General features: G+C 37.2%; 4 protein-coding genes across 8 annotated transcripts; 1 reads left to right on the top strand and 3 right to left on the bottom strand.

Annotated features, from left to right (window-relative positions):
• Window positions 1–2,246: 2,246 nt before the first annotated feature.
• On the bottom strand, window positions 2,247–60,662 carry SMIM43 (small integral membrane protein 43). Of its 2 annotated transcripts, XM_057502583.1 has the most exons (8): window positions 60,607–60,662; window positions 12,490–12,604; window positions 11,508–11,590; window positions 8,008–11,147; window positions 6,983–7,138; window positions 5,897–5,967; window positions 4,758–4,908; window positions 2,247–3,950 (listed from the first exon to the last, which is right to left on the bottom strand). In XM_057502583.1, the coding sequence occupies exon 4, from the start codon at window positions 8,325–8,327 to the stop codon at window positions 8,136–8,138; it is 192 nt and encodes a 63-aa protein (XP_057358566.1). In that variant the 5' UTR covers window positions 8,328–11,147; window positions 11,508–11,590; window positions 12,490–12,604; window positions 60,607–60,662; the 3' UTR covers window positions 2,247–3,950; window positions 4,758–4,908; window positions 5,897–5,967; window positions 6,983–7,138; window positions 8,008–8,135. The 2 variants fall into 2 exon arrangements, 1 of the variants encoding a protein (XP_057358566.1); XR_005032233.2 differs by lacking the exon at window positions 8,008–11,147 and having other exon boundaries at window positions 60,607–60,661.
• Window positions 60,663–62,598: 1,936 nt separating this feature from the next.
• Window positions 62,599–75,182, top strand: EXOSC9 (exosome component 9). 2 transcript variants are annotated; one of them, XM_036923000.2, is made up of 12 exons: window positions 62,599–62,821; window positions 63,132–63,226; window positions 63,942–64,061; window positions 64,175–64,277; window positions 65,181–65,318; window positions 67,479–67,561; window positions 68,937–69,069; window positions 70,180–70,268; window positions 70,889–71,035; window positions 71,945–72,129; window positions 74,540–74,618; window positions 75,011–75,182. In XM_036923000.2, exons 1-12 carry the CDS (start codon window positions 62,756–62,758, stop codon window positions 75,093–75,095), a joined length of 1,323 nt encoding a protein of 440 aa, XP_036778895.1. In that variant the 5' UTR covers window positions 62,599–62,755; the 3' UTR covers window positions 75,096–75,182. The 2 variants fall into 2 exon arrangements, with proteins under 2 accessions (XP_036778895.1, XP_036778896.1); XM_036923001.2 differs by lacking the exon at window positions 63,132–63,226 and having other exon boundaries at window positions 62,667–62,821.
• Window positions 75,183–75,210: 28 nt separating this feature from the next.
• Window positions 75,211–81,974, bottom strand: CCNA2 (cyclin A2). 3 transcript variants are annotated; one of them, XM_036922998.2, is made up of 9 exons: window positions 81,133–81,961; window positions 80,087–80,327; window positions 78,692–78,804; window positions 78,277–78,500; window positions 78,015–78,098; window positions 77,394–77,601; window positions 76,843–76,956; window positions 76,267–76,400; window positions 75,211–75,924 (listed from the first exon to the last, which is right to left on the bottom strand). In XM_036922998.2, exons 1-9 carry the CDS (start codon window positions 81,739–81,741, stop codon window positions 75,876–75,878), a joined length of 1,776 nt encoding a protein of 591 aa, XP_036778893.2. In that variant the 5' UTR covers window positions 81,742–81,961; the 3' UTR covers window positions 75,211–75,875. The 3 variants fall into 3 exon arrangements, with proteins under 3 accessions (XP_036778893.2, XP_057358567.1, XP_036778894.2); XM_057502584.1 differs by lacking the exon at window positions 76,267–76,400 and having other exon boundaries at window positions 81,133–81,974; XM_036922999.2 differs by lacking the exon at window positions 78,015–78,098 and having other exon boundaries at window positions 81,133–81,939.
• Window positions 81,975–82,335: 361 nt separating this feature from the next.
• BBS7 (Bardet-Biedl syndrome 7) lies at window positions 82,336–119,964 on the bottom strand. The gene is made up of 19 exons (XM_036923002.2): window positions 119,759–119,964; window positions 118,111–118,176; window positions 113,546–113,608; window positions 111,942–112,117; window positions 109,434–109,620; window positions 107,470–107,542; window positions 106,941–107,057; window positions 105,183–105,313; window positions 102,116–102,200; window positions 101,268–101,370; window positions 98,446–98,638; window positions 97,186–97,260; window positions 94,949–95,014; window positions 90,838–90,977; window positions 88,983–89,147; window positions 85,854–85,963; window positions 85,621–85,724; window positions 85,364–85,487; window positions 82,336–83,598 (listed from the first exon to the last, which is right to left on the bottom strand). Exons 1-19 carry the CDS (start codon window positions 119,792–119,794, stop codon window positions 83,465–83,467), a joined length of 2,148 nt encoding a protein of 715 aa, XP_036778897.2. The 5' UTR covers window positions 119,795–119,964; the 3' UTR covers window positions 82,336–83,464.
• Between the last annotated feature and the right edge of the window lie 3,457 nt (window positions 119,965–123,421).

Genomic DNA, 123,421 nt, shown 5'->3' on the forward strand with positions numbered 1-123,421 from the left:
TCTGATACTTGATCAAGGCAGTTCAATCTGTTACTATACTTACACTGGTAAAAAAGATGGAATTCTAACAACTCATAAGCTTCTGTGTTTTTTTTATTTGCTTTGTATCACTTTAGTTTTCTACTAAAAAGTCCCTTTTAAAAAGTAGTTTGCTCTCAACTGTAATACAAAGAAAAGCTTATTTCTTACTTATCAGGATAGGTAGCTTTATGAGGACATCCTTTTGACCAAGTGCTACCACAGCTCTAGATTCAGATTGTGTGAGGAGATAAAAGCAAAAATAAAGGAAGCAGGGAATCAGGATGGGGTTTTCTTTTTGAATTTAACCATTTTCAGCTGACATTACTCAACCCTCTTTTTGTGTGTAGACTCAGCTTTCAGTAGGGGTTTATTGTAAAAGTTAGATTCAATAACATTTTTCACTGAATACCAAGACTTACTATAAAACTATGGTAATCAAGTCAGTGTGGTAATGGTATAAGGATAACCCTATATAATGGAATAGACAGCCCAGAAATCATCCCACACTTACCAGTCACTTGATTTTCGATGAAAATATCAAAGCAACCCAATGGAGGAAGGAAAGTCTTTTCAACAAATTGGAGAAAAAAATCTGTTCTTATAATATGTGAACAAAAAAAAAGAATCTCAATCCTTACTTAATATTATACACAAAAATTAATTTGAGAAAGATGACAGAATGTAGTAAAAATTAAAACTATAAAGCTTCTAGTCTAGAAGAAGTCACAGGAGAATATTTTTGCGACCAAAAAGATAGTCAAATGTCTTTTAGAAAGGACATAGAAAACAATAAACATAGGAGAAAAAAGTGGATAAATTTAACTTCAAAATTAAAAATACCTCTTTTAAGCTAAATATATCCAAAATACATAAAGAACTCATACAATTCAACATTCACATAATAATAATAATAATAATAATAATAATAATAATAATGCTATTAAAAAATGGGTAGAGGACCTGAATAGATATTTCTCCAAAGACATATAGATAGCAAACAGATACATGAAAAGTTGCTCAACATCACTAATCATTAGAGAAATGCAAATCAAAACCGCAATGGGATATCACCTCACACCAGTCAGAATGGCTAATATCAACAAGATAAGAAATAACAAGTGTTGGCAAGGATGTAGAAAAAAGGGAACCCTTGTACACTGCTGGTTGGATGGCGAATTGGTGCAACCACTGTGGAAAGCAGTACAGAGATTTCTCAAAAAACTAAAAATTGAAATACCATATGACCCAGCAATTCCACTTCTGGGAATTTACCTGAAGAAAACAAAATTATGCACTCTTATGTTTGTTGGAGCATTATTTACAACAGTCAAAATATGGAAACAACCTAAATGTCCATTGATAGATAAATAGATGAAAGAAATATGGTACACATATACAATGGAATATTACTCAGCCATAAAGAATAAAATCTTGACATTTTCAACAACATGAATGGACCTAGAGAGTGTTGTGCTAAGTAAAATAAGTCAGATGGAGAAAGACAAATACCAATGGTTTCACTTATATGTGGAATCTAAAAATCAAAACAAATAAGCAGCAAACAAAACAAAAATAGACTCATAGTCACAGAGAACAGACTGATGGTTGCCATAGGGGAAGGGGTGGGGGATGGGTGAAAAGGGAAGGGGTAAAAAATTAGTGAGAATGTTCTATATCTTGATCTGACAATGGTTACATGAATGTATATACATGTCAAAATTCATCAAGCTCTACACTAAGACTTTTTTATTTCATGTACCTCAATATAAAAAAGAACTTTTAAAAATAAATACCACTTTTAAAGACATTGTTAGGAAAATGAAGAGGCTAGCCAAAAACTGGGAGAAAATTGTTGCAATTATATATCTCATAAAGAATTAGTGTCTAGGATATATCAAGAATTCCTACAACTTAATAAAATACAAACAACCGCAAATGGGCACTTACAGAGAAACAAGATTCAAATGCTGCTCGGTGTAGAAAAACAACCAGACACTTGAGAAAAGAATTAACCCAATACCATGACCACCTTCATATTTTATCCAAACTCTGAATACAGTCAAAGAATCACTTAATATTTTTAAATATAACATTAATTGGCATATAAACATACCCATTAAAAAGGAAGTCTGATATAAAAATGAATACTCCCTTACATCTGTTAATCTCATCATAATTAACTGCTTAAAAAGTACAGGTAATAATTCACACACAGAAAAAGTGAGTTACATATAATTTTTTTTATTTCACAGCCTTTTAAAAAATATAAACCACTACATATTTTGAAAAACATACACAGAATAATCATTTAGCAGCCACAATATTAAAAAAATAAAGTAACTAAGAATGAATTGCACCACAGAACAAAATAATCTCTGCTGACTCATTCTAATTAGAAACACATACTGTTCACTAGGAATGTTAAGTGGACCAACACCACCACTTTTCCATGATCAATTATCACTAAAATCAATCACAAGACCTATTCCCAGGAGACCATTCCATTTTTACAGGAATTTGTGCAATGTATAGATATGAGGTTAATGTGAATTTAGTTTCAAGATGCCATTTTTCCTCTGGGAGACAAGATCAATGGCAAGGGGGAAGGGTAAAGATTATGGAACACCAAGCACATGACTGGCGCAAACCCTTCCCAGCTAGTTTTAAAATACAAGAAAGAAAAAGATGTGCACTGTGCTCTACAATAAAATAGCCACTAGTTACATGTGGCTATTTATATTTAAATTGTTCAAAATTAAATACAATTGAATTTTACTTCCTCATTCATGCTAACCACATCTCAAGTGTTCACTAGCCACCTGTGGCTAGTGGCTACTATATTGGACAGTGCAGATATAGAACATTTCTGTCATCACAGAAAATTCTTTTGGATAGTCCTGGATGTGGGAAGTGTTTCTTCTCCCTTTACTTAGCCAGGATGTAGGCTGTTTAAGGAAGCAGCTTTGAGAAGCAATTCTTCTCTCAGGATATTCCTAGATTGGTGATGAAGTCACAGAGTAAAGTAGTCTTTCTTTACATAGATTACCCTCCCCTGCATAAAAGGTAGGATCAAACACCCAAACAGAACTCTGCCAAAAATCCATCAGGAACATTAGAGAGGAGATAAATGAAGTAGACTGAGAAGCAGAAAGGCAGAACATCCTTTATCCCATCCCAAACCTCTCTCTATAAAGAGATACAGTCACCAAGAAAGGGTACAGGTTCCTAGGGTCCTCTAGAAAGAAGCGGGGCAAGTGTGTTGGTTCAGGGAGAAGGGCAAGTGTTTTATAAGCAACCTAGCATGTCTTTACTCTGCTTACTCTCAGAGCACAGGAGTTTTGCCTGGAGGGTTGCCAGTTGTGAAGGCGCTAAAGTTTGGGTGTATTTCAAACATTATGCTCAGTTACCACTGTATTTTGTAGCCAGGGCACAGACTACTGGTTGCTCACTCAAGATTCACCATCATCTTCTTCTTCATGAAGAAAACTCACACTTTTGTTGAAGGCAGTTATATGTCCAGCTACAAAAACGACATTTCTTAGGTAACCTTGCAGATAGCAGTAGTCAATGACAGTCTGGCCCATGAGGTATAAGCAGAAGTCGTTGGGCTGCTGAGAAAGCTCTTAAAAGGAAATAGACTGAAGAAAGAGCATGCTCTGTTTTCTTTTTGGGCTTCCTTCACCTTTGGGCAGCTGCAGCAACCATCTTGGAACATAGGAAAATCCAAGGGAACCTCAGGGACCACCTTGACCCTGACATCTGGAAGCTAGTGAACCAACTCTAGCAATAGCCTACCTCCAACCTCCTTGTTACATGAGAACAAAACAAAACCCTGCTTTGTGTAAGCCACTGTGCAGTCCAGCAACTTCCTACTCTGTTATCCAGAGAGCAGTCCATCTTGATTCCCAATAAGAAAGCAAAATTTTCATCTGAAAGTCAAAAACATCTTGCTTGAAGAATCTGTACATATTCAATAAGCTCAAGTAACTTTACAGTCATACTAATAAAATAAAAGTTGAGTATAAAAATTTTAACTTTAGCCCACCCACCTATGTCTACACAGCCTAAGAATAGAAGAAATGATTGGGCATATTATGTAAAATAGCTGCTATTAAGGAAAATAAGAGTATTTTTTAGCCTAATCTATCAGGAAATTTTTTCTGAGTGCTTATTATGTTCTGATTACTGTTCTAAACACAGGTCTTCCCTTCTGATTACTCAAATTCCTATATGGTAAGATGCTAACTACTCAGATAATCAACCATATCATTTATTTCATCAATTACTTTATTTTTTATGTAGGCAAAGAAACGGTGAGTTGAGAATTTATTTCACTGATTCAAACCAAAAAATCAACATCGAAGGTCTAATAAATCAATTTTTAAGATGTAGACACCTGACAATGATTTCCTAATGATCCAAAATTTTAATTGTGGATTTAGCTTAAATAAGTGCAACTACCTCAGAGTATCTATAAAAATTAAAACCAAAGTGCTCTACAAATACATTCTATGTACTACATTAGTACCACTAGTACTCTAAAAGTCCCTATATTAGTAGGTATGACTTAGAAAAACAAACATTTCCCACTGTCTTAAATGGTTTAACCATTTACAGTGTTTAAAATTTGGCCATTTAAAAACTTTAACTCTATTGCACTTACCTTGAAACTATAGGCAAAATTGGAAACACAAAATGTCAAGCTAAAAATGGGGTACTGCATTTTTTTTACTCACCTAGTTCCAAGTTTCCACCCCTGCAAGTGAACCAAAAACAAATCCTGGCACCTTGTCATTCCCAGAAAAGCCGGTGCATGGCACACTCTGGGTAAATTTTCTCTCTTCTTCTGTAGAATCTCACCAGATGGCATCAGTCCGGGATCTACAGCTGTGACCCAAAATTGAAGTTCAGACACAGGAATCTACTTTATTAGACATTTTAGATTTTGCAGGTGTAACTGTGATGTCATTCTCATTCAACTTAAAATGGTCATCTTTCCAAGAACTGCAGATTCATTGCACTTATAAGTTTGGAAATCAGTGAAACAATCAAGATTATGCTAATAGGATTTGAAGTCATTTTAAACACTGAAATTTAGAAACAACAATGTAATAAGAACACCTGAGAAAAATTCTAATATTACATAATAATCAAATTATGGCCCATTTCCTTATCATGTAAGAAATTCAACTCAGCTTCAAACATTGCTGAGGAGTCTTAAAAGCCTTTCATTGAAAATAAAACATACGAATTGTCTATAATCATGTTATGCTTATATAATGAGCAGGCACTTAAATGTTCCTGACCTTTCAAGTGTTTTAATATCTAACTCAAATGTACACTGTCCTCAAAAATAGACTTGATATAGTGACGGTCAGGACCAGGCTGTGGTCAGTGGATGGAGCAGTCAACCTGCACAAGCCTGAAACCTAGACAACTGGTCAGAGCATTGGCTCAGGAATGCATACAGGTAGCAAAATAAATGAGTTCAAAGGCATTTCTATTTTGGGACATCAAACTATGCTGGGTTTTGGAAAAACAGCAATTGAATAAATGAATAGGAAAAAGGCAGCTTGTATACACGTGTCAAAAAGCAGCATTTCTAACAAGGCAAGGGCAAAGCAGGAGAGCCACAGCAGCAAGTTCTGAGACCAAATGTGTGAGGAACTTAATTCCCAGAGTTTAGGGATAAATTCCAGGCAGAGATCATTTTTTTGCCTGGGTATATGGGAACTCAGTAACCAAGGAATTAGATTATGAGGAGGTTATAAAATGACACTGGACAAAAGATAGAAAAGTAACCACTCCTTTCATAGGAAACAGCAGAACCAGCAAAGAGATCAGCTTTCTACTGGGATAACATCAAACTACTCACCCTGGATTCTCTATAATTTCCTCTCTGGAAGAGTCAGGGGTAGTTTAAACCTCTGGACACCAGTGGCACAGCTAGGAAGATGAAATAATGACAAAATAAGAAGTCAAGCAAATGGTTAAATTAATCTGCATTCTGGTTATTTATAAAGTATGAAGTGATTGTTTTCTATCCTTATGAACAACTATAATTGCTAATTAACTATTCCCACACTCATCTTCAATGTCCACATTAACCATACAATACATAACTTAAGTACCACTACAGAGGTGTCAACTAGAGAACTATATTTCAAAGTACAATATAGAATCACTGCAGTTGATTCTGATTTCAAACAAGAAATTCAAGTCAAGTCTACAGTAGGTCTGATAAAGACAGGTGTGTGTATGCAGTCTTATATACATATGCGAATTTGTTCATGATACTTTATTTAAAATAAATCACTTACTTTGTTAACAGGTTTATTCTACCAAACTAACATAGAACAGGTGAGAAATTATCTGTATGTCTCAGGCCAAAAGCTTTCCCCCTAATTATTCACCTAAGTGAGACTATTTTTTCCTTTCCCTGAATTATCAAAATAATTGTCTTCCATTTCACTATAGCATTATAAATTTAGGCAAAGCTTAGTGTTTCACCGTTTTTAGCCTCTCTACATGGTCTCTCTTTGTGCCTAAAAGTTATAAATATTTTCAGTATTATAGTCATAATATGGACAGCTTATCTTACCTTAACATTACTGAAACCAAATCTTCCCTTATTGAAGATAAATTATATCTGCATTACATATTCCAACCCCAAGATCCCCTGCACTGTTTTCCAAAAGAGAAGAATGATTATTAGAATTGCAAACATTCCTCACACCCCATTCTAATTTCTATGTTCCTCCACCTTGGCATTGATTCTTCGGGTTCGTAATCAGTTTGGCTAGGTATGCGGTAGAAGCTCACAGGTTCTGAGTGGGAGAGAATCCCTTATTTCACTTCATTCTTTCCCTCCACCTAACCTCTCGGTTTCTTAGGCCGTGGGTCTTCATAAGTTTAGCCATAACCAGGGACAAAGTGAAACTGAGGCTGGTCCCCACTTTACCATTAGCAGAGAACTTCCATTTCCGGGTGTTCCCGTCCTCTCTGCTCAGGGTTCCCGGTTAGCCGGCTCTAAGTGCGGCTGCGGTCCTCCGCGCACCAGCCCAGGGCAGCAGGTCGGCTCCAGAACTTGAGACGACGTAAATCAGTGAGAAAGGATCTGGAACATGAAGTTGTCATTTCCCTAACTAACACTGCCCTTGGAGAGGGTGTTTGTGTGCTTAGGGCACCAGTGAAATGCTTCCTCCTGCCCATCAATCTTCTCTCAAATGCTGTAATCATGTAGCCTAAAATGAGAGTCTTCCCCCTCCTGTCCCTCTTTTTCTTGTCACCCTGCAACGTGTACACCTCTTTTACACCAGCCCTCCAAGACAACGCTACGACATCTCCCAAATAACTCTCACTCTAATGCTCACCATCCCGTTGTTTCAGATTCTAAAACCACCAGGCGCAGCAACATGCAGGCACCAAATGGGGTCTGTGGCTAGAACTGGAGTAGGGATTAAGGGCACGAAGAAATTCCCCATAGCAAATGGGACACTGAATCCACTTACCCTGGCATTGCCAGTTGAACCCCGTTTAGCGTCTACCAAGGCTCAAAAAAAGATACTTAAAGCGATATTTGGAATATTTTGAGTCCTGTTTCCTCCTGCCTTCCATCCCAAAGCTCACACTCTCTCAATAATTTGGATATTTAGGTTAATATTAGATTTTGTTTGGAGGAGGCTGGACTGAATTTTCTTAAAGATTTAGTTTTCCACCGCTTGGGTACAAGCTAAAATGCAGTTAAGACTGGGAAGAACAGCTGGCACGTGCCCAGAGCCATTCGGGCTCCAGAGGCTGAACTTCCCTCTTTTCTCCATCTGTCCCCGTCCCGAAAAAGCTCAGGGCCTGTCCCTAAGAGCCCAGAGCCAGTCCAGACCCCATACACCCGCTGTCCCTGGCACCCGAGAGGGCAGCTAGCACCGAGTCTCTTGCAGGCGCGGAGGAACTCGCCCTTCTGCCTACTCTTTCCACCCCTGAACCAACCTGCCGGCGCTACAGCTGAGCCTGGCACTGGAGCCTGCGCGGCCACGCGGACAGAAAATCGAGACTTGAGACCCAGCCCGGCGCCCGCGCCGCTCGGTACCCTCCCGCCAGTTCCCGCGCCTTGTCAGTCACACCGCCTGCTCGCGGGAGAAGCCCCAAGGCTCCCGGTGCAGCGAGAGGCGCCCGGGCTGCAGCGACCCGGCCGTGCTGGTCACGGAGTTCTTCAGCTGCTTGATGACCACGAAGAGCAGCAGGAAAAGTAAGAAGAGCAGGAAGAAGAAGAGCGCCAGGTAGAGCAGAAAGTTGAGCTCCCACTCCATGCTGCAGGCGTGGTGGTAGTGCGCGCCCGGAGCGGATTGCTTCTGGCAGCGAGGCACACCTCCCAGGCCCCCACCTCTCGGTCTCCTCGCTCCCGCACGAGGGCGCCCCGCCTTGGGCGCCTACTCCCGGGTCCGCGCCAGGCCTTCCCCAGCTCGGAGGAAACGCGCTGAAGAGCTGGTGTAATCCCAGCTCCGACTCTCCCAGCAGGCACAAAAGCCTCCTGCTTCGCAGAGACCCTCTCCTGCGCCCTTGGCAACATGGGTGTATTTCGTTAAGAGCGAACTTCAGCGGGTGGGGACACCAGGAGAAGAGGCCACAGCTCAGCCTCCCAGGGATTTTTGGCAAATGATTTCCACCTCCAGCATCCAGTGGAGTCCCTAACCCTCCCTTCCTAATTAATTTATTTCATTATTTCCCCCTGTCCCTGCTTTCCCAAAGGACAGGCTGCACTGGACCAGAGACCCCCCCCCCCAGATTAAAGGTGATGGTGAGGTGGGGGTCTAAAGGGCTATTGGATAACTGTTTGCTGTGAGCTGACTCCACATCTGTGGAGTGTGACATACACAAATGGAATGTGAGTGAATGCCAGCTCAAGCAACCTTGCTCTTCAGAGTTGCAGATGTACTCAGTATACTGAGTGCACTTTTCTATGGACAACAGGTCATTTAGGCAATCAATAGTAAACTGCACTTCAAAAGTTATTTTGTAAAAGCTTTACAATGTTGACTTGAATTCATTTTGGTGGTGGTGGGGAACAAATACAAAACAAAACAATTTGCTTAAAGTGCTTCTTTAATAGCCCATATGGGTGCAGCTTTTAAAGAAATGTTTATCTATTGCTGTGTAACAAATTATCCCCAAAACTCCTTGACTTCAAACACATAAACATTGTTTATCTCCCTCAATTTCTGTTGATCAAGAATTTGGGGGTACTTCACTGGGTAATTCTGTTTTGCAATTTCTCATGAGGTTACAGTCTCTTGTCAGCCAGGGCCACAGTCATCTGAAAGCTTATCTAGAGCTAGAGGATCCACTTCCAAGGTGGCTCACTTGCATGGCTGTCAAGTAGTCTAGCTGGTTGTTGGTGGGAGGCCTCAGTTCCTTCCCATGTGGGCTTCTCCACAGGGCTGTTTGGGTGTCCTCACAGCACTGTGCTGGCTTCCCTCAGAGAAAGTGACTCAATAGAACAAGGCAGAAGCTGCAATGCCCTTTATGGCTAGCTTCAGAAGTTGTATACCATCACGTCTGCAATATCCTGTTAGTCACACAGTTTAGCCCTATTCAATGTAGGAGTCCAAGAACATAAACACCAGGTGAAGGATCACTGGCGGCCATGCTGGAGTCAGGCTATTAAACTTGCTAACACAGCAGGTTATATCACTGCACATTCTGTGGGCCTCCAACTTTATTTCATTCTTTATTTGTGAAGATAAAAGGAAACCTCCCTGGCTGAATTCAGGTCATCCTGATTACACCTGAATAAATACAACACATCCCGTATTATTTAATGGGCTACCTGTAATAAATGGCTGTTCCAGTGATGGCAGGGGGTTCAAAGAAAGAGGATTGTATGGAAAAAGCTGTGCATTGGGAATTTTAGTCTCCCCTGAACCTGTCAGTGGTCACTTCAGCTCTCTCAATTCCCTCACCTGTAAAACACCCTGCTTAGTTTTTCCTTAGGTTTATGTAAGGATCAGAAACAAGTAAGATGTTGAGTAGGAATGTGTTTTGCTAAGTGCATGTCAGATACCATTCTTATTCTATTACTGTGGGTCCCCAATGTTATAGACTACTGTACAAAATTTCTAAGTCCTAGGTCTCTCCCCTCAGCATGTTACTTACTCTTTCTCTCTCAGTAAACTATTGATCCGTTTCATAGGCAGTGGCATTCTGGAGATGGCTCATAAAATTCTTTTCAAGAATTTTGCAAGCCATTTGTTAAAATATAGCCATTATTAAGAATTATATCATACAAACGTATAATTAAATAAATTATGTTAACAAAGGTAATGCTCAAAACTCATCACTTCCTAATCATTTTACTATATTTCACATTATCTATGCCCTTGAAGTTATCTTCATCTGTTGTAGCTGTATGTCTGAAATATTATAATAGTATGTTACTGCACATCTCTTCCCAACTGTGTTCAAATGCCATGTGAGTAGCTTGAAATCGGCCATCATAGGAGTGTTTGTCCTATAGAAATGTTCAAATGCTACAAATCAAGGCCAGAGAGCCAGTTGTTAAACGTTTACCAGCACACTACTGCTCACGAGGCTACAGAGGAAATTTGAAGTCTTATATAAGTAAAGCAGAGATTTGTGACTGACTACTCAGAGTCCACACACCTCCACTCTAACCACCACATGTTCCTACTGGTATAATTCTCTATTTTGTGTAGTCTTGGTACTAGGACAGATCCCAGTGACTGTTTTCCATTGCCACCTCCTGCTATGGAAACCAAGGGGGTCAGAGACCTTTTTTATCTACTTTTGATACAGTGCAGGGCAGAGGGCAGGAAGAGCAGTCGAGAAACTCAGCCAAATATCCTTGATTCTTGGACTCTGAGGCTTGAGGGCAAATGGTACAGCAGAAAATGTTGGAGGTCCGATGCATCCCAGTGGCAGAGGAGATCTGAGGGCCACACCAATACTGAGTGTAGCTTTTGCTATCTGCCTCCATGGCATCCTTGACTCCTGCCCTTTTCCCAAACTTGGTTCTCCTGCCCTTTTCCATTCTGTGAGCTTCCACTGGTTTTCCAGTAAATCTCCTTATTGCAGCAATCATAATGGTTAATGTCAGCTGGCAGATGAGAATACTGATAGTGAAGGCAGAAAGTACTTACATATTTCACATATGTTAAGCACTTATAATCAAAATGTTTATGGTAGAAAAGACATGTGCCATTTGGCACATTGCCATCCAGCTATCCAGGCAATCAAAGGATGCACACTGAAGCACAGAGAAGTGCTTCAGTGTGATCTGCTCAAGGCCACACAGCTAGCAAATGGCCAACCTGGGCTGTGAACCAGGGAGTTTGGCTCCAGAGTCTGCACTCTCAACCCCATGATACACTGCCTCACAGGGAAAAGTGCCCTTTTGTGTACAATCAGCAAATTAATGACCATACTTTTTTCTGTTGAGTGTCAAATTTAAACCAATTTCAAGTGACACATACCTTCTGCTTAGAACATCTTAGTCCCTTCCTTTGAAATCCTGAAGGTCAAAGCTTCAAATGAACCAGTGTGTGCCTGCAAAATGCTGTGGAAAGAGGCCAAGGGATGTTAGTTTTATGTTGCCAAGTTCAAACCCATTTCAGCCTTCCTACCATAACTATTTAGATTATACATTTATCTGAGCAGCTTAAATAGATTTTAAATATTAACTAACAAATCTTCATATTTACTCTCAAGAAAATTTCTTTTAAAAATAATAATGCTGCCCAAAAAATAACTTATTACATTTATTAGAGATACTTCTAATGCTTTTTAGCCTGTTATATTTATACATTTCATAAGATGGTCTGAATTTCAGTTTATATTGTATAAATGACTATAGGAATAAGACAGTCTTTCTCTGCCTAAATATGCATATTAATGGAAATCCATAGAAAGACAATTCAAGAATTTATAAGGCAGGAAGAACACTCACTATAGATGAAAGGTTGGCTGATCCCAGCATCTAAAAAGAGAGCCCTTGTACACAAACTGGTAAGGTGGAGGGAAGCTGTGTCATTACAATCTCATAGCACTGCCCACGGAGTGGACGCCACATACACTCCCACTTAACACAGCCACTACTCATAAGTCAGTCTTTATGTACCTTTCCACTCCTCACAGATCTCAGAATAATTGGGAGTAGCCCCAGGGCTACTCCAGGGTCTGGCCTATGGACATGTATGGGCAGGTTTATGTCTCTATAGGGTTCCCCATCCCTTGGACTGCTTCGTTCCTCCTCACCCTCAGCTCTGATAGGCAGGAGTCTTTTATCATAACAAGCATCAAAGGGGTTCATGAGAAGTAATTAACAGTAGCAATAGACGAGTTTGTCTAATGAATGTGCTTCCGTGAAGAGTCTAAAGAACTAAGAAGACACCCAAGAAAGGCTATAAAAATCTACTGTCGTGATTCCTGGATGGAATGGAATCTACATGGACTTACCTGTTGGAACACCTGCAGGATGAAAGCAGCTTCCACAAGACAAGGGCTGGATAAGGGTAGGAGACTGGAGGAAAAGAAATTTCCAGGTACCTTTCTAAGGCTGACTTAACTTGGCCTGAAATGAACAAAAAAGAAACGGAAGAAATATGTTGTGCCATGCTCTGGCTTCAAAGTGTGTTGTTGACCATCATTAGTAATAATGAGTTCTTAATTAACTGCATACCTTCTCAGGTGCCATGTACCACAAAAAAAATGGGTTATAGATGGATGATTTCTGTTTCCTTTAAAGCATACATGCATGTGCTGAGGGTGAGGTCCATATCCTGTGCAAGTTTCCAGGCCCTTAGAGGCTCTGTCCTAGCTAGTCAGGGCCTGAGTCAACTTCAGGGCCTGAGTATACCCCAGCCATACCATCCATGTCCTTCTGATACACCATCTATCTTGCTCCTGCCCCATGCACACATATACCACTATATTCATTTCTAGGAGATACAACTGAGCCTCCTTGACATTACCCCTTATTTGCATTCTTTATCACCCATACAACCCTGTACATCAGAATTAGAAAATCTATGACAATGTTCACTGCTGCAGAAGAGCAGAGAGGTGAACTGTTTGACCTCAGGGAGTCACATAAAGTTAATCAACAGTTATTATAACACCTGGACAATAGGATTTGCTCTTAACACTCTCACCTCTTTTCCTAAACCAACCTCAAAAGAATGACTTCAACACTTACGTAATGCTTATGAAGTGAGATACTCTTCAGGAATTAAGTAAAATGTATGACATAGGGTGCAATAGGAGTTACAGTCAGTTGGAAGGAAGGAAGAAAGAAAGTAAAGAAGGAAGGGAAATCTAAGGACAAAATTTGAGAAGTCTGTAGGAAATCATCTTATATAGGTAGCCTTTGAAATACAGAATTCACCACTAAGAATAATTCCATGGAAGAAAACTCTAGACCCTGTCCTTGGTTTAGAATGCCTTAAAATACTGTAGAAGATGCCAAAGTCTGACCAATAATGAAAAAAATATTAAGTGACAGATTGTGGTAATGACCAAACACTATTTAACTTAGACTCTTTCCAGTAAGTTGGCAGAATAAATGGAAAAAGTCAATGTGACTGTAGCTGACTCCAGACTTGATCAATACTATGTCATGTAGCAAAATAAAAAATCTGAGCATTATAGAGCAATATATCCTTTGTTCAGCACAACTTTACTAATGACAGAGGTGAAGCTACCACCACTAATGGAAGGTTTGCAACTTTCTGAGCTGAAAATGGTCAGAGCTGTGGGCTTTCACCATGCGTGTGCATAACACAAGACTAAAATTGAACTGCCCCAAGGGAAAAAGCAATTGGAAAAAAGTAAAATATGTCTATAATCCATACTCCCCTCATGAAATGCCAGCTTGTAAGATCTGGTGACCCCAACCACTAGGGTCTATGTTCCCAGATCTGGGGATCAAGGCTGCCCTCCAGACATATAAAGGCAGACACTGTGGTACAGACTGGCAATGAACTTACTTGGGTCCAAGTCCCAGCCCTATACACTCCACCCTGTACAATACTGTACAGTGCTGTATTTCACATCCTGTGGACTTGAACATGTATCCTGGCTTCCTCTCTTGCTAGCTGCATGACCTCAGACACCTTTGCTTGCCTATCAAGCCCCTCATCCCTCTTTCTTCCTTATTAATGAAATCCTAACTTTAGTCAGGTATCTACCTCTTTCCTACACACTTATGTGACTTAAAAGAAACTGTTCTGGGAAAGTGGGTCACAGCTGGGCTAAAAGTCATTCAGGGATTATAGTGATTTCTTTTGTCTAGGAGGGGGCAAATGATCTCAACTGACCTAATCTAATTGAAGAAAAGTGTTAGCAGTCAGCAACCAAAAAAGAAAACAAAACCACTGCAGTATCTAAAGTAGGAAAATCTAATACTGGGAATTGGTTACAAAGCTGTTGAATGGGTAGAAGGAGCAAAAAGGAGAAGGTGAAGTACCACAAGAGTAGAGCCAATTGGGCTCAAGAAGCAAAAGAGAAAAAGAAATTACACAGAGCCCATGATCACTGTTACCCCAGCATGTGGTCATTGCTACTCAGACCCTCAGATCTATTTACATCTGAGACTTCTGGAAGTTGCAAGCCTTCAACAGATGACAGAGTTCCAAGAGTTATATCAGATTTGCCAGTGTAATTGTTGTCTAAGAGGGAAGACAAATTCCTAGTGAAGATGCACCATCTTCCCAGAATCCTCTGTCTCTTTTTATTTTTAATTGTGGTAAAATACACTTAAGACAAAATTTAACATCTTAATCATTTTTAAGTATACAGTTCAGTAGTATTAAACACATTCATAATGTTGTATAACCATCACCACCATCTATCTCCAGGATTTTTCATCTTGCAAAACTGAAACTCTAATTTCCAATTCAATGATAACTCCCTGTTTCCTCTTCTCTCTGGCACTTGGTGACCACCATTCTCCTCTCTACCTCTATGGATTTGACTATGCTAGGTACCTTATATGACTGGAATCATACAGCATTTGTCCTTTTGCGACTAGCTTATTACATTTATCATAAGGTTCTCAATCCCTACTGTAGCATGTGTCAGAATTTCCTTCCTTTTAAGGCTGAACAGTAATCTGTAATAGTTATTTTCATTTGTCCACTTGACTGGGCCAAGGGTGTCCACACATTTGTTCAAACATTATTTTTGGTGTGCCTGTGAGGGTGTTTCCTCATGAGATTAACATTTGAATCAGTAAACTGGCATAGGGATGAAAGTACAGCATAGAGGATATAGTCAATAACATTGTAATATCTTTGTATATTCACAGATGGTAGCTACACTTACTGGGGTGAGCATTTAATAATGGAGATAACTGTTGAACCACTATGTTGTACACCTGAAACCAATGTAATATTGTATATCAACTACACTTCAATAAAAATAATTTTTAAATTAAAAATAAATCAGTACCTACCATTTGCAACAACATGGATGGAGCTAGAGGGCATTATGCTCACTGAAGTAAGTCAGGCACAGAAAGAAAAATACCAAATGATTTCCCTCACTTGTGGAGTAAAACAATGAAGCAAAACTGAAGGAACAAAATAGCAGCAGACTCACAGACTCCAAGAAGGGACTAGCGGTTACCAAAGGGGAGGGGTGGGAGGGCGGGTGGGAAGGGAGGGAGAAGAGGATTGTGGGGTATCATGATTGGTGCACATGGTGTATGTGGGGTCACAGGGAAGACAGTGTAGCACAGAGAAGACAAGTAGTGACTCTGTGGCATCTTACTACACTGATGGATGGTGACTTCAATGGGGTTTGGGGGGACTTGATAATAGGGGTGAACGTTTTCACATTGGTTTTCTTGTGAAACCTTCATAAGAGTGTATATCAATGATTCCTTAATAAAAATAAATAAATAAATAGATCAGTAGCCCGAGCAAAGCAGATTACCCTCCTTAGTGTGGGTGAGACCTATCCAATAAGTTGAAACTCTGACAAGAGGCTGACTATCCCACACATAAGTGGAAATTCCTCATGCCTGACTACCTTCAAGCTGGGAGGTCGTTTTTCTCCTATTTTTGAGCTTGAACTAACACATTGACTCTTCTTCGTCCTTGAGCTGCCAGTTTACAGACTTGAACTACACCATCAGCTCTTCTGTGTCTCCTGCTTGCTTACTGAGGATCTTGGAAATTTTCAGCCACTGTAATCATATGAGCCAATTCACTATAATCTCTCTCTCTCTCTCTCTCCACACACACACACACACACACACACACAGCTCCTATTGATTCTGTTTCTCTGGAGATCCTTGACTAATATATATTGCATTATATGTATCTATGTGTGTGTGTATATATATGCACACACACATACATATGAATATGCATACACCACTCTTATACTTTTTGAGTAAAGCAGGGGCTTTACCATATGATCTAAAACATTAAAATCACCAACTTTGGCTAAAATATATAGAAAGGCATATACATATCTCTCCTGAAGAACTATTTCCTGTGGAGCTTAAATATGCTTAATGCAGAAAGCTACAGTGTTATTTAATATTTGTGAAAAATATTTTCCCTCAGGGTTTTTGATACTTAGAGAGGCCAATTCCACAGTGGTTAAGGTATAGGTTTGGTATTATTGCCTTGGTAATATGTCATAAGGCCTCTTGTCATAAATACTGGATGGAACATCATCCCTACCACAAACCAGCCAACAAATGACTGCTCACCCAGGTCTCCCTCTGGCTTTTGCATCAGGTGTCTGGAAGCCACTGTGGATACATCCAGGGACCCTTCAAACCCTCCTCACTGAAATCATTACTTCAGACTAGAGGCTGCTATCTTGGGAGAGGCAAAAATCCCTTTATATCACTTCACTCATATGTGCTTTTTTTAGCTTATGAATCTGAGCATCTAAACACCAGATGATTGGCACCATAGAGATAGGAACCTCTAAAATGTTTTTCAAGAATTCAAAAGCTATAGATTATAAATTCAGCAATAAAGAGATTGTCTTATCATTTTCTATGACCTGTGAAACACTGTAAAGAGAGAATGTTTAGGGTGTTTGTGAAGCTAGTGTTAGAATACGAATGCTAACTTAAGGTTTTCTTTTGCCCCATCACAGATACTGTTGGTTGAACTAAAAGTGATGCTATTACAGTGATTACTCAGTAATGAAAATGAAGCTTTGTGACATCTGAAGAAAATGCATATTCTTTGTTGGCTGTTGAACACCTGGCTCTTCTGTGTGGCCCTTCATAATCATGATCTCTTCATGTGTTGTATGGCTGAGCTCGGGGACTGTGATTGTCACTATACACCACCAAGAGTTTTGTTTCTCCACCCATCACAGCTAGTGTTTAAACCATTTCTCACCTACGAGAAGAGACAAACACACAACTCATTATATATACAAAACTCAGCACCTGCTACCTACATATTTTTTAGTTCTTCATGTTTTATTCTATCTTGTCTATTTGTCAGATGAAAAATAAAAAGTCTGCTGCAAGAAGAAAACAACCACATACCAGTTTCATCATTTTGCTGATGCCTTAGCTATATTTACCAGTATGATTTTTCCTCCTTCTCCAAATTTCCTCAGATGTTCTCCTGCTGGAAACTTAAAAGGCCTAGGTTCCAACTATCCCCTGCTAGCATGAGCCACACAACTTGGGCACATCTTCAACTTCTCTATGCTTCTGTTCCCTAAATTAGGGGATTGAATGTAAAGATCTCCATGTCCTTTCTAGTTCCAAAATTCAAATGATTTACCATTTTTACTGCCAAAACCAGGGGTAGTGGACAAGTGAGATTATCTGGGTGAATTGCTCCCAGCTGCTATGATGACAGCATACATTTGGAACCCACAGTGCCTTCTTTCAGGAAAGCAATTTGCACCAGGAAAGGCCTCTGACACATAACCGAAGAGATTAGCTAACTGCTGCTCACCCTCAGCCATGACGTTTTTTCCTTTTACTTTAAGTAAGCAGAGTTATTCTGGTGTAACCTACAAATCAGCTACTCCCAAAAGCAACTACTTTCTCATTATGGGAAAACCATGGAGCAGCACCACATGGGTTCCTGTCTGAAGCACGACTGAACAGCGCAGAATTTACTGAAGGGAGACTTAAAGGAGCATTTAGACACAGGCAAACAAATGTCCATTTCAGAAAATAAACATTTCTGATGTTCCCAAAGGCCCTGACTGGCTGTGTTGGGCAACTTGAGAAGCTATTTCCTTTTAACCCCTCTTCTCCAACAAAGTCATTATTTTCCCTCCTTTGCCTTCTTGGTTATACAGGAAACCTGAGCACCAGTCTGAGTTGGCTTCTACCTAAATAGGTTTACCAAATTCTCTTTTAAATAAAATGGACCCCGTCTACAAGGAACTTTCCTACAAGCTGCCAAGAAGATATTTATCCCCTGAGTATTACACACACACCTTGACCTTCTCTGATAAAGCCCAAATCATTTCCAAGTAAGAGAGAGTGTGAGAAAAAGACTGTTGTGTTAATAAGACCTCCTACGTAAACTGCTGAGGGTAGGACTTCATGTACAATGTAACTGCATGCACTATTTTTATTCTTTCAGAATAAATAAAACTCCATTGTATGGGATTTTAAAGATTATTTAGTACTAAAGCATATTGAGTATCTTTGTTATCAAGCAGTTGACAATCCATTACTTTTTATCTTACTTAACATCACAGTAATTATTTTCCGACAGTATTACAAAGCAAGAGTATTTGGTGTGCTATTAAGTATTCTTGTTTTTCTCACTAGGCTTGCAGTGTTACTCTGCCAAGGAAATAATATGGCATTTGGTCTCAACTTCAACATAAGCAGAATATTAATTTAAAGGACAATTGTTTGCCCATCATTCCATGATAAACTATTAATAATCATGTTTATAAAATAGTTCATGCATAATGGCAGTGTGTTTCTAAAACTATCCTACCCACTGTGATTTTTTTTTAATTCCATGAATTTAAATTGTGAAATAAGCCTTGCAAAGATGTCAAAATTATACTCTCCAGTTAGGGAAATACATAAGGGATAAAATAATCCTATGTGTTTTCCAGTGGACTATTAAAATAAAAAGCAGTCTTTGAAGTTTTCCTAAAAGGAAAGTAATTGCACAAATCATTTAAACTTATCACAGTAGACACAAGTTTATCAAAATTTAATATGTATGTCTCTTATTTTTTAGAAGCACATTGCATTATTTCATAGCAGAGTATGGTGATTAAGTCCCTGGGCTCTGGAGCCAGGCTGCTTGACTTAATAAACCCTGGCTTCTCTCCGAACCAACATGTGACCTCAACTCTCTGTGACTTGACTGCCTCATCTGCAAACTGGAGATAATAAAAATACCCTCAACATTGTATTGTTATTTAGATGAACTGGGTTAATACATATGAAGGGCTTAGAGCCTGGAACATTGTAAAGTGCTCAATAAAAGTTAACTATTATTGTATTTCACAAATCAGGGTCTTAATACCAATGACTGTGCCATCTGTGAGCCCTCTTGTGATCACATTAACCCACTGTATGTTTCAGTGCCCACCTCACTAATCGTATCTACCACTCTCTGGATCCTGTTTTGCTGTTACATTTACAGTTCTTTTCAATTTAAATTTTTGATACATCCGAATTTAAGTTTTGATGAGGTATAAGGAAGAGTTTTATCCTCTTTTTCCTTATGAATACTCTGTGCTCCCAAAACCATTTATTCAATGAATAACCCATCTTTCCTACTACATTTCTCTTGTCTTTTCACTTGTCCATAACCTTGACCAGAGATCTTGAAACTAGGTTTCAGATACACCTGAGGGAATATGAGGACTTTATAAAGGGTCCATGAACATGTTCAGTTTCATGTTATGTCTAGATCATCAACGTCCATGTATGTTTTCCTAAAATCACTTACCTAAGGATATGCCAGTCATCAAGGGTTTCTCTTTCTCTCTTTTTTAAATAAACTTTATTTTTAGAGCAGTTTTATAAACAGCAAAATTGAGTGAAAAGTAGAGTTCCTATACATCTTCTGCCCCTCACAAACAGAGCCTCCCTCACTGTCAACATCCTCCTGCTGCTGCTACATTTGTTACAAGTGATGAACCTATGTTGACACATCATAATCACCCAAAGCCCATAGCTAACATTAGGGGCCACTTTTGGTGGTGTATATTCTATGCATCTGGACAAATGTATAATGACCTGTATGCACCATTACAGTATCATACAAAATAGTTTCACCACTCTAAATATCCTCTGCATTTTGCCTGTTCCTCCCTCCCTCCCTCTAGTCCCTGGCAACCACTGATCATTTTACTGTCTCCACAGGTATGCCTTTTCTGGAATTTCATATAGTTGAAATCATACAATATGCAGCTTTTTTCAGTTTGGCTTCTTTCACTTAGTAATGTATCAAGGGTCTTTTTTCATATTTCTCTTTCCAAATTTCCTCTCACTTTATCAAGAAAGACATATCTGTTACCTATCTCTAGTCATAATATGGTACATTGCCAAATAAATAAATAACCCTTTAAACAATTACTTTAATCAAGGCACCGTAACACATCCTCCCCCATCCACTTCACTAAGAGATATATTTCCAATAAATTTTACTATTTAGGTGACAAGAAACAAACCCTTTGCTGAATGGTTTCAGTGGTTCTCTGTCCCTACCCCAACAGGACGCCTAGCAATGAGCCAGCTCAAATATATGTGATGGGTTTCCAGCTCGTATCAGCTTCGCTAAGCTCCTACTTCATGTCTCCTCTAAGAATGTCATCCCCACCACTCGGAAGCCCCTATTGTTATATAGTCAAATAAGTCTCCCCGTTCCCTCTCAATGCTTTAGGTGGGGTCTTAGACCTAAATACGTCTCACTGAGAAATGAGAGCTTATGAAATCCTGCATGTTTTTTTGCTATCTCTTGAACACAAGACTTCCCAATATGCTTCATGCCTCCTCTGTGTATCATTCGGGGTATCTGTGCCAACTAATTGTCATATAATAATTGTTTATTGATAGAGTTATAATTAATGCTGTTTTAATCAAATGTATATTACTACTATTTATAATGATTAGTCAATCCATAAGAAATTGTTTTACATAAACGGTCATAGGATATATATATTTGATGTGAAGAAGCATGATAAGATTGCCAGTAAAAGACTTTCCACATAAAAGCTTATTACAGTAGATGAAAGTCTGTGGAGAAGTAAAATAGAAAAGGAAGTTGAAAGAGAGAAAGGAACAATGTGAAATTGCAGACTGTTAGAAAGCAACTTATTAATATTTTAAAGGGATGATGATAGGTTCAAATTTCTGTGGTCTTTTTATTTTCACTAAAGAGTGATAAAATAGTTTCATTTTAAGATAAAGATGTTTGAAATATGCCATAAATAACATCATTTGCTACTATTTAAATCTATAAATGAAAATTTTAGACATCGGTTTAAACTGTCTCAGGGGTAATAGTTTTTTTTAAAGTTTTTGGGGGATTGTGATCAAGATTATCAACTACAATTTAAAAAAGGAAAGAAAATAGAAACATCCTAAAAAGGATCCAAGACTGTTTATTTTCTTACATCCCACCATTATCTCTTCCTCTATCTTCACACTTGGTTGGAATTATTCAGGGGCTTCTAGGGGTGTGTTTGTGTGTGTGTTTAGAGGTGCAAAGTATAAAGGTTATGTAATATAAGCCCAACTACCCTAAGTTTCTCATTAATGTTCTTTGCAATCAATTGAATTGAATTGAAAAACAAAATGCTAAAATTTCAAGCAAACTGTATTAACATGTTTATTTTCAAGGGATTGTGCCTGGTAAATTGGACTACTTAATCTGCTTTGACAAACCTGGTGGATTCCTGGGATTCTAACATGTCCCCCTGAAATTGGAAGAAGCCCTCTTATGAACTAGAAGTCACAAGAGCTTTGTAATTGTAATGGGTTGCTTTTTTGTGCCAAGATTGTCCTGTCAGAGAGCCCTGTACTGGTGTTGAAACCTCCTCTGTGGAGTCAGAGTGAGCCCATGAATGAAGCCCATCTTGACTTCACTGGGAGTTTATCACTGAGTGTCAAGTACACAGCCCTCACACATGCCTACCTTACTTCATCTGCAATTTACTTAAAACAGATTGTGACCGCCGCTCCACCACCACACACATAGAAAAGCCACTAACATGTGACACCTCTGAGGGCATATTCTCCAGTGCTATTTCCCACAGCTCCTTGGATATGGGCTTGGTTGTTCCCTTTGCCTCTTTGTTCTCCCCACCCACCCACAGTCATTCTCCCTTGGCAGCTCTGAAGAGCCTGGCACTCCTGACGGAACTACCAACAGTGCTCTGCTTTGCCAAATCAGGTCTGACACCATGCTCAGCTGCCAAGAGCCCTGTCTCGCTCCAGCTGTTCCCCTGTTGCTTCCCAGAAGTGTGATGCCCATGTGACAGGTGGGGGAGAATTCAGCCCCAGCATCCCTGTTTCTCTCCCTAAGCTCTGCTGGGAGTGCTTATGTACCTGAAACAACCATGTGCTACTGAGCACAGGGCTTTTACAGAGCACCATGTGCTTTGTGCTTTGGGACAGAATGAACCTTATTAACTGGTGTCACAAGTTTTCAGCAAAACAGACATCATAGCCTGAGGGGAGAGGCCACAGGGTGAAGCCTCTACTCCTGGTCCACAAGGCTGCTTTCTATGAGTTCAGGCAGATGAGACAGATGTTTGAACTTGCCCCTGGCACAAGTTGCTAGATAGGCCTTGTATTACTCCTTGACTTTTATCTATGGCGCATACAGCCATCTCCACAAAATTAAGGGGGAAAAATCCAACCACTCTAACATATCCACCAGTTTAAGTTTTATATAATTCTCTCCAGTGCTTATTGCTATGGATTTATTTTTACACAAAGTTAATCAACTGGCTTTCAGTTCCTTCAGGATAAAGCTGAAAGTGTTGCCATTTAAAACCATTCCATCAACATATACACTTGATCACCTTCTCTGTGAAAAGCAGACTTTCAAACAGCTTCTCAAAACCTGATTACCAAAATATTGACTAATCTCTTGTAGAAAAATAGAATGCACTGAGCAGCTTGTGAAATACATTTTGGATGCCTAAATATGTTGTGGGGTTTTTTGGATTCTGTAATGTTTCCCAATTCTGAACAAATTTTTTCATGCATCTTAAATCAATAGCCTGGCTCCACGGTACTTGGTGCTTTGCTCACCTCAGCTGACTTTGGTATCCTTCATATTATTGTAGATGATGAAAACACCATCTGCCCTTCTTGAGAAGGCTTTGAAACTATTTTGAATAAAAGAGGGTGGTTTCATTAAAATTTTACATAATTTATATAATGTTGGCAAAGGTTCTAGAAAATAATCTTGTTTAACAGTTTTCTCATTAAAAAAATGTGTGCTTATTAAAATGACATTTTCTACTCTTAAGATTTAATTTTTCTTTGTTGCAGATAACCTAAAGCTCAAACTTGAAGTCTGTCATAATAATGTTAGTGATATGTTTGTAAAAATATGGCCAGTAATCTATCTAGTTAGACATAGTGAACACTTGCAGCTCCCCTACCAAAGAGGAGAAAGCATCAAATTTTAAAATGTCTGACTGTCTTGCCAATGAGTTTCAGCTCTGGGAAAGTTCACTATGGATTCAATGAGACCAAAAAATGACAATAGAACATTCTTGGGGTAAAAGGGTTTCTACCCAACTTTATTTCTATGGTGGCAGGTCAATCACTAGAATCCCGTCCACTCAGAGCCAGTCTGCTTGCAGCAAGCTGGTCTCTGCCTCTGGGCATCTCTGCCCCCGTAGCTGTCTCAGTCTCTGTCCTCAGTGCTGCCACCACTCCAGTCTCTGCTCTCCTGCAACCGTGCTACCGTGTCTCCCACAGCACTGGGTGGAGCTCTTTATATAGAGTCAATAACAATGTATTGCCCACATGTGTGTAGTGAGCTAGCCAACCAGGGCCAGGTGTAAACCACAGAATAGAGATTGGAATTTATCTTAAAAGCAACCTGGCCATTAGAATCTTCACTTTCTCCACACTGACCTTGGCAAGTTACCTTATTTATCTAAGCATTGAAGTCCTCACTCAGGGTTGTTGTAAAAATTATGTGTATGGAAGTTCTCTAAACAGTGCCTGGAACATAGGAATGCAAAGGTGACTGAAGATTACTTTTGCTAGGTAGCACAATATAGGCTTGTGGTTCCAGTAAATATGCTCCCATCTTCGTCCTATTTGTGCCCTTCTCTCATTTATTCAGTACTTTCTAAGTGCCAGCCATATTGCAGACCCAGGCACTGTGGATAGAAAAGTGAATAAAAACAGATTCCCTCATGGAGCTTAGTGAGCAACACAGCCAGGCAAACAGACCACTTTAAATGTATGTGGTAAATGCTCTAGATGCAAGGGGGTTACTCGGCCCAGTCTCAGGTTTCAGGAAACACTTACTGCTTTCTCTGAGCTGAAACATGAAGAATGGTTTGGAGTTGGCTACACAGAAAATGTGGGGAAGGTATTTCAGGCAGAGAGAACCCCAATGCAAATGCCTGGAGATGAGAGATAACTTGGTGACTTTGAGAAATTGAAAGTAATTCAATAAAGCTGAAGATTAAATAAAGAGAATTATTTACAAATGGCACTGGGGAAATAGGCTAAATTATAAAAGGCATTGTAAACCACAGAATAGAGCTTGGAATTTATCTTAAAAGCAACGAGAAGTTATGGAAGGGTTGTAGGCAAAACAGCATGGTTAGATTTGTGTTTTAGAACACACATAATGTGGAAAATGAACTGGAAGAAGGAAGACTAGAGATTGGGAGGCTACACTGGTGGCTGATAACCTCACTTAGGCAAATATGACAGTGCTGAGTTAGGTCATGACGTTGGGATTGGAGAAAACAAATAGATTAGGTGGTTAGTAGGTGGCCTCAACTGGACTTGGTGACTTATGAGAAGGGGTGGGTGTGGTAATAAAGTGTCAAGAATGACACCCTGTTTTAATGGCTACTGGGGTATTGCCATCCACTGGAGGGAATATAATGAAGAACATTTTGGGGAAGAAAGATAGTGAGTGGACACAATAAATCTGAAATGTCCTTAGAACATCTAGAGACATCAGAGTCAGGAAGAGGTCTGGGCTGGTACAGTATGTTTGGAAATAATCAGCTCATGGCTGGTAATTGAAACCATGCAAATGGAAAACCAGGAGAGCGTTTATAGTGAGAATTTCTGGGATGGAATCTTATGTAACACCGACACATAAGGTATGAGTAAGAGGGATCCCCAAAAGGAACCAAAAAGAAATGGCCAAACAGTAGAAAATTGGGAGAATTAGAAGTCATTGAAGTCAAGCAAAGAAACTATTTCAAGGTCATTAAAATCGTGGAGAAAAAGAATCTGAAGAAGACAAATGATACAAAAAAATCAAGTATGATACTCAATTTTTATCGGTGTTAACAAAAAGGAGGTATAGGTCAATCTAAATTCCACAAACACACACAAGATACATGCATATACACATACTCATACATATTTTTAAATCCTCAAATAATAGATCAGTGTTCCTCTAAGGTCCATCAAAGTCTACTTCATATCCCACCCTCTGTTTTCCTTCTCTTACCACCTCCATCCTTTGTAGTTGCACTCAACTCATCCTTGGCCCTCATCAGACCAAACACGGAGGAAAGAAAACAGAGGGTGGGATATGACTTAAGGGTCTGGGATCAAGGCTGTAAATCCATTTCCGTGGTGCCCAGATTCCAGCTGTTGTATGGAAACTTCCCAATGGAAGTTATCTTTTAAAATGTAAATTGTAGAGATGAAATGTTAACTTGATCAACTTAAGTGATGAAGTTTATTTTTTATCTCCTAACAACTCAAGTGATCTTTGAAAAATTTAAGAAGGGAGATCATGGACTATCCAGTTTTTATTTCAAAACTTTTACTACTAGCTTTGCTTTGAACAATACCATCTAAACAGAAAACAAAAGTATGTATCTCTTATTTCCTTGCTATATTTAAATGATCAGAAATTATTTATTAAGGGGGAAATGCAGCTGGAAAGGTTTGCTACAAAGAAAATGACTGACCTACTTTTAAGTCCAAATATAACTCAGAAATTCAAATGAATAAAAGATCTAATTGGTCAAGGGGTTCAATGCATAAAAATTTTACATTTTTTTCACTCCTTTAAACATATGGTTTAGTTAAAAGAAATATGATTTATTTAGACAGAAGAAGAATGTCATATTATATGACTCATATCCTACCTAAATTTTCCTGTTGGAAAATTTCCTCTAACAGATGAGTAATCTTATTTTATGCTGGATCAACCCCACAATTTGATATAGTTATGGGTTTGAAATAGGAATTGCTAGTTGTATGATTCAAATGCTCTACTGGTACATTTATTTAGTCAGTACCCTATTCCTTTAATAAAAAAATAAAATTATATAGAAAACTTGTAATGATCTTCATCACCAATAAGTATATCAGTAATGTAAACCAGACTTTCATCCTGAAGAGAACCAGAAGTTCCCCAAGTTCCAAATATTCAAAGAAGGTAAACCTGTAAATGATGAGCTTGACACTGACTGCAATCAAAATTCTAAAACAGATTCTTAATCAGATGGTCTGTGAGCATTTAGAAATATAAGAGGTGACCATTAGGATCCAACATGATTAGTACAAACAAATTTTGCTAGGTTATCCAATGTCCTATCAAAATAGGGTTATTAGACTAGTGGGTTTGCAAAGCTGAGGTGAAAATAATGGAATTATTCATCCTAACAGAGTATGCAAATATTCTCTCTACTATGATATAATTCACTAACTTTGTATAGACAATCATTCAACAAATATTTATGGAGCAATTCCTTGTGTCTTGCACTGTGCTGAGTGCTTACACACCACCTCTTTTAATACAGATTTACCTATGAGGTAGAAATTGTTATTATCAAGAGGCAGTAGAGTGTATGGCTTAAGCACACAGACTTGAAAGACACAACCTCCATTGAAATTCTGACTGTCACTTAAATTGCTGGGTGACCTTGAGAAAGGCACTGGATCTCTGCCTCATGCTGCTCATCTGTAACATGGGGATGATAATAACAGTCACTATCTTGTAAAGGGGTTGTGAAGATTAAATGAGCTAAAAGATGTAAACATCTTTTAAAAATATCTGGCACATAATGAATGTTATATAAGTGTCAGCTATAATAACTGCATTTTACAGAGGTAAGATGATATGTCCAAAATATCACAGTTTCTCAAGCCAGGATCTCAACCCCAGGCTGTCTGATGTCAAAGCTCATGTCCTGAACCATTACAAAAATTATGTTTTAAAATACATTTGCCATTCTTAGATGCTTTCAAAGTATTCTTGACACCCACTTGCTTATATCTTTGTTTCAACAATGTACGTTATACCTAATGTGTTTGAGAAGCTATTTCTGGGCTCCTGTGCAGAAACTTTCCTAGGGTCCAGGAAAGATATTTAGGAAATTGGGTTTACAAATTTGGAGGTCATAGCCCTCCCTCACATTTTTTAATTCATTTTGTTATCATTAATCTACAATTACATGAAGAACATTTATTTACTAGACTCCCCCTTTCACCAAGTCCCCCCCCATGAACCCCATTACAGTCACTGTCCATCAGCGAAGTAAGATGCTGTAGAATCACTACTTGTCTTCTCTGTATTGCACATCCCTCCCTATGCCCCCCCCCCACATTATACATGCTAATCGTAAGGCCCCCTTTCTTTTTCCCTGCCCTTATCCCTCCCTTCCCACCCATCCTCCCCAGTCCCTTTCCCTTTGGTAACTGTTAGTCCATTCTTGGGTTCTGTGATTCTGCTACTGTTTTGTTCCTTCAGTTTTTCTTTGTTCTTATACTCCACATATGAGTGAAATCATTTGGTACTTGTCTTTCTCCGCTTGGCTTATTTCACTGAGCATAATACCCTCTAGCTCCATCCATGTTGTTGCAAATGGTAGGGTTTGTTTTCTTCTTATGGCTGAATAATATTCCATTGTGTATATGTACCACATCTTCTTTATCCATTCATCTACTGATGGACACTTAGGTTGCTTCCATTTCTTGGCTATTGTAAATAGTGCTGCGATAAACATAGGGGTGCATCTGTCTTTTTCAAACTGCATAGCCCTCACATTTTTAAAGGTACATAATTATACTTCTGGAGAGTGACATGCGTTGACATCATTTAATAAAGACTAAATACTGTAATAGAGGAAGCTTAATAAGAACAATAGTGTCGAGAAAATACAAGTTCCATGGCCAGGATTCTCACTTGACCCTGGACTGCTTGCCCACTGCACACATGCAATGCTAGCAGGTATAGGTTTGCACATGTGTGGGTAGTAAGTTATTATGGACTCTATATAAAGTGCTCTGCCCAGTGCTCTGGGGCTGTGGGCCTGAAGGGCTGTGGGGCTCCAGAGATGCAAGGTGGAGGAGAGGCCTTGAAATAGAGACCAGTTTGCTGCATGCAGACTTGCCCTGAGGTGGACAGGATTCTAGTGCTTAACCTGCCACCATGAGAATAAAGCTGGGTATAAACCCTTTTACCCCAAGAATATTCTATTGTCATTTTTAGTCTCACAGAATAAACTTGCCTGGAGCTGAAAACCCTCAGGTGGGGCATTTAGCATAATTAGACTGAAAAAAAAAATGGACTAAGCTGCTCTCATTGGAGGGATACTTCAGCAGGCTGCCCCTATGATTGGGGAGACACTCAGGTATGCACCAATGGGCATGCAGTCCAAGGTGGCTTGCCTTCTAGAGGAGGGAGTCCCTCCCCCAGGACTGGAAAGAAGTGGAGGTGATGCCTGAGGCAGAGCAGTTGGCCCTCAGCAAAATAGGGAATTCCTTAGAGAAACAGAGTGCCTGCAAGGCAGTGGGAACCTGTGCTAAGAAAGGCCACAAAAGACAAGGATGTACTCCTGCAAGAAGCACAAGAAGAGGCGGCACGAGAACGTGAACTGTGAGGTGCCATAGAGGAGGTAAAAAATTGGTTGATGACTGAGATGGCATAACTACAAGGTGCTGTGGTGATGGTAAAGGATGTAATGGTAGCACAAGAAGAGACAGCGCAAGAACACAGGCTACGAGGTGCTGTGGAAGTGGCAAAAGCCATTAAGGAGAAGGACACACTCCTGCAAGAAGCAAAAGAAGAGGCAGCACAAGAATGCCAGCTGTGAGACATTGAGGTGAAAGTAAGAGAGCTGCGTAAGACTGAGATAGTGTCGCTGCGAGGCACTGCAGGAAAGGTAAAGTGTGTAGCAGAGGAGGCACTCAGGGAAGGGGTGAGAAAGCTGCTGAGAGCCCTAGAAATGGAGGAGCAGCTGGGGTTTGAAGAGTGGGTGGGGGCAAAGAAGGCGCCAATGCCAGAGGCACCAGCCCCACCTCTATTGAAAGCCAACCCAGTTGTAGTCAAGAAAATAAAGACGCAGCACCCGCGGGTTTCTCCTGGAGAGGTGCAGCAACCCCCCAAGTCATGAGGCACTCTATGCTTCTCCCATATATGCAGGCAGAGCTGGTGGATTTGGACCCCCAGTTTCAGCAGAAACGGTCAGAGTCAATATCAGCTTGGCTCCCCGTCTTTGGGACATAGGGGTGAATGGCACCATTCTGTCTGGATCAGAAATGGGAAAGCTGGTTTCCCTGACAGTTCATCTTGCCTTGTGGAAGCAACTATAAAATGCACATCAGACCCCAGAAAATCACTCCCTCTTTATAGGCTTATGGCCACACTTGGTGCTGTATGGCCCGATCAGGGTGATTTACCATTTTACCCTGCTAGAGGGCAGGCATATGCCAAACTCCAAGTGTTATAGGGGTTAGGCATGAAAAATGCCATTTATAATCTGGAGAATTTGGCCCAGATGAGAAGCCTTTTATTGCAGAGATGATGAATGTGCTGTTTCAAATGGCTCCTCTGTTCCTCCTTTGGCCCCTAATGGCCATTTTTGCCCCTCATTTAGGGCAGCCCATAAGTGAGGTCACCTGTATGGTAGCAGATCTGGGAGAGGCTAAAGCAATTAGAGTACAGAAGGGAATATGGCCCACTATTCAGAGTAAGAGTTTAAAGGACTCCATGAAGGTTATGACGACCCAGATGTGGGTTGATTTGATAAAGGCAGGATCAGACAGAGAAAAATTGGATGAAAACTCAAATAAAATCTCACTGGAACTGTGGCAACAATTAAAGCAGAAGCAGCAGTCTTGGTAGTTAGCTAAAGGAAGGACAAAGAAGTGGAATCTGGAGACAAAGATACAAGCCCGGCCTGTGTGCCTGCGGAACTTTCTGCTGGAGAGTAAGCCAAGCCCATCTGGATCCTCACAGGAAGACAATTGGGATATATGGTTTGACTATACAGTTGAAGGGTCAAGGCACTTGCTTTAGGGGACTGGGTGGGGCCCAGAGGCCACATGTTGAAATATCAATTCATTGGTTCCCAGTGAATATACAACATGTCCTGGCTCTGGTGGACACAGGAGCTGAGTCCTTACTGATTTATTGTTTCCTGGGACCCCCGCTGTTACAGAGGGGTACAAGTCTATCATGAAACAAGTCCAAATCCCATTGGGAATAGGGCATCCACCCCAAAAGGAATATATTGTGTGTATGTCTCCCATCCCTGAATATATTTTGGGGGTAGATATCCTGCAGGGCCTATAGTTGCAGACCACTGCAGGTGAGTTCAGACTGAGGATACACGTGGTTAAGGCAGTTCTGAGGGGACATGCTAAGCACCTGACCATAGCTTTTCTTGTGCCTCAGTGGGTGACTAATACCAAACAATACAAATTGCCTGGAGGATATAAAGAAATTGAAGAAACCCTCCAGGAACTAGACAAGGTGGGTATTATAAATTCCACCCATAGTACTTTTAATTCTCTGGTATTGCCAGTGAAAAAGCCAGGTGGCTCCTGGCATATGACTGTGGACTACAGAGAACTGAATAAAGTCATACCCCCTCTGCATGCTATCCCCTCTATTATAGCCCTTATGGACACCCTTAGTCATGAACTAGGGACATATCTTTATTAAGTAGTAATATTATAGACATATTAAGTAGTAGATCTTGCTAATTCCTTGTTTTTCATTGACATAGAGCAGAAAAGTCAGGGACAGTTTGCCTTCATGTGGAAGGATGGCAATGGACTTTCACTGTCCTCTCACAGGGGTACCTCCACAGCCCCACCATCTGTCATGGATTTATAGGCCAGAACTTGGCAGCATGAGAGACAATGTCAACAGTGCAGCTGTACCATTATACTGATGATACCATGCTTATATTGGATTCCCTTCCAGACCTAAAAGGTGCAGCACCTAGATTGCTGCAACATCTACAGGAGAAAGGATGGGCTGTGAACAGCACCAAGGTTCAGGAACGTGGTTTGTCAGTCAAATTCTTGGGGTTGTCTGGTTGGGTAAGACTAAAGTTATTCCAGAAGCAGTCATAGATAAAGTTCAGGCCTTCCCTATCCCTACAACTATGGCATTATTACAAGAGTTTTTTGGTCTTTAAGGTTACTGGAAAGTGTTTATCCTACACTTGGCACAAATTATGAAACCCTTACATCATACGGTATGAAAGGGTGTCAGGTAGGACACCCTCAGTCATGAACTAGGGACATGTGCATCTGCTTTTACTGCTGCAAAATGGGCAGTCAAGGCTGCACAGGCCTTGACTGTGATAGATAGGCCTTGAGTGTCAAGGCCCTGTGAGCAGAATGTTCATGCAACCAAAGATGGTTATGGCTGGGGTCTCTGGCAATGGCTTGAATCAACTTGCCAACTTACTGGATTCTGGTCACAACTCTGGAAAGGAGCATAGGTACGATACACCTTAATAGAGAAACAACTGGCTGCCATATACACCTTGCTGACTATGGAGTCCATCACTGGAACAGCCCCAATACAGGTTAGAACCACCTGTCCCATCACAGTGTGGGTAAAAGATTGGACCCAAAAACCACAGAGTGGTGTGGCACAGATGCCTACACTGGCCAAGTGGGGTGCGTACCTACAGCAGTGTAGTGCCCTCTCTAGTAGCCCCTTGAGTGAAGAACTCCAATGCTTATTAGGGACAGTGACATATACCAGTAAAAGGCAGGAAGAATTTGCTTTAGAGCAAATTAGTAGTGGACAGCCCTTATCAGGAGGGAAGAGCCCCTATACCCAAAGAAGCATGGTACACAGATGGCTCCAGCCTTGGGCAGCCTCTGAAATGGAGGGCTCTGGCTTTCCATCCTAAGACTGAGACAATATAGATGGAAGACGGTGAGGGGAAGAGGAGTCAATGGGAAGAGTTGTGGGCAGTATGGCTCATGATTACACAAGAGCCTTCCCCAATAGCTATCTGCATGGACAGCTGGGCCATCTATCAAGGCTTGACTCTGTGGCTACCAACATAGTACCATGCCAAATGGATGGTTGGTCACTGATCCCTTGGGAGGCAAGCGCTGTGGCAAGACTTATGTGCCTCTAGTCAGACTAAAACAGTTACAGTATATCATGTGACAGGCCATTTGCTGCTGGCATCCCCAGGAAATGATGAAGCAAATGAATTGGCCCAGGCGTGCTGGCTAGAAGGAAAGCCTGCCTCTGATGTGGCCCAATGGTTACATCAAAGTTTGTTGCATGAAGAGCAAAAGACAACATGGGTTGTAGCCTGTTGGTGGGGCCTGTCTTTAACCTTTGAAGAAGTTATCAGAGCCCAGCAGGAATGCACAGTATGCTCTAAAAGGGACTTACACTGAGTCCCGCAGCAACATGGGACAATGGCTAAGGGCCCATGCCCCTCATCAGGTGACAGATAGACTATTGGGCCTCTGCCTGCATTAAAGGGTACTGATATGCCATGACTTGTGTGGACACAGCTACTGGACTTCTGGTTGCTTTTCCAGCAAGTTGCACAGACCAGCAAATGACCAAAAGAGGCCTGGAGTGTCTCTTTGCAGCTTATAGCTGACCACAGGTCATTAACACTGATCAAGGCACCCATTTTACTGAAAATGCTCTACAGGAATAGGTGCAACAATTAGGGACAAAGTGGAAGATTCACATACCATATAATCCTCCTGGGGAGGGCATAATAGAGAGGTACAGTGTTTTGTTAAAATATGGCCTTTACATCTTACTACACTGATGGACAGTTACTTACTTCAATGGGGTATGGGGCTTGATAATATGGGTGATTGTAGTAATCACATTATTTTTCATGTGAAATCTTCATAAGAGTATATATCAATGATACCTTAATAAAAAAAATATGGCCTTTAGTCAGACACTAATAGTCTATGGGGCTGGTCAGTCCGTTTAGGGACAGTGCTATAGTGTTTAAATGAAAAGCCCTGGTGGGGGGCACTGAGTCCTGCAGACATGCTAACACACATTGCTTCCTTCCCTACACAATTGCAAATACAAATTAAGGAGATATCATTTAAAGCTGGAGTTTGCCACCAGAATAATCTTACTACCAGCACCAACTGCAATAAACCCCAGAGACTCCATTCAGTGGACGTGGCCTTGGACCTTTTGACACATGAATGAGTAGTGGATGGCCCTCCTGGAAACCCTAGGGGCAAGGCCTGGAGGATGGCCTCCTAGGTATTCCTGGAGTAATGGAAGAAATGCCCCAAAGGTCATGGCAGTGTACCCTAACAGGCTGGAAGGTAAGACCATTTTACTGGGGACTTTTGTTTTATCATTATAGCCTTTGCTTGCACCTCCAGTAGCAATATATATAGACCCCCTCAATAACCCCCACAGGGAGAGGAGTGAAGGTATGGTTATTAGACCTAGATGAGATCCCATTCCTGCCACAGTCCTATCATCCTCTTACATGCATCCTACCTGATGGACAAGATTTGCATATGTTGGTGTCACTAAAACATGAGTCTTATCACCCTTAAGGTTAATTTCTTCTAATGTCTGTGTGGATTGGGTACACACCCTAGCAAAAATTGTTGCTTGGTAGGTGTGCACGGGAAGTGTGAATTGTGAATTGGGACTGGTTTGAATATACCTGGAATGACCACTTGGTGTCAATTGATCTCCTCAGGTTTGAGGATTATCATAATTTCTGTTGTTACCTGTATCATAATCTTTGTTGTTGTTTTGTAGCTTCTATTGTTATTGTGGAATTTGGTTAAAATGTTCCATCCTTCTTGCACAGGGACCATTGTGGGAGATTGAGGGTGTGTAGAATTGTGAGGTGAGAATCCTGGAGGAGTGGAGTGTAGAGAAAATCGAAGTTCCATGCCCAGGATTCTCACCTGACCCTGGTCTGCTTGCCCACTGTGCACATGCAATGCTCACAGGTGCAGGCTTGCACATGTGTGGGCGATAAGTTACTATGGACTCTATATAAAGCGCTCTGTCCAGGGCTGTGGGGCTGCAGGGCTGCAGGCTATGGGGTAGAGGAGAGGCCCAGAGGCAGAGATCAGCTGGCTGCATGCAGACTTGCCCTGAGGTGGACAAGATTCTAGCGCTTGACCTGCCACCACAAGAATAAAGCTGGGTATAAACCCTTTTACCCCAAGAATGACTTGTTGTCATTTTTCAGTCTCACCAAATCAGAAGTGAACTTGTCCGAGGCTGAAACCCTCAGGCGGGACAAGTAGTTAATGTTTACTATTGCTAAATGTGGGCCATGGCCTTTTCTAAGTGCTTTTCACATAATATTTAATACCTATGACCACTTTATGAGGGTACTATTATGTGGATAAAGTGAAGGTTTCTATGGCCAGGATTCTCGCCTGGCCCTGGTCAGCTAGCTCACTCCACAGATGTGGGCAATGTCTTGCTATTGACTCTCTATATATAAAGAGCTCCACCCAGTGCTGTGGAAGACACGGTGGCATGGCTGCAGTGCTGCAGGAGAGCAGAGACGAGACTGGAGTGGTGGTGTCTTGTCAATGGGTTTCAACCCTGGGCAAGTTTGCTATGGATTCAATGTGACCAAAGAAAATGACAGCAAAACATTCTTGGGGTAAAAGGGTTATACCCAACTTTATTTCCAGGTGGCAGGTCAGTCACTAAAATCCTGTTCACTCAGAGCGAGTCTGCAGGCAGCAAGCCGCCGGTCTCTGCCTCTGGGCCCCTCTGTCCACACAGCTGTCCTCTGGGCCTCTGTCCTTGGTGCTGCCACCACTCCAACCTCTGCTCTGCTCTCCTGCAGCCTTGCATCCGTGCCACCATGTCATGCCCAGAGCACTGGGTGGAGCTCTTTATATAGAGTCAACAGCCATGTATTGCCCACAGGTGTGCAGTGAGCTAGTCAACCAGGTGAGAATCCTGGCTACAGGAACTCTCATTTTATCCATAGGTGGCAGTGCTGCAGACAGAGACTGAAACAGCTGCAGGGGCAGAGAGGCCCAGAGGCAGAGACCAGCTTGCTGCATGCAGACTTGCTCTGAGTGGACGGGATTCTAGTGATTGACCTGCCACCATGGAAATAAAGCTGGGTAGAAACCCTTTCACCCCAAGAACATTCCATTGTCATTTTTCAGTCTCACTGAATCCATAGTTGTGGATAAAATGAGAGCTCTTATGGCCAGGATTCTCACCTGGTTGACTAGCTCACTGCACACCTGGAAATAAAGTTGGGTATAACCTTTTCACCCCAAAGAGCATTCTACTGTCAATTTTCTTTGGTCACACTGAATCCGTAGCGAACTTGCCCAGGGCTAAAACCCATTGGAAAGTCATATTATTAGCTGAACTTACTTTAAGAGAGGTTTGCAACTTGCCCAGGGTCACCCCACTGTTAATTTGCAGAGTTGGAACTGAAACCAGGCAGCTGGCTCTGGAGCCCCAGCTCTTAATTCATTAAACTCCCTCTCATGAAACTACAGCCAGGTGCACTAAGTACTTGCCAAAGAACCTCAAAGAAGTCACCCTATTTGTTTCCAGCAACCTTCCTCACAAGCATTTGGTCATTTTGAATACCAAAGCCCACTTAATCATTCCTTGCCTACATTTCCAGGTTTCTTTAAATGCCTCATCAGAGAGGCTTCCTTCCTCTGTAGAGATTATGCTATCTCTACACAGTAACCTCCTGACCACTCTCTCACCCACACCTGGCTTTATTTTTTCTTTATATCACTTGTGATTGCCAGATATTCATTTGCTTCTTTGTTGATTATTTTACTGTCCACCTGTATCTATAATATGCTTTAAGGGACTTTTGTCCATTTTGTTTATTGCATTATCCCAGGGGTTAGAATGGAGCCTGCATATAGCATGTTCACAAAAATATTTATATAAATGACTAAATTCCTACAGGTTTTTACTTGTTACACAATCTAATTCTTATCAGTAATATCAGAAACAAAACTTCAAGAAATTTCCACCATCATTTTTAATAAATAATTTCTATTAATTTCAGTCCTCCCTTCCAGTCTGTTTATAAGCAGATACTGATATTTCTTTTTACAGGTATGTGCTCACAGAAATTACAATGTGCATTCTGCCTTTTCAGATAGCATAATTAAATCAGATAAAAAATCCATTGCTGAAAGACTTTCAACAAACTACACTTTCAGGCTGAGTTTTTTTTTTTAAGTAAAAGCAAGTAGGTCAAGGCTTTCCATTTGTACTTTAGAAGTCATTTTTCCCTGTATTTTATATGGCCAGAGATAGAAACTAAAGTTCTAGTCCAGTAGTGCTTAACTATAACAAAGTCCTTGAGATACAAACCATGCTTTCCTTTCAGGCAACCTCTTAGAGCTATCATTAAAAAATTTCCTGGTCACTAAATCTGTTGCATTCCTACACACTAATGATGAACTAGTAGAAAGAGAAATCAGAAAAATAATTCCACTCACAATTGCATCTAAAAGAATAAAATACCTAGGAATAAACCTAACCAAGGAAGTGAAAGACCTATACTCTGAAAACTACAAGACACTCTGGAGAGAAATTAAAGAGGTCACTAACAAATGGAAACTCATCCCATGCTCCTGGCTAGGAAGAATTAATATTGTCAAAATGGCCATCCTGTATAAAGCAATCTACAGATTCAATGCAATCCCTATCAAAATACCGATAGCATTCTTCAATGAACTGGAACAAATAGTTCTAAAATTCATATGGAACCGCAAAAGACCCTGAATCGAAAAAGCAATCTTGAGAAGGAAGAATAAAGTAGGGGGGATTATGCTCCCCAACTTTAAGCTCTACTATAAAGCCACAGTAATCAAGACAATTTGATACTGGCACAAGAACAGAACCATAGATCAATGGAATAGAATAGAGAGATCAGATATAAACCAACACATATATGACCACTTAATATATGATAAAGGAGTCATGGATATACAATGGAGAAATGACAGCCTCTTCAATAGCTGGTGTTGGCAAAACTGGAGAGCTACATTAAGAGAATGAAACTGGATTACTGTCTAACTCCATATACAAAAGTAAACTCAAAATGGAGCAAAGACCTGAACGTAAGTCATGAAACCATAAAAATCTAAGAAGACAACATAGGCAAAATCTCTTGAATATAAACATGAGCAATTTTTCCTGAAGCATGTCCTTGGGCAAGGGAAATAAAATAAAAAATGAATAGATGGGACTACATCATGCTAAAAAGCTTCTGTACAGCAAAGGACACCATCAGCAGAAGAGAAAGGCATCCTACAGTATGGGAGAATATATTTGTAAATGACATATCTGACAAGGGGTTAACATCCAAAATATATAAAGAACTTACATGCCTCAACACCCAAAAAGCAAATACCCCAGTTAAAAAATGGGCGGAGGATATGAACAGACACTCCTCCAAAGAAATTCAGATGGCCAACAGGCAGATGAAAAGATGCTCTACATTGCTCATTATCAGGGAAATGCAAATTAAAACCACAATGAGATCACCTCACACCAGTTAGGATGGTCAACATAGAAAAGAGTAGGAACAACAAATGCTGGCAAGGATGAGGAGGAAGGGGAACCCTCCTACACTGCTGGTGGGAATGTAAACTAGTTGTGGGAAGCAGTATGGACGTTCCTCAAAAAACTAAAAACAGGAATACCATTTGACCCAGGAGTTTCACTCCTAGGAATTTACTGTAAGAATGCAGGATCCCAGTTTCAAAATGATACATGCACCCCTATGTTTATTGCAGCACTATTTACAATAGCCAAAAAATGGAAGCAAGCTAAGTGTTCATTAGTAGATGAATGGATAAAAAAGATGTGGTACATATCACAATGGAATATTATTCAGCTATAAGAAGAAAACAAATCCTACAATTTGCAACAATATGGATGGAACTAGAAGGTATTATGCTCAGTGAAATAAGCCAGGTGGAGAAAGACAAGTACCAAATGATTTCACTCATCTGTGGAGCATAAGGACAAAGGAAAAACTGAAGGAACAAAACAGCAGCAGACTCACAGAACCCAAGAATGGACTAACAATTGCCAAAGGGAAAGGGACTTGAGAGGGTGAGGGGTAAGGGAGGAAGAAGGGGAATAAGGGGCATTACAATTAGCACACATAGGCGGGGCCACGGGGAAGGCAGTATAGCACAGAGAAGACAAGTAGTGACTCTATAACATCTTACTACGTTGATGGACAGTGACTGTAATGGGGTATGTGGTGGGGATTTGATAATGGGGAATCTAGTAACCACAATGTTGTTTATGTGATTATATATTAATGATACCAAAATTAAAACAAAAATGTAAAAAAAAAAATTTCCTGGTCACTAAAGAAAGCACATTTCAGTGATGTGGAATTAGCATTTTATATGCTATAAATTCCTTCACAAAGTATTTTTAACAGTATTTTGATGAACTCAGAAGTTGAAAAAAATTTCAAATGGAGATTTTCTTTGCACTGTCATCAACGAGATGAGAATAGGCCAGTGAAATATAAAATCCAAAAGTAATGCTTAATTGAGAAGAGTTTGTGCTAGAAATTGCATTCATTGTCTATTGCTTCTTAGCAGCTTAAACAACACAGATTTATTATCTCACAGTTTCTGTGAGTTGGGAACCCAGGCACAGCTCAGTTTGGTCTGCATAATGGACTATTTTAAGGCTGAAATGAAGATGTCAGCCAGGACTGGGGTCTCATCTGAAAGCTCAACTTTGGATCTGTTTCCAAGCTCAGTTATGTGACTGTTGACAGTATTCAATTTCATCTGGGCTCTGGACTGTGGGCCTCAATATGTACATGGCTGTAGGCTGGAGGACACCCTAGTTCCTTGCCATGTGGCCCCTCAAGATAGAAACTGTCTTCATCAAAGCCAGCATGGGAGAGTATCTGTTAGCAAGATGGAAGTTACATTCTCTTGTTAGCACAGAAGTGCCATCCCCTCAATGTTAAGGTATTATATTCTTAGAGGCAAGTCAATCAAAGGGAGAGGATTATAAAGGCCCTGAATACTAGGAGGTTGGGATCACTTGGGGTCATCCTAGAGACTGTCTACCACCAAGGTGTTACCTCAGAATAATACTATATTGCTTGTTAAAGAGACATGCCCACATGAACACCTTCTGATCTTGGCTGTCCACTGTTACTTCACTGGAGTCAGCACCATCTGATATTCTCCCACTTCTGCTGAAGCTGCTACTAAACAACCTAAGCCTTCTTTCCTAACAACTTTAGGAAGAGGAAAACAAGAAGTAAAGTAGAAACATTTCCTCTTAAATCATTAATTTGAATAAAGACTTGATCAATGATATAGATGCAGCATCCCTGGGCTTTAGGGCTAAGGGAGAAGGCTAAAGGTGTACATATGATATATTCTGTAAGAGTTTCTCAACTAAGAATCAACACAGCTTTTGCACGTACAACTTCTCCTGTTGCTTGCTAATAAAAGCTCAATTCCAATCTCATTCTTGCCTGTATTCAAGCTTTGGGAGTACAATTAGATCTAGTAATGTCTCTTTGCATTAATGAGCCTTACTTCATGGTTATACTTCAAATATGTGTCCAGTCTAAGCATAAGAAAGTGAGCTTGCAGTCAAACAAGAGGATATAACCATTCTAAATATATATGCACCCAACACAGGAGCACCAGCATATGTGAAACAAATACTAACAGAACTAAAGGGGGATATAGACTGCAATGCATTCATTCTAGGAGACTTCAACACACCACTCACCCAAAAGGATAGATCCACTGGGCAGAAAATAAGTAAGGACACAGAGGCACTGAACAACACACTAGAACAGATGGACCTAATAGACATCTACAGAACTCTACATCCAAAAGCAACAGGATATACATTCTTCTCAAGTGCACATGGAACATTCTCCAGAATAGACCACATACTGGGCCACAAAAAGAGCCTCAGAAAATTCCAAAAGATTGAAATCCTACCAACCAACTTTTCAGACCACAAAGGCATAAAACTAGAAATAAACTGTACAAAGAAAGCAAAGAGGCTCACAAACACATGGAGGCTTAACAACACGCTCCTAAATAATCAATGGATCAATGACCAAATCAAAATGGAGATCCAGCAATATATGGAAACAAATGACAACAACAACACTAAGCCCCAACTTCTGTGGGACACAGCAAAAGCAGTCTTAAGAGGAAAGTATATAGCAATCCAAGCATATTTAAAAAAGGAAGAGCAATCCCAAATGAATGGTCTAATGTCACAATTATCGAAACTGGAAAAAGAAGAACAGATGAGGCCTAAGGTCAGCAGAAGGAGGGACATAATAAAGATCAGAGAAGAAATAAATAAAATTGAGAAGAATAAAACAATAGCAAAAATCAATGAAACCAAGAGCTGGTTCTTCGAGAAAATAAACAAAATAGATAAGCCTCTAGCCAGACTTATTAAGAAGAAAAGAGAGTCAACACACATCAACAGTATCAGAAACGAGAAAGGAAAAATCACGACGGACCCCACGGAAATGCAAAGAATTATTGGAGAATACTATGAAAACCTATATGCTAACAAGCTGGGAAACCTAGGAGAAATGGACAACTTCCTAGAAAAATACAACCTTCCAAGACTGACCCAGGAAGAAACAGAAAATCTAAACAGACCAATTACCAGCAACAAAATTGAAGCGGTAATCAAAAAACTACCAAAGAACAAAACCCCGGGGCCACATGGATTTACCTCGGAATTTTATCAGACATACAGGGAAGACATAATATCCATTCTCCTTAAAGTTTTCCAAAAAATAGAGGAGGAGGGGATACTCCCAAACTCATTCTATGAAGCTAACATCACCCTAATACCAAAACCAGGCAAAGACCCCACCAAAAAAGAAAACTACAGACCAATATCCCTGATGAACGTAGACGCAAAAATACTCAACAAAATTTTAGCAAACCGAATTCAAAAATACATCAAAAGGATCATACACCATGACCAAGTGGGATTCATCCCAGGGATGCAAGGATGGTACAACATTCGAAAGTCCATCGACATCATCCACCACATCAACAAAAAGAAAGACAAAAACCACATGATCATCTCCAAAGATGCTGAAAAAGCATTTGACAAAGTTCAACATCCATTCATGTTAAAAACTCTCAGCAAAATGGGAATAGAGGGCAAGTACCTCAACATAATAAAGGCCATCTATGATAAACCCACAGCCAACATTATATTGAACAGCGAGAAGCTGAAAGCATTTCCTCTGAGATCGGGAACTAGACAGGGATGCCCACTCTCTCCACTGTTATTTAACATAGTACTGGAGGTCCTAGCCACGGCAATCAGACAAAATAAAGAAATACAAGAAATCCAGATTGGTAAAGAAGAAGTTAAACTGTCACTATTTGCAGATGACATGATACTGTACATAAAAAACCCTAAAGACTCCACTCCAAAACTACTAGAACTGATATCGGAATACAGCAAAGTTGCAGGATACAAAATCAACACACAGAAATCTGTGGCTTTCCTATATACTAACAATGAACCAACAGAAAGAGAAATCAGGAAAACAACTCCATTCACAATTGCATCAAAAAAAATAAAATACCTAGGAATAAACCTAACCAAAGAAGTGAAAGACTTATACTCTGAAAACTACAAGTCACTCTTAAGAGAAATTAAAGGGGACACTAACAGATGGAAACTCATCCCATGCTCGTGGCTAGGAAGAATTAATATCGTCAAAATGGCCATCCTGCCCAAAGCAATATACAGATTTGATGCAATCCCTATGAAACTACCAGCAACATTCTTCAATGAACTGGCACAAATAATTCAAAAATTCATATGGAAACACCAAAGACCCCGAATAGCCAAAGCAATCCTGAGAAAGAAGAATAAAGTAGGGGGGATCTCACTCCCCAACTTCAAGCTCTACTATAAAGCCATAGTAATCAAGACAATTTGGTACTGGCACAAGAGCAGAGCCACAGACCAGTGGAACAGACTAGAGAATCCAGACATTAACCCAGACATATATGGTGAATTAATATTTGATAAAGGAGCCATGGACATACAATGGCAAAATGACAGTCTCTTCAACAGGTGGCGCTGGCAAAACTGGACAGCTACATGTAGGAGAATGAAACTGGACCATTGTCTAACCCCACATACAAAAGTAAACTCAAAGTGGATCAAAGACCTGAATATAAGTCATGAAACCATTAAACTCTTGGAAGAAAACATAGGCAAAAACCTCTTAGACATAAACATGAGTGACCTCTTCTTGAACATATCTCCCCGGGCAAGGAAAACAACAGCAAAAATGAGTAAGTGGGACTATATTAAGCTGAAAAGCTTCTGTACAGCAAAAGACACCATCAATAGAACAAAAAGGATCCCTACAGTATGGGAGAATATATTTGAAAATGACACATCCGATAAAGGCTTGACATCCAGAATATATAAAGAGCTCACACGCCTCAACAAACAAAAAACAAATAACCCAATTAAAAAATGGGCAGAGGAACTGAACAGACAGTTCTCCAAAAAAGAAATACAGATGGCCAACAGACACATGAAAAGATGCTCCACATTGCTAATTATCAGAGAAATGCAAATTAAAACTACAATGAGGTATCACCTCACACCAGTAAGGATGGCTGCCATCCAGAAGACAAACAACAACAAATGTTGGCGAGGCTGTGGAGAAAGGGGAACCCTCCTACACTGCTGGTGGGAATGTAAGTTAGTTCAACCATTGTGGAAAGCAGTATGGAGGTACATCAAAATGCTCAAAACAGACTTACCATTTGACCCAGGAATTCCACTCCTAGGAATTTACCCTAAAAACACAGCAATCAAGTTTGAGAAAGACAGATGCACCCCTATGTTTATCGCAGCACTATTTACAATAGCCAAGAATTGGAAGCAACCTAAATGTCCATCGATAGATGAATGGATAAAGAAGATGTGGTACACATACACAATGGAATACTACTCAGCCATAAGAAAAGGGCAAATCCAATCATTTGCAGCAACATGGATGGAGCTGGAGGGTATTATGCTCAGTGAATCAAGCCAAGCGGAGAAAGAGAAATACCAAATGATTTCACTTATCTGTGGAATATAAGAACAAAGGAAAAACTGAAGGAACAAAACAGCAGCAGAATCACAGAACTCAAGAATGGACTAACAGGTACCAAAGGGAAAGGGACTGGGGAGGATGGGTGGGTAGGGAGGGATAAGGGGGGGGAGAAGTAGGGGGGTATTAAGATTAACATACATGGGGGGGTAGGGGAAAAGGGAGGGCTGTACAACACAGAGAAGTCAAGTAGTGATTCTACAACATTTTGTTATGCTGATGGACAGTGACTGTAAAGGGGTTTATAGGGGAGACCTGGTATAGGGGAGAGCCTAGTAAACATAATATTCATCATGTAAGTGTAGATTAGTGATACCAAAAAAAAAAAAAGGGGGGGGCAGTTCCTGTGTGGTAACCTCCAATGAGTTCTACACAAGGGTATAAAGGGCATATAAAAGTGTAGGCAAAGGGTCTGTTTGTGTTTATACAGAGGATCAAAGCCTAATTGGGCTACCCCAAAAATGAACTAAGATACGATATGAAAGAGAACTTCCAACATCAGCACTCTCTGGAAGACTCATGCCAGAAGATGATCATCAAAAAACCCCAACAATGATCTACGCACTGCTACAGCTGTAGATGCACTCATCCCACCAGCTCCTGGACTTGCCATGGGAATGAGGAAGGAGATATCTAAGCTGGCCTGTGCATACAGTAAAACAACAAATTTGACTGGATCTATACTGTTGGAACTCAACCAAGAATTAGAAGTGCAAACTGTAGCGCTCCAAAATCTTACAACTACAGACTATTTACTGTTAAAAGAACATAAGGGATGTGAACATTCCCCAGGAATGGGTTGTTTTAATTTGTCTGATTTCTCTCAGACTGTTCAAGTTCAGTTGGACAATATCCACCATATCATAGATAAGTTTTCACAAATGCCTAAGGTGCCTAACTGGTTTTCTTGGTTTCACTGGAGATGGCTGGTAATTACAGGTATGCTTTGGTTATGTAACTATACTCCTATTATGTTAATGTGTGTGCGCAATTTAATTAGTAGTTTAAAACCTATACATGCTGAAGTTACTCTACAAGAAGATATGTCAAAGAAATAATCAATCTTCCCATGTTTTCTTCTGCCTGCTACTTCTATAGCTTTTCTTCTTCCTTCCTAATTACAACCCTTAAATAGAATTCGTGCCTCATATCAAATTTACCGAGTATCATAATTCTTTCAAGTGGTAAAGACACCTCAAGACAAATGCTGGGCATAGAAGCCACAGGGCATAAATATGCAAAGAAGTAAAAAGCTAACCTTGTCAAACAATAAGGCTTCTCTCTCACTTACCAACTTTACATTTCCCTGTATGGCCCCGGAAGATGACTGGTTAGCCAGAGACGGGTAAGATTCCTCAAGGGTGAAACAACCTAAGACAGGCACAGTCGCAGAGGGGCCATCAGGTGAGAAATTGGGGATCAACAGAGGTGAGGCTTAGAACCTCACCCCCCCTGTTCTGAGAGAAATCTTCTGCATCCGTGGATATTTTATTGCCCTTGTCTAGCTTGGATTAACACATAGTCTACAGGCACACACCTGATCATCTACATTTGCTCTCTTACAACACTAAACTATGTTTTCTACCTTTATGTTGTATCTACCTACCACTTCAGCATTTTATTAAAAATAATAAAGAGAGAAATGTGGTATCCACATATAAATCAAGTATAAAAATCAAATGTGTATTCATATTTGAACTGACTGTTTATAGTTCATAATGCATGAGCAAAACCAAAAGTTTCTGTGATGACTGCCCTGGTACTGTTCACCATGTAACTTATTCACTATGTAAGAATTTGTTCTCCATGTAAGAACTTGTTCGTTATGCTTCAGAAGATTGGAGACTGACGAAAATTAGGCTTGGGGTGGATTAATGATTGTGCATTGAGCAATGACTCCCCTATACAGAATTTTATTGTTGTTAACAACCATTTGATCAATAAATATGAGAGACGCCCTAACAACAACAACCAAAAAAAAAGTACACACTTCCAATTGTAAAATAAATAAGTAACCGGGATGTAATGTATAGCATAAGGAATATAGTCAAAATATTGTAACAACTTGGTATGGTGATAGCTGGTACCTAGAATTATCATGTATATAAATGTTGAATCACTGTGTTGTACACCTGAAACTAATGTAATGTAATACTGTGTGTCAACTACCCTTCAATAAAAAATAATTATCTAAAAAAAAAAAAATCAAATGAGTATTCATATTTGAACTGACTGTTTATAGTTCATAATGCATGAGCAAAACCGAAAGTTTCTGTGATGACTGTCCTTGTACTGTTCACCATGTAACTTATTCACTATGTAAGAATTTGTTCTCCAAGTAAGAACTTGTTTGTTATGCTTCAGAAGATTGGAGACTGATGAAAATTAGGCTTGGGGTGGATTAATGATTGTGCATTGAGCATTGACTCCCCTATACAGAATTTTATTGTTGTTAACAACCATCTGATCAATAAATATGAGAGATGCCCTCACAAAAAAAAAAAAAAAAAGGGCCAACTAAGGTAAGCTGCCACTCATGGTACACAGATCAGGAACTCCTAGCAGATGGGCAGAGGGGCAGCCCTGCCAACCCAGAAGCACCACTGCACAGCTCACAAAGGGCCTCTGCTGACAGAGATCAGCCCAGACAGGCAGGAAGGTGGCCCAACCCATAGCCCACCAACAGTAACTGTGGTTCCACCATAAAGGAGGACCAGGCACAGGTGAGCAAAAGCCTTGAGCTTCTGGACACCACAGGACGCCATATTCATAAAGCCATTACTCTCTAGGAAAAGGAGGCAGAATGAATATTTCTACTACAAAGGAAGAAACATAAAAAACCCTGACAAAAATGAGGTAGCAAAAGAATCTGTTCCAAATAAAATAACAGGATAAGACACCAGAAAGAGAGCTAAATGAATCAGATCACCAATCTTCTTGATACAGATTTCAAAGTAACAGTCATAAATAAGTTCACTGATCTGTGGAAAAGTTGATGATCTCAGGGAGGACTTCAACAAAGAGACCAAGTTGAAAAAGAGCCACTCAGAACTGAACAATACAGTAACTGAAAAGAAAATTACAATGGAGGGAATGAATAATAGATTGCTACAAGTAGAGAAGATAGTCAATGAGATGGAAATGAGAGATCATTTGATCAATAAATATGAGAGATGCCCTCACAAAAAAATAAATAAATAAATAAATAAAAATAAAAAAATAAAAAAATAAAAAAAAAAAGAAAGTGAGCTTGGATATTCTAATACTAGCAGCTTTTTCTCTACAAAGATGTCAATGGCAAAGCAATCAAGCTAGGAAAATTAAAATATTCATGAGAAAGGAAATAAATTGGTTTAGTGTTAAAATGAAGGACATAAAGCTGGCATAGAAATGGGTTTCTAATTACAAGAAGCAGTACTGTGTAGTGGTTATGAATAGTCTCTTGAGACAGACTGCCTGGGTATGAATCCTGGTTCTACAATTTACTAGTTGTGTGATCCTGGGAAAACTGCTCAATCTCTCTGTGCCTTGGGTTTCCCCAACTGTAAGACAGAGTAAATAATTTTACCTACCTAATTATTAGGATTAATATTTATAAGGGCTTAAATCAGGGCCTAGCATGCATATATGTGTTATATGCATTTTTATTAGGTAACAAAATCTGTTTTAAGCTTTTACTTCATGAGACTTCCGGTTTCTGGCCCCAGCACACAGGCAGTGTGGAAATGGTCATTCCTGTCCATACAAAGAGAAGAAAGCTGAACAGACTAAAACCAAAGACTCTTCTTAGATTCATCACAGAAGTGAGGTCACAGGACCTCTGCCACAGAATTTAGAGAGGCAGACAGGCAGATAAGAGAACTACAACTTATCAGAGTGAAGCTCACATACAGAAACCTCTGCAGGAAGCAGTCAGTGGTAGGAAACTTAAGTTGTATGGACTAATTGCTGGAAGCTCAGTGTAGACTAGTTAGTTAAAAATGCCAGCTGTGGGGGTGTGGGCAGGCAGGGCCAGAACACTCTGTCCTTCTTAATAAGACATGTCCTCAAGAGAAACGATTTCACTAGAGCCAAAAAGATTAGGGTTTTACCAGAGCCTAAGTGACCTAGGGAAGAGAAAGACTCAACTTCATCTCCCCTTAGCCTCCTAGTTTCACTTAAGGAGGGTGGGATGGGAGACTGAGAGCCACTGTAAAGGTCATAGCTTAGGGGCCCAGGCACACTAAAAGACTAAAACCAATCATAGGACTATAGAATGCTTCTCCTCTCCCCTACACCTAATCAGCACTTCACTGAGGGCCTGCATACCCCAGTTCCTTTTATCCTGTACATGATGTCTGGTTTTCAACAAAAAAAATTGCAAGGCATACTACAAGACAAAAAATATAGTTTGAAGAGACAGAGCAAACATCAGAACTAGTCTCAGTTATGGCAAGGCTGTTGGAATTATCAGACCAGGAATTTAAAATAGCTTTAATTATACTAAGGGCTCTAATGGAAAAAGTAGACAATATGCAAGTAAACAGGAGACAATCTAGGTGACCTTGGATTTGGAGATGACTTTTTTAGATGAAATACCTAGAACACAATCCATGAAAGAAAAATCAGTAAGTTGCATTTCATTAGAATTAAAAACTTCTGCTCTGTGAAAGACACCATCAATAGAATGAGAAGACAAGCAACAGACTGGGGGAAAATATTGCAAGGACATATCTATTATCCAAAATATATAAAGAACTCTTAAAATTTAACATTAAGAAAATGTAATTCAATTAAAAAAATGTCAGAAGATCTGAACAGACACCCCACCAAAGATTTACAGATGGCAAATAAGCATATGTATTTATTCAACATGTTGAAATGTATTCATTCAACACGATGAATTGTATTTATTCAACATCATGTCATTAAAAAATTGCAAATTCAAATAACAATAAGATACCACTATACACCTATTAGAATGGTCAAAATCCAAAATACAGACAACAAATGGTGGTATAGATGTGCAGCAACAAGAACTCTCATTCATTGTTGGTGAGAATGCAAAATGGTACAGCCACTTTGGAAGACAGCCTGGCAGGTTTCTTACAAAACTGAACATACTCTTACCATATGATCAGCAATTGTGCTCCTTGGTACACACCCAAATGAATTGAAAACTGATGTTCACACAAAAACCTGCATATAAATGTTTATAGCCACTTTATTCATAAGTGCCAAAACTCAGAAGAAACCACAGATGTCCTTCAGTAGGTGAATGCATAGACAAATTGTGGTACATCCATACAATGGATTATTCAGTAATTAAAAGGAATGATCTATCAAGCCACAAAAACATATAGAAGAAACTTCAATGCATACTGCCAAGTCAAAGAAGCCAATCTGAAAAGGCTACATATTCCAACTATATGACACTCTGGAATTCCAACTATATGACACTCTGGAAAAGGCAAAACTGTAGAGGCAGTAAAAACATCAGTGGTTACCAGGGGTTAGGGAAGAGGGAGAGATGAATAGGTGGAGCGCAGGTGATTTTTAAGGCAGTGGAACTCTTTACTATGACATAGTAATACTAGATATATGTCCTCATATGTTTGTCCAAACTTACAGAATGTACACCCAGAGTGAATCCTAATGTAAACAGTAGACACTGGTTAATACTGATGTATCAATATTGTTTCATCAACTGTAACAAATGTAGCACACTGATGGGGAAATGTTGATGGTGGGGGAAGCTGTGTGTTGTGGTGGTGAGGTAGGGCAATATATGGGAACTACATTTCCCCTCACTCTTGCTGTGCTCTTAAAAATGTCTATGAAGTTTTAAAAATCCATGTTGTTAAAATATAGCTCAGGTTTAGATCTCCTATAAGTGAAGAGCAAGCTGGAAATTATTACATGGAAGCACAATTTTGCTGAGACCAACTGCATTGCCTAGCACATAGCAGGAACTCCATAATTCCCTTTAGGCCTCCACATCACTCCGGGAATCTGTAAGCCCTCAGCAGTGGCCCCTGGGGAAGGGGACTGGATGACACCTGCAAGCACATTTTGCAGAAAACAGACCAGGAAACCCAGAGCTATGGATAAGACCAGGTTTATCTCTTTCTTCAAGGTATTTAGATTAGGGCTTCTCTAACTTTAGTGTGTATAAGAATCCATGTTCAGGGGTTGTTAAAACACAGCAAAGCCCCTTCTGCAGAATTTCTGACTCTGTACATCAGGGACCCAAGAATTTGCATTTTCAGCTGGCATGCTAGTTGATACTGCCACTGCTGGTCAGTGAATCACATTTAAAAATTGCAAGCATTTCCATGATTTCTGAAGTTGAAGTCTGCTCAGTAGACATTCTGAATTTATAAAGGAGAAATTTGAGACCAGCAATCTGGCTGAAAGGAACTAAGGAACTTCTCAGAAGGCTGAATTTGTTGGCAAGCACACTGTTTACTTAGGATGAAAGTTTATTTGGATAAATTGGAGTGATGGGGACTATGAAAGGGGGCCTAAGCAAACTAGTAGGCTATGTTTTGTTTTGTTCTCAGAGGGTTTTAACAATGTTGGGACCCATTTAGAGAGGGGATGTGCTGTGTGGGTCACGTCCTATTGTCCTACAACTGACAAGCTTCATTCATTTATAGTCTGTCTGGACTCTTAACTCATTTGACTTTGCAGATCCTGAACCAGATGATCTTTCACCCCCATATAGCTTTAGAATTATGAGATCTCTTTTTGTGCCAGAGAAAGTTCTACCAACACAGAAGAGAGCCATTGCCACCCAGTATTTTCAACTACATATCCTCAAATTGCAATGAGGAATTTTCAGGTAAAAACAGCTTTGTAAATATTATAACTCTCCATAACAATATAATCTATGATGAACACAGGCATCTCCCTTTAGGAAAATTTGATATATAAAGCTAAACTAGATAGAAATTAATACATAAGTGAATAAATAATGCACATTATAATAGTTTAGGGTTTCCAGATTCAGTAAAAAAAAAAAGCAGGATGCCCAGTTACATTTGAATTTCATATAAATAAGTAATGTTTTACTATAAGTATGTCCCATGCAGTATTTGTGGCAACTTGGACATACTTTTACTAAAAAATTGTTTATCTGAAATTCAGTTGTAAACTCCGCATCTGTATTTTATCTGGCAATCTATATTGGTTTCCTATTGCTGTTGTAACAAATTACGACGAAGTTAATAGCTCAAAGCACCATAAATTTATTATTTTACAGTTCTAGGAGTCAGAAGTATAAAATGTGTTCACAATGCTACATTCATTTTGGAGGCTCTGGGGGAGATTTCTTTGCCTTTTGCAGCTTCTAGGCGCTGCCTACACTCCTGGCTTGTTTCATGGCTCCTCCCTCTGCAGAACCAAGAGTATGAGTGTCTTCTCTCTTCCCTGAACTCTGCTGCTGTTATCACATTCTCTTGCTCTCATATTCTCTCTAACTCTACTGCCCCCGCTTATAAACACCCTTGTAATTATACTGGGTCAACACGGATGCTCTTCCCATGTCAAAATCCTCAATTTAATCGCATCTGCAAAATAATCTTTGCCATGCAAGGTAACACATTTACAGGATCCTGAGATTGGAATGAAGACATCCTGGGGGGAAGGGAGCATTATTTTGCCTACAACACATCCCATAATAGTTATTTGAGTTACAAAAAGTTAAACCCATAATAACAATTCTATTATTTTACTTTACTGTTTCTAATTCTATTTACGATATGATTTTATTTGTAAAATTTAATTGGCACTGAACTTTTCTGGAACATATTTATTGCTTAGACATTAAGTCATATGATTTCCTACAGATTTTTATCAAAAAGCATGACTCTTCTTTTCACAGATGAGAATAGATCAAAGGACTTTAGTCATGTGCTTGAGAGCCATATGCCTTGTTTTCTTTGGGTCCAGGTTTATGCACTTAACAGTCCTGATGCAGTGGAAATCAAAACAACCTCTGCTTCTCCTCCTCCCTCATGTTGTTGTATTTATGGAAAGCTGAAGACTGACAATTTTTTTATTCCTCTAAACATATAGGAAAAGCTCAATAATAATGAGGAATTCACTTATTTGTGGAATCTTAAAAAAAACCACAAATGAACAAACAAAACAGAAATAGACTTACAGTCACAGGGAAAAAACTCGTGGTTGCCATAAAGGAGAGATAGGGGAAATGGGTGAAATAAGTGAAGGGAAAATAAAAATAGTAAGAATGTTTGATATCTTGATCTGGATGATGGTTACATTAGCGTATATACATGTGAAAATTCATGAAGCTTTATACTAAGATTTGTGCATTTTAGTGTATGTATCTCAATACAAAATATTTTTTTAAAGAAAAATTTGAATAAATATAGGGACATTTCTAAGGAACGGAGATTCACTTTGGAATGAATGGAAAGAAATAAATACAAATTTAAAGAAAAAGAGATGAGAATTTTATATAGATTCCTGAGCACAGCAAATAAGAATGAGAAGGGAAATTCTTTTTTAACTAACTATTCAGTAGAAACTGGAGAGGAACTTGATAATCTAGGGTTTATTATTTATAAAATGAATAAAAAAATGGAAGTGAAGTACATAGTACACCTGATTTATTAGTGTTCAACTGTTGTCTTAGTTTGTTCATGCTGCTAACCAAAATACCACAGACCAGGTAGCTTATAAACAATAGAAATACATTTCTCATGGTTCTATTAGCTGGAAGTCTGAGATCAAGGTGACAGCATGGTCAGGTGAGGGCTCTCTTCTGGGTTGCAGACCTCACTGTATCCTCACTTGGCAGAAAGGGGTAGGGAGCTCTGTAGGTCTCTTTAATAAGAGCCCTAATCCCATTCATGAGGGCTCCACTCTCACCTCCTAAAGTCCCCACCTTCTAACACCACCACCTTTGGGGGTTAGGATTTTAACCTATGAATTTGGTGGGGGTGAACACAGCATTCAGACCATAGTAATTGCCAAGGCAAAAAATCTTTTCACATATAACTATGTGGTTTCCAGATTAAGTCTTGAAAAACAACAACAAAACAAATGTCTTTGTTAAAATGTAGTTGAAAGCCAAAATTCCTTTACATGTGTCAGAACAATAAATGGAAAACAAAACTTTTATTTTATTTACTTTACTTTTTCTGATGTTAAAAGCTATTCATATGCTTTATGGTAGATTTTGGAAATTCATAAATAAAAAAATTCAAGAAGAAGAGAATTTTCCCAGAATCCCACTACTCAGAGATAACCAACTTAACATTTTACATTTCTTCCCAGGATAATTTCTGGAAAACTAATTTCTATATAGACAATTATACAGCAGATATATTAATGGTAAATAAAATGAAAACTTCAATTTGTTTATTTATTCATCCACCCATTAATTTTATTCACCATTTGTGCTATAATAAGCCACTCATCCATTTGTTCACAAGGTTCACTACCAGTCTTAGTGGGTGTTAATAAGACATGGTCATACTTTAATAGCAGTATAGTTAGTCAGGATTCTTTCAGACACACCTAACAAAAGACCAGAACAAATGTGTTGGCTCACCAACTGGGAAGTCCAAGAGCTGGTGCAAACTATTTTTACATAAGGGCTCCTCTTCTTTCCCTTATTTCTCAGATCTGTAGGACTTTGACTTCATCTTCAAATAGATTCTCTCTATGTGATGACAAGATGGCCCTGATAATTCCAGACCTGCATGGTGCTTATAGTTGGTAACTTGCATGGTGCTTTAAGAGAAGGAAAGACCTACTCTCTCCCAGAGGTCACATGTCAAGACTGATGGAGGAACTCTGGCTGTGTCTGGGTGACTAGTCAATGAGGATAGAGTGATGGGGTCCCATGATTAGTGAGGCCTGGTCACATCCATACCTGATTTTAACATTAATAGCAGAATTGGGAGGGCGGAAAAAGACGGCAGGGTGAAAAGTGAGGCAGAAACCTCCTCGCAAAATTACATATAACAGAAAAATACAGCAAATACAACTAAACCTGAAAGAGCAGCTCAAAGACTGAAGAACAGACTGCTTACATCTGGGGAAAAGAGAAGATCTCACAGAAAAGGGTAAAGTAGCAAAGCCGTAATCCAGCAGGGCCCAAGCCTTTTCCCGACCCCAGCTTACAGGAGGGAGGAAGAGAAATGGAGCAGGGAGGGAGTAGAAGCCCAGGACTGCTAAACACCCAACCCTGGAGAACTGCTTTGGGTGCATGAACCCACATTACATGATGCTCTGAAGATTAGAGGGGTTGGAAAGCAAAGACAGGCAGAATACTCAGAGAGACTGAGATTTCAGCCATGTGTGGAGAATAGGTGTGCACAACTGGCTGCTCTGGGACAAAAGAAAGGCAGGCACTTTCAAAGACTTCCCAAAACCCAAAACAGAGAGGAGTGCTAAAAGGGCAAAGATTACACAGAACTTGCTTCTCAGGAGAAAGGGCAGGTGGACAAAATCATCTCAGCACACTCAGCCCAGTAGGTTGGGAACTTTCAGGAGCTTCAGATGCTCCACCCCCCTGGCTGGCAATGCAGCCTTGAGGCCCAGCACTGCAATACACAGCCTGCCACTCTTTCCTCCCGGCAGGCATCGGTCTGCACACCTGCTGCCCCTGTTATTGTGCCAAGCCAGTTAGCACGCAGCCTCGCATACAAAAGGTACAGGGCCATAATGCAGAAGCTCCTCCCTATGCACTCGGCCCACTGGATCTGGCAGTGGGGGCAGGCACTGCAGCCAGGAAGCAGGCAATAGCTCTTTTTTCCAGGCAGGCACCAGTGCCACTTGCCTGCAACCTCCACTATCCTACAGCTGTTGGGCAGCTCAAGAGAGTAGAGCCTCTGACACTAGAGGGCGCTGCCTACACAAAGTTATTATTCCATAGGAATCACTAGGAAAATAAAACAGCAAAAAAATTTTGTACAAACAAAAATTCAGATGCCAGAAAAAGGGCTAAGTGAAACTGAAATCACCAATGTTCTTGATAAAGATTTCAAAATAAAAATCACAAACATGCTCATGGAGCTACAGAAAAATATTCAAGATCTCAGGGAGGACTTCAGGAAAGAGGAACTTTGAAAAATACAGTATCAGAAATGAAACATACAATGGAGTGATTTAAAAGTAGATTAGATGAGATAGAGGAGATGGTAAATGACATAAAAATTAGAGAACAGGAAAATAAAGAGGGTGAGGCACAGAAGAAAAAAGGATCTCTAGGAATGAAAGAATAATAAGAGAACTGTGCAACCAATCCAAACAGAACAATATTTGCATTATAGGGGTATCAGAAGAAGAAGGGAGAGAAAATGGGATAGGAAGTCTCTTTGGGGAAATAATTGCTGAAAACTTCCCCAATCTGGGGAAGGAAATAATCTCTCATCATAGAAATGCACAGATCTCCCAGTACAAGGAACCCTAGGAAGATAACACCAAGACATATAATAATTAAAATGGCAAGAATCAAGGACAAAGAGAGAGTACTAAAAGCAATCTGAGAGTGAAAAAAGATCATGCATAAAGGAAAACCCATCAGACTATCATCAGACTTCTTAGCAGAAACCTTAGAGGCCAGAAGGGACTAGCATGATATATCTAATGGAATGAAACAGAAGGGCCTCGAACTGAGAATACTCTATCCAGCAAGATTATCATTTAAATTTGATGCAGGGATCACACAATTTTCAAATAAGCAAAAGTTGAAGGAATTTACCTCCCACAAACCATCTCTACAGTGTATTTAAAGGGACTGCTCTCGATGGAAGTGCTCCTAAGGTTAAATAGCTGTCACCAGAGAAAATAAAACCACAGTAAAGGAAGTAGACCAATTAATTACTAACCAAATGCAAAATTAAGTCGGCTACCCACAGTCAGTCAAGGGATACACAAAGAGTACAGAATATGACACCTGATATACAAAGAATGGAGGAGGAAGAAGAAGAAGGGAGAAAAAAAAACCTTTAGATTGTGTTTGAAATAGCATAATAAGCAAGTTAAGTAGACTGTTAGATAGTAAGGAAGCTGCCCTTGAACCTTTGGTAACCACAAATCTAAAGCCTGCAATGGCAGTAAGTTCATATCTATCATTAATCACCCTGAATGTAAAAGGACTGAATGCACCAATCAAAAGACATAAGAGTTATAGAATAGATTAAAAAAACAAGATCCATCTAAATGCTGCCTTCAAGAGACTCACTTCAAACCCAAAGGCATACACAGGCTAAAAGTGAAGGATGGAAAAAGATATTTCATGCACGTAATAGGGAGAAATAAGCAGGAGAAGCAGTACTTATATCAAAACAGATTTCAAAACAAAGAAAGTAACAAGAGACAAAAAAGCACATTACATAATGATAAAGGGGTCACTACAAAAAGAGGATAGAACCATTATAAATACCTACGCATCCACTACAGGAACATCTAAATATGTGAAACAAATACTAACAGAATTAAAAGGGGAAATAGAATGCAATGCATTCATTCTATGAGCCTTCAATACACCACTCACTCAAAAGGACAGATCAACCAGACAGAAAATAAGCAAGAACACAGAGGGACTAAATGATGCATGAGAACAGATGGACCTAACAGACATCTACAGAACACTCCACCCAAAAGCAGTGGGATACACATTCTTCTCAGTACATAGAATGTTTTCCACAATAGATCACATACTAGGCCATAAAAGAGCCTCAGTAAATTAAAAAATATCAAAATTGTGCCATCCAGCTTCTCAGACCACAAAGGTATGAAACTAGAAATAAATTATGCAATGAAAAAAAAGCTTACAAGCACATGGAGGCTTAACAACATGCTCCTAAATAATCAATGGACCAATGACCAAATAAAAACACAGATCAAGCAATACATGGAGAGAAATGAAAACAACTCCACACCCCAAAACCTGTGGGATGCAGTGAAGGCAGTTCTAAGAGGAAAGTATATTGCAGTACAGGTCTACCACAAGAAAAAAGAACAATCCCAAATGAACAGTCTAAACTCACAATTAATGAAACTAAAAAACAAAGAACAAAAGAGGCTCAAAATCAGTAGAAGGTGGGACATGACAAAGATCAGAGCAGAACTAAATAAAATCGAAAAGAATAAAACAATAGAAAGAATCAATGAAAGCAGGGGCTGGTTCTTTGAGAAAATAAGCAAAACAGATAAACCCCTAGCCAGACTTAACCAAGAAAAAAAGAGTCTACACACATAAACAGAATCAGAAATGAGAAAGGAAAAATCACTATGGACACCCAGGAAATACAAAGAATTATTAGACAATACTATGAAAAATTATATGCTAGCAAATTGGACAATGTAGAAGAAATGGACAACTTTTTAGAAAGATACAACCTTCCAGGACTGACCCAGGAAGAAACAGAGAATCTGAGCAGACCAATTACCAGCAATGAAACTGAAATGGTAATCAAAAAACTAACTAAAGAAAACCCAGATAAGACAGCTTCACTGCTGAATTTTTTCAGACATTTGGAGAAGACCTAATATCCATCCTCCTTAAAGTTTTCCAAAAAATAGAAGAAGAGGGAATACTTCTTCCAAACTCATTCTATGAGGCTAGCATCACTCTAATACCAAAACCAGGCAAAGACACTACAAAAAAGAAAATTATAGACCAATATCCCTAAAGAACATAGATGCAAAAATACTCAGCAAAATATCAGAAAACTAAATTCAAAAATACATCAAAAAGATCATCCATCATGATCCAGTGGGATTCATTCCAGGGATGTAAGGATGGTACAATATTCAAAAATCCATCAACATCATACACCACGGCAACAAAAAGAAGTATAAAAATCACAAGATCATCTCCAAGGATGCTGAAAAAGCATTTGACAAAATTCAACATTCATTCATGATAAAACTCCCAACAAAATGGGTATAGAGGGCAATTACTTCAACATAATAAAGGCCATGTATGACAAACCCATAGCCAACATTGTAATTAACAGCAAAAGCTGAGAGCTTTTCCTTAAGATCAGGAACAAGACAAGGATGCCCACTCTCCCCACTTTTATTCAACATATGTACTGCAGGTCCTAGCCACGGCAATCAAACAACACAAAGAAATAAAAGACATCCAGATTGGCAAGGAAGAAGTTAAACTGTCATTGTTTGCAGATTACATGATATTGTACATAAAAAACCCTAAAGAATCCACTCCCAAACTACTAGAATTAATTACTGAATTCAGCAAAGTTTCAGGATACAAAATTAATACACAGAAATCTGTGGCATTCCTATATACTAATGATGAACTAGCAGAAAGAGAAATCAGGAAAACAATTCCATTCACAATTGCATCAAAACGAATAAAATATCTAGGAATAAACTTAACCAAGGAGGTGAAAGACCTATACCCTGAAAAATACAAGACACTCATGAGAGAAATTAAAGAAGAAACCACTAAATGGAAATATATCCTGTGCTCATGGATAGGAAGAATTAATATTGTCAAAATGGCCATCCTGCCTGAAGCAATCTACAGATTCAATGCAATGCTTATCAAAATACCACTGGTATTCTTCAATGAACTAAAACAAATAGTTCTACAATTTGCATGGAACCACAAAAGACCCCAAATAGCCAAAACAATCCTGAGAAGGAAGAATAAAGCAGGGGGGATTACACTCTCCAACTTCAAGCTCTACTACAAAGCCACAGTAATCAAGACAGTTAGATACTGGCACAGGAACAGACCCACAGATCAATGGAACAGACTAGAGACTCCAGATGTAAACTCAAGCATATATGGATGACCAAGTAATATATGATAAAGGAGTCATGGATCACAATGGGGAAATGACAGCCTCTTCAACAACTAGTATTGGCAAAACTGGACAGCTACATGTAAGAGAATGAAACTAGATTATTGTCTAACCCCATACAGAAAAGTAAACTTAAATGTATCAAAGACCTGAATATAAGTCATGAAACCATAAAACTGTTAGAAGAAAAAATAGGCAAAAATCTCCTGAATATAAACATGAGCAACTTTTTCCTGAACATATCTCCTTGGGCAAGGGAAACAAAAGCAAAAATGAGCAAATGGGACTACATCAAACTAAAAAGTTTCTATACAGCAAAGGACACCATCAGCAGTACAAAGAGGCATCCTACAGTATGGGAGAATATACTTGTAAATGACTTTTCTGATAAGGGGTTAACATCCAAAATATATAAAGAACTCACATTCCTCAACATCCAAAAAGGAAATAATCTGATTAAAAAATAGTCAGAGGATCTGAACAGACACTTCTCCAAAGAAGAAATTCAGATGGCCAACAGGCACATGAAAAGATGCTCCACATAGCTAATCATCAGGGAAATGCAAATTAAAACCACAATGAGATCTCACCTCGCACCAGTTAGGATGGTCAGCATCGAAAAGACTAGGAACAACAAATGCTGGTGAGGATGTGGAGAAAGGGGAACCCTCCTACACTGCTGATGGGAATGTAAATTAGTTCAACCATTATGGAAAGCAATACGGAGGTTCCTCAAAAACTAAAAATAGAAATTCCATTTGATCCAGGAAATCTATTCCTAGGAATTTACCCGAAGAAAACAAGATCTCTGATTCAAAAAGACATATGCCCTCCTATGTTTACTGCAGCACTATTTACTATTTAGCCAAGATATGGAAGCAACCTAAGTGTCCATCAGTAGATGAATGGATAAAGAAGATGTGGTACGTATACACAATGCAATATTATTCAGCCATAAATGAAAACAAATCCTAGCATTTGCAACAACATGGATGGAGCTAGAGGGAATTATGCTCAATGAAATAAGCCTGGCATAGAAAGAGAAATATCAAATGATTTCACTCATTTGTGGAGTATAACAACAAAGCAAAACTGAAGGAACAAAATAGCAGCAGACTCACAGACTCCAAGAAGGGACTAGTGGCTACCAAAGGGGAGGGGTGGAGTAGGGTGAGTGGGGAGGGAGGGAGAAGGGAATTAAGAGGCATTATAATTAGCACACACAATATAGGTAGGTCACAGGGAAGGCAGTATAGCATGGAGAAGGCAAGTAATGACTCTATAGCATCTTACTTAGCTGGTGGACAGTGATTGCAAATGGGTTGGGGGAGACTGATAATATGGGTGAATGCTGAAACCACAATGTTGCTCAGTGAAACCTCCATAAGACTGTATATCAGTGATACCTTAATTAAAAAAAATAAGGTCTAAGATAATAAATAAATAAATAAATAAATAAACAAACTAACAAAACCATACCAGAATTATGTGGGGTCAGGAAAAGGCAGTTCTCTAAAAAATAAAAGTGTGCTGGTCAGACAAAGCAACAGATGTGCAATTAAGAAAGGAGATGCATGCTTAAATAGTTTGTTGAAAACCAGGTTATATTTAGACAGATCACCCAGGTTGATATGCTTGCTCAAAATGATTCTTTTTAAAGAGCAGAGTGTACATTATGTCAACCTCTTCTCAAACATCACAAACTTTTCTTCTCCTGAACACATGAAACAAAGGTCCCTTGCATGTTTCAAAAGTTTCTAACTGAAAACAAGGTTGTGAAGTAAATACATTTTATGATGTTATATAGATGTGAGTGGAGATAGATGGGTTGTACACTTTGGATTAACTCCAATAAAAGGCAAATGCTGCAGTGTTAAAATTACAATTATATAATAGTGAAAGCAGGAAAAAAGAGTGGAAATTCTGTAAAAGTGGAAGGAAAACAAAGGCAAGGTAACCAAATGGCCATCTCAGAACAGAAATCTGCCATCTGAATTTGGGCAGTTTCATGGTAAGCCTTCGTCAGGCCAAAAAAGGAAGAAAGCTAATGTTTCAATAGCTATTATGTCCAAAATATTGTGTTAGATGCTTCCACTCAGACTACTTAACACAGAGAAATTATTATTTCTCTATTATTATTAAATTATTATTTTCTACTATTATTTCCAACCTAAAGATAGAAGCCAAAACTCAGGATTATTTAACTCACCCCAAATCCATTTGAACCAAAGTTTATCTGAAACCAAAGTCCATCCTTTTTCCACTACCAAGCTTCCTCCCAGGAAAGGATAGACTAATTCAATAAAGGCCTGTTTCATTTCCGAAGGGAAAGAAAAATTACTACGTACCAATAAAAGAACCCAAGGATTTATTAAATGATGAAGTTAGTCAGGAGTTCTGTCGTGAAGCTGTACTATACACATGGACTTATGTTGTTACAGAATTTAGATGGCTTGTACCCTGTAACCATCCCCTTGCCAATTTTGAAAAACAATTAACTCTTTGAGCACGAGGACATAATTTTTGTCCAATTTCCTTGTTCTTCACAATTCCAGGCTCCAGATTACGTTGAGCTCATCCTATTTCCATTTTGGCTCATGTTGCTACTTCTGCTTGACACACCTTTCCTTTTCCCCAACTCTGTGGCTGCTCCTTCTCATTGCTAAGGATTTCCTTAACTGAAATGCTCCGTCTATAAAGTGACCTCTTCCTGCAACTACTATTAAATCAGCATCCCCATTCTCAGTACTTAATGTGAAACTTTTATTTATTTATTTAGCTTTTCATTATTTGTATCCCCAACAGAGAATGCAAATTCTCTAAGGGACAGGATCTTGTCTTACTTGAATTATTCTTGGTACGTAGGAGGTCTTAATAAATAATGTAAGTAATTTACTGAGTACGTGGATTGCAAGTGGTACAAACTGAGAGTACAGACAGGGTGGTAAGGGGCACCAACTACCTCCGCCCCTGCAGCAGAAAATGTGCATATAACCTTTATCTCTCCCCAAATTTAACCTACAATAGCCTACTATTGACTGGAAGCTTTACTGATAACATAAACAGTTCATTAACACATATTTTGTTATGGGTATTATATACCATATTCTTACAATGAAATAAGCTATAGAAATGAAAATGTTTTTCAAACTGGCAAATCTCTAAAAAATTTTCCAAATTTCCAATATAGTTATTGAAAAATATTCACGAATACGTGGCCCTCTACAGTTCAAAACCTGTTGTTCAAGGGTCAACTGTACAATGTATCACTGGTAGAAAAAACGTGTGAGAAGAGACAAAAGATGTAAAATGGAACCTGTGTAGGAGCGGCCTATCACTGGTGACAGTGCCTATCACCTCTAAAGCAAATGGAAACAAAATAATAAGATGTAAACTCTTGACTAGTGCTTACTCCATGCCAGGCCCTGTTTTAAGCATTTTGCATGTATTAATTGGTTTTTATCCCTCATAATAAATAGGCTTACCACTCCTATTTTACAAGTGAGTAAAGTTGCACAGTCTAACTTGGCCAGGGTCACAGAAAGCCCAAGTAGTTCAGAGTTCTTACTAGACACTGCCTCTCCAGAAAAGCCCAGTGGATGGCAGAACGGACACACTGAGGTTCCTCTACGCTCATAAAAATAAGTATATCAGCTTACAATAACTGGAGAGACTGAAAAACAAACAGTAAATTTTGTTTCAGCCAATGACAGCTATGAAACCATTGCTACAAAGTGGGAACAGTCTCAAGTCTCGTCAACTCTTGTCCAAGAGGTTTCACCGTTAACCCGCAATAGCATTCCAGCTCAGCTCACCGTCTCCACTTCCCCCGCCTGTCCATTTAAGCCCGTTCACTCCGGTGTATCTCCACTGAATTCGCTCCAGACTCTGTCCCTGCAACTTTCTAGTGGCCGAATCCCAGCTTTCTCATTCGTACAATAGCAATAATACCTGTCTAGCCTACCCCGCTAGAACTGAGGAAAAGGTGATTGTCTGAGAAGGCTATAGTGATATTAATATATATCACTGATGGTTATTTGTGGGCCCTTTTCTCCTCTATACTTAATGACATAAGAACCAGACCCTTCTGTTACCCACTCGCCCGAGAAGACTTTTGCTTCTCAGCTAGCTCCGCCCGTGCCAACCTTGCTTTGAGCTTGCGCACTAGTGACATCCGCCCCGCCCGCTCCGCCTGTCCCGCCTTTGCTTTCGCACTTTCAGCCGCCAAGCTTTCATGACGCAAATATTCTGCGCTGCCAGCGATCAGTGCGCGCGTGAGGAAGCTCAAATTCACGTCTACCCGTGGGTTCCTGTGCTGGTGGGTGATTCGGGTGCTGTGGGTCCCGTGACCCGATAGCATGAAGGAGACACCACTTTCAAACTGCGAGCGCCGCTTCCTACTCCGCGCCATCGAAGAGAAGAAGGTAAATAGCCCCGGGGAACTTCGCGCTGCGTAGAAAGCCAGCAGCTTTCCGGCTTGCACGCACAGACCTGGCCCTCGCAGGCCTCGGGAGCCACCGGGGAATGGCTAGTGCGTCCCCCATCCCTCAGGGTTTGTTTGGTTCAAATGTGTGTTTTCAAGCGACTGTTACTGCTTCGGCACCTGGTTTGCGCTTTCCTGTGGGGGTGGTTAGGATCCCCCTTTCCTCCAGTGAAGGAAAAGGCACTGGCAAAAAGTACCTGCTCAGTAAGTGCTCGTTGAAGAGACTAAACGAATGATTGTTGCGCTTACAGCGGCTGGATGGCAGACAAACCTATGATTATAGGAACATCAGGATCTCGTTTGGAACAGATTATGGATGCTGTATTGTGGAACTTGGTAAAACAAGGTAACAAAGGATTCAAGTTAAGTTCAATATGAAGACGTTTAAAGGTACCTTACTGATTCAATTTTTTACAAAGCAGCTAATAAGTCTAAACAGTACTTTAGCTGCCAAAAATAAGTATATTTTCTTTAACGCAAGGTTTTTTGGGTTTTGTAATGACACTTTGTTTTTAAATATTTTCTGTCATATGAGTATCACATAGTTCTTTCTGACCGCTATAAGGAAATCATATGCAACCAGCACTGAATTCGTTTCCTGTACTTTTCATTAAGTTCTACTTTCTTCTTTTTCCTGAGTGTCATGAGAATTATGTTTTTAATAATAATTTGGAAGTTGTGAGGCTATTGGTCAGGTAATGTTGGCAAACCATGCCATATGAAAACCTTTACAAAGTCTCTAGTTTTCATGCCATCTTGTATCAGTAAATACTTGTTTTAGAAAAGAGAAGTAAAGGTCATTGATTTTTTTTTTTTTAATCTGTGAAAGTCACTATTGTAATAGCTGTTTTTTTTCCTGTCATATCTTTGGGTATGCCAATATGTGCTTTATTTTGTTATATGTTCTACTAGTATATATATGGTTTCATCATACATCATGCTGTGTATGGGGTTATTACTCAGTAAGATAGAAACTCAACTGGTATCTGTTTTAGATTTCTTTTTATTTTTAAATTTAAAAGATATATATTTAGTTAACACACTGTATTTTATCTCGGCAGAATTCTTGGACAGGTTTCCTGTGAACTTGTTTCTCCAAAACTCAATAGGGCAACAGAAGGTATTCTTTTTTTTAACCTTGAACTCTCTCAGATGGCTGCCCCAGCTTTTGAATCTGGCAGGTATTTAAATCTTTTTCTTAAGCTGCTTTAGCTAGAGAACATAACAGCAGCAAGCTGTTGTTTTAATGCTTGGTGTTACAGTTTATGACATTAGTTCATTCCTGTTTTCATAGGCAGTCAGATCTCTTGGTGAAGTTGAACCGACTCTTGGAAAGATGTCTAAGAAATTCGAAGTGTATAGACACTGAATCTCTCTGTGTTGTTGCTGGTGAAAAGGTGGGGAATATGCCCCAAATTCTTAATCTTAGGATGAGTATTGTTGATTCATGGATCCGTGTATTTGTGCTTTCATTCTCAGAGCTTCAGTTAATTCAGTTATATACTGACTCCCTTCACTTCAGATATTTCTGAGTGTTAACCACAGAACTTTGTGTCATCTCTTTTTGAAGGGACAAAAAACATAGGTGAAAATAGCAACTTGTATTTGTGTAAAAATGTTTATTCAAAGAACTTTTGGTTTTTCATGTATTCTCACTAGATTATTTGAGTTGATAGAAGCAGGTAACTTCCTTTTTTATGGATGAAGAACTGAAGAATGGGTTTAATCTTTTATTTGGGTAGGTTTATTACATATACAGGGCCATACAGTGAGTTGGTGGTAGGCTAGCATTGGAAATCTTTCTCTCAATAAATTGTGCTGTGTAATTTTAGAACTTTATTCTTGATGAGGGTATTTTGGTCATTTTTTTGACTCCAGAGAAGTCAGTTAGATTTCCACATTCCATATTGAATATGATACTTCCTATTTGTATTACTTATAAGGTTATCTTAAGTATTGTAAAGGAAAACCTGGAAGTTTGAGGTTTTTAAGTTGGGAGACAGAGTACAAATAAAATTAGTCTTGGAATTAGGGAAATCTTAGTATTAAGTACAGTATAGTTCTATTTATTTACAGTATATAGTTTACTATTGTCACATGATACATAGAAAGCTGAACTATTGGTGTATCAGATGGTCTGGCCTACCATTTTTCTAAATAAATTTTTACTGATACAGTAGAAGGAGTAATTGCATGTTTTAGCATCAAGAGAAGAATCTGCATACTCTGTTAACTTTTCCTTATAAATAGCCACTGGATGTGATCAGTTAGAATTTATTTTTGTTTTAATTCACATTCAGGTTTGGCAAATACGTGTAGACCTGCATTTGTTAAATCATGATGGAAATATTATTGATGCTGCCAGCATTGCTGCAATCATAGCCTTGTGTCACTTCCGAAGACCTGACGTCTCTGTCCAAGGAGATGAAGTAACATTGGTAAGCTCCCAGAATACATGATTCTGAGCACAGTGAGATGTCTGGGCTTATGCTGGCAAAGTCCACCAGAAATCCCTGGGAGGCTTGTTAAGCATCCCTTAGAATAGGATGGGGGTAAGACCTACGAATTTGACCTTCTTACAGGTGTACTGATGCTGCCGGTGCAAGGACCACGTTTTGAAAATGATTGACTGTAGTATGTACTTTGTCTCTTATGCTGAGTGTGTCTATTTCAGTTTATATCAGTTGCATGTAAAATAATGAAAATGCACTGTAGTGGTAGTTTGAGTCCTGAAATTGTAAAAAGGAAACCTCAGATGCCTAAATTCTCTGAGTAGTTATTGATGATGCTACTTGCAGGCATTAGACTGGAGAGAGACTGAATATTAAGAGGTAGGGACAAAGGTATATTAACAGTACAGCCATGTTCCTTCAGAGAAGGGAGTTGGTATAAGAAATTCAGATGACCAACAGACACATGAAAAGATGCTCCACATCACTAGTCATCAGTGAAATGCAAATTAAAACCACAATGAGATATTACCTCACACCAGTAAGGATGGCCACCATCCTAAAGACAAACAACAACAAATGTTGGCGAGGTTGTGGAGAAAGGGGAACCCTCCTACACTGCTGGTGGGAATGTAAATTAGTTCAACCATTGTGGAAAGCAGTATGGAGGTTCCTCAAAAAGCTCAAAATAGAAATAGCATTTGCCCCGGGAATCCCACTTCTAGGAATTTACCCTAAGAATGCAGCAGCCCAATTTGAATAAGACAGATGCACCCCTATGTTTATCGCAGCACTATTTACAAGAGCCAAGAAATGAAAGCAACCTAAGTGTCCATCAGTAGATGAATGTATAAAGAAGATGTGGTACATATACACAATGGAATATTATTCAGACATAAGAAGAAAACAAATCCTACCATTTGCAACAACATGGATGGAGTTAGAGGGTATTATACTCAGTGAAATAAACGAGGCGGAGAAATACAAGTACCAAATGATTTCACTCATCTGTGGAATATAAGAACAAAGGAAAAACTGAAGGAACAAAACAGCAGCAGAATCACAGAACCCAAGAAAGGACTAATAGTTACCAAAGGGAAGGGAGGGAGAACGGGGGGAAATAAGGGGGCCTTACGATTAGCATGTATAATGTGACGTGGGGCACGGGGAGGGCTCTGCAAGACAGAGAAGACAAGTAGTGATTTTACAGCATCTTACTACGCTGATGGACAGTGACTAATGGGGTATGTCAGGGGGACTTGGTGATGGGGGGGAGTCTCGTAAACATAATGTTCCTCATGTAATTGTAGATTAATAATACCAAAAAAAATACTATCGAGTTATTGTTAGTTGTAATGTGAAATGATGTAGGTACCTTGTAAAAATTTGGCAGTTTCTTAAGAAGTTAAGTATAGACTTACACAACCCAGCGATTCCATGCCTAGGCATCTATCTACTCAGGAGGGATGAAAGTATATTTTCACTCACAACTTCATGTGAACATTCATAGCTGCATTATTTTAGTAGCCAAAAGCTGGAAACAATCCAAATGTCCATCTGTTGGTGAATGGAAATACAAAATATGTTATATCCACACAATGGAATACTATTTAGCAGTAAAAAAAAAAAGGCCAGACCATGTATAGGTACTACAAAATGATGAAACATGCTAAGTTGGAAGGAGGGAGACACAAAAGGCTAAAAATTGTTTGATTCCACTTACATGGAATGCCCAGAAAAGGCTGTTTTATAGAGACAGAAAGGAAATTAGTGGATGTTTGGGGCCGGGAGTGGGAGTGAGAATTCACTGCAAACAAGCTCAAGAGAATTTTGACAGGTAATGGAAGTGTTAAAAAAAAAAAAACTGGATTGAGGTGGTAGTTACATAACCATACATTTGATAATAAGTGAATCATATACTTAGAGTGGATTTTATGGTATTTAAATTTTACCTCTATAAAGTTTTTTGACAAAGTTTTAAGGAACATGAATGGCAAAGTCATATAAGTAATTATAAAAGACTTATTTAGGTACTCACTGAGGATTAGAGGAATTTTATTTTTTATTTTCATATTTAATGTCCAAGGTGGTTTTTTTTATGTTTTGAACTTAGTGACTATAATTATTCAAACTTTTATTTTCAAACAGTATACACCTGAAGAGCGTGATCCTGTACCATTAAGCATCCACCACATGCCCATTTGTGTCAGTTTTGCCTTTTTCCAACAAGGGTAAGTCTCATCCTTGTCATGGGCTAAGGTGATAAATGCAGGTAGGAACTTTTTTGTCCTACTCGAATGTGCCATGGACAAATGAACAAACCCCTTCTCCAGTATTAAAGCACCTTACAGTTCTTTCCTTTCTTCATAAGGGATTAGTTGGCAAAGAGCTTTCTGAATAGAGGTGACAAACTCTTCTATAATGAAGAGACTTAATGTTTTTCATTTCATGGAATACTTATAATATGAATTTATTGCCACATGGTAGTGTCTTATCTTTCCTAGAGAAGTACAAGTGTTGAGAGAATTGTGTGCTAGGCTCTAATTTGGGAAAGTGACGTGAGAATAACCGGATTAATGAAAGGCAGAAGACTTTAGATCATATTATAGTAGTTTATTACATGGAGTAGGTCACAGGAGAGTAGTTCACAAATGGGAAAAAAAAAATCTCATTTCCTGTAGTTCTCCCGCAGTTTTACCACAACTCACTGCAATTTCCTCCTTCACTAGAAAACCTGGAGTCTTAGGTTCATGCAATGTTGCATTTAAATGAAAGCTTTAACCTTAAATTTCTTTAGAAACAAAGGGAGATATAAATATTTTAACAATTTATGCATAAGAACTAGAGAAAATCTTTCAAGTTTCCAACAGTATAGCATAGAATTTCATTAGAAATAGAACAGCACTGTCTAGTAGAAATATAACATGAGCTATATATGGAATTCAAAATTTTCCAGTATCCCCATTAAAAAGCTAGGTAAAATTAATTTTGATATATCTTATTTTGCCTACCTTAAATATTATTTTAATATGTGATCCATATCTTAAAAATTATTTGTTAGGTATTTTACATTAGTTTATTTTTACTAAGTTGTTGAAATCCAGTATTTTATACTTTAGTACATCTCAGATTGAACTAGTTACATTTCAAGGGCTCAGTAATCACATGTGATTAGAGGCTAATAGTGGACAGTGCAGAAATAGCATTTTTTTTAACGAGCCACTAGTAGAGCCTAGAACTTCAGAGGACAGGACATTAGGGAAGCGTTAAAATTAACCAAATAAATGTTATCTAAGTTTTCATTAATGAGCCACAAATAATTTAATCAAGAGATAGCATTAGGTTTACATTATGTATTATTTAAATAAGACCAATATGAACTTAATGCAATTTTACTGTAATAACTAGCAATTTCCACTTAGCATTTATTTTGTGTCTAAAAGATATAATTCTCTTCTGTCTTTTCCCATTAAAGTTAGTCAGATACACAGGCTCAGACCTTCACTGTGTTGACTTTATTAATGCCATCTTTTAAAAATATTCATTATCTTAAAATTGGCAAGTATTCAGCCTCATTTGTTCTGGTCTGTTTAACATTCATTGCAGAACATATTTATTGGTGGATCCCAATGAACGAGAAGAACGTGTAATGGATGGCTTGCTGGTAATTGCCATGAACAAACATCGAGAGATTTGTACCATCCAGTCCAGTGGTGGGATAATGCTGCTAAAAGATCAAGTTAGTGCTTTTATTACTGTTTCATAAAGAATGGGTCTCTTTAGAGGCTTTTGTTTTTTACTGAAATCCAACAATATTTTCAGTTGCTTCTAGGATGTGTTAGAATCTGGTTTCAGTGCTATTATGATGCTCTGTTGACTGGTAGCTACAAGGTATCCTCCATCCTTCCTTGCTGTAGCATCCATGTACGGTCCTCCAGAGTCTACTTCTAGATAGAGGAACGCTTTTTTCTTTCTACTGAGGAAAGAGATTCCTGTCCCTATCAAAAAATGAGTGTCAAAAAGTAGAAATTTGGTAAAAAGATAGTTTTACTCTTAGAATTTGGGTTACATGAACAGAAGTTCTCAAAACCAGCTACATATCAGATTTACATGGGGGCTTTTAGAAAGCAGATTGCCATGTAGCATGTAGTACAGAGGCTGCTTTATTTGAAATTCCAACTCTGCCTTATACACTAACTTCCCTTCGGCAAATGACTTGGTATCTTTTTGCCCCAGATTCTTTATCTATAAAATAGGGAATAATGTTACTATTGACACCTTGTTATTAGAAGGATATAAGGATAATTAGATATGGATATATTACGCTGTGTAGTGTATTATTAAGTGTGCAGTAAATGTTAGTTTCTACTATTGCCATCATTGTCATTATTACCAGCATCATGACCATAAACAGATCCCTGTCTCCAGAGATTGATCCATGAGGTCCCTGAGGCCTGGGAATCTTTGCTTTTTTAAAGCTTCCCCAGGGGACACTACAGCAATGTCTTGAACTGGTGCTGTGGATCACCCACACAGAAAGGAAGTAAGTTAGTGCATCCCTGAGCATATAATGTCTGTCTGTGGCTTCTTCAGTGGTATCTTTTACATTGTCATAGAAAAAATTTTCAGGTCTGTTCCCTTAACATGATAGTCTTTCACATTTTTTAAAACTCTCACATCTTGCCTTAATTTGTGTTTACATGTATTCTTTTTTGATATTTGAAGAAAAAAATCAGGCTTTAATTATAACGGTAGAAGAACTAATTTTATGTTTTTAGTTTTGTTACAGAAAGCTATTTGGCTTGTCATGTTTCAGTAACAGAATTCACTTACTCACTTTTATAAATAGGTTTTGAGATGTAGTAAAATAGCTGGTGTGAAAGTAGCAGAAATTACAGAACTAATACAGAAAGCTTTGGAGAATGACCAGAAAGTTAGGTAAGTTTAATTTTTTTTAGAAAAATTAAATAGATTTTTATATAGATTATTGTTAAGAATCTTTTTTGCATAAGGGTAACCATGTAATTTTCACACTTGACATTTCCTCATCTGTTAATCTCATTGAATATAACAATGTTTTTTGTAAGTTGATTGGCCTCTGTTATATTTCAATTTAAACATAATCTGTATTTAAAAGCTACATTTTTCTTTTTAAAAATTTACATTTTCTTAGGAAAAAAAATCTAGCAAGTCAATTTAATGTAAAGAACACACATGGGTTGATTACTATCTCTACTTCTTACTTTGTGAAATTGTTAAGCAATTTCTGTAACCCAGCACTTCAGTGCTATCTTCTGTATGGGAAGTGATAATGCCTACCTGGTAGGGCTCTTTGAGAATTAGAGAATAATACACTTTAAGCACTTAGCACATGCCTGGCACATGGTTCAGTAAATGGTAATAATAAAAACTTTATTATTTCTCTTGATGGCATTAAGTTAGTAAAATAACTCTTATGTTTCTCATACATCAAAAAGATAAAATAGTTAACTTTTTTCTCCCTTCCTGTCTTATCTCCCATGTGTAATTCCCCTCCCATTTCAAAAATCTCCACACAGGAAAGAAGGTGGAAAGTTTGGTTTTGCAGAGTCTATAGCAAATCAAAGAATCACAGCATTTAAAATGGAAAAGGCTCCTATTGATACCTCTGATGTAGAGGAGAAAGCAGAAGAAATCATTGCTGAAGCTGAACCTCCTTCAGAAGTGTATCTTTATTGAGTGGTTTTTTTAGTAACAAGAAGTTTCATAATACTTTTGGCATTATTAGGGCTATACATACTGAAATTTGTTTGCTGAAACACTGTACAATTGACCCTTGAACAAGACCGGTTTGAACCATGTGGGTTCACTTATACTTGGATTTTTTTCAATAAATATATCAGAAAGTATTTTGGAGATTTGTCACAATTTGGAAAAAAAATTCTCTTCGTTTACTCTGAGAATACAGTATATAATACATATAAAATGCATATACAAAATATGTGTTAATTGACTATGTTATTGGTAAGGCTTCCATCAACAGTGGCTATTAATAGTTAAATTGGGGGGAGTCAAAAGTTATTATTGACACAGATTATTGACTACAGTGGGTGAGTGCCCCTTATCCTTGTGTGTTCAAGGGTCAACTGTACTTTGTTAGAGAAATTTTCATTCATGCTGCAAAATATTGATGAGTCATATTAAGTCATCGGGATAATGTCCACCACCTCTTGAGCTATCCTGTAGAAACCCAGAATTCTCTATTTTAAGAACGAATTTATAGCATTTCATTTTCCTTTGGAAAATTGTTCTTTAATTTCAATAGCATGGTCAAGTACTTTATACGCTTTACACATTGTTCTTGAAATTATTCATCTATTCACCAAATTTATTACAACTAGTATGTTGAGAGCCAGTTTGTCCCTTGATATTTCTCACCAGTGTCCATAAAATCCTGAGTTTGAATTTTTTCTTTTTGCCTCTTTGTTCAGCCATCCATAGTATAGCTATCAGTAAATATTTTTTCATAAGAATTTGAGGCAACTGAATTTTAAAGGAAGAAAACTTTGATTCTTACCTTTTTCAACACTGCATCAAATAGCAATATTTCTGTTATTCAGTTTTAACTTACTAAGTGTTTCTCAACCTGTGCTGTGGACTCCTGGAACTGCCCAGATTGGAGAGGGAATAGAAAACTCCTGGGGTGATCCTGAAGACTCTGACAAGGAAGATGAGAATGAAGGTGGCAGTGATGAAGCTGTCATTCTCGACAGTGTCAAAATGGACACTGGAATAGAAGTTTCCAATATTGGAAGCCAAGGTAGGGGATACTTCATGGCTTTTATGTAATATATACATATCTATTTCACTTACCGATTTTAGGTAGCAGTTCCTTTTTAAGAGTAGCGAAATATTTTGTGATTAATTTTAACTACACTCTTCAGGCCAAAGTGCTAACTTCAGTTATTTTCTAAAAGAATACGCTTATCTTTGTGGAGTAGCGGTACTCATTGGTGTCCATATGTAGTGGGATTTTTAATTAAAAAATGTTTTGTTCTTTTTGTATATATATCTAGGCCAGTTTTAACGTGATGAAGTTTTTAACAATCTCATTCCTGAATGCTGTTTTTTCTTGTCTGAATGCTGTCTTTTCTAGTTGTAGACTCAAACATAAAAGCCCATATCATGTTTATTAAGAGTAGCGCTGTCCAAATAGAACTTTAACAGAATGTTTAATATCAACACTGTCAAATATAGTAGCCATTAGCCTCATGTAGCCAATAGAGCATTTGAAATGTAGCTTGTGACTGAAGAATTCTGAATTTTATTTAATTACTATAAAATCAAATAGCCACATATTACTACCATATTAGAACAGTATGAGAACCCAGAATTCTAGAATTACCTGGAATACTGGTAATCCTATGTTCCTTGCATTCTGAAAGCTGTAGAACTGGAAAAATTGTTTTCAGCTGTGGACATTTTTGTTTCAGAGAAATTCTTGCTTGGACCCTACTAGAAAATAATCATGAATTTTTTTAATGTAGTTAGAATAGAAATCATACAAAGATGGATCTAGGAACTAGGCTGGCAGAGAACTAAAGGATGTACTTACTAAACCTGGCTGAGAAAATAGTGAAGGGGATATTGTTTAGTGTGTAATGCACATACTTAGCTGCCTTTCAAGGAATAAAATAATTGCCTGTAAACAATACTGAGAGCCTGCTGGTGCATTTTCTAAAGATAAAAAATATCCATCAACTAGGACCCTTATTCAGGTTTCCCAGTGCTTGCTTCTATTTGGTATTCTTCCAGACCTGTTCCATGTACACTGGACCACTAAACAACACAAGTTTGAACTGCATGGGTCCACTTATATGCAGTTTTCAGTAAATATATTGGAATCTTTTTTTAAGATTTTCAACAATTTGAAGACATTTTTCTCTAAGCTTATTGTTAAGAATATAGTATATATTAAATATAAAACAAAAAGTATGTGTTAATCAACTGTTATCAGTAGACTCCCAGTCAGTAGTAGGCTATTAGCATTTAAGTATTTGGGGAGTATTTGTTATATGTGGATTTTGACTAGATGGAGGGTTGGCACCCCAAATCCTGTGTTATTCAAGGGTCAGCTTTATTTATTCACTCTTATGTACACTATTGTAAGCTGCTCAAGCACAGGAACTGTGAATGAATCTTGGGAAGTTTTTCCATGTTACAACATATAGAATAGCCACATCTTTTTAAATGCTGCATAGAATTCTGCAGAGTTGAAGGTAACTAGTTGGTTTAATCATTTCTAATTAGTAAATGTGTTAGGTTTTTTTTTGTATTACACTGCTACAGTAAGCATCCTTGCATATGCCTCTTTATATACTTGTGAAATAAATTTTCTAAGATTAATGAGGTTAATAGCTAGACATTTGATGCTGGTCTGAACAGTAGTATTTTCAACTGAACAATGAAGGTGTACCTAAGATAACTGGGAGGATGAGGCAAGTGAAGCCTTTCTAAAGTACACTAACAAAGGAAGAAATTAACTGAAAACTCAAAATATGAAGAAGACATACTACCATCTGGGAAGAGTTAATTTTACATTTTATATATATCATAACTAGGGCTCAGGAGAAAAATGGGCAAAATAAAATAATTCTGAGATATAAGTGGACAGGAACATATTTCATGTAGTAATAAAGGAAATAAATTCAAAGCAAAAAATGAGACAGTTTTTGATTACTTTATTAGGCAATTAAAAAAATACCAGCTTTGGTTAAGGGTATATAGGAAATGGGTTCTTCATACACTATATCTCGGAGTTTCTGGGGGCAGTTGGCAAAAATATGCCTTTCAACCCAACAATTCTGATCCTAGGTGTTTTCCTTCTGGTGTTTTAATAGGGAGAAATTTTAAATTTAGATATTCAAAATTAGCAAATTCTAAGAGAAACTGGTACCTTCTTTAGAGAAGCACAAACAGTTCAACTAGCATATTGGCTTCAGTTTCCAAATTGGTTATTACATGGATTTTCTTCCCTTTTCTATTATGACATGTATTAAATGATTATGGAATTAAATAATTTTTAAGAAATAAAATAAAAAGTATTTCTTAAGGCTCCACCCAAAGAGAAGCTTGAGCTCTGTTTGTATGGAAATTTAGAACTGCTGACATAAACCTATGTGGAAATTCTCCAAGAGATAACATATTGCTTTCTTAACATTTTCTTAAAGATGCCCCTATAGTACTCTCAGACAGTGAAGAAGAAGAAATGATCATTTTAGAACCAGACAAGAATCCAAAGAAAATAAGGTAACAAATCTGTGGTTTATTTCAATGTACACACATACTCAAGATTATTAGAGACTTGCTCTCTGGTTTTACTCTTATCTTACCCTACTGTAAACAAAGACATCCCTTTTTCGTTTGAAATCCAGCCTTCCATGGTTTCTTCAACCTGAGATTTGTAAACATTAGGTAGGACATAATTCTATAAAATTGTTTAGAAGTCTGTCAAGGTTAGAGCATTTTTACTCTCACAGTTGGCAAATGTTACATCCTACTAGAAAAAATTAAGTAAGGCCTTTTATTCTGGTGATGGAAAATTTTAACAAGCAAAATGGTATGAGTTGTAAATCATCTGTGGGATCAGCTTCTAGTACTAATACTGTTAGTAGTAAATTGTTAATATACTTTTTTCACAGAACACAAACTATCAGTGAAAAACAAGAAAAAGCACCAAGCAAAAAGCCAGTAAGAAAGAGAAAAAAGAAGAGAGCTACTAATTAAAACTAAGTTGTATATTTGTGTATGTAACTGTTAAAAGGATATTTATTCAGTACTAATAAACTTGGGTATTTTTAATTCACAAATCCATTATAAAATCTAGTCACTTTTTAAAAAAAATTTTGCTATCATTAAAATCTAGTCACTTTTTAATGTAGTTTTTTATACTATGCTTTAGGATAAAACTGGAGAACTTCATAACAGGTTTTAATGATTGTTCCTTTGGTAAAGTGTAAAGGCTGATGAAAAGCATTTCAGTGTTGTTCAGGGGTTGAAATAATCGCAGGATCATCATGACCGATAAACAGATTTATTCCAAATACCCTAGGTTATGCTCAAGTCAGCAAATTGTTTCAGTTGCTTAGGAAAATGAATAAGGACTTTTGTTGCTTTTTTTTTTTTAATTTCAGGAGAAGCCTTCCCATTCCCCTTATATAGTCAACCAAATTTTTGAGTGAAATTCTGAAGTCAAATTTTTACCTCAAATTAAATTTAACTTACAAACCAAGTTTTCCAGATCAATTTATTAATTCTTATTCTTATGCTGACTGCTGGCATCATTAATACTTTAACAAAACCACTTAAAATTAGCCAAATATCTAAGATAATTACATATACAAAAGATATACAAATTAAAACCATTGAAAAATAGATACCATAATTTGTACTTGACCATAATTTCTGTATTCAGAAATGATTGCAAAATTAAAACCTAAGATAAAAACTGTACACCATATACTTTGAGTGATTTACATCTTAGAAAACAAAGGCAGTCTTTCACTGTTACACATTTAGTGTCTCTGGTGGGTTGAGGAGAGAAACACCATGATACCTGTAAATAGGAAAAAAACCCATCTTTAGTAAACAGTCTTTAGGTGAAGGAGATCATGGATTGATACTTATACTAGGAACTCAAAAATGCTATGTGTATGAATGAATGGTCATAAAATCATTGGTCCCCAGAACAAGCACGTGTGCCCCGTCCCCTCGCTCCTTTTATGCAGGAAAGCACATCTAGAACCTACTCAAAACACATGGCTTGCTAAGAGAACAGATTCTAAGGAGGCTGTGCCTGTTTTGTGAATCCTTTGATAAAGTTAAAATGTCAAGATCTCTCAAACGTGATCACCTAGAAAAGCAAGCTTCTCTTATATCTATTCAGGTTAATTCTTACTTTGAACTTTTGTACTTTTCTCTTATTGACTGTTGTGCATGCTGTGGTGCTCTGAGGTAGGTCTGGTGAAGGTCCATGAGACAAGGCTTAAGGCTCTCCAGGGTGTATCCAGTCTTTTGTACTAATGATTCAGGCTACAGAGGAGGGAGTAAAGAACCATTGAGTTTTGTTTTTAGTAACAGACACTAAATACAATGAGTTAGTAGCTGGCATTAAGCTTGAATTTTCTTAAATTTCAGTATTAACCTCCAACTAACATCTTCCAGTTTTCGTAAGTCATTATTCTATCTCTTTTATGCTGACTTTGATCAATGTTACTACTTTCCCTTAGCACAACAGGTCTTAGGGCCCTAATTCTTTAAGCACACCTTTTAAATGTAAGTAATAACGAAGCTTTCTACCTAGCAAGCATATGCTTTAATATGCTTTTAAACAGGCAAGGCACTTTAAACAATGTAGTTGAAGTTTTCTAGGTCAGTACATGGAAACAGCCATCGGTTGTATAGGACAATTACTTACCTGGCACAAGTATTTAAATCACAAGGCAGATATGTGCAAAGACATCATAATACATACCCAGCTTTGTCCTGTGATTGTGTAGAGTGCTAAATGAAAGGCCGCTCCAGCAATAATTGACGGCAAAAACTTTAGGTAGGGGTCAGCATCTATCAAACTTAACTCTCCCAGAAACTGGAAAATGGTAAATATATATTATGATCACAAGAGCTATAGAATTCAGATCTCAAAGCCTTGCCTTCTGACCAAATATTTTCCTGTTTTCAAGATAGGCTCTTATAGCAACCATGGGAAAAAATTTCCATAGCTTCATCTCTAAACATATCCAGTATCTTAGTGCTTTGATCCACTCTCATCCTGCATTTTTCCTCTCAATAACTTTAAGAATAACTTTTCTGGCTACCATTTCTCAAGACTTAATCCTCATACCACTACCCTTAGTGCTTTCACAATTTATATTTAGCCAGTAGCAGGCTTTCTTCCATACTATATTATTCTTTCCCCAAAACCCCCAAAACAGTAAGCCCCTGACCAAAGCTGTATAATGAAACTGGGACTTGCCCTTAACTGTGACCTAAGAATCTTCATTCAACAAAATGAAAAGAACTTACCATTGCTAAACTTTCGACTTTGCAGTTTGCAGACTGCTGGTGAAGAAAGTATTGGGTAAGAAACTGATTGACTGTTGGTGCAGCTAAGTCAAAAGCAAGGACTTTCAAAACTAGGTGCTCCATTCTCAGAACTTGTTTCTTGGTATAAGTATCATCTGTAATGTACACAAACTCTGCTACTTCTGGGGGGTATATTTCTTCAAATTTTCTACAATGAGAAAAGTTTTAAGTAATCAGTCATTTTAAGAGAAGTTTGTTTATCCCAAGTCTGAACTCCCTTTGGTAAATACACGGAATGTATACAAAACCTACACTCTCCACCCACTGCCTGTTGTTATTAATACCTGACCATTTCTAGCAGAGACTGGGTAAACACAATTGAAAGACCCAAAGAAATAAAGGCTTTTTGAAACATTTTCCCCAGTTCAGTCAAAGGAAATAAGATAGACTTCCTAAGATGGGAACAATGCCAGTGCTCACCAAGTAACTGAAAATACAGGAAACTTTCTTAGAGAAATAAATGTTTATGTTTTAGTTTTAAATTTAGTTATCATGGCTTAATAGGGAAAAGATAAGATTTTGCTTATATGCAAGAAAACTTTTTAATGGAAGGAACCACACGTTTCAACTTCATAATCTTGTCCTACTGTATTGAAATGTAGCCAGTCCCCATGTTCAATCAAGAAGGTACACTGGAATCCAGATCTGGGAAAATTAATTTCCTAAATTAGACAACAGTTTCATACACACCGCCACCCCTAAAGTAGTCACTGACTCTGCCTTGCACAGAATGTTAAAATGTCACATGGTCAAAAATTAAAATTCCTTCCCTACACAGAAAGGTACTGATTGCTCTTAATCCAACAAACCAAGTTGGACTTACGAGGCTAACAGCATAGCAGCAGTGCCCACAAGCTGAAGTTTTCCTCTCAATACAGACATCGATGAAAGAAACCTATCAATGTAGTTCACAGCCAAATGCAGGGTCTCATTCTGTAGTTTATATTCTTCTCCTACTTCAACTAACCAGTCCACAAGGATAGCCCTCATACTGTTAGTGATGTCTGGCTGTTTCTTCATGTAACCCACTTTAGGCTTACATTTAACCTGTTGAGAAAGTTACTTAGTACAGTATTAAAACTGCAATCAGATTATTCTATCATCAACAAAGATGCTACATGCCAGAAACATTACATATAGCAGAGTAAATCACTAGAATTAAAAAACTTAAAAATATTATCCTCTCAATTTTGTTACATTGAATAATAGTATAAAGCACAGATTCAGAGAGCCTTTACCTCCATTTCTCTAAGGTACGTGTGAATATCCTCATGGTAATCTGGTACTTCATTAACACTTACTGGCTTTTCATCTTCCAATACAATTGACATGTCCAAAGTATGTGGTGACTCTGGGGGAATTCAAAGGTATGATTAAGTTCATTGTTTAATTTTCTATTTAAGTTAATAGCTGAAAGTGATTGCTCTTGTGAGGAGTCCCACACTACTGAAGCATTTATTTCACCTTAAAAACAGCTTCTCATGACAAAGTACATACACTATTTTACTCTGGTTTTCGTACTTCTCTCCACCTAGATTTGGAATGATTTTAAATAACAAGAAAAAATACCGACAGGCCACTAACAGGAAAACGATTTTGAGGATCATTAAGTATCATTTTTTCAGTGAGATTGGAGCAGATGACATGGTTCTGTAAGCACAGTTAAAATCCAAGTTTTGAGATAATATCTAGGACTTTCTCTAAGAAAGTTTGCACATGCAGATCCCAAAGTCTGACATATTCAAAGCACAATCAAAACATTAACTAGAAGCAGGGCTAACAAGTATGTTAATGAGAAAATTAGATTTGTTATGGGCAGTTCAAATAAACACTGCAACAACTGATTCATTTTTTAGTACTTTCAATTATCTTTTGAGGTAAATATACATTATTCTTTTCACTTCAAGGTTCAGTTTGAGGTTAAAATTCATTGCAAATTTTCATTTTATGAAAGGACCTTCCTACTACTCCCAGACCATCTCTCAAGAACAGAACTAAAAGTAAACAAGATTAGATTTAGTGAACTGTTCAGTGGGAACCCACTAGCCCTATGATAAAAAAAACTGCACAAACTTGACGGAGAGCTGTCTGGCAGCTTTATTTATGTGGTTGAGGGCAAACAGCCATGGTTCAACTATTAACTCACAGGAGGACAATGTTCCTCTCTGGTATCAGATAATCACTCAGACTGGTTTTATAGACACAAAACTTTAAAGCTGGAAGAGATGTTGGATATCACAATATTTAAAGCTGCATCCTCAAAATGCGCTCTATTTATAAAGTGGTATGTACAAACTGATTCTTATGAATACAACTGAAATTTATTCTCTCAATCAAGCAAACATTTCCAAGGTCAGATTAAAATAAGTACTTGAGATCTAATTAAATTGATGTGATTGGTAGAGTATAAGAAGGAGCACCCAATCAGGATTTGAGTCCTTTTGTAGGTCACTAGGTCATGTATTAGCTGTGAGGTCTAAAATCGCACACTTTCTAAACTTGTTACATTAAACTGAATTCATTATATAGTAAGGATCATGTAAGATAATGTCTTTAAATTCAAAATATCATTAATCTAACCTATTTAATAACTGATTACATTGATTTGATTCAGATTGTTCTTTAAAACTTACCAAAACTACCATCCATTGGATAATCAAGAGGTACCAGAGGTTTTCTTGGTCCAGGTAAAGTAATGGCTGAATTAAAAGCTAGGACATCTTCACATTCAGTTTTCTTACATTCACCTGGCCTCTTTTGAGACTCTTCTGCTTCATCCACATGAATGGTAAATGCAGGCTGTTTACTGTTTGCTTTCCAAGGAGGAACAGTGACATGCTCATCATTTGTTGGAAGATCCTTAAGTGGTGCAACCTAAAAACAAATGAATAACTGGCTTTGAGCCTATTACATGGGAGTATTGCTCTCTTCCCATTTTGGATCTCAGCCTCTGCTTTTACTCCCAAATACCCTCTGTCAAGGAAAATTAGACTTTGTGGGACAAAACCCAGGCAACAAAGTTTGAGCAGCTGAAGAAAGAAGGGATGTTCCAATTTGTCACAGGCATTCCTACAAAGGTTATAAAAACAGTCATACTAAGTGGAATTATGAAAAACCAATCAAGGCCACAAGATGGATGGAGTGGCAAGCTGAAAGATGACAAGTTTAGGGAAGAAGTGGCAAAAGGTGTTGGTTCACTACTTTCACCCCAGGGTGGAGCAACAGAGCAAATGCGGTAAAATGGCGGAATTTAGCAAAAGCAAAGTATTTTCACATCCTTTCTTAAATTAGAGGTAATCTCTTAACCATATGGGAGGAAGCAGAAGGTTGGGGTCTTACTTCAGTGCCTGTAGTTTAAAAGCGGAAATAAAGGCGCGGAGGCAGGCAAAGGCCACACTCAGGTTTTAAGGCTTGGTTTGTTCGCATTACCTATGGAAAAAATACTCCCAGTAGACAGCAGACAGGCACTATTAATGCACAGTGCTGGCTGGGAGGGTAATGGGAGAAACTATCAGTGGCTTCAAACACACAAGAAAACCAGGTATCAATAAGACTCCAGACCCAGGCCTTCCTAAAAAAGCCCAGAGAACCGGCTCTAGCCACTATCCTCTGCCTGCTAAATTCATGCAAAAATCCCGCTCGGCCCACCCTCTCGCAGATATCTCATTCATCTTTTTACCTGGCGCGTCTTGGGCCTCTGCTGCGGCGCTTGAACTCGCGGGTTCCCCGCCTTCAATACCGCCAGTCCCGCCCGTGTCCGGGGCTGCTGGACGGCCACCGCCTTCTCGGGGTTGATGTTCTCCTGGTCCTCTTGGAGCGCTGCATTCTGCAGTGTTAGCAGCGCCGAGCCTGCCTCGCGGGCCGCTGAGCTGCCCAACATCACTGCTCCTGGGGGCGCGGCGGGATCAGCCTGCGGCGCCAAGCAGCGTGCACTCCGCCCCGCCGAGGAATGCTCCAGCCGTAGCCGCCCGCCGCAGCCCGAGCCAGCCTGCCCGCTCGCCCCCTCGGGATCGCGTAGGTCCGAGGAGGTTGTGAAAGGCCCACGTAGGTACTGCCAGGCGTGAAGGGTCAATGACGCCCCCGAGATGAAGCTAGCAGCCCGCCGGAGAGGCGGCTGTTCATGCAGTTCAAGTATCCCGCGACTATTGAAATGGGCCAATGAAAAGGGCCAGTGCTTTTGACGTAAATCGAGGCGACACGGTCGCGGGGAAGTGAAAGCGGCAGCGAAGGCCACCCAACAGGGGCGGGGCGGAGAAACGTCGAACGGCGGCGGAAGGGACGCCTGCATCCCTGACGGGGAGGCGGGGTCTGAGTTTACGGTGATTTCAGTAGTCGGTTCCTCGGCTCAGGGCAAGGGAGGTCTCTAGGGAAAACTGAGTTAAACTTTAGCAATTATTAGTGGGGTGCCCCGTCCTTCACCCCTGGGAACCTCAGCTTGAGTGACATGTTTCCCAAGGTCTAAAATATCACTCAGCCACTTACTGGCCTGGTAGTCTTGATCAACTTTCTGTCTTAGTTTTCTTCTCTGTTAATTGGGAGTAATAATATTTATACGTCATACGGTTGTTGTTAGGATTAAATAAGTCATTTATCACACAGCAGGTGATACTCAAGTGGTATGTCATCTTACCATTTAGATGTTTCTTCAGGCTTATGTTTATTTTTCCTAATGAGGATGCAATTAAGGAGCACCTTGAACTACTGTTGATATATATAAAAAGGAGTAATATACTACAAGAAATTCAACTATAGTCATTAATTTTTATCTATTTTTCCCCAAACTATGGCAGCCAACAAAAAACACCCAGTGAAATTCTAGTGACTTAAATATAATTATGTGTTCTACTTAGAAATGAACGTGTTTAAATAAAAACAATATGACCTTATTAAAATAAAACTTTTATTAATATGTGCCTTATACAAGTTTTCACATTTAATACACAAAAGGCTTGTACATCAGTATTAAATATAAGGGTATATAATTAAGCATTATTGTTTTCTGACAAGTTCATAAGTGTGCTCTTCTTAAAAACAAATGGCTTGTTTTCCACTATAATCTTTAAACCATTTTAAGACAAAGTTTAAATACAATATTCCCCTGAATATGAATAATATGAATTAATAAGATTAATGAACAAAATTCTGTAGTTTTAAGGTCATATTTTCCTACATATATAATAAAAAGGAAATGAGTGGACACTAGTGCAAGAAAATCTAAAGAGGCCATCACTATTTTTTTATTACTCAATATAGTACACTTGTATAGCTTTATAGGTCACAGCACATCAAATTAAGATGCTCCCAATCTGTATAAACTCTGTTCATTTCCCTGGCCACAATTACAGTACCAAGCCAACTTAAGCCTACCACAAAATAAACATGGGACACAAAAATTTACCTAGCAAGAGCAAAATCTGTTGCAGGTCAATCTCAACTCCTGTAAAAAGTAACTGGTATGTTATTTCCACTGGTTAACAGCATACATAGTAAACAGGACACAAACCAGGCACCCGAACTTGGGTTCTGATCCCAGCTTTACAAAGTAATAGCATGTCCTCTTAATCACTTTATCTCACTAAGAATCAGCTTTCTTAAATGCTTTGACAAAACAGAAATAAATATATAGTGAAGATTAAGTGAAGTAATGTATATAAAAATATTTTGAAAACTGTAAAGGAGTTTACATATGTATGTGTGCGTAGCTTGTCAAATATTTGAATATATTATTTTCTGAATACTATATCTCAACTTAAAAGTTAAAATAGCCACTTCTAAAAAATTCATTAAAATCCCTTATAATCATTCTACTTGTTTTAAAAATAAAAATTCTAATTTAAAAAAAGTTCCGTTTCTCAAAAGAAAGCGGTATTACTAAAAAAAGCCATATCTTGATATTTTTTGATAATACTAAAAATCACTTGAAATAAAAGTTTATAAAGTTAGCTTGTAATTATGTTTTAGTATTCTTCATTTAAACAGACAACTGTTTGGAACTTTACCTTGTTTATATTTCATGCAGCATCAAAGAAAGCAATCAATGCATTTTGGTCATAACTGTCCAGAATCTCCAGTAAAAGAGGTACTTTGGTTTTCACATTGGTGCCTTTGAACTTGAACTTATCTATGAAAAGATCAGTGATCATGCCTACAAAGAAAAATGTTTATGTCATGTTATTAATTAATTCTAATTGAATGTTAGTTCTAATATTTATTGAAAATGAGTGATTGCTTGAGAATAGACTTCTAAGCACCTAATCCATTATTTTAAATACACAAACCAAAAAGGACTGATGTTTTAAAAAATATTTTGGGATTTAAGGCAAGTTTCAAAATACAAATCATTTGGCTAATAACCCTCTTAACAACAGGTGATAGGCTATTAATTCAGACAAATCAACTGCTGGCCAGTTTTGAACTGCTACTGTTATATTTAAAATCACAAGCGGTATATTTTTCCTAAGCTGACTAATTTGACATAAGGGTACACAGATCCTGTTCCTAACAGCTTTATTTGAATTAAAATATTCCATCTATATCTGGACCATTCTTGAGATTTGACTTGAAGGCAAATATTCCTAGGTTTAAAGATCTGGGCAAATAATTTCACCTTTGAGTTTTCTTATATGTAAAATGGGAATAATTTAAGCTGTAAATCCTTTATCCAAAACCCATGATGTAAGATTTGTTTCAGAACTTTCCATATTTTAGTAAGATAATAAATGACATATATAATATTTGGCATAATACCCAAGGGCACTGAGCATCTGGTAACAAAACATAGTAATGTTTATGCAACAAAATATATGGATAAATATTCACATGAAATGGAAGAAAAAAGACTATAAATAACTTCATGCTAGTTTGAGATTTTTGTCATTAAATTGATTCAGATCAAGTCAGATTTGCTGTCAACTAATTTATGAAAAAAAGCTTTGGTTTTCAAAGATTTCTGGATTTTTGAACTGGTGATAAGAGATGGTTCTGTACCACCCACCTTCTAAGTTAGAATAAAAGATCATGTGTTGCTATATAGTAATTAAGATATTAGATATTATTGTTATAGTTTGTGAGCAAGTCCCTGGTGTAAGTCAGAAATTCATTAGGAAGCTTAAGGATCAATATGGATTAATGATACCAACTGACACTACAGAAGACTTGGCATAGCAAAAACCGCATGCATTTTGGGCCCAGAAGGTTCTTCTTATAAAGACTCTGCCAGTAACCACCTCTGTTGACAACAAATTGTTTAGTCTCAGATTTCAGTAAAAAATGTGAAAAATGGAGATAACAACATCTACCTTGCAGAGCTATTTTAAGGATTAAATATCCCAACCAATTATGAAAATGTTATAAATAAATAGGTGTGCTATGCACAATCGATCTTACAGCAAAAAAATGTTTTTAAGCTGTTCCTTCTTCCTTCTTTTTCTCCTCTTATGTTCCCCTTGTTCTTGCTTTTTCAATACATTTGTGACAAACCTAACTTCTCACCACCAAAGCAAACAAGTTTTAAACTGAAATTTGACACAGCACATATATATCACTCATTAAATTTTGCCTAAGCAGTATTAAATTCTGCATTTTGATATTTCATGACAAAACTAGAAAATTACTTGTGTGAAATGGGGCCTAAAGTTTAATGTTTCATAGTTTATATTCATGTCACACCAGATTTCTTCATATATATAGATAAATTTATTGCATTACACTTGTCTCAATTTTTATTTTCATTTTATCAAGTAAAAATATTAAAACTTGACAAAATATTCTGTGCAATAAATTGGTTGTCACTGGTTTATGATTGCTGTAATCTTTGCCTATCACCTCCTTCCCATCTTTTCTCACATGATCTTTTGCAAATAGCTAGCAGAAAAGAAATATGGCAAGCTATTCTGGAATGGTCCACTAACCATACAGTCTTTCAAGATGTGCAGGTTGCTTTTTATATTCTTCCTGTAGGTGATCTGCTTCTTCAAGAATACAGCGATATTCTGGTATCAGAAAATTTGTATGTCCCTCATGAACCTGCAATTCCTTATTTAAAATAAAAAAAATAGAAGCATCTTAGTCTTCAAAATTCAATCCAGTGTAACTTTAAAGACTTTACAATTTTAGAAATTCCATCACAATAATATAATGATAATGAGTCCATGATACATATACTTACCTTTAAAGCATCAATTAACTGCACTTTCTTAGCCAAAAGTAACTGGTACTCCAGCTTTGGGTGGATTAGCTTTAAGGTGTGTTTGACTGATACTTCATTTATCTCTAGAAGGAGTTAATAAGCCAGGCATAATTAGGTAAATCACCTTGATAAAAACATTCTTAATGTAACAACAACAGCAAAAAAAAAAAACAAAAAAAAAACCCCCCAAATTATTCATTTTTCTTCCTTACCATATGATATGTTGAGGTTAATTTTCCTTTTTGTAGCTTCTTTAGAGAGCACATCTTTTAGGATGGATATAGTAGAAATGTTGTCAGATTTAAAAACTCCTTCTCCTTTTCTATAAAATTAAAAATTTTTTTAAAGAACAACTTTAGATGGAAATAGATACAGTAACTATGTCCAGCAAATACATATTTTATGACTGGTACCTAGTGTTTAGATATCATTTGATTTTAGATTCCTTTGTAAACATATTTCATTATTAATATAAAGCATATTTAAACATGCAACTTTTTCTATTAATTCAAGTTCCCAACATACTTATAAAACAAACAAAATGTTAGATATATGCCTTCTAAAGATAGGAGAATTTATATAAGTCCAACTTTTTTCTTCATTTTCACTATTTCCAACAGCTTACTCTTTATGTATATAAAATGCATTCAGAATTGCTTACTTACATATAAGCATGTTTTTCTTTTATGTAATCACATAAATTACAGCATGACTACATCTTCAAAAGAAAGCTGACATTAAAACTAAATGTAACTTCTTCCACACCTACATCTACTGCCACCTTTTATGGTCACAGAATCCTTTTTCTTCAGGGTATCACTCCTTTCTCATTCTTCTCAGTTCATGTAGTTTCACTGCACTAGCCTAAGCCCCACTTCTGGGACTTCAGGAGGAAGCATTTAGCAGCGCATTCCAAACCCCTGGTCACAGTGGATTATGGTTTGGCAATGATACTTAGTCCTGGGAGCTTTACTGAAACTAAGTGGGGAAAACAGGCTCTATGGTAGCTGAAAAGACATAAAGGTAGATGGGGTGCTAGTGGCCACTTTGGAACTACACAGGAAAGCCAAGAAAAAACAAAAACAGAGCTGAGCAATAGAAAGGAATAAAGTCTTGATGATATCAGTTAAAACATTGATCCAGTTGTGCCTGAGACAGACCACTGCTGGACTTTTTAAGTTCTATGAGCTCATAAATTCCTTTTATTTGTTTAAGGCTGCTTGCATTCGGCTTCTCTTTATGATGACCCAAAGTTTCCTAATTAATATATACCATCTTTCATGTATTCAATGTTGCATTTTTATTTGTTTTTTACACATACAAATAATTTATACTAACTAGCTGTAGGCAAATTCTAGTTCTTTTTTTCTAAATGGATGAAAATATATACTTACCATTTTGATAACAGCTGTGTTTTAGAAATCATGAGGTTTTCACCAGTCTTTAATTTTAACTGATGACTTTTAATATTAAACACACAGTAGCTGGCACTGTGAAATGACTCTTATGATTCATCTTTTTCAATAATCTCAATTCAATTAAGTAAGTACTATTATTTTCCTTCCTCAGAAAAGAAAACTGAAGCTCAAAGAATTAAGTGTTCAAGCTAGGTCAAATAGTTGGTGAGTCACAGAGCCAAGATTCAAACCTGTATTCAAATATGTATGTCTGCCTCCAACGCACACACTTCTTTACTTTTTCCATATTTATGTATTTTACTCAGGCACCCAAAAAGCATCTACTGAGCACTACTATGTTCAAAGCTGTTTATTAGATACTTGGAGGAAACAGAGACAATTAGGAAATATACTCTGCCCATGAGGAGCTTAGTGTCTAATTTATAAAGACAAGCTTGCAGAAAAATTATTTTTTATATATATATATATATATATATATATATATATATATATGTATTTATATGTTATAAATATAGAATGTAAAAATATTATATTTCTCAAACAAGTAAGAATAAAATGCTATGGGAACAGAGAAGAAAATCAAGAAAGAACCAAGGAATCAAAAATGTAGCTATTGAGTTGGGCCTTGAAGGATAAGTAGAGTTTTGACTGTTAAGGAAAGAATATTTAAGGACACAGAATGGTAAAGAGCAAAGGTAAGCTACTATAAAAATATACGGTATGTTGCGGGCATGTTGAATTGTCTGATATGATTAAAGTGTAAGGTTCACTGTGGTACTTCAAAACGAGACATTATTATAGGTTTAGACACAAACAAGATTCCCTTGGAGGGTAAAGTCAAATATTTCCATAGAACCAATGTTAAAACCAGTTAGATTTCTGGAAAGTTCTTGGTCCCAAAAGGTTGCATTCTCAGGTAAAATTATGTGTTCATTGTTTCCAGAACGTAGCATAGTAAAGTCTCAACTAGGAAGTAGGAAGTAGAATACCTCAATAATACCTCAAATTGAGGGAAAGAATCCTTAGGAGAGAGACAGGAAAGAATATAAAGGCCCCTCCCCTCCAAACAAAAAATAAATTAAAAAACAAAAGAAAACAAACAAAAACAACCTAAAGATGTGAGAGAGAATGAGAATGCCAAGACCCTGAAGAAGTATGAGGATATAAGCTCAAAGAGCAGATGTAGTAGCCTTACCCAGGAAGTAGGTCATTTTACCTTCTGAGATAGGAACAAAGCAGAAGGAAAATTGAGCTTCTACTGTGTTCAGAAATAGAAATTGTGGCAGCCTATGTGAGATGACTGGGAAGTGACAGTAAATGGGGAAGGAGTACACTGGGGGTTTGAGAAGAGTGTAAAGAACATAATGGCTGCCACCTCTTAACATGATAACTTCCAAAGCCTGCATGTTCTAAGTTCTGTAATTGAGCCATTTCCTATATTTTTGTATAAAGAAATTCAATTGGTATTTTTATTGGAATTAGGATGTTTGAATCAATTTGGGAAAGACTGCCCTACCATGTTTATAATGTCTTCATATGGGTGACAGTAGAATCTATTACTCCACTTAATCAAGTCTTTTGTGTCAATAAAATTTTTAAGTTTTCTTCATATAAGTTCTGCATATTTCTACTAAAGAATGTTCCTATGGATTTTATTTGGATATTTTGTTATTGTTATTGCTACTCTGAAAGGGTCTTCTTAAACTATTTTCTAACTGGTTATTGTTGGGAAAGAAAAGGTACTGATCTTTCATATTGATCTTTAATAATTTTTAAAAACCCAGTAATTCTACTTCTTTTTTAATGGATTCTCTTGAACAGGATAGGTTTTCAATCACATTATTTGCATATTATTCCTGCCTTAAAACAAATGAAAATTTAGCAGCTCCATTTATATAAAAATACTTGTAAAGCTCTATTTACCTATAGGTACTTTCAAGTTGTGTATCCAGGAAAGTGTTCTGAAAGTAAAATGTCACACATTCTCCTGCTGGAGGTTTTTCAGGAACTTCAGGCAAGCAAAAAACCACCCAGGAGTGAACTTCAGCAAAACTGAACTGGCCTGTTAAAGTCAGTGTATTCATGGGTCTGTAATTTAATAACAGAGGTACACGTTTGTGTATGGGAATACATGAAGGGATTACATGTACACAACACATTAACAAACAGAATTGTGCAACAAAACCTAAACAAATATAGTGCATTTAAATCTTCTCATATTAACCTCATCCATCAGATAAATGAGCACTTCAATTTCATGAAAAAAAAAGCTTACCTGTACTTGGGCTTTTAATATTCAGTCAAGTTACATAGCTTGTTTTCAAGTTATTTTTTTTTCTAGATTATATGCTTTAAAAATAAAATTCAGTTTATTCAGGTAGATTTCATTTTTTAAAGTTCATCTAGTATTTTTCATATAAGCTAAAAAACATACTTACACAAGAATCTCCTTAGGAAAAGAATCAGCATAATACTAAGGCCAAGAATTGGACTTTCAAGTAAGAGACCTGGATTTGAAATGTTGCTTGATTATTTGCTAGCTGTGTGCCATTGGACAAGTTAGGGAATAACACCTTCTATCTTACGTGGATATGGAATAATACTTTTGATGTTGCAAAATCACACATATACACTCACACACAAACACATGCAAGGTTGTAAAATAAATAAATTTAAAATAAGTCAAATGGATAATTACAAAGGGTTAAGGAAATGCAAAGTTGATGGAATTAAAGGTTCAGAAAGAATTTTAAGAGGATACAGAATTAAGGAACTTAAGAATTAGAAGGGACTTTAGAGATTATCCAGACCAACCCTCTCATTTGCAGATGCAAAAACTAAAACCCAGAGATATTAAATTATTTATCCAAAGTCACATAGAAACAGATATAAGATTATGATCTGAGTTTATTGATTCCCATTTGCTGTTCGTTCCAGCACACCATGCTACTCCCATTAACAACTTAGACTTTTAAACAGGAAGACACCCAAAAAGAATCTACTCTCTTTAATGTTTTCTAAAAAATCTTCCTTAAGACTATATCTCCTTACACCTTATTTAAATTACATATCTTTAAAATTACAAGTTGCAATAGGAAAAAACATGGGCTTTGGCCTCAAATCATGGCTGTTTCTTACATCATCAGGCTACTTACTTTTCAAAGCCTCTATTTCTCATTTGTAAAATGGACACATTACTATCTTGTCTTGCTGTATGACTTAAATGATAATGCCTAAGCATCTAGCACATTACACGGCCCAGGGAAAGTATTCAATAATTGTTCATTTCTTTCCCTTCTCTTTCATTTAAGCCCATGGTCTCTCACTTTTAGGAAAGAAAAATGAAAAACTACAAACAGAAGGAGGATGGTTAAACTGGAATGCAAGCTAGAAATAACAGGGACTATCACCACCAACTGTTCTACCAATATTCCCTGAAGGGAAATAGAAAGGAAATTAAATGTTTGAAGCTAAAAAAATAAGGTCCTGTTCACAGAGAACTCAAATGCTGAACAGTATTTGCTCAGGATGGGTGTGTGAGAGAACTCTCACTGTACTAATCTCAGAATGGTAATAATACATGAGAACGATAGGAAAGTCCAACTTAAACCAGCCTCTCAAAGAAGACAAAGGATTTCCTATCTATTAGAAATATTAGTCCACAGCATTTAAATATTTGTTTTTAAATGTGCAAATAGCTACTAGAATTTACACTAGCAAGTTTATCTGTACCATGTAATAAACTAAAAATAAACTGTTCCGCTCTTCTTGGTCTTACCTGTCATGATCAATATAGTGAGTTCTTTGATGGAGTGAAAGGGGTTTGATAAGGTACTGGTGGACCTGACAGGTTTTGGGTTGAATCCTCGGAGTCACATATGCTTGAAGTGTGCCATACTGGCCTTCGATTGAGCGAATCTGATTCAACATAAGAGGAAAGAAAATAAGAATAATCTAGCAACATAAATGTTATCTCTAAAATGTTCAACACAAGTAATCAAGTACTTAGGCCTTAATCACTTCTGTAATGTTTTGAAGGAAATAATGATATTCTATCAATTACTTTTTACCACCAGAGTAAACAAAAATTTAAAAATATTTTGACAGTCAACACAGACTGAGAAATGACTGGTGGTTACCACAGGGAAGGGGAGGAACTGGGGTAGGTGGGTGGCAAGGGTGAGGGGGATAAATGGGCACAAAAATTCTCAATCATAATACAAGTTGGTCACAGGATGGTAGGACAGCATGGAGAATACAGCCAATGATTCTGTAACATCTTCCTATGTTAACAGATAGTAACTGCACCAGTGGGGGTGAGGATTTAGTAATATGGGTGACTGTTGAACCACTGTGTTGCATATCTGAAACCAGTATTGGATTATATATCAATGATACTTCAATAAGAAAAATAGAACTAGCAGTCAAAAGCAAAATTAATCCATCTATAAAAGTTTTCCTAACCACATATTCTTAGGTGATTTATATTTACCATTAGCAATGCTATGCCTTTCCAAAAGATACACATTCTCATATACTACCCTATCACACCTAAAAACACAGGTGTGTAATATATTTTATAAGAGTCACATCAAAAATGGTTAAAATTTAGACATTTTTGTTGAAGGGATAAGTAAGTTCTCTGAATAACTGAAACTTATATGGAATAATTCATTTTCTCAGAAATGGGGGTGTTATAGCATAGAGCTGTTGTTATAAAAATCTATCGATAGAAAAAATGTTTCCAAGAACCTATTTCTTGACTTTCTATGAAAATAGAGAAGCATACTCAACATAATTATGACATATTTGAATTAGAAAATTCTTCTGAGCTACCTTGAATACAGCTGGTTAGATATCCTACCAGAATTCAAAACACTTAACAGAAAGTAATAATTCCTTAAAGTGTGAAGACCTAATTTTAGAAGAGCTGGAAAGCTATCCAGCTTCTCCTGTCTAGCCCCCTTTCAGAGACTCTGTTGGAATTCATGGGATGGACTGTAGTACTTCTTGCATTACAACGGTTAGCGTTCCTAATTTAAGTGACATTTTAACACACTTTTCCTGGCATGTGAGGGGGGTAAAAAAATCAATGGTTTACCTAAATGGTAGACATAAATAAAAGTTTAAAGCAAGATTTAAAAAAAATTTCACTCTGCAAATATTGCTCTGAATGAGAGGAGAACATAGAGAAAAACATAAAGAATAAAAATACAGAAAGAAAAATTTTTAATATATCTGATAAACTTATACTTTAGGGTTTCATATTGGAACATAGTTTCCACAATAAAAAGTCAAAATGTTTTTTCTGATTACATAACAATTCATATTCATTATTAAAAAATTCAAACAGTAAAGAAAAATTAGGATGAATACACAAGTCACCTGAAGTCCTACCACCCAGAGATGATCAGTACTGCTATTTTGGAGGTCATCTTTTTATGTATCTCTTATGCAGATATACAAAAACAAATGCATAATTTCACATAAATAAATTCTATTTATATCATTGACATCTTTGTTTTTATTTCTAACACCCATATTTTTCACCCTTATCTGTGCCTCTCCTAATGCCATCATGTCCTCCTACTCCCATCCCACATATGCCTTTCCCCATTGTATAACTTATCATATCAGACAAGCAAGTATGTTCCATTTCATACCTGTTAATATTTACATCATTATAGATAAACTGTATACCCATATATACATATTTTATCTGCATTTTGTGTTTTTTATGCAATTTGCTCCATGTTAATAGGAATAGATCCCCTGTTCTTTATCACAGCTGTATAATAGTCCATGGAATGGATTAAAATACTATTTACTCATCCATTCAATTAATGAATACTCACTTTGGTCCTACTTTTCAGCCTCTACAAACAATGCTGCAGTTAATTTTATATATATACACATACACACACACACACACACACACACACACACACTGGTGTGTGCAATACTATGACTGTATTGCTATCAAATAGATCCCTCCAAAGGGCACTATTGCCTGTGTTTCCAAAGTAGCTATAACAATTTTTATTTCCTTCAGCTATAATTAAGAGCATCCTTTTCCTTATCACTGTCACTTGGTGATATTGCTCTTTAAATTTTTTTGCCTATCTGTTGGACAAGCAGAAACTTTTTTCTTATTTTAATTTAATTTGGGTTTCCCTAACTAATAATGAGGTAGAACATTTTCCTTTAATATTTGTTAGCTATTTTGATTCCCTCTTCTGTGAACTGCCTATCATAACCTTTGCCTATTTTTCTTATTGAACAGTCTTTATAACAACTTATAGGCAGTCTTTTTATTTTATTAATATTCATCCATTAACTGGAAGACAACTAGATTTCCTTCTTTCTTTAAATAACTAGGTACTTCATTCATCTGAATTTATTTATATATGGCATAAGATAAAAATCCACTCAATTTTCTTCCAGATGGATACCAGCTGTGCCAACACCAATTTTTCAAGAAACAGTAATTGAATAGAATTTTCACTACATAAAAATGTCATGCACTAAGTTTCCATAAATGTGTGCTGGCCTCTCTATTCCTAGATTATTTTGTTGCATGGCCTTTTTTGTAGCCCTTGTAAATACCCTAAATTATTTTTATTATACTAGTTTGTTTTGCCATATGGCAAAATAAGTTCCACCTTTTCTTCTTTTTCATAGTTCTTTTGTGGCTCTTTTCAGATATTCATACTTTCCTCAGAACTTTAAAATTATTGTACCCAATTAAAAAGAACATAACTTTTTAATATTTTTTAGGCCTACTTCCTACTTTATTGGCACAATCTTGAGCAATAAAAATATAATTTAAAATATTTAATTAGGTTACCATAAAATATGCTTATGTATATTCCTTCAGAGATCAGTTTATCCCAGTTTTTAATTTTTCTTTCAAAACACATTAAGAGGGTTTTTAGCATACTAAAATAAATTGCTCAGAGAAAAAATTACATTTAACTGGGACTTCCTTAACCAATGTGAGAAAATTATTGTGTAAAAGCATTCTTGAATAAAACATACTTTGAATCTCAGAGCATCAGCAACATCAGGAAAAAATTTACAGTCCTTAATTTTAGATCATCAGTGTGTCAAATATATTTTTAAAAATCTATATACTACAAATTAGATAGTTGTGTGCTGTAGTTAGTATTTAATTGTAAAAATGAAGATGTTAATAAAACTGCTAAAGAAAACATTAAAAGGTTTTCTCTAGAATAGATGGTAATAAGTGACATCACTAGAACACAGTAAGAAAAATTAAGAGAGTAGGAAAATATAGGGCAAATGCTCAGGTACTTTATAAGCAAATTACTTTATTTGGACATTGACTGGATCAAAGACACTTAAGAAAAATCAATGAAATAAAACACTAAATACATGATGACATCAAGGAATTATTGTTAATTTTTCTTAGGTGTGTTAATATTATAGTTATGTTTAAAAAAAGAATTCCTATATTTTAGACACATTACTGAAATATTTACAAATGAAATTATAAAATATATTTGTCTCAAAATAATTGGAATGCACAGTGACATTATAAACAAGATTTCCATGAGCTGATCTTTGCTGAAACTGCAGTCATTACTTTCACAAGTGTGAAACTTTCCATAATAGAAAATTAGAAAAAAAAATTCTAGTTAGAGGAAATTTAGGATTGGTAATTGTACAGTTGATTGGTAAAGTGCCAATAACAGAGATAGAGGTTTGGACTGAATTAAAATCTAATAGGTCATTCAAAAGTCATGACTCCAAAATGACTCACTTCAGGAAGAAATTTAATGCAAAGAAATGATATCATATATTGTAAGACATACCAAGGAAAAAAGGAAGTTCAAACTTTCAAGTAATGGTAATTTCAAACATTTTACCTTGAGTTCCAGCCTTGTGGTGTTTGCCTGGCACCGATAAGTGGCGAGAAGAAAGTTGTCATTTGACTGGAAAGAATTTAAAGTTGAGGAAAGAGATGAATCCATGTTTTTAACAATAAAAACTGCATAAAAAATAATAAGGTTTTTCTTATTCCTACAAATAACCCTGTGCAGTAAGTTTTACTAAGTAAATTGTAAGAGATGTAGAAACTGAGGCATGAGGATTAGATAAATTTCCCACAAGCTAGTAAGCAATGAAATTGGAATTCAAATTCATATCTTTAAGACTCTAAGCTCATGTTCTTTCCATCTAGAGTTTCTCCAATAACACTTCTTAATTGTTCTTCTAAAAATTTAACTGACAATGCAGACGTCTAATGTTTATATTATAAAGACAAAAACATCAATATTTGATGTTGAATATCCCTGATTTTCACAAATACTTATAGAGGACTGAGAAATGTATCATCATTGTAATCCCAGTAAACAGCACAGTGCCTGGCATACTGCAGGCATTCAATATATGTTTGTGGAATTAAATTGGAGGTTACTCAAAAAACTACCCAAGAACAAAACGCCAGGACCAGAGGGATTTGCCACTGAATTTTATCAGACATTTAGAGAAGACATAATACCCATTCTCCTTAAAGTTTTCCAAAAAATAGAGGAGGAGGGGATACTTCCAAACTTATTCTATGAAGCCAACATCACTCTAATACCAAAACCAGGCAAAGACACCACAAAAAAAGAAAACTACAAACCAATATCCCTGACAAACACAGATGCAAAAATACTCAACAAAATATTAGCAAACCGAATTCAAAAATATATCAAGAGGATCATACACCATGATCAACTGGGATTCATCCCAGGGATGCAAGGATGGTACAACATCCGAAAATCCATCAACATCATCCACCACATCAACAAAAGGGAGGACAAAAACCTTACGATTCATCTCCATAGATGCTAAAAAAGCATTCAACAAAATTCAACATTCATTCATGATAAAAATTCTCAACAAAATGGGTATAGAGGGCAAGTACCTCAACATAATAGAGGCCATATACAACAAACCCACAGCCAACATCATACTTAACAGTGAGAAGCTGAAAGCCTTTTCCTCTAAGATCGGGAACAAGACAGGGATGCCCACTCTCCCCACTGTTATTCAACATAAGTACTGGAAGTCCTAGCCACAGCAATCAGACAACACAAAGAAATAAAAGGTATCCAGATTGGTAAGGAAGAAGTCAAACTGTCACTGTTTGCAGATGACATGATATTGCACGTCCTGCTCTGGCTTGCCTTCTCCAAGGCAGTTACTCCAGACCTTATCTTTACCCTAATTTCTCTTCAGGAGCCACACCAAACTCTGATATTGCTAGTCTGCTAGTACTAGGCAGAAAGAAATGATACACTAAGCATGTCCAAAAGCTCTGACACAATCTATTCCCAGGTACTTTGCACATAGTAAGTGCTCAGTAAATATCTGCTGAATGAAGGTTAAGTAAGATTCAAGAAGCCCATAAAAGTGAGGAAGGGCAGGCAGAAAGAACAGATTAAATGTGTTCAAATGTAGGAATGTGTGAAAAGAGATAGCATCTTCAAGGAATTTTTGTAACTTCAGTTTGGCAGAAATAATGTACATGGGAGGGAAGGTAGCAGCTGGTGAGAAATAAATTGGATAGGTAATCAAGATCTGAAACATGTAAAGTTTTTATGCCAAAATGAGGAATCTAGACTTACATGCAGCAGGAAATAATCTTTAAAGGTTTTGAGAAAAGAAATGACATAGTGATGCTTTTATTTCAGGAAAATCTGTCAGGTGGCAGTGCACAGCATAGCCTGGAGGTGAGAGAATACTGGAGGCAGAGAGAATACTGGAGGTGAGAGAATACTGGAGGCAGAGAAACTGGTAGACAAGTAGTTCAAGCAAGCAAGATGAAGGCTTTGAAAGTTAAGAGAAGTGAAAATGAAGCAGAGTAAAGGATTAGGAGCCAGGGGCAAAGAACTGGCAGAAACTAGTGACTGACTAGATTTAACAGATCAGAGAAAGGAAGAACTCTTAGTACTGGATTATTTGAGGATAAAGAAAGCAGAAGCAGCCTTTGAGGAAAAGCTTATGAAAGGGAAGATTGAAGGAACATAAAACCCTAGTAATATTTATAGGGTTTATTCAAAATGACATAACAGAAATGAAAGCATTTGAATAATTTTTTATATTTTTTACTCACCTCAGAATCACAGCTGCTAAAGCTGACAACAGCAGAATTTTTATCCACATCAAGCAAATCTATTGGAACATCACTCTATGGTCAATATTCAAAAAAAGAAAGGTTCAGATGGAAAACTAAACATTTTCACAAAACACTTTTCTAAAGGTTCTCTTTATAGTTTATGTTCATTTTTAATTTGAGAGTATGAATCCTCTTAACTTATATTTGATAATATGTACTTATAGAAAATAAATATAATAAAGAATAAAGGCTATATCACAATGACCTTTTTTTCTAGTTTGGATTACCAGAGATCATAGAATATCATCTTCTACCACCCCTTTAAAAGTATCACCTTCCTATTTCTGTCAGTGCTAAAAATGTTACCATAGGATGCAAATAATCATATGGCCATTCTGATTACATCCATTCATTTTTCATCTATTTTAATTTCACCTGTAACACAGAAAGATGATTTTTAGTCTCCTTTGGAGACGTTTCTAGGACAGTGCTGCCACATTGTGTTCTGTATGAATGGTGCTCCTATAGTTATTTGACGCAGCAGTCCTTGAGCTGGCTGGCATTACTTAAGAGAGAGTTCTGCCTTTAAATTTTAATAATTTGATCTCTCCCTCATATCTTTTTAAACCTTGTCCTCTTCCTCATCAGTATTGTTTTCTCATTTTCTGATGGGTTTTCCATCTTTTCCTTTTTTTCCATTTGTCCTACTACTACCGTCCCTTTTCACTTCCTGAATATCTTCCAATTTAAAGAAAAATAATCAAATATTTTGATGAATGGAGTTATACATTATTATGTCCTTGATTTTATCCTTTGGGATTATGTGCTTGGCCTACTTACTTACCTAGAAACTGGTAGCTAATGAGCAAGCTGTACTTTAAGTTATCATTGTAGTTTTTGGAACTTACAAAAATTTCTAATAAGGGTATTAAATGGTGCAGTCTTCTAAGTCGCATCTATGTTAAGTAAGAAAGGTTAGCCTTTCTTATCCTCAATGTCCTGACTTTTTTGAAACATAAGTCCATCAGTCTTTTATTTAATATGTATAAGATTAAAAAAAAGCAAAGATATAATTAGATAATCTATGAGCGAACTATCTAATGGAAGATTAAGATAAACCTTTAATTACTATCTAAATATAACATTTAAAAGACATTTAAAATTACTGAAACTAAAAGTGTTCAGTAATAATTAGTGCATATGACTGGTTTGCAAAAAATACAGCCATAAAACAAAGGAATTAGACATTCTGCTTACCTGTATTAAGACATTATCTATTGCTGTTTGAACCTCTAAGATAAGACTGTAGCTAGCATCATCTTTATTTAATGTAAACTTGTCATTTACACTAAATGAAGGTACTGCTGATTTTGCTTTGCTTGATTGAGAAGACTGTTGATATTTCTCTCGCTCCTGTAGTACCTTATACTGCAAATGTTCTAACTCATTCCTAGAGGAAAATATAAACAATTCTGTCACCTGTAAGTATAAACATTTGAAATCCTCGGATTGTTTATAAAAATTTGAGATATTTACTTCTGCAAAATGGATTTTACTGGGTGGACTAGAACTATACCACTAACAGGAGCAAAATTTTTGCTTCCATGACTGACCAAATGATTCCACATTATTTATTTCCAACCTAAAAATTAAAACATCTACTCAGTTCCATACCAGTAATATTAATAAAGAATTCTAAGTATCAAGGCTGGTTGCAAATAATCAATGCTAATCTATGGATCTGGTTACAGTTTCATATCAGAAGAGAAAATGATTATACTGGGGCAGGGAAAGTTTAACACAAGGTTTTATGAGAAGGAACAAAACATGTGAAGGCAGTAAACATGTACCTTTCAGTAAGATATTAGAGGAGATAGAAAAAATAAGGAAGCTGCAGAGTATTAACATTTTGGGGACCACAAGGGTGATCATGAGCCACTGGTACAAATGTTGGAGAGGATTCTACTGAGACTGAACTATACAGGCATTGCTTAGAGTCACTCCAGGTAAGAGGAAAGAATATATGCAAATGAAGCAAATCGTATCTGAGGCAGAACAACATGAGGCTTAGCTAGACCCAACTTAGAGGGAAAAGTCTAGGGAGTAATCTGTGTAATAAGCAAAGGAAAAGATTCATTTATTCCAGAAGTATTTACAGGTGTCTCATATGTACTTATGTTCCAGGTGCTGAATGGCAAAACAGACTGAAGCTTCTCATGACCTTATATTCCAGTGGAATGAGAAAGGGGTAGACTTTGTTATCAGTATAAGGTATTGTACTGAGGATGTGAGATAGCAGTCATTAACTCTACTTGGCATTCTTGTTGCATGAACATTAGAGATTGTTCTCCAGGTAGCTTTGGGGAACTGACCTGTGGTGGGCTTGTGAAGAAGCATTTTGCTGCCTTAAAAAATTCTGTGGCCCTCGTTAACATCCAAAATATATAAAAAGCTCATATACCTCAACACCCAAAAAACAAATAAACTGATTAAAAATGGCAGAAGATCTGAACAGACACTTCTCCAAAGAAGAAATTCAGATGGCCAACAGGCACATGAAAAGATGCACCACATAGCTAATTATCATGGAAATGCAAATTAAAACCAAAATGAGACTTGACCTCTTACCAGTTAGGATGGCCAACATCCAACAGACAAGAAACAACAAATGCTGGTGAGGATGTGGAGAAAGGGGAACCCTCCTACACTGCTGGTGGGAATGTAAATTAGTTCAACCATTGTGGAAAGCAATATGGGGTTTCCTCAAAAAGCTAAAAACAGAGATATAATTTGACCCAGGAATTCCACTCCAAGGAATTTACCCGAAGAAAACAAGATCCCTGATTCAAAAAGACATATGCACCCTTTAAAATAGCATATGTCTTTACAATATGCTATTTATAGCACTATTTACAATAGGCAAGATATGGAAGCAATCTAAGTGTCCATCAGTAGATGAATGGATAAAGAAGATATGGCACATATACACAATGGAGTATTATTCAGCCATAGAAAGAAAACAAATCCTACCATTTGCAACAACATGGATGGAGCTAGAGAGTATTATGCTCAGTGAAATAAGCCAGGTGGAGAAAGACAAGTACCAAATGATTTCACTCATTTGTGGAGTATAACCAAAAAGCAAAACTGAAGGAACAAAACAGCAGCAGACTCACACACTCCAATAAAGCACTAGTGTTTACCAAAGGTAAGGGGCTGGGGAGGGTGGGTAGGGAGGGAGAAGGAGATTAAGGGGCATTATAATTAACACACACAATATAGGCAGGGGAAGGCCGTATAGCACAGAGAAGACAAGTAATGACTCTATAGCATCTTACTATGCTGACGGACAGTTATCGCAATGGGGTGGAGGGGGCACTGGATAAAATGGGTGAATGTTGTAACTACAGATGCTCATGTGAAACCTTTGTAAGATTGTATATCAATGATACCTTAATTAAGAAAAAAATTATATGGCCCTCATCTGTCACCAAAAAAGAATGGCCCTCACTCTCCGAAGAGGTTGGCAAGGATTGAAGTAGGGAGAGCAATCATTAAAAGTTTCAAGCATCTCCCACTTTTTCACTGTATGAAGGAATTTTACTTGAGGCTGGGGTCCCTTTTCACAGGATTTGTCACACTGAACAGGCCACAAAAGCTATCACTATGTCTAAGGAAGTTAACATTATTAATTTTTAGTAAGAAAACTTATAAGCCAAAGTTACAGATTCTGAAGGGTCCACAGGAGCAGTAAACATCAGAATTAGTGAGGAATAGAGCCATCTGTGTTGGTTTCTTTCTGATGTTTGTGAAAATGAAACAGAACACTAATCTCTAACTACACAAATGAAAAAATACAATTCTTGAATTAAGAAAGTCAATATAGAATAAAGCACACAAAAAGTATATTTCTAACTTTAAATAAAATATTAATCAGCACTTAATGCTAATTTTCTTAAACTCATAAACTTTTATTTTAGAGGTGATTAATTGCATAATTCCTTATAATAAAATATTTATAATAAAAACCACACACTTCATGAAATGAAAAAAAAGGCAAACAACAAATCCAAAATTACCGTAAGGAAGAAATCTTATTCTGTATCTCCTGATTAATTTTTAGTTCTTCTCCTGGTCCACTTTCCTTATATATAGGCTCTGTTGTCAGACCTGTAACCCAGCCTGTAGAGATGAATTACGATCATGCATAACTAAGTGCTGTTAGTCTTCAAAAAAATCCCAATATACATGCCCCTTTATCCATCAACCTCACTTAGTCCTAGGACTTACTCCTCTTTAAAAAACAAAACAACACAAAGCAGAAAGCAAAAGAAATCAAGCTAGGAAATAAGCAAATCATAAATTACTTAAGCATTTTGTGATACTGTTTTTGTTTTTCCTCAAAAACTATAATACTATGATTAAAGAAATCTTTCCTTTCTTAATTTACAGTTTTAGTTTTTAAACATGAGGTCAACAATGTTTGAACAAATGAAAAAACAGCTAATGAATAAGAATTGTCTTTCAAAAATTATTTTCAGGGCAAGTTATCCTCTTGTATGACTATTTTGAGAATACAAAAATGACCAGCTCAAAAGCAGGCAAGTTTCTGTAAGAAATTTACATGGTAATAAAACATAAATTTCAGTAAATATTTCTTTATAATCCATAGAATATCATTTAATTCTCAAAAATACTAGAGACATGCTAATCACTCTTAAAAAGTATTGTCCAAATATTAACTGTTTTATAATTCCCACTCCTTCCCTCCTTATTTTTTAATCAATAAAGCTTTTAATGTTACAGGGTAACTTACTAGTAAACTTTTTTTAAAAAGTAGTCTTCAAAGGTACTTAATTAAATTATTATTTTTTATTATTGGTCTTTCTCCAACTGTATATTAACTATGCATTACCATTTACCTTACCTGAATATGTGGATACCACGATTTCATCATAGCCATCCTTCCCTACACAACCACCCTGGATAGATGTGACACTTTCAGATAACATCTAAAATAAATTTAAGATCAAGCACTTCATTAATAGCTAAAAATTTCACAGAGATATTAAAATAAGTCGCAAAATTTATTTTCCTGTCTCCAGATATTCAACATATATTTATAGAATACTTATTATGTCCAAGCACTGAGACCGGAAAGATAAAAATCCTGCACAAATAGCAGAAAATTCCAGTTTTTAAATTCAGGGAAAGAAGATTGAAAATGACTCATATATTTGTGTGTATCACTCAGCCACAGCAGTCTTCTAATGAGCAAAAATAGTTTGTTTATATAAAGTTCAAAAAAAATATGTAAGTAAAACTCTCAATATATTTAATGTATTATCTGAATTTCATATACCACCTTTCATGTGTTTTCTCCAAAGAGTTTTCTTAGATGAACAGAGAAGATGACAGCCTATAAGGAACCTTTAGGGAATTTACTACTATGGAGAGAAACCAAGGTTTTCAGATGGGTTCAGGGTTTTTATCTCTTTTAAACAATACTTCCCAAATTTGTCTGACAATAACCACTTGAGTGAGTCCACTAGAAATATGTATTTTAAATAAGCACTCTAGGTCAGTCGCTTCCAAGCTATTTGGAAAGCAAGGAATAAATTTTATATTGCAAATTGGTATACATTCATGAACAGCAACAGATAAAAGGTTTGTGTCACACTCTGATATGTTCTAATCTATTCTATTTCATTTAAGAAAATGCATTGGTTTTGATTGGTAGTCTGAAAAACTCTGCTAGGTAACTCTTATCAGCCAAGGCTGAGAACCATTGTTTTAATAGAGAAAGTGGAAGGAATGGATGCATTAAAAATGCCAGTTCTCTTCACCCTCCCTGAAGAAGAAAAATCTCCTGAGCTATTCTGCAATCAGACTGTTTAAGCTGTCCCTGAGGCTAATTACCTGAGAGATTCAGTAACCCAAGTCAATTATAAGTCTGCATATAGTTAGGTTCACAGGTGCATTTTTAGTAAGTGTCCCAGGGGATCTGACATTCATTAGAAGTTTCAGAGTTTTTTTCTTCAAGTTCCCACTACAGTAATTCTGGGAAAAAAAACTATGCATCCCCCCTGTACATTTTTAAGCTGACTTTTAGATTTTCCAACACAACTTTAAATAGTTAAAAAGCATGTAATTTCTGGAAGTTTTAAAGATTATCATTTTAGAATAAAACTGTCACATCATATAATCATACCCAATGAATCTAAATACCAGTACAAATGTATACACACAATCATTGACCTAAAAAATGGGAAAACAAATCCTAAAGCAGTGGGAAATTTATCATTGTTCTTTTTTCTCCTTGAATGTTTATTTTCATTCCACTCCTCCCACATACATTTATCTTAATGTAATATATGCTTAAATTATTTTATGCAACCAAGAAAAGATCAATTGAAATTTTTCAGTGATCATAAAGATCTAAGCATTAGAGGAGTTTCTATCATTACAGTTACTGGTATTACACAACTGATCAAGACAAATATGTAAGTTTTAGTAAATCATCACAAAAGCAAATTCTACAGTAAATGTATCTCGTGATATGAATGGAACTTTTTTCTTCTAAATTATTCTTGTACCACAAATGAATATTATTTATATATTGCTAGAGTAAGACTCAGTTGAACATCAGTTCAATTCCTAATTTTTCCATTTTTATAGATAGGAGCACTAATCAACCTTAATCACCAAAGATGTTGATGAGAATAAAAGAAATTTTATTGTAGAAACTTCACTGAACTATTAAAATGTCTTCTAAGTTATATACATAAAATCACCAACTGATCCACCATCAAAAATGTTTTTTAATGTTACAACATTTGACAGTCCAGACTGTGTCTGATCAGAGGATTTCTCTTGCTTAGGAAAACAATAGAGACAGTGACATCCGGAATCTGAGATGAGGCAGCGTATTTGCAACCTTAACTTGACTATAAAGCAATACTTCAGTCATCTGACAAACAGATTAAAGAGAAGGAAGACAGAATTTCTTAATGCCACACCTTGCAAAAGAGGAAAATGTTATGTTATTACTGGGGTTTGGGATAGAATTAAAAGAGAAGATTTGGGTCTAAATAGGAAAGATGATGAGAAAAAAACAGGAGATCATTAACAAAGGATTATATATATATTTAAGCCTATTGTTTGCATCATTAGCAAGATGACTTTTTATACCAAAGTAAGAACAAATATGAAATAAATCTAGAGAATAAGTCATATAATGTTTTTATCCACATATTATGTACATAATATTTATTATCTATGCAAGAAAACATCTCTATTTGCTGGTCAGGAGTTAATGCTGGGACTGGGAGGTACCACTATTAGAGAAATTAGACAAAGAAAAGTTGATATTTTGTGGCTTTTTTTTTCCAGCTTCAATGCAGTAGGCAGGGTGGGAAAACCCTGGACTGGAGAACACAACTTCATGAAAATGAAAGATTCATTTTATTCCAGAATACTTCTCCATGTGACTTTGTACCTTGAGATAAACAAGCTTGATTACATTTAAAATTTGTTAACTAAAAATTACTCTTATCTAGTATTTCTTTTTAGGTGGCTAGAAGTGAAATTGCTACTTTTCTCTCTTGGCTTAAGGATAATTTTGGTATTGTCTTAACAATACGAAGTTTATTCCTAAAATCTTACTACTTTAAAACAACATAGTCTCATTTATGTTACCCAAGCATATAAATGTTACTCCTGTAATCTATTATGCATTATATAAACTAAGGCAAAATATTTAATAGTTTATATCTGCAATATTTAGGAACCAATAAAGAAGTAAAATTTATTCCACTGGAAAGCAACAGTCCATTATTCAGACATAAGAGTAAGTAGTCTGGAGAAGATTTGATAACATCAGAGCAAACCCAAGACTTTAATATTTCATTTAATAAAACCCCAAACCATCACACTCATATCTATAATTATTTGATGAAAAATAAGTATATATAGTCTTTTTTTAATGAACTTACCTGATCAAATCGTAGAACAGGCTCATTTGCATTATCAAAACTATACACTTCCACCATTCCATCATCTCTCCCAACAAGTAAATCTTTAACCCCATCACCCACTATGTCAAAGCTGTCCACACATAAAATACCTTTAAAGAAGATGTAAGTGAAAGTTACTAATAAAATTGATATTATAGCCAAGTACATACCAAGTAAGAATGAAAAAACATATGTATATCAAATCAGAAAGGACAAACATAAAAACTTTGAGTGGAATCAGGTGTCCTTCTCTTTTCCATCCACATTCATCCATTTCCAAGGCTTTAAATATAATCTATATGGCAATGGCCCCTATGTTTTTATCTCCAGCTTTGGCCTCTCCTGAGAGCTCTAGACTCATTTATCCAAGTTCCTACTCAGCATCTCCTCTGAGACATCCATTTGCATCTCAAACTTTCCATGCCTCAAACAAAAGTCTTTATTCTCTTCTTTATCATACCCCATCAATAATGCTCCTTCCTCAGTCGCCCCTCATCTCAGTGATACCACCCATTTGCTTTGGTCAAAAATCTAGACTGCATCTCTGATTAATCCATTAGCAAATTCTATCAGCTGTATCTCCAAAATATGTGTCTCCTTTCCATTTCCAACCACCAATAGCCTAGTCCAGTCTACTAGTATCTTTACAGTAAATTCTAAGAACTAGAACAAAGTTCTTGTTATGATAAATTCTAAGAACTATAACAATGACTTCCTAACTGATCTCCACCCACCAATTTTGACTTGTTGCTCCCAAAATCCATTCTCCATGCACTGTTTTGTTTCGTTAAATCAGATCATGTCATACTCCTATTTACAATTCTCCAATGACTTCTCACTGCACTTAGATTAAAATTCAAATCCCTTTCCAAGGCTCCTAAGGACCTACACAATTTTGCCCTACCCTATCTCTCTGACTTCTTCTCATGCCATACTAATGAATTTAGCTGCACTGGTCTTCCCACTGCTTCTCAAATGAATCCAGTTTCCCTCTACCTCAAGTCCTCTCCCTTATCTTATTTCTTCCTCTCCATGGGACATTCTTTCCCCCAAGATCTTTTATTAAGTCCTTTTCTTATCAGTTCAGATCTCAGCTCACCTCGTATACACCTTTCATGACCATCCAATCTAAAAGTAACCCTCCCCCTTCCACCCATGACTCTCTAACACATTACCCTGTTATATTTTCTTTAGGTGACTAGCTGAAGGACCCTATTTATTCATTTGTTTATCCTCTGTCTCCCCTAACAAATAAGTATTTGTGAAAGCATAAATGAATATATGAATAAACATGCTGTACCTATAAATAGCCACCTCACTACTTACCAAGTCAGATAAATATTCCCCTTAGAAAGGTACAGATTCCTTAGAAAATAGGGATATTCTCTAACCCACTGTACTTCTTCCTTGTCTTATACCAAGTACTCCCAAATTCCAATCAATTCTCTATATCAAATAATGGAAAATAGATTTGAGCACAGAATTATATTATAGATGGATATTAGCCCATAAAAGCCTGTCGGCCCTAATTTACTATTAGCATTTCTTACTTTTAAAAATTATGCCAAAAGCATGATAGACCTGGTACATAAACAAATAGTAAACAAATTTGAGGTGGCTCTGTGAATTTTAAGTCTGCTATACACTATGAACAAGTAAAATAGAATAAACTAAAAACTTAGGACATTTTATTTAATTAACACTGAAATTTCAATCTGAACTACACCAAAAACATACCTCCCCTCTTTTTCTCATTTCGAATTTCCCACTTGTGTATTGGTTTGGATGTAGTAATCTGAACAAGTCCAAGTTTTCCATCTGATGTTCCAAACAAAAGGTCTTCTCCAGAGTCACCTAGTTATAATTAAAATCAGCATATTATCTCACAACTCATATCTCTTTATCATTTTAATATGTTTATGTTAATTTACTTTCATGTAAAAAATCTTACTTAAAAGTTATAAAAAGACAGAAAACTTCATTTGGGAGGATGGTTATAGAGTCACAAAATTTTATAACTGTAAGAGATAAGATCCTTCCTCATCATCTAATTTTAAGAAGAGGAAACCACAAAGTTCAAAAATAGCTCATTACTGTAATTACTGGCAAGTTGTCAGAAGACCACTGTCTCAATTCGAGTTCATGTTCTTTTTCAATTTCCCATCTCCACTTAACATATGATTAAATGATTAAAAACCTGAAAAATCTAGGCTTAAATAACATACTGCACTCCCTTATTTGATCATGAAAAATGAAATCCTATTACCACCATTTCCATTGTGCAGTTGTAAAACAGTAGGTGGGCCAGGAACTTCAATTTCATATATCACATCAGATCCCTGAAGGAGAACAAGTATTTTAAAACTAAAACAGAATACAAGTTTAAAATAGTATAGGCACTCATAGATAACAATATTCATATAAGAACTCTAGAATAAAAGTGCTGAAAAAAATCTGGTTAATATTAACTTGCATTCATTAGCAATTTTGCATAGGTTAACTCATTTTAAAGTAAAATATATGCAAAATGGAAAGACTAAGGAGAGAAATATTTAAAATATTCTACATTTTAAATACTTTTCATTTTAAATACTTTGCCTGAAAACTTGACACTGGTAAATTTTCCTTTCACAACTTTTAGGAGCAAGTTGTTTCCTATGTTCGCTCTAGTTCGAGGGCTTTAACTTCGAGCACATTCAAACACTTAAACAGACTCAAAGATACTTCCCAAGGAAAATTTTGGCCTTGCCTTTGGGTATTTCTAAAGCCTACTCCAGCAAGAGGCAGAACTACTTAAAATCACATTGAAAAATATCTATGATGAATTTATTCAATGAAAAAAATTTGCAAAATTATAGTGAATATGGTATACTATTATATAAAAGAGCCATATGCTTTATCTTTTACTTAAAATAACATTTAAGAATTCACAGATATCTACATATAACTACATAAACACAAAAGAATACAGACAAAGCTGTTTAAAAAAAAGGCTACATCTGGGTGAAAGGATTGTCTACAAAGGCAGATGGGGACTCAGGAAGAGACATGTAAGGCAGAAGAAAGATGCCAGTTTTTTACTTCCATAAATCCTTGTTGTTTTTTTGTTTTTTGTTTTTTCTGTAATAAGCATATGGATCTCTTTTTGTTAAACAAAGCAGAATCCTAGAATTCAGCCAGATCAATTTCAAAATGACTAAGCCAGCTCCTGTTAAAAGCCTTATTCAAACAACTCATATTTGAATAAGTATACACAGGGTAGGGGAGAAAGTGATCATTCATGCCTTTAGAATGAACCTTGAACTTTACTCTAATTCCCCATAGGAGGAAAAGACTTCATAGAACCACTGAATTTTTACTTCTATAAAAGGGCTGATGCCAAGAAATGGTCATCTAGATATGAAATTCCGAAGAGTTGAAATAGCCTGCGGTGGCATAGAATAAACAGCTAGATTTTTTTGTTCAGTTGCACTCTCATCAGCCTGTATTTCTGATCCAATTAATCCACCTGTTATATGTTATTTAAACTTTATCTTATGGGTCCTGGTATGTGTGTGTCTCTTTTGAGTATTTTCTTGAAAGTCACTTTCAAGAAGACATAGTTGTAACTATTATTACTAATAACAATGGCCTTAAGCAGTTGTTTTAGCCTATCATGGTTTTTAATAGAAATATAAGGGCAATAAAATGATTTTCCCTCTATCATTCACTTATCCAACAAATTTTTACTTATTTACTTACACGAGTGCTTGTTCTATTCCTCATATTACCATAAATGCTGGATAAAGGCAAATGATACAATCTAGACCTCAACTATGCCTTGTTAAAGCTTAATACTCTCCTCAGTGCAATTTCCTCTTGTAATTTGATTTTTTGGGAGAAAGGAGGGTGACGGAGGAAGACTTAAAAAAAGCTGGAAAGGGCTCTCTGTAACAAAGACACTCCATTCCAATTGTACTAGTTCAGAATTATGAATGGGGAAAGTATCTGTATGTGCCTCTGTAAAAACTTGCTGAAGATCTCAACTATCTGCCTCAAGTAAAAAAATAAAAGTTTATCAATTAAAATATTAAATAATTTTTCCCATGAATAATTTTAAGTAGGACATTTAAAGTGGTAGTAATCACTAAGTAATTTGTCTCAAGTAAACATTGTTTATCAATATTTACCTAAACATTTCTCATCAATATTTACATTACAAAAAACTATAAAAATGCAAATAACAGAAACCTGTAAAACTCTGAGTACTCTGTCCTGGCAGGCCAATACTGGTGTAATACGAGGTAATCTTTCCACTGGAAGGCAGATGACGTCATTGATTTTGTCCCCAGAAAGGTAATAATGTTGATCCTTGCAGTCACAATAATGGTTATAGATGTAACTTGCACTGAGAAAGAGGTCAGAGCCAGATATGTGCCTGAGAACATTAAAAATAATTTAAGATACCCATATTTTAAGAAATGAGCATAGGAAACTCCTGATTTTTTTCAGAGATGAAAATAAAAGTTCATTTATAGTTTACTATCATTTTATCACAGACTTTGAGAACTTTTTTTTTCACTTCTACCATTTAATTTCTAGCCTTTTTGTTTTACACTGATTTTGAAAGTTGAAAAGGAAGCTGTTCAGGGCTCAGACTTCTCAAAAACTGAGCTCAGAAAAACTGAAAACAAAGATAACAGTAATTTAATTGTCTATATCTGAAAAAAATTAGTATGCCAAAAAATAGCTCTTTTGAAAGTTTACTATGTGCCAAATATTGTCCTAAGTGATTTACATGTATTAGCTCAATTCTCATAAACTCTACAAACTAGGGACCGTAATTATACATTTTTGCAGGGGAATAATAAAATGTTAAGTAACCTGCCCAATAGCAGACAACTAGTAGACAGTAGAGTGGATTGCAATTAGGTAGTTTTTAGCTCTAGAGTTAGCTTTCTTTCTACTAAACTAAATTGCTTATAAAAAATGCTATTTGAAGTGAATCTACTTTAAATTAAATGATAAACAATGGGAAAAATGATTTCAATCAAGTTTTATCTTAAAGAAATGAAAATACATTCATTTCAAATTACATTTAACAAAATTTAGGCAATAATCACAACAGTGTTATACTTCTTAGATTGAATCAAGTTTTCATTGGGGAAGCTCAGATTTTTTGAAAAAATTATATACTAGTGTATTATCCTTCACTTTCAAATTGCTATCACCATGTAATCATAAAAAGAATAATTTTATTTGAAGGTTTCTCCTATTTCTCCATTTCTAAACTCTTATTTAAAAATTTTTTGGTACTAAAATTACTTCTTATCCTATGGGTCTCAGTGATTTTCTATTCAATTATTAAGAGGCCTCACTTCGCGGCTTTGTACATGATTTCAGCAGTCCTCTTACTATCATTTTTATCAACCTAATGAAATTCTGTATCTTTTTCAAGATCTGAAATTTCATTTTGAAATCCATCTGTGTCACACCTGCATCATACTGTCCAAAGTACTACTTGGCAATCAGTATTGTGGTCAAGAGTGGGGATAAATGGAAGCATTAAGCAGGGAAGGATGTGTGAGTGATAAACAGTTTAAAAGTGGTCAGTTTCCCTATTGTATAGTTTCAAGATATAACCTATACAACCTTCTAAATGTGGAGATTCAGATAATAAATTTTCAGAAATTAAGTAAAGAACCTTTTGATCCCTCACTGCCTCTCCAGTAAAAACGTCTCAGAAACTGGCTAAAGAGATTTTTGGATGGGAAACCCCTTATCTTTCTCACATCTGTCCACATACCTTTCTGAATATGGATATGTCCTAATAACTTATTACTTTGATTTTAGTATTTAACAATTATCATTGGCCATGCCTATCTTCAAAAGCATCTTCTAAGTATTGTATTCAAAACCACTGAAATTACTTCCACTTGCCATTGTTTAATTCTTATTGAATTTCATCGAGGCGAAGTTTTATAGCCCAGATCAGGGCCGGTGCTGTGCATTATACACAATTATACAGGATAACTGTGCAATACAGAGACTTGGGACAGAATCAGTAGTTTTTGAACCAAGGTCTGGCTGCTTATATAACTTGGCTGCATCAGATTCAAATGAACTTTTTTTATTTTAACCTACTCCTAATAATTTTGGCTCTGCAGGTAGGAGGTAGGACAAAAAATGGTTGTTTTAAGCTTCTGAGGGATTCTCCTAAGTAGCAGGCTTTAGGAACAGTAAGTTAGATGAACTTTAAAGCCCTTTCCAGCCCCAACAATTAAAAACTAAAATTTTTAATGCAAAACTTCACTTATCAGGAAGCCGTTAAGGGAGCTATTTTTCACTTAGAATTCTACCTGATTCACCTGAAATTATACCTTATTGGTAGTCACCAATTTTGATGGCCAGGCTTTTAACAAAATGATGCTACCTCAAAACCAGAACTATTAGAGACAGCAAAGAAACAGGAAGGTAAATATTTGGGGATTTACTTTTTTTCCTTTATAGTTTCATCATAAATTATAACTGAACCAACTAGTCAAAAATAAATGTAAAAATACTGTAAAGAGTCTTAAAGAGAAAACATTTCAACAACCAGTTTGTATGGATTGTATGTCAATTCATTTCTGACTAAAAAAGTATCTTTAGTCAATTTTATTTCCCAGAAGATTAAGATACGATACTCAATTAGATGTTTGTCACCTATCCAAAATATTATAAATGTATATGTAAAAATAAAAAAGAGAATAAACATACATAGCTTTAATGCTTTCAGTGAGGTTTGTTTCAAAAGAGAGGAACTGTTTTCCTCTCTTTGTGAAGCCTTTAATCTCAGATCCTGCAGCAATAAAAATTTTCTCTTGGGGTGTGTTAAGAACCCCTCCAAGCTCCAATCTTCCAATCTTCTGCCCTGGTAAGGTCTTAAACACTGTCTGTAAAAATAATTGGGGGAAAAAATTGAGCACACAAATTTACTGTAAGCATTTCCTTTACTATAAAAAATTCTGTGATTTTAAACTTACAAAATACTATAGTTCTACTATACAGAAACAGCTGTAGAAAAAAATGTATTTGCTTCAGTGGGTCTTTTGTTTTCTTACTACATATCTTCAAAGTTTGGAATATTTATTACCACACATATTTCAACATCACCATTGAAACCTAAACTCTTGCACCTCAAAGTGGGTTCACTAAGAAGCAGCATTAGTATCACTCACCTTTTTAAAAATGCAGAATCTCAGGCCCATGAATAAAATCTAGATTTTAACAAGATTCCCCAACTGGTTCCAATGAACATGCTTTTATACTTCTAATCACCTTATAAAAACGAATCTCTCTTGCTTTCTTTACAATTTTTATAAATTTTACTAGTATAAACTAAGGACTATAGAACTTACTGAAAACCTGAATGTATAACCTAGTATCTCTGTATTTAATTGGGGACATCACTTTTATCATTTATTTCTTCCTGGTTATTTTCCATTTTATTATTGGCACATTTCTTCCCTTCCCCTCCAATGACTGTTTATACAGAGAATAAAATATCTGGGAGGAGATATAAATAATGGAAACATGCTTCTGACACTTTTCACCATTTTCATCTTTTTGTAATTTCCATACAATGTAAAATGAATGTAAGAGTTCACATCTCAGACCTATCACTTGTAAACAGTGATCTGTGTATATGATGATGCAATAATCACTTCCGATAATGTTACAATAAAAGTGGCAAAAGTGATGGGACAGTCACTTCCATATTGTATTATGTTATGTAAGACTCCATCTTAGCAGACGGGACAGATTTTCCTGCTGAACTAAAGAAGAAGTTCAACATGTTGTGAGAGGGCCTGTGACAGGACAATGCAGGAAGGAATTGTGGGGGGCCTCAAGATGTTGAGAGCAGGCCCTGGCTGATGGACAGCAAGCACTAAAATGGAGACATCAGCAAAGAACTGAATTCTGCCAACAACCATTTGGGCTAGGAAAAGGACCCTGAGCTCAAGAAAGGAATACAGCCTGGCTGGCATCTACGTTGCAGCCAGGTGATACTTTGAGTGTGGACACATGACCCACAGAAAATGCAAAATAATCAGTGTGTGTTGTTTTAAGGTCCTCAATTTGAGGTAATTTGTTACACAGCATAGAAAACTAATACATTACCCAAGGCTGTCAGAGGTTGTTTTTTGGGTAGCTAGCACATGACTATCACCCTGCCTGAAGCCTCATTCTTCATGCAACTACCATCCTCACAACCCACTTTTCATTGTTTTAGAAAACTTTTACCTAGGAATATTTAGTAAGTAGTACATTTCCCTTTCAGAAAATCCTTTTTTCCCCTAAAAAAAAAAAGCTGTACATACCACTGCTTCTCCTTTCTTCATGCCAAAGCACATAACTACCCCATCCTGATCACCAATAACCACCTGTAACAGATTGAAGAAAACCTAAAATGACTATTATTAGGCCCTATTAGCTTATATGGGGAGAACAAAATTCTCAATATATAAATTCTCATTTTAAAAGTAGAGATCAGAAAATCCAGGAAAGAGCCCTCACAAAATATATTATTTCAAAGAATTATAAGAAAGAACAAAGAGGAGGCTAAGGAGAGTTGTTACAGAAGTAATTGGTCATATATTCTATTCCCATAATGAAAATAGAATTAAGAGACTAGGGACAAACATGGCAGGGAGGTAGGTTTTTTTCTTAAATGGAGCAAAGAACATTCTAAGATTAATTTTTTAAATGGACTATCAAATAAGGTCATGACTGACCTAATGATGTTTTAAAAACCTTTTTAATGGGAAAATTTTAACAAGTGCAAAAGTAGACAGCATATTATAATGATTCCCATGTATCCATCACTCAGCTTCATCCATCACATGTGGTCAATGGATTGTTTTGAAATAAATATAATCAAACAGATAAAATATATGGATACAGATTAGAAAAACAATTACCTTTGATCTAATACATATGCACATATGTATATATGTGTGCATGCTTGTATGTGTAGGGGTGTGTGTGTGTGTGTGTGTGCAATGTATATGAACAATTAAGTCATTCATCCAATTAAAATATGTTATTTTCAAGCACACAGGGACATTAGGAAATTGATCATATGTTATGACATAAAACTAATCTTAAATATCAAAAAGTTGACATTTCATAGACCATGTTCTTAGGCTTCTGATTCTTAACATTCTGGGAAGGATCACAAACCCCTTTTGTGCATATGATGAAAGCTGTGGAGTTTTCCCCAGAACAATGAACATTCACAAATAATTATGCACACATTTTCAGGAGATTTATGGATCTCTGGTATTGGCAGAACTTTTTTTCAGAAGAAAGAATGTGTAGGAATAGTTAAGGTTTTGAATTTTCTGACAACACACTATTCCAATAATTTCTATAAACAATAGTCTATTACAGAGATTCCCAAAGGGTGGTTCCTGGACTCTTGGGGTCAATGAGAACCTTTTAAAAAGGTTTCCCACTAGGAAACAGATTTTAGGAAATTTGCCAGGTCAAAACTCTTTTTCCAAATAAGTCTTTATTTTCCTTTCCAACTAGGTTAATACTTGAAGTGACGGTGCAGATGCAGTGGTGGGTAAAGTTGCTGGTGTCTGTCAAGAACCAGAACAACTACAGCAAACTACACCAGTAGTTATTATAATCTTCACCACCACTGGAAAATAAAGAAAAAAATCCACTGTCATAGAAGACTGTCCTTGATGAAGTAACAAAAATGATTACTCTTATTATATTATGACACTTGAGTACCTCTTTTTAATATTCAGTGTGAGGACATAGGAAGTATGAATAAAGTACTTTTCTTGCATACTAAAAGGCACCTGTATAACTGAGTTATGAGCTGAATTATCCACTTTTTTCAAGGAACACCATTTTTAAGAATGAAAGAACTGACAACTATTAACAACTAGTAATAACAAGTTGTTAACACTTGGGTGTCTGGTAGACATTTTTTTTAACTGAAGGAAGTGAATCTGTCGTTTCAACTGAGAGTATTTTCTTCCAATGGTAACATTTGAGCTTTCAAGTGAAAATCACTATTTTGGAAGACTTGTATCTGCCACTGTGAGCTTGACAGCTTCCCAATACTTAACAACTTTTCTGATGATATTAATAAATGTTACTTGATATTCTGTAATAAAATGTGTCAAAATTTAGAAGATCTTTATAACTCGATGAACCAATAATCTCAAATGAACCATTATAGGATGGTATAAAACCATGCATGGGTGAAAGATCTATTCAAAGTACAAGACAGACCAATGGGATACCAATGTATGAAAAGCTAATCAATATGGTTTCAGATTCCACATTGCAACTAATGTTTAAGAAAATACTACTTGTCAAGTATACGTGTAGTATCCAATATGAAGAACCACAATTATCTGGAAAGGCTATTTAAATACTTCTATTTTCAATCATGTATCTATGTGAGCTGAATTTTTATACACTTCAACTAAAACAACATACCACAACAGACAATGTAGACAAGAGACATGAGAAGCCAAGTGCCTTTGCTTACACAAGGCTAAAGAATTTGCAAAAATATAACACAATGCTACTATTCTCACTACATTTTTTTTTGAAGAGTTATTTTTCGTTAAAATGTTATTTATGTAAACATAATAGGTTTATTTTTTAAAAATAAAGTATTTCAGACCTTTCTCAGTTTTAGTTTTAATACAGTAAACATTTACTATAGCCTACATAAACAAAAGTTCTTTGGGATCATCAATAATTTTTAAGAATGTAAAAGCAGTCTGTGACCAAAAAAGGTTGAGAAGTGCTGATATAGTACACTGAATACATAAATTTCAGTCTTAAATCTGTTGATTTATCTTTATAAAATGTTAACACATCAGAATACTGTATTCATTTCGCAGATACTATATATCCTACTAGTCTAAGAAATTATAATTGTGGAAATCATAGGATCAATCTTTCTTCTTCTTTTTTTTTTTAAGCAATAAACAGGTTTTAAACTTTATTTCTCCTTTTGACTGATTTCGGTTTTCAGAGGTATTTTGCCCCCAGGGTTTCCTCTCCCCGGACTTACAGACTCAAAACCCAGTGAAGCATTCATAGCAAGGGTTGTCTCTATTTTACAGATGAAGACAGTTACAGAAAGGGTAAGTGAGTTCCCAGGAGGGTCACTAAGTTGGTTAGTAACAGAATTTAATATCCTTATAATGGTGGTCAATGTTAAGGTCCTCTGATGTGGATTATCAGAACTTTCCACTGTAGGTATTAGGGATCTACAAGATTTGGTAAGAGTCAGGAATAATTCACACTCAAAAGTGAGCATTTCAGCTAGGTGCACGTATCTTTGGTAGTGAAGAATGGATGTGAGTGGAGAAAGGTATAATGTACAGAGAAAGATAGAAATACAATATTCACTAAAAGGGAAGGTGAAAAAATAGGTAATAATAATGATTTTTAAAATACATAATTCTTACTATGGGTCAAGCAATGTTTCAAGTACTTTACATAGATCAACTCATTTAATTTTCATACATATGAAATAGCTGCTATTCTTCCTCCCATTCTATACAGATCAGGCAATTTAGACACAAACTGTCTTACAAATTATTTACTTCATCTTGGGTCAACCTTGCTGCTTCATAAAATGTTGCACCTTTGTTCCTTGTGTATGTTTCTACCCTTATTTCTGCTATTTTAGTCATTAGAACACCAGGAGACTATTTCCATGAAGGAAACTTTCAGTTCTTCATTTCTTCATTCCTTCGATATACACTGTGCTTACTATGTGCTTGTATGTACTGGCTATTTCGAAGCCAGGGACAATTAAGTTTCTATTAAGTTACACTTTACATCTTCCAGGGCTCCATACATACATCTCTCTCATTTTCCTATTCTAGATCACTGATCCCAAACTCAGATGTGTTGTCTTCTGACTGCAGAAGTGAGGTGAGGGAAGAACTTGACAATAAGGAAGCTGAAAACACAATCCCCCATCTTTGGAGATTGTGGGTTACATGTTTTTTCTCAAGGCTCCATGTGGCAGCTTCACCCCCTCATTTTCCCAGCTCAGGCATGACTTGTTTTCTTCCAAATGAGCTTCTGTGCGGCGGTGAACGGCGCGAAAAGGTTTCTCGGGAGTAGAGTGAGCCGTCGCTATGTTGGAGAACGCTCGCTCCGGAGAGCAGACGTCTTCTGTTTTAACTTCGTCTCAGCGGCCCGGAGGGTTTACGCGCTTGCGGGTCGCCAAGAAGCGCTGGGGGATACCGGAGGCGCCACGGCACCGGGTCGCGGGCGGACGCCCCCTTAGGCCCTCTCCCTGCCGGCTTCCCTCGCGCGCCTATCTGGGCCCGGCCGCCGCGCCCACCGCCCCTGCGCCGTCGCCATGGCAGCGCGCCGCCCCGCCCCCCCCCCCCCCCCCCCCGCGCGCAGCTAGCCCGCCCGCAGCCCTCTCGCCTTTCTCCCGCCCGGCGCTGTTGCAGGATCAGTATTTCTACAAAAATATTTTTAATTAAATTGAAAATTCAACATCAAAATATTTAATTACTCTAAAAATATGATAAAGTTTTAAAAAAGCATTTTCTCTATATCCTGTGTGTTTTATGTTTCTATTTTCATATATAGAATCTGGAACACACAAGTACATACATAGTGAATTATTACCAGGAAAATGGAATGTGGTTTTCAACAGTTTGCTTATACTACTTACTTACTAACTGTACATAAAAATAATGTCCAATAAAATTGTTTGTAAATGTTCCTTGATATTCCCACCTCTTTTCAAGTGAGAGGAAGTTCATTTTCATTTTACCACTAATATTTTAAAAAGAGTAACTTCTCAGTAAAGAAGGAAATACAGAACTCTCCTCTGTCAGAGCTAGAGATATGGAGAAATCATGTATCTCTACAGTACCTTTTGTGTACCCCTTTGTCTTGAGGCAGGAAGTAGTCTCATAGTCTTCTGAGAGGTCACGCCCACCTAAAGAAACACCTAATGAATGTTCTCCCATACACTTATTTGAAGTTACTACATCAGCACATTCAGATCAATGAGCCGTATTTTTATTGCAATTAATTAGTGATATTATTAATCAGCAATGAACTTATTTTCTAATGAAATATGCCACAAAAGTCAAAACATGGGAAACAACCAAAAATAGTAAAATTTATGTTATGAAACTGTCAACCCCAAAATAATATGACATTTCTGGTAAGCTACTTTATAAAAAAACTTTCCAGAAGCCTTCTATTACAAACTTCATATGCTTGTTAAGGAGTTTATTTGTAAAGTGATTTAAAAATTTTGGAAATAGGTTACAGTTATATTAAAAATGCAACATGTAAGAGTTTGCTAAAAAATGCTGATGGCAATGACCTCCAATTTAACTGATGATAAAGATTATTTTACAAAAGGTACAGAAGATGCCAACAGCATGGCTTATTCAGCAGGAAATTGTTACTAGTGGTTCTTAGAGAATGGGAACAATGGGAGAGGCATTGGAGAAAACAACAGATCATGAAAGTATTTACATATAGTGTAGATCTACAATTTTATTTTGTATCTATGGAGTACTATTGAAGTTTATGTAATCTGTTTAGATTTGTATTTTTGAAACAGCAATCTAGCAAGTGACAGGAAGGAAAGCTTGGAGGGAGGTGAGGCTGGAGGCTAGGAGCCCAATTAGGAAGCTATTTCAATTATAACATCAAGAGAAAACGAGAACCTGAATGAGGGGTAATGGAGATAATGAAAATAGGACTCAAGATTCAAGAGATATTTAAATCAAAGCAGGAGCAACATACAGTAACCAGCTGGATATGGAAGATATTAAAGTGGAAAGTTCCCAGCAAAACTTCCAGGGAAACTGATACTTGTACCAATTTCCAAAATTTGACTACTTAAAAGAGTAGATGGAGAAAAGCGAGAGAAAGGGTACGACTGCAATACTGACACACAGGATGGTGTTAACAGGAAGAACACCAGCAGGAGTCAGAGACTCTTTCAAAGAGGAACTCTGTCCTTTCTCGCTAGCAAGCAAATTACCCCTGGGTTCCCAACTGTACTATTATCTATTTTGATAATTTTTATAAGGACTAAATATTTATGGATGTTAAGCCCTTAGAATAAACTAGATGTTCAATAAATGGCGGTTGTTGCTTTTATCACTATCTGGCAGGTGAGGTCCAGCGCACGGTAAGAAGTAAGGGGCGCTCGGGAGAAGGGCCCGGGTAGAGATGGGACTGAGGAGCTAGAGGCCTACAGGTGGCTCCAGCCCGAGAGGAGCGGCCCCGAGGAGGAGCCCCAGATCGCGTCGGGTCGTTCGGGGCACCTTCAGGGCCCGGCAGGCACCTGCGCGGCGGGGCAAGAGCCGCTTCTTTCTCAGATCCCGTGGACCGTCACGGACCAGCCGGAGTTGCGCGTGAGGGAGGAGAGCGAGGGCAGCACTTTCGTCGCTGCATCTGCTACTGGCGACCCGGACAAACGTCAGTGGAAGTATCGACTGCCCTTAGGGAGCTGGGATCGCGCAGCGCGGCGCCAGCCCCCGCCCCCTCGAGCTTACCTGTAAATAATCCGCTCGGTTTAAAGTCAGATCCATGACGGCGGCACGGATGCCCTGGGCAGCGCCGAGGCGGGACAGGAGGGGCGGAGGCTGCGGGACCGCAGGCCTCTGAGGGGAAACCGCTCACATCCCCTCTGAGGGGCAACCCCAGCTTCCGCCGCCTCTGCGAGAGACGCAGAGGCGGGGCCTCGAAGCAGTGGCAGCCTGCGTGACGGCAATACGTCCACGTGACGAAAGTGGAGCCCCGCCCCCTCCCTACGGGCCGTCCACCGACTTAACCAGCTCCAATCTGAGGCGGAGAGGAACGGAGGTCTTGTACCCGAAGACCTGAGGAGGATGTTTCCAGGGAGACCAGAGACGCAGCCTTGGCTCACCTCGCACCGCCACTTCAAGCCTCACTTCCTGTCCCTTTCAGTGTGTAGCGGATTGATGTGAAACCTGTGTAGATTCTGGCTTCTTCCACTGACGCTGCAAAGGGTCCCTCAAAGAATTAGATTCCACCGTTACCGACGTTAGCTCACAAAAGTAATTCTCGAACTTTTGGCCTTAGTACCCCTTTACAAACTATTCAGGACTCCAAAGACCTTTTGTTTACAAAAGTTGTGTGTTGATATTTTCATATGAGAAATTAGAATTGAAAATTTAAAAACATTTAAAAAATTAACTCACATTAATACTTTGATGAACAATAACTATTTTCCAAAATTAAAAAAAGTAAAAAGGCTAGCATTGTTTGCAAATCTATTTACTGTCTACATGAATATAAAAGGGAGTCCCAGATATACTTTTGCATTCAATCTGTATTTTTTTTTAAGTATATGAGGAAAATTTGGTCCAAACTCAAGTGGTAGTTTTTGAAAAGTTAGGTGCAATGTAGAATATGGCTTCATTATACAACATATAAAATATCCCATTTGTTAGTATCACCATGGATTTCATAGTTTTGAAATATCAGAAACATCAGAAAGCTGTCAACCTCAGATGGTGGATACAAATTTTGCAAAATTCTAATATTGCTTAAAAACTCGAATTTTAAGCATTGCCAAGAAATGTCAGTTGTTTTCCTTGAAATGATAGGTTCCCCTCTTGAATTCACAAGAAAGCTATACTGAATATCCAAGCCTGAATTATCAGTTTGTCAGTCCTGCTTTCAAAAAAGTGTTCCATGGAAAAAGCAGTGAGTTCAGCTAGCAACTCAAATAATCAATTCTTGCTTTTCCCTGAGACAACATGCACTTCGGTATTTAGTAGACATGCTTTATGCATACTTCTCACATCATCACACAGAATTTTACAAAACTGACTTGACTTAAAATCAACACTTTTTGCTGTTTCACAAAGGCCGTTTCTAAATGATATTTTGTTTCCTGCCAATGTGTGGCAAGAAGAATAGTGACTACTACTAGTTTGAAGCCACTGCTTTGATTCATGCTTAAGTACTATTCATGCTTAACCACCACATCATTTCAAATATCAATACACTGAAAAAGGCAAATAACATCTTAGTGTTATGAAAATAGTTTCAAAACCAAAGACCCCCTGAAAATGCCTCAGGAACCTCCAAACTATTACTGGCCTGCAGTGACCCAGGATCTGATCTAGAGCTGACATACCTTGACTCACTTTCATCAGTCCTTCCTTAATGCACACAGTGCTCTGCCTACAGAAATACTACAGATGAATAAGATACAGCACCCTTCCTGATTTCTGTCTACTAGGGGAGAGTACACAAACAATTCTGAGGTAACAATTAAACCCCTGAGAAGAGGTGCTTCTTTGGAAGAGAAATTACTTCTTATAAAGTAATCTGAGAAGGTTTTGACTAGGTGCCAGGATGTACCAGAGAATTCTTTTACTGAGGCTAAAGTAACTCAATAATAAAATAGACAACAATGCCTGAAGATGGGTTAGCTATGTAGCAATTGCGGGAAAATATGTATCAATTTAGACTCAACAAAAATATAGAAATTTTAGAAGTAAATTGAAATGTGAAGCAACAGAGATAGGAGAAAATGGAATTGCACAGAATGCTGTAGAATTTAGGGAGTTGGAAGGTATATTAATTGGCTAGGGCCACCATAACAAAGCACCACAAACTGGGTGATTTAAGCTGCAGGAATTAATTTTTTCACAGGTCTCACAGGCTAGGAATATAGGATCAGGGTGTCAGCAGGGAACCAAACCACTCTTCTGAGCCCTCTCTCCTTGGCTTGCAGATGGGCATCTTCTCCGTGTCTTCACATGGTGTTCCCTCTGTGTCTTCGCCCTAATCTCCTTTTCTAATAAAGACATCAGTCGGACAGGATTAAGGCCCACCCTAATGGTCTCACTTTAACTTCATTGTCTCTTTAAAGGCCCTGTCTCCAAATACAGTCACTTTCTGAGGTACCTGGGATTAAGACTTCAACACATGAATTTATGGGGGACATAATCAGCCCTTAACAGAAAAGAACTTGTCTGATTTAAAGTGGAATAGAAGAAACCATAAAGGAAAAAGCAGACATGAAAAATAAAGATTAAACATTTTATTATGTCACAAAAATTAAAAAATATAAACTAAAATTTGGGATAAATATATACAAAGAATTAATACCTTTATAAACCACTCACCTAAATTAATAAAAGTACTATTATTCTAATAAGCAGGTAAAAACATGAACAAATAATTCACAAAGTGGTCACTGAACAAACTTACAAAAATCTATTACCTTCACTTGCAATGAATATTAAAGCAAAATACCTATTTTGCCTTTGAAATGAAACAAGATTTAAACAATACTACTATATGTTGTAGGGAAGGATGTAAAGCATCAAACTGTGCTGGCAATAAAACCCTTTTCCAAATCAATTTAGCAAAATGTATCCAAACCTATAAATGTGTGATTATATTTTTAACACATAACCCCAATTCTAGATATTTAGTCAATGAAAACAACACAAAGTAGGAAGTCCTAATTGAGGTACTACGTAAAATAGGGACCTGTCCAATAATGAGGGAATGGTACATTCATTTTGTGGACTATTATGCAGCCACAGACAGTGAAAATAATGAAGCTGCATAATGATACAGAAAGTGTTCAAGAAAATAATAAAAACAAAAAATTATGTGTACATTATGATTACAATTATAGGAAAAGATTAAGAAATGTATCAAAAATGCTTTAGTTGTTTGTAAATGGAGGCATTAAAAGCTTTGCTCTTCCTGTTATCTGTTTTCCGTAAGATGTTGCAGTATTTTTAATAAAGTTTAACAATTTAAAAATAAATTTTTGTAAAAAATTGGTTCCCTTTTCTAGTCCTGGCAACGCATATTAGCAACTTAAGGAAAATGGTACTGATATCACTATGGCTATGTTTTTACATTATAACAAACAAACCAAACTACTGAAAAACCTGGTGGAGTGGGCAGAAATTATCTTTTTTAAAAATGATGTTTGGCAAGTATGAAAAGTATTCCAGGGCTGGGTGAAATCTTAGAAACCATTAATCCAGTGTTTTCCCTTTTGGATTCACAAACCATTTTCATAGTAGTATATAATCTTTCAAAGCCCTTAGAAATTTTAATAATTATTTCATTGTGTGATTTTGTAATTTTGTGTAGAATGGAAATTTTTGTGAAGAGATGTAACTTTAAAGAAAAAGTATTTTATTTTAGATTGCTAT

This window comes from Manis pentadactyla, chromosome 5, assembly GCF_030020395.1.
Source record: "Manis pentadactyla isolate mManPen7 chromosome 5, mManPen7.hap1, whole genome shotgun sequence".
NCBI lineage: Eukaryota > Metazoa > Chordata > Mammalia > Pholidota > Manidae > Manis > Manis pentadactyla.

Excerpts from the sequence above, each read along its gene's own strand:
- BBS7 (XM_036923002.2), bottom strand. The coding sequence starts at position 119,794 with ATGGATCTGACTTTAAACCGAGCGGATTATTTACAG. Across the intron at positions 102,201-105,182 it reads CTGTTCTACGATTTGATCAG|ATGTTATCTGAAAGTGTCAC; the intron begins GTAAGTTCATTA and ends AATTTATTTTAG. Across the intron at positions 85,488-85,620 it reads AGTTAATTGATGCTTTAAAG|GAATTGCAGGTTCATGAGGG; the intron begins GTAAGTATATGT and ends ATTTTAAATAAG.
- SMIM43 (XM_057502583.1), bottom strand. The coding sequence starts at position 8,327 with ATGGAGTGGGAGCTCAACTTTCTGCTCTACCTGGCGCTCTTCTTCTTC.
- EXOSC9 (XM_036923000.2), top strand. The coding sequence starts at position 62,756 with ATGAAGGAGACACCACTTTCAAACTGCGAGCGCCGCTTCCTACTCCGC. Across the intron at positions 64,278-65,180 it reads GTGTTGTTGCTGGTGAAAAG|GTTTGGCAAATACGTGTAGA; the intron begins GTGGGGAATATG and ends ATTCACATTCAG. Across the intron at positions 72,130-74,539 it reads TTCCAATATTGGAAGCCAAG|ATGCCCCTATAGTACTCTCA; the intron begins GTAGGGGATACT and ends ATTTTCTTAAAG.
- CCNA2 (XM_036922998.2), bottom strand. The coding sequence starts at position 81,741 with ATGCAGGCGTCCCTTCCGCCGCCGTTCGACGTTTCTCCGCCCCGCCCC. Across the intron at positions 78,805-80,086 it reads TCCAATGGATGGTAGTTTTG|AGTCACCACATACTTTGGAC; the intron begins GTAAGTTTTAAA and ends GAATTCCCCCAG. Across the intron at positions 78,501-78,691 it reads CGTACCTTAGAGAAATGGAG|GTTAAATGTAAGCCTAAAGT; the intron begins GTAAAGGCTCTC and ends CTTTCTCAACAG.